General features: G+C 35.7%; 1 long non-coding RNA gene across 1 annotated transcript; it reads left to right on the plus strand.

Annotated features, from left to right (window-relative positions):
* Positions 1-53,483: 53,483 nt before the first annotated feature.
* LOC131421002 (uncharacterized) lies at positions 53,484-96,190 on the plus strand. Its single transcript, XR_009223730.1, has 4 exons — positions 53,484-53,611; positions 67,753-67,883; positions 83,514-83,580; positions 94,758-96,190. It is a non-coding gene; the product is annotated as an uncharacterized LOC131421002 (long non-coding RNA).
* The last annotated feature ends 47,989 nt before the right edge of the window (positions 96,191-144,179 follow it).

The raw sequence follows: 144,179 nt of genomic DNA on the forward strand, positions 1-144,179 counted from the left end.
CATAAGATTTTCAGGTTGAATGTTGAAGAATTCTTACTAAATTCAAAACATGATTTAGGGTGAATGACTAGCGAACTCTAAGTTTTATAATGTTAAAAAGGCATTACTTATTTAGAATGGAAATCAAGCAAGTTTCTTTCTCTAAAAATTTTATTTTTTTTAACTGTAATAGTCACACATCAGTATGTGTGTAAAGTAATTTCATGGAAACTACACAGACACAAGATCCAACAAATTTTGTGTCAAGCATAATAAGAAATTAAATTAGAGGTTAATAATCATTAATAATTTAACACGCAAATTCCCGTTATGATCCTCTTTTAATGTGCTTCCATTCTTGCTTTTTCCAACATTTTATTTATTGTTAATTTTGCTATTTTTTAGTTGTGAATGGAACATGTTTCTATTGTTTTAGTATCTTTACTGCAAACCAGAGTTCTCAGCTTTACTTTTTCTGTGGGCCTCAAAGCTCATTAATTCTTCTGCTCTATGTAATTTTGAAATGCATTTGGTTAGTGTGAACTTTTGACAATTCAAAAGGCTAAGTGTCTTTTCTTTTTTATTTAGACTCTGTCTCCCCACCTCGCCCCACCCCTTTGAGAAAATGAAGTGGGTCTGTATTCTGTAGCTTACCTCTAAAATCATAATTCCCTTTTTTCCTTTTTGAATCTTATTCTGTAGGACCTGTGAGGAATGGTTCCTGTCAACAACTCCATTAAAAGCTGGTCAGGAGTAAGTCACTGGTGGATAGTTACTCACATAGTTTGAGTCTTTTAGTCTGTTAGGGGCACTAGCATTGTTCCTATGAGCATTAAACAGATATATTTACTCATTAATCTACCATGTCCCTATTATTTAACAAAAAAATAGACACTCCTGAAACATTTGGTCAGTGAAGATTATATATTTCTGATTTTTAAAAAATATGAATTTTGTATATACCTGGAGAAAGAAAATTGAAACATAATTATTCAGACAAATAAAATAATTAGAGTCCACAATGAAAATCGTTGCTATTTTCATTACTAGATTATGTATTCTTCAAAGCAATATCTGAAATTACCTTGTTCACTCATTTTTTTTTTTATTGACTGAATCACCCCTCCCTAAAATTTAAGGTACATGAGAACAGACCTTGTCTCTGGTTCACAGCTAAATCTAAAGTTCCTACAACAATGACTGAAGCATAGCAAGTGTTCAAAAAAATGCATTGACTGACAATGGAAAACATTGCCAAATGCATGATCATGTCAATGCCCAACTTAGAGTGGAGATCTTCACTCAAGAGATAAATTCTACATTTCTCCTAGAAAGGGAAGACAGTAATGGGGTTGGAGAGTGATCATTTATGTTAATAGGCTATAAAAGGAAGACTCAGAAAGATGGCTTTCTACAACCATGTGAAAAGAAATGATTCTAAAGAATCTCCTTCCTTCCTCCTAAGAGTGAAGAGTAGACCTACAGAAATATGTAGGGCCAAATGTATCTTGGATTTAAGAGAGAAGAATGCTTAGTTCAAAGCTTATTGTTCTCTAAAATATCAGGCATCTGAAAGTTGTCAACTGATGTGCTAATTATATGCAAATAATTAAAATGAATTATTAATATTAAAAATAGTTGCTGTTTTAAGAGTAAAATATATCATTTAATGATTAGGGAGATTTAACCTTTACCAAGTTCCCTCAGAGACTCATGAATGAATTACCTTAAATGTACCTATGTCAAATCAAATGCCAATAGGTATGGTTTAAAAATGAGTAATATTAGGGGGCCTGCCCAGTGGCGCAGTGGTTAAGTGCACGTGCTCTGCTTCGGTGGCCCGCAGTTCACAGGTTTGGATCCCGGGCGCGGATCGACGCACCGCTTGTCAAGCCATGCTGTGGCGGCATCCCATATAAAGTAGAGAAAGATGGGCATGGATGTTAGCCCAGGGCCAATCTTCCTCAGCAAAAAAGAAGTGGATTGGCATTGGATGTTAGCTCAGGGCTGATCTTCCTCACGCACACACAAAAAAATTAGTAGTATATGATGAAGTCTACAGGTCAGTTTTTTCATGGTGACGAGTAAAGGGTTGACTAGGGTAAACTAACCCTGTCTCACCTAAAAGCCCTCCAATGTTTCAATATTAAAGAAGCAGCATTAAAGCAGTCACTCCTGGTTCTGGAAGCACTGAAATTCTAGTTTAACAAAAGCCAATGTCTTTACTTTTAGCTAATAAAATGAAAGATACAATCACAAAGAATGACTGTTCTTTACTATTATACTTCTTTGTACAGTCCCAGAGGACTTGGAGGACAACTGAGTCTGTGGTAGCAATAGCTCCCGTTAGCCAGGAAGACACAAGAGCCAGGCTCAGCGGCCCAGCCAATGACAGTCCAGTTCCAGTTTTGTTCCCTGGCTGACAGAGTTGGGCGTCTGGACTGTTATACACTATGTAAAGGATATTACTCAATTTCATAGTAATGGGGAATGAATCTGGATGACAACAGAAACATTACTTAGATCTTTGAGCCTTTGATCTCTCATTTGTGATTTTGAAATAGTAATATTGGCTTGATCTACTTAACAGAATTTTTATGAGTATAAAACAAAATAATAGAACTGAACGTGTGTTGCAAGAGGTAAAAGTTCCATAAAAGGTATGCTATTAATTACTGTAGTATTGTTAGCACATTCTAAATAAACGTGCAAGATATTGCTGGTTGATGCTGCCCTTAAATTCCAGGGAAGATGGGACCACTGATTTTGCTATTTTAACATGTCTATGATAATCACTTCTTATCCTTGAATTTGTTTTTGTTGGTTCAACGGAAGCAACAAATGGAATGGAAGCTTCAATGACAGAAAAATATATACTCCTCTATTTACGACCTCATTATGCATAAGCATCAGCAAGTTTTTAAAACAATGAGATTAGAACAAAAACATGGTGGCGTTGGTGGAGTGGTATAAATAAGGAATGTGTGTCTTTTTGCTTTTGGAAAAAAGGGATAACTTCCAGACTTCACTGTCTCAATAAATCATTATGTCCTTGAAAATGCAAAAAGAGTAGAGTATTTAGAACTGAAAGCTAGTTATTGAAGGTGACCATTTCAAAGCTGTATTTTGTTCTTCTCATCCTTTACTTTTGGGTGGGTCAGGGAAGTATTTCAGCTGCAGTGCTGGCATTTAACTGTAGTTACAATGAATTGCAGCCATGATTGCAATTGTTTTGTGATGCCTGTGGTGTCATTACAAAGATGCGATTACCAATTGCTATATGAAATTAGTTATGCATGAAATGAATAGGAAGCATAAATACTAGGAGGGAGAGTCTGAGCACAGACTTCATCCTCATTGTCTTCCACATCCGCTGATGCTTATGCATAATGTGGTCATAAAACTTTAATTTATTTCAGAGTCATAGGACTAGAAGGGATCTTTAAAGGTCAACGAGGACACCCCCTGTCTCCAGGCCCTTGAGCAAGCCTAAAAAGTTAATGAATGAACCTTTTTTCCCAGGAGCAAATTAAAAATCTTCTAATGATTATAAGTTAGTAAGAGGTAGTAATGTGGTAGTAAGAGGAATTTCTACCATGTAGTAATGTATGGTGTTCATTGGCCAATGAGTACAATGTATTTTATATATATTATACACCAAATTAATATAGAGATCTATCTATTGACTTTTAAATATTTAATGTTAGAATGTAATTTGAGCATAAAGCTTTAGGAAATTAATTGTCATTATGTGTTATGCTTCTTTTTAAAATTTTGTGTTAATTGAAATTCCTCAATAGAATGGTTAAAAGCTCAAGAGGAATAGTTTAAAAGCTTAAGAAGAACATGTTACACACAAACACACATATACACACACACCCCTCACAAGTTCCAGTGCAGTGAAATCACTCTGTAAAGTGAGGCAGTTCAATAAACTTTTAAGAATTAGATTTCTGTACATTGAATTCACTTAAAACAGGATGTACCCGTAGATTTTTCTAAGATGAAATAATATTACTATTATTCTGTTCAGTGCAGAAAAAAGAGAAATTTTCATTTCTCATTCTTGGATACTTATTATGGAATCCAATTGATATGGTTAATGGTTTGGTGTGAAAGAAGCAATCATGTTCCATATTTCATCACCCAAGTCATGTAGGTTAATGTAAAAGTGAATCAAATCTCTTTGATCCCTGACAGTAAGATGATGTGCACCTTTGGAATCATATGATGATGTTTCTTTTCTCTTGTAGCAAGACTGCCTTTGTTTGATGGAGCAAACATGGACTACCGTGGACCATTACCATTGGGTAATGGTCTACTTTGTGCCTTAGCGATGCTATTAGACTTTGGTAGGTCAATTATTCTCTCTTGAACTCAGTTTCTTCCCTGTAAAGTGGAGGCCATGACTCTCTCTTTTGTTTCAGTGAGAATTAAATAAAATAACACACTTAGTCTTAGCAAATTGCTGAACACACCATGGATGTATTCCCAATGTCAGTTCACTGTCCCACTTCCTCCTTCAAAATGAAGGGCTACAGAAGGTCCTGACACACAAAAACTTGATGAATTGGAGACCTTTACTTGGGGCTAAAGAATATGATCTAATAAACAGGTGTAGGGACATAAATGTGACCCAATGGTTCAGCTTAGGAAATTATTGTACCGACATAAATGTTCGAAAAAAATACTGCGCGAGAGAGAATTATTTTTCATGTTTCTATATACATTATGTTCAATATTAGTAATCCAGATCTTAATATAATTATATATTAAACAGCAAATCATAAAATGTGGCCAATATTTACTCACCCTCTATGATACATTCTTCTTTTCGTCCACCGTCTTTTCTACAGAGAGGCTAAACTATTATCCAAGGTCTACAGCTTTCAAGTTGCGAAGCTTTTAACCTTAATATTAAAACTTACATTATTTTCCTCACTAGTAATTCTGAGATTCTCAGACAGCTCTTTCAGCCACACAAATATGTAGCATTTTCCTATTTCTTATTAACACAGGAACAACATTGACCTTTCTCTTGAGAAGCTTAGCCATGTTATTTTGACCACTGAACTGGCAAATGATTGACACTATTTCCTACTGAACTCTCTTCCCTGCTTTGCTATCCTGGGGATCTACAGATGATGATGATAAAACAAATGATCTGCAGTGTCTGTGGACATAGTCTAATGGAAACCAAAGGAAAACCATGTTAGGAAGCTTTGGATACGAAGTAAATGAAAGGACAATGAAAGGATGAACAGCTCCTGAAGAGAGTAAGGAGTAGAAAAATGATGCTGTGTGGTAATATAAAGGACAACTTAATCCTGGTGTATCCACATATTGGGACCAGGAAACATCTGTAACAAGAATGTTCCTTCAGCCAAACTTTCTTCTTGGATGGTAAGCCAGGATAAGTGTAGTGGGAACAACTGGATGGTTGAAAGCAGGGAAGAGGCATGACATGATCTATCTTTTAAAAGGATCACTCTACTGAGCATAAAGAATAGACCAAAAAGGGAAATGTAGAAGCAGGGAGACCAATTAGGAGGCTGTTACAACAGACACACGAGAGATAATCATAGTTTGGATTAGGATGGTCAAAGAGGAGGTGGTAAGAAGTACCCAGATATAATATATATTTTGAAGTTTTGAACAACAGTATTTGCTATGTATTGAATGTGAGTGTGAGGGAGTGAATCAAGGAGGGCCAAGTCAAGGTCTGGAGCTCGAGCACCTGAATAAATGGAAGTTCCATTTTGTGAGAGATGCAACACAGACGGAAGTGCAGAGTTGGAAAGAGAAATCAAGAGATGTGTTCAGGACTTCTTGAGTTTGAGATGGCAACTGGATATACAAATGGAGATGTCATGGAGGCAGAAGAATATGAACCAGTGTTCAAAAGAGATGCCTAGAATGTAGATAGATATTCATAAGTCTTTGGGATGTTGATGGTAGTTAAAGCCATGGGAGTAAATGAGATCACCCAGGAAGTCAGTACAAAAGAGCCAAGTTCTGAGGATAGAGCTCTGAGTCATGTCAATATCTACATATCAAGAAATTGTGGGATCTTGCAAAGGAGATTAAAGAGGAGTGAGGTCAGAGGAAAACCAGGAATGAATGATGATCCAGAAGTTGTGTGGAAAAAGCATTTTAAGGAGGAATAGATTATAAACTGTGTTAAATACTGCTGATGGATAGATCAAGGTGAGAGCTAGGAACTGACTACAGAAATTAACAGTTTGGATGGCATTAGTGACTTTGACTCAAGTGAATTTAGGCAAAAAAAAAAATGGGGATTAAAACCTAACTGAACATTGTTGAGAGTGTATGCAGTGATGAATTGGAGATGAAGGCACAATATTTTGAAGAGTTTTGCTATAAAGTCGGGGAGGGGAAACGAGCAGCAGGGTTAGTTGATCTATTGTAACAAATAAAACAAAAATCACCTCCTCCTAGGGATGGCGAGTTGGTGGGAAAAAATTAATCTACTTTAGGTCTCTGCTCAAATTTGACTTTATCCCATTAAGTCTTCTTCAATGAACACAGTTGCAATTTATTTTCAATCATAAGAAGATGTATATATTTTTGTATTTCAATTTGAGACACAAAATTTTAGGGCTTGGAGTTGCTTTAAATATATCTAATCTCCAAAAATGCAAAAACTAAGGATGTCAATTTTTAATTGGTTGCTCATGGTCATCCTGGAATCTCAGAAGCAGCACTAGAACTAAAATCTAGCAACTCTTTCTCTTGTCAAGTAATCAAGCATTGTTTTCAGTCTCATAATTTTAAATTTGGGGCTATACAAATAAATGTTTAAGTGCTTTTCTTCGTTAATGCAAAAACAAATCTGAAGCTGTTTGGGTAGCAGTTTTGTCTATATTTTTACTTTAAATCTCAATAAAATTGTTTTATTTGTATGTGTATTAGTGATGAGTCAGTCTATCTATCTTTCTATCACATATTTATTTATCTAAATATTAAACCCACTGTATGTTATTTAAAGCAAATTGTTAGTTTTTATGGGGTTTTTTTCCCCATCATTCTCAGAATATTTCTTACTTAAGAGAATTTTGGAGTAAATATTTCTAATGTCACATTTAAAACTATCTTAAAATGCGCTATTACAACTTTCACTGTATTATCTTTAAGAAATGGAATTGTCTCTGACCTAAAAGCATTTATCCCTTTAAATGTCTCCACTTTATGTTACGCTTGTTCTGGAAAGTACATTACTCTTCTATCCTTAAAACTTTCCTAATTTCTTAAAATACAGCCTAAAGGTTGTATGCTAATGGAAGATATTCACAGTAGGTTTGTAAAGGAATTGCAGGGTTGCTCAGAAAGGTGGAACTAAGTTTTATGTGGTTTGCTGCCTGTCGATTACAAATACTTTAGTGCTGCATTTGTCTAATATATAAACTGTAAGTTACTTTCATTTAACTCATTACTGATGAAATGTATTTCTCCCAAGACAGTAAAGCTTGTAACCAAAACAGTACCACTTGAATTGGCAAAGTCGAAACACCTTTTAAAAAAAATCCGAGAAACACTAGCGACAATCTCAAAATTTTTAAGACGCTGACCTGTCATTTGGAGAGCATATTTAACAGGATTCATTTACCAAACTGGCACAACATGATCTGTTAGGCTGTGACTATATAAGAACACAATGTTCAGGCAATTAGATTTAAAAAAAGAATTCAGCCATTTTATTGAATTAATCACTTTAACTGCTAAGTGTTTTCCATGAGATCAGGTATTCTATTTATTTGATAAGATTATTGTATAGCTTTTATCATGTGCCAGGAGTTCTTCTAAGCACTTTACAAAGATTAATTTATTTAACCCTCCTAACAATTCTATGCAATTGTTAATATTAGTATCACCATTTCAGAAATGAGGAAACTGAGACAGAGAGAGAGTGAATAATTAATCTGTCTAGTGTCACATAATCAGTGGAACAGCTGAGATTCACACCCTTGGAGATGGGACTCCAAGGTGCATGGATATGTTTGTGCATATCCACCTTGCTGGGCTGCGTGTCTCTCTATGACTATTGAGGGCAGTATGTTTTATAATATTTTATAGTGTGGGCTTTTGAGCTAAATGGCCTGGGTTCAAATCCTCTCTGTGCTATTATTAGGTTGGTGATAATTGCAATTTATCTCATCTCTCTTTGCTTTAGTTTCCTCATCTGTAAAATTGAGATATTAATATTTGTAAAACAGAATATTAATTAGCACATAATAAAATTTATTAATCAAGAGTGATATTTTATTATCTAATAATTGGCTCTATGTTGACAAAATAATATATGACTGAGTAAATGGTTGAATTCTCAGGAATATGTTTTGATTTCACATAGTTATGGAGAAAATTGGGTTGAGGGGTTTATGGTCCAGCTGTGGGGAATGGCATCACATTTCTTTTCTTTTAAAGTGGGGTACAATGGGTAACTAGCCTTTTCTAACACCCTTACAAAGTCCAATTTTACGATATCTTTCTTTTTATTTAGGACAAGTGATGAATTTAGAATATCTAGAAAGCCACCTAACAGATGATATCAATGAAGTCAGTGGGTCTCCTCTGAGGTTGCTGGCTAGCCCTCTCATTTATTATTCATGACCCTCATCAGCTTCCCATACGCACTGTATATACACAAATACACACACACACACACACACACGTGTATATATACATATACACACATATATTAGATAAAATATATCCATATCTATGTCTATATATTCCAAATAAAAGCAGCAAGTTGGCTATTATGCAGGCAACACAAGTCCTCTAGTCCTTTAAGTACATCCAATATAGGAATTTTCGAGCTGTCACTGTGGTGGTATCCTCAATTCCTCTACTGAAATTAACTCCCAGAATTCTACTCAGAATTAGTTTTAAAACTTATACAAGCTGGCTTATAGCTAACTTTAAGAAAAATAAATATATACGATAAAGGGGCCGGCTGGGTGGCACAGTGGTTAAGTACACATGCTTTGCTTCAGTGGCCTGGGGTTTGCAGGTTCAGGTCCCAGATGCCAACCTACGCACCACTTGTCAAGCCATGCTGTGGCAGGCATCCCACATATAAAATAGAGGAAGATGGGCACAGGTGTTAGCTCAGGGCCAACCTTCCTCAGCAAAAAGAGGAGGATTGGCAACAGCTGATAGCTCCAGGCTAATCCCCCTCACTAATATATATATATTAGTGGCGGTTTTGCCAGCACGCGATGCTGCCCTGCTACGTTCTCGGGGTCTCTGAACAATAATTTACAAAAACGTTTTAGAGAGGTAGGTGGACTAATTAACTGTAATGGGCACTGGGGCAGTTTCAATACCAATTTAGATAAAACATGAACTCAGTCTTCCAGGAACTTGAACTCTCGTCGGTGAGTTTGCTGTAGTGCAATGCAAGGAAGTAGGATGTTCTCTGAACAAAATACAAACATCAGATTGCATAACGATTAAACAGATTTCTGACTTGGGGAATAACTTATGAAAAAGCTCCTCTGGCTTCTATGAGAATGAAAGATTTGAAAGTTCCTACAAATTCTACTTGACATGCCAGCCTTTCATGTTATAGACCTGCAATACGTGCCTCTGAAAGGAAGAGAGGGAGGCAGGCAGGGAGAGAAGAACAGCATTACAAGGAAAAAAAAAAGGTGAAGGGAGAGTCATGAACAGAGACAGAGCTCAGCTTCAGGTTGTTGTTGTTATTATTACTATTATTATTATTATTATTAATGATTTTGTTCTGCCGTTTGAGACAGAACTGACTTTTTGGTTTTAAATCAAAGTTCCTTTTGGAATGAGCAGGTCCCTGTGATCCAGGAACATGGAACCTCTGAGGCCAGAATTCCAAACCCGGGTCTCACCTGTCAGAGACCTCAGTCCTCCATTCCCCATGCAGGAAACATATTCTTATTCCTTTGTCCTGATTTCAGCTTTATGTCATCAGTCGGTTGTTCACAGACTCCCCAGGCCATATGGGCAACTTCTTTTGTCTTTTTTTAACGTTGTTTTGGTAAACAACCCTTAGAACTCCCATTGGCCTCCAACACCTTTCTTGAAACCTATATATAGGTTTAGCTTTGATTGGTATAACTTTGATTCAAGGTTTAACCAGTTTCAGGGCTGAGTCCTGATTTCTAGTTAGTCAGAGTGTATAAAATATTTTTGTAATTCTTAAGGCATAATGACCAAAAAAAAAAAAAAACAAACCCAACAGCTTTACAAAAAGTGTACATATATGCCTTGACTTGAGCCCCAAGCCTGTAGGCAAGAAGACCCTGGAACAGGCCCAACGCTCCATTTCTGCCATGCATTACCGCCAGCACAGTTGAAGGAGGTATCTTTACTCTTTAGAAGTCCTTTGGCCTAAATCTAATTAATACTTCACTTAATCTTTTAGTAACATCACTAATTGTTCACAAACCGGCAATTTAATCAACACTCTGCTAACAGGAAAAGTTTTTTTTCCCCTCCACTTTTTTGTGCTCTGACACAGTGCGAACTTAGGCAAGTATGTTCCAATTGCTTTGTTTCCATGTAATTTAACAGCAAGACATTATTTTCTCATAAGAGGTGCTTTGAATTTTTACTGCTAATGAATAAATTAACTAAAAAAGGTTAATCTGCCTACATGTTTATGAAACATTATGCAAATAGTTCTCCAAAAGGTTTAATGGTAATTGAAAGCAATTGAAAACCATGGTACATTTCCCCCAATTTTCATCTATTTTTTTAAACGGTACAGATTACACAGATTTCCACATTCTACAGATGTGTATGTAAAGGGGATTTTGCAAGGCTCTGACATCATCTCTGTGGTTTAAGTACATTAATGAAAACATGCAGGGCCTCTATTTTGGATGAGAAATGGCACGGACTTTGGTAATTAATTTCAAAGCAAAGCTGTAAAAATGAAAAGAATCTGTGTGATTAATATTATTACATTGAGCAGCAAATGAAGTAATTATGTTTAGACACTCACTGTAAAGCCTTGGCAAAATGGTTCTTGCATTGAGTTCAAATTGTGCTGTTTATGACCTGCTATTCACTCTGGAGGTGGTTACATGAATGGCACAGGTGTTGAAGGCTGAATAGATGTGGATCGCTGAGTATTTACATGAGTGTCACTTGGTGAGGAAGTTTTTCTCTAATAAAAGGGCCTGTTTTCCCCATTTCACCCTGTTGTCTCCTGCGGTGAAGGTGGGCTGACTTACCGGCTGGTAATGGCATTTTCAGAAAGGAAAATGTGCATGCATGCACATCTCTGTGTGTGCGTGTGTGTGTGTCTGTGTGTGTTTGTGTGTGTGTATGTTAGGGAGTCACAGAGGGCATTTATTAGGGATTACATACTGAAATAAAAAGAAAAGAACAATTTTCCTATTTGACCTAAAATGCTACATATCCGATAATCTGAAAGAGTGAATAGAGGCTGATAAGTCTCTGTCAAAATTTTAAAAAACTGTATTACATAAAACTGTGATCCTCATACTTTTTGGTCTTAGGATACTTTCACATTCTTAACAATTATTGAAGACCTCAAAGAGCTTTTGTTTATGTGTGTTATATCCAGTGGTGTGCTGTAAATGTTTAACAATAGGCTCTCTGGAAAAAAAAAAAAAGACCTGAAATGCAGTATTTGCTGATATCTGTACTATACATATACCCATGATGACCAATTTCAAGCTACCACCATAAGGTCGTTGAACTTGTTTGTAACTGTTGCCATATTGGAAGATAAAACTAGCAAGTTTAAAAATATTTATTTATTTATGTATTCGTTAAAAATAACTAAAGCCAGCTGTATAGGTTAAGAGGCCTGGTACAAAATGATAAAGTGAAGCCTTTCTTCAAAAAGTAGGAAAAATAGGGGCCGGCCCGGTGGCGCAAGTGGTTAAGTGCGCGCGCTCCGCTGCGGCGGCCCGGGGTTCGCTGGTTCGGATCCCGGGCGCGCACCGACGCACTGCTTGGTAAGCCATGCTGTGGAGGCGTCCCATATAAAGTGGAGGAAGATAGGCACAGATGTTAGCCCAGGGCCGTCTTCCTCGGCAAAAAAAGAGGAGGATTGGCGGATGTTAGCTCAGGGCTGATCTCCTCACAAAAAAAAAAAAAAAAAAAAAAAAAGTAGGAAAAATATTGTTCAAGTTACAAAACGTAAAATTTTATCCTTTCTTTTGTGGTCTTGTCATTTCTTTTTTTCCCCCAGCTTTATTGAGGTATAATTGACGTATAACATTGTGTAGGTTTAAGGTGTACAATGTGATGATTTGATATATGTATATATTGCAAAATGATTACCACAATAAAGTTAGTTAACATCTCTGTCAGTTCATATTATTACCTTGTGTGTGTGTGTGTGGGGGGAGGTGAGAACATTTAAGATCCGCTCTCTTAGCAACTTTCAAGTATACAATACAGTGTTATTAACTATAGTCACCATGCTGTACATTACATCGCCTGAATTTATTCATTTTATAACTGGAAGTTTGTACTCTTTGGCCAACATTTCTCCATTTCCTCTGCCCTGCAGCCCCTGGTAACCACTTTTCTACTCTCTGTTTCTGTGAATTCAGCTTTTTTAGATTCCACATATAAGTGAGATCATGCAGTACTTGTTTTTCTATTTCTGGCTTATTTCACTTAACATAATGTCCTCCAGGTTCATCCATATTGTTGCAAATGGAAGGATTTCCTTATTTTTAAAGCCTGAATAATATTCCATTGTATAGATATACATGTAACGCATTTTCTTTATCCATTCATCCATTGATGGACAGTTAGGTTGTTTCCATATCTTGGCTTTGTAAATAATGGTACAGTGAACATGGGAGTGCTGATATCTCTTTTAGATGCAGATTTCATTTCCTTTGGATATATACCCAGAAGTGGAATTGCTGGATCACATAGTTCTAGGGTTAATTTTTTAAGGAACTTCCATGCTGTTTTCCATAATAGTTGTACCAATTTACGTTCCTACCGGCAGTGTACAAGGGGAAATTGGTTATCTTGATAGTGCAGAGACATAGTCTCTAACCCGTGATACCATCACTAGAACCAAAGTACTAAATATATCTATCACCTCCAAAAATTTCCTGGTGTTCTGTGTGTGTGTATGTTTGTTTGTATTTGGTAAGAACATGTAACATAGATCTATCCTCTTAACATATTTTAAAGTGCACAATGTAGTATTGTTGGTACTGTGTTGTACAGCAAGTCTCTAACTTATTCATCTTACACAACTGAAACTTTCTACCTATTGAAAGACAATTCCCCATTTCACCCTCCCCTCAGCCCCTGGCAACCACTGATCTACTCCGTGCTTCTGTGAGTTTGGCTTTTTTAGATTCCACATATAAGTGAGATCATACAGCATTTATCTTTCTCTATCTGACTTATTTCACTTAGCATAATGCCCTCAGAGTTCATCCTTGTTGTCCTAAATGGTAAGATTTCTTTCCTTTTTGTGGCTGAATAATATTCCATTATGTACATATATGTATACACACACATATCACATTTTCTTTATCTATTCATCCTCTTGTCAATTTTATTTCCCATTTACTGTCATTATTAGTAAAGAAAAATTAAAAATTTAATTTGTCAGCGTGAATTTAGCCTTTCTTTATATTGTGCAAATTTCAACTGTAAACTCAAATATAAGAGCATTTAACTCCTATATGGAATAACTGAAGTTATAAAATTTATATTTCATAGCTCATATATGCATATATATTTCATTCTTATCAGAAGAGTGGAAACAGCAGAAAACTAACTCAGCTGTTTTATATTTCACCTCTTGATGTGCACACATTCTACCAACACTATCTCTTCCATCACCTCACCGATTTGTAAGAAAGGATTGAGAGGAAAAAGAACTATGGGTTATTCCAACTTTTCCTTTTCTTCTGTATCGTCATTTTCAGTCTAAGTATTTGGCTAATACAGGGAAGCAACAAAAGTAAGAAAAGATATGATGGAGTTCTTTGGCTGTTAGCATTTCTTAAAATGCCATTGGCTTTTTCCTGCATGTAAAGCAAATTCTGGTTCAAAGAGAAAGTATGTCATCTCAGAGCTTTCGGCCAACAGCCTCTCCATATTCCAGTCTTAGATGGAATGTGCTTCCCTTGTACTTGCTTTGAATCTTGCTGAACTCTCATGCATTGTGGACCCACCAGAATTCTGTGCTCACATGGCATTGTGTACTAATTGGTGGCAAGGAATGGTGGCCATGCATATTGCGTGTATCTCTTTTGCTGAAGCACGTGCTCCATTGTCCCATTAGACTTCACTGTAAACACAGAGATAAAATTAAGAATTTTAAGATGACAATAGCAGAGCATTAAACCAAGCATGGGGCCTTTCCGAGTATAGGGCTCCATGCCACTGCCCAGGCCACACATTCACAAAGCCAGCGCTGAAAATAGCATTAACAAACCCATTCCATGTTCATGTGAATATTTTCATGAAAAATAACTATGTTTCCAAAAAAACTGAGAAAAGTGACATTGTTTTTCTCTTTTTCAAATATCTTTAATGTCGCATTTAATAAGAGGCAATTGGATTCTCATATCTGCTTTTGTATTGAATCTGTTGCAATATATTTCTTTGGTTGAGGTATTTGAAGAATATCTGGCCTCCCGCAAATACGTAGTTGGACAAAGTAAAAGTATTTTAATAAACTTTTCAGAAAGTTGTGTATATTCTTATTTGAAATTAAACTCAATAAGTGGTAGTTCCATGTAAGTTAATTGCAATATGCAATTCTGATACCATATTAATAAACACTGATACTCTTTTTAATCTTAATCCATTGGTCTATCTTGCACTTTGAATTAATCTTTATCCATGCATGGTTTTTGTAACATTATGCATTGTTCATTGGAAAACACTGGCTCACTAAATTATGCAGATATTACAAATTTTGACACCTTTCATTGTACAGTAAAACTTAGATGATATTTATTAATATCACCTTCTGTCTTATCAGAAGCTGTCAAGTTCACAGTGGCTGATACAAGTTTTCAAAACTTACAATAATTTTCACTTAAATTTTATCATTGACAACAAATGCCGTCAATTGTTTTCCTTGAAGTGACAAGATGAGGCTTCGTTCGTGTTTGAGAAAATATCCGCCTAATAGCAAAGTCTGAATAAGCACTATTTGTCAATCATTTTTTCCGAGTAAAAATTTCATACCATGAAAAAAGAGGTTAGTTCAGCTGGCAACTCAAACAATTACATAAATATTCTTTCTTCAGATAACCATCACCCTGGATATGCAGCAGAAATGTTTTAATCACACTTCCCATTTCATCACACAGACTATAAAAAAGACATGGGCTGAAGGCTCAAAATTTAATAGTATTAACAAGTTTTACTGATTCATGAAAGATATTTCAAGTGAAACTTGTTTTTTTTTTCTTTTTTATACTATTTGTGTAAATAAAGAATATGATGAATACTAATACAGTTTGGTGTCACAGCTTTAATTTGTGTTAAGGGGCCATCAGCTGCACCCACCATTGTTTTTGTAACACTAGGGCAAATGTCAACACAGTGAAAAAGGCAGATAATATCACAGTATTTTTACAAAATTGTTTTTCACGTTACAGACCCCACATGTGGATTTTGGGAATCCAGAAACCACACATTAGGCACTGCTGGTAGGAAAATATTGCAGTAGGAGATTTTTAGTCTGTCACTTGATTCAAATGTCCCTCTGGTCTGTCACCTCCCCTCTCTGAATCTAAGTTTTCTCCTCTGTTAAGTGGGGGTAATAACATTTGTTCTGACAACAACAGATTTACTCAAAGGATCAAATGAAATCATGGCTGAAAGAGTTTTGAAAGAATAATGGCCTCCTTGTTAGTCTCTGTTTTCCTAAAATCATTATTGCTTTCTTGTTGCTAATGCTAGTAAAATCTATATTTGAGTATCCATTATGAACCATGTACAGTATTAATAACTTTTATACCTATTGTTCATTTAACATTCACTGTAATTCCTAGTTTATGCAGTCAGAGCTGGGCTGTGACTCAGAAGTCCATGGTTTTTCCTTTCCATCATACTTTTCCTAAATGCTGAAATCAATGTAGAAAGAAAGAAAAAATTGAGTAAGAACTGGTTTGACTTCTTCGTTTAAAGAATTCTCATTCCTAAAATAACAGAAAAACCCTTGAAAATCTGTAAATAATAGTTACAGAACTGCCCTTATATGCAGAACACTGTTCTGAGCATATAAAAAATGTTCTCCAAGAAGTTAATGCAAATAAAATATGCAGACATCTCATCTAGAGCTATATATGGATGAAAACAAGGCACAGCAGTAACGCAGCAGAGTTTTGGTAGGAGAGCCCTTGCTGTTTTGATTTGGTATTTCTCTAAGTTTTTGTTCATATGATTTCTATGCTAGGACAAATCTGGGATTAATTTATTACCAAGAAGTTATTCATGGGTAACATAGTTTTTTTTTTTTTCCCCAGTGAAAACACTCCTCTCATTGCCTTGTGAGCAAGTACTGGGTTTTTAACACTTGCAAACCTACTAATGAGTATGAGATATGAGAAGAAGATGAGGCATAGCAACTTTAGTGTTAAATGCAACACAAATGCAATCATGGGCAGTTTGTAGCTCATCTGATTTAGGTTCAGAGTGGGTCAGTGGAGTTTTAGGAAGCTTCTCCAAATCTTCTAATACAGAAACTCCTAATGTAGTCTATTCCAGAGGAAATAACTTCCCTCCCCAACTTGCAGCCTCTCCTGCTACTATCCACGTGACCTGTTATATTATCATCTTAACACTTATGAACTGAAATTGTTTTATCTATTTCAATGAATTTATAACATCCTCAATTAAAAGACAGTTCATTATTTTGCATGCACTAAAAAATTACCAATTAAATTATATTGTTGTATTTAAGTTTTTTTAGTATATATTGTGAAAACATTTTCAATGTGACATTTTTTATACGTAAAGTAAATATGTCTTTCTTTTTCCAAACAATATCATCCTCTTGTGCCATCACATCACATCACTTTTTTCTTTGAAAAAAGTGTTCCACACTTGTCTCTGGGATTTTTTTTCAAAGCCTTATACTGTTTTGATGACGGTGTTTTTTAAATCTTACCAAAAAGTGTCACAGAAGGTTTTAAGACATGAGCTAGGACTCGTATTCCATCTGTAAATGGTCATTGAGTGGTTCATGGACTGATATGTCAATGGGCTGAGGTTGTCCTCTCATGCCATCAGGAAAAACAGCTACATTTGCCCATGGATAGGCAATGACAGCAGGTTACGACGGCCACCTGGCCTCCAGAATTGAAAGAAACCATCCCAGTTTCAGAGACGTTAAAATGTGGGGGGAAAATGAGATACAGTAATACCTATTTTTTAGTGTGTATAGTTTCTTGTTTCTGCCACTGCAATATAAGCTCGTTGAGGGCAAGGTTCTATCTTTATTGTTCATCCAAATATCTAGGTAGAACATTGTTCGATACATGTATGAAACACACATGATTTAAATGAATGATGAATGAAAGCTCAACACAGACATGCAAGACTTATAGGAATGTGGAAATATGGGACACTTGAGAAAACAAAAGCTTTCTAATGAGAAAGACCTCTGACTTCCTAATCCTGCTTTGACATTGGCCATGTGACATGGCATAAATGTTAAAATGCTCTAACCTTCAAAGTGTGGATAAAAATACCAACCTTGGGAGTTATTTCATGAGTTTTGACTAACGGTCTATAAGGTAAACTTTAGTACAAAGTCTTTAGGAATTTCTACTAACGACGGAAGAGTATCCTTCTCATCCTTTTGCATCTAGTAGTAATTGTAGCACTGAGATTAGAATTCCTATTGTGATGACCTTTTTCTTAATTTTCAGAGTTTACACAATTGTAGAAAAATAATCTGAAAAAATAGATCTCTTTAGATTTCCACATATGGAGTTTGCTTTCCTCCTCTCCTCCAGTCTAGTAGCTGAAATCTAGAAAAAACAAGAGTGTGGAGAGACAAGCAAAGTGAAAGGAGGAATAAAAATAATCTATCCATTCTCTATAACTCAAGACAAAATGTATTGTTATTATTTTGATGAGTTGAAAGTTTGTGATGTTTCCAACCACAGAATTCCCCAAATTCTCAGTTAGCAGGTGTCAGTGTCATGCTGCAATTGGTTCTTTGCAGAAAGGAGTCAGGTGGAACTAAAGTTTGGAAAGAAGACTTGATAATTACATTTGAACTATCATCCATGTGCCCTGAAGCTTATAGCATCTCAAAAGGAGGCTGTACTTTCTTCTTTCACGCAGCCAGTAATGAAGAAGTAGGCTGATTGTCCTTTCAAATTAAACTAGATAGAAGGTAGGAAATTGAGGCAAAGAATGTGAGTGTATTCTATGCCACTCAAAGAAGTATTCAATGATAGTACTGGGATGTGAATCAATTTTCAGATTTCGCTTCATATTTAGTCACTGTTCCCAATGTTTAGTTTTCTAATACATTTCCTGTATGATTTTAAGAATTTACCAATGTGACTGAAAGTAATTCTGTATATATTTAATATTTTATAGCTCTCTTATTTTCATAATGATAACTGCTTCAGAAACCAAGAGAAAAGGAATGAAGTTAAAGATACTATAAGTTGGAAACAAGCAGAGAAATCAGGTGAATTTAAGATTATAACAGTGATGCTAATGCAATATGCAAAGGAGATTGCAAATTCAGTAGAGTGTTCTGAAACCTTAAGAGTAAAATAAATGGAAATATTTCATTTAAATGTTGAAATCTTAAGCATAGAAAACAATGTTAGTAACCTCAAGAGAATAGACGCCACTATTGCTACTTCCAATGAATTGGATTGATGGCAGTATCACTTCCACTGCGTTTACTTTTGACAGCTAGAATTCTGATTTTATTTCGAAACTGAGGTAGAGTCTTCAAAGAATTCTCTAGTTCATGTTTAATTCTGTGTTCGGTTTGAAATAATCTGTAAGTCGCATACCATAAAGGTGTGTGTTTGTGAGAATTGTCTTCTATTTTGTTGCTTTCCCAAAACTTAATTCTGTCACAAATATTTTGAAAAGCTTTTGTCGATTTTCCAACATGCCTCTGCCGTTCTTAAGTCACGGTGGTCTCAAAATCCAAACCATTCAAGTCTCTGGTTTTATTTTCACGCAACACATTGGACTGTGCAGTATGATGATGTCAGAAAATAGACTTGATTCATGTCTCATATCAAAATAAACTCTCCGAAATAGTAGGAGTTTGATTCAAACAAGAAAAATTACAATTTTCCATATCTCTTTCTTTTAATTTCTTTCTCTGACTCATAAAACTGTGATCCAATTTGACTGTTTAGCTTCCCTTCTGATTTGATTTCTTTCATGCCAAGTGATGCACAAGGGAGCATTTCACCTGGTGCTAAAATGGGAAACTTGGCAGACCTTAATATATCACTGCACTGTTTTTCTCAATTATATACTTTTTTCCTTGTATTTTTTGGATATATTTCAGATGATCTTGACCATTAAGTTTCTGCAAATGAATATTTTTCCGAAAGTTACTTGAAAAATATCCTTGTACAGCAATTTCATAGGCTCATGATAGACTCTAATATCAAGATAGACAAGATTTCCAGTTACTTAGTGTGTAAAGATGTTATGCAGAGATGAAGTCGGTTGAAATTACTTGATGTAGACATGCCAGTTAAAACAAACAATGAAATCTTCCATTCTCTATCTACATCTGAACTCAATTGTTGAAGGAGTTTGAACAGTGGAATGACATTTTTTGAAAGACAGAGGGACAAGACAAACTATGTAAGGAAATGGTCAATGATTACTTGAAGTCTTATGATAGATAATGGTAATGGTTAATGTGAGTTTTATTCTTGGTTATGTTATATGTTGCACACATTATTGTATCATTCTGACATCCTGGTTCTACATCTCTATGTATTCACTCGTTTATGCAACAACTGTTTTGAGTATCCATTATGTGCCAGGCAACATCCAAGTTTAAAAAGGAAGGACAAACAGTAAGTAAATAGGGCAATTCAAATAAATTGTGACAAATGCCAAAGGAAATAGGCACAGATTATGGAAGTATAGAGGGAGAACACTTAACCCAGACTTGGTCACAAAGAATGGTTCCTTGCAAGAAGTGACAGCTATACTGAAGTTTAATGTCTGAAGGATGTTTAGGACTAGTTGGAGTGAGATAACATGGGGGAACATTTAATCACATCTAGGACTCTTTGTGGTAACATGAGTAGTGGATCAATGGGATAGAAGAGTATGGTCCAAAATATTTCCTTATGCTCTATATGCTGTCACTCAATTTATTTTATCCATCTTCACAGACAGCAACAAATCCTACAAATCAAAATATCTTTTTCCATTGCCTTTGGGTATATGTGTAGCATAATACAATTAGTTCTTTTTTAAAACTATCTGTGGCATTTTCTGCCTTTTAAGAGGTTTGGAGAAAGTGGGAAATTTTTTTCATTGGAAAATAACTTTATATTACTCTGTACAAAGAGATTGGTGAGTCATAGAGACGAAAGGCTAAACTTTCTATCTTCTACTAATTCTTCAGTACTGTTAAATTATCAGGATAAAAAAGTGAGGTTTGTTCAAAGCATAGTGGAAAGATAAAAGTAGACCCAGAAGCCTAAGCAATAGAAAATGAAGTATCCAGGCAAAATAAAGGGAGGAGAATGGGAGACATAGGGGTCTTAAAGAGGAGAAGAGGCTAAACAATTTGGATAGGTGGCTAAAACCGTTTAAGAATCAAGGTAGCTATTATTTAATTTTAATGTGTTTGGGCTTTGTGATTACATAACTTGATATGGCTGTAAACTTTAAACAAGACTGTTACACGCAGAAATCTCTTGCTTTTGAGGAAAATCAAAGAATAGGGCTAAGTTGCACATATGGTTTAGTGCGGAGCAGAGCAAAGAGAAAGGCAAGAAACCAGTGGATCGTGCATATTCCTGTGAAGAACGTGGGGCATCACAAGGGAGATGGGTCAAAGGACTCAGTGCAGTTTTGTACAAATCAAAGGTACAATGACCTCACCTGACGTCTGGTTGCCTTAGAACATTTGAAGAAATATAATACAAAGTTTTTACACATCTAAGACAACATTATAGGGTCAAATTTTAATTGTTTGTGCTAGTGAAGGGAAGTTGCAACAGCAATAATCTCAAATTGTTAATATCCATTGTAGAATTTTTTTTTTTAATATTTGGTTTTAAGTGTATTTTTTCAGCTGATTTAACTTCTCGGTTACATTATGCTTAGGTTTTTATTAAAATGTTTTTATTTCCTAAGCACAGTCTGGCTAGACAACAGGAAAAGAAGTCTACACTATTTTACCAACGGTATAATATCTTTATGCATGTATCTGAAAATTGACTGCATTTTGAATACTGTATTTTATTCTTGTAGATTCAAACAGTTAACTTACTTAAAAGAAAAGAATCTTTGACCAACATCCCAGGCATGTGCTGAAACCAACTGAATATGTATTTTGATTTCCCAACTATTATCTAAGAGTTGATGTTTCCTAAAGAAAGGCTACAATTATACATAAAGCAAGTATAGCTATAAACTTTAAATGTACTAATGCTTTGAAGAATACTTAATTTCGAAATAGGTCAAAACACAAATCATTATTTTGTTGCACTTTTCTGCCTGTTTGTAACTCTTTTAGGGTTATAGAAATAGGAACAAATATTTGTGTTCCATGACTTTAGAAAATGGATGCTGGGCTACTGTTCTTGTAGCCTTGTCTAATCATCTCACTGTGATACCAACAGCATTCCAGGTGCCTCAAAACTGAACCAAATCAAATACATAATCCAATTTGCTTTTTATCCTTCATGATGCTTGCTTTTTGCATTTCATTTAGTTTGGTCAATAAAAACACTCAGGTTTTTCTCAGTGGAATCAGTCTTTTATTTCATTATTTTTAAATTTTAATTTTCTGATATTTAGCATGAACATAAAACCACTCTCAGTGGGTCTCTGGGATGGCACTGAAAGGTGTCAATAGAACCAAAATCTGTTTTCATTTAATGCCAAAAATAAACTCAGGAGGTGATTTTATTCTTATTAGGTTTTATAGCTCTTCAATCTCCTCTCTTTTGTGAAACTGAAATTATGGATCAAAGCTAAATGGTCAGTGTCTGTTTAATTTTAAAAGCATGCTGTAAAAGCAACTGACCTCTATTCCATACAATTTGGGTGGATCAGGTCATTTAGAAGATCCTACTTACTGCACCAGTTGCCCATATATGCATTTTAGAATGAGAGATGTCTCCAAACTCATCATCACAATGCTATCTACATGCAAATGAAAATCTTGTGGAACTGCTCCTGCGTGAAAGTTAATTCAGCTCAGAACTCTTCTCTTTCCTTAGTTTTGATTTGTTGCTTCAGAGCAAAATCGCATATTATGGCAAATAATAAATTGAAAATAGGAGAAGACGCCTCTAAATATACTAGAATGCTATCAAATCTTTCTGGGTCCATGTCTTCCCTAAGGGTTTCTATGAAACTTCTAAGTCCTGAATAACTGCTGGCCACTTTCGTTCAGCCTTGAATTGTATTTAATTGAAAAATGGAGTGCGGAAATAGCAGAAAGCAAAACTGATGAGATTTCTATGGTCAAAGAATGTTAACTCATTTGATTTTCCTGAAATTCTAGACACAAAGCAATTCCACACACATTGCTAGATGTTGCCTGTGGCTTATGTTAGAAATGTCGCTTAGCTGAAGCCCTTTGAGGGTATTACATATGTGTACAATATAGCCTTGGTCGTCTAGGGTAGAGGATTTCATTGTATGATCAACAGCCCGAGGACTCCTGCATTGAACTTGAAAAATATTGGTTTGTCAAAGTGGCTGTTGTACTCTGCATGTGGATGTGATTCAAATTTTATTTTCTCTGAATTCTTCTCCTTAGACACCTGTTATCCTCATAGTTCCATCATGGTGCTCATTCAGAAAGTAACGTGTCTCTAATTTAAATGAAAAAGAAGAAATTTAATTGGAACAGAATAGCAGAGTCTGAAAATCATTCCCTGACCCCTCCTGAATATAGCACAAAGCTACAAGGCACAAGAAAAATTTGGAAACACAGTTATGAATGTCAAACTCCAAAGGCTTTTTTTGTTCCCTTACTTTATCCCTTTACTTGCTCGACTTACTCTCTAATTCAATATTTATTTATTAAAACATTTTCTAGCTGCCAAAACTGTGCTGAGTTCGGTAAAGAAATCAAAGGAGTGAAAAACACTGTTCTGTTCATCAAGAAATTATAAACTGGTATACGAGAGAACTAATCACGGTTCAAAACCCTAAACAATGAGAGTTTTATAAGTGGTATCAATGCTTCATGCATGTGAATATGTTTGCGGATGTGTCTGGGCAACAAATGTATTAGTGCATAATCTTTCACCCTTCTACACAGTGATGTAGATATATATTTGCACAAATAAATTAGCATTTCATATCACACACACAATCGTCAATAATAATGGACCCATGGATTAAGCTTTTGGCCTCTCTACCAAAGTAGGATAGGTGTAAATGTAATGTGTTTTTAAAGCAGTTCCAGCCATTTTCCTGCACCTTATATTCAGTTATTCTGCTCAGGGTGGAACAAGAACGGCCATACCCATTATGCCTTTTGAACTCCTTTCTTCCTTTTTTTTTTGCCATATGCATCATAGACTATGGTAGTCTATGAGCTGGAATAATGCAGTGTAAATATTTCCCATGATGGGCCAGTCTGAAATCCTCCCTGGATTCCTGGAGTCCCTATCTTTCTGTGGAACTAAAAAGCAATAACCTACAGGCTTTCAGAGGAGAATCAATTCTGGAGAAAGACAATACATTCAGATTACCAGGGAAGTTATATTTTTTCATCTGAGACATCCTGACAATGTGCAGTGAGTGCAAGAAAATTAAAATGGGAGAGTCAAGGTATAGTTTGTCAAGAGATGAATCCTGGCATATGGCCCAACAGGAAATGACACTCCACCACGTGGGAAGGAGCAACTACCTGGTTCCTGTTTCTTCTATGAGTCTCTTTATTTGCAGACAGCACTTTCTGTAAGTTATCACTTAGGCAAATAATATATTGTCAGTGAATACTAGTTGATCTTCCAAATATGTACACATCAGATTGCAGTGACACACTGTAAACTCCTTGAGATCATTAATGACCAAGACAAACATTCTCTTTGCTATTATCATACTTTGGTACCAACACCTCCCCTACAGCCCCCTTTTAAGGAATTGAGCCACTTAAGCACTACTTGTTTTAATAATGAAAAGACCACTGTGATGCTAAATGAGGAGGTGATGAAAGGATTCATGTTGGAGGGATGATTAGCAAGCAAATGAAATACTGTCATAAGCTAATAGGAAGTCTGGCTGTAATTCCTCAGGAAAGCAGAATGGCATAAGCAAAATCACCAGAGTGAAAATTATGGATTATGTTCAGAAGAGGTCAACTTGTTCAAAGCATAGAATTTGTGTAGAGAAGTAATGGCATAAAATGGCAGATCTAGTCCGGAATCTTACCTCCTAGAGCCTACCTATACATCTTTCTAGATTCTAGAGGGATCAGCCTATGTTTTTAATTTATTTTGTGCCCCTTAAAAATATCACATTTTTCTCTCCTGGACATTCATTGGTGAACAAAACAAGCTGGACGCCTGCTCCCGTGGAATCCCAATTCTAATGTGTGTGCTTAAGGATTGGGGTGGGGAAGGGGCACAGGAGCTGACAGTAAATAAATAAGTGAATAACTAAGTGAGTAAATAAAAATATAGCACATGGAGGATCATATCTCTTGAGCCCTTGTTATTCTGAGCATAAGAATATTATAGTCCCTACTCTCACATTATTGGGTAGCCTTGGATCTGAGTACAATAAATGAGGGTGGGCTGGAGAGTGTTTTAGTGATTAGAAAAGTTTACTTATGAGCTGGAGTCAACAGGAAGTGTCATCTGCTGACCTGAATCTCAATTGAGGAAAGAATAGTAGGGAAACAAAAGAAACCTAAAGGGATAGACAATTCTTTTAAATATTTATTGAAGGCCTAGTATGTGCCATATACTCTTTTAGGATTTAGCAGTGATATAAGCAGAAAAATTCCTACCTTCTGGAGTTTACTTTCTGGGCACAGGAGGGGGTAAATAAACAAATTGATCAATCAATAAAATAAAGAAGTAAAATATGGACTATCTTAGTTGCTGGTAAGTGCTTTGAATAAGAGTAAGGAAGGAAGGGAGTGGTAAGGCAGGGATGGTGGTGGTACAATTTTAAAAAAGATAGTCAGGAAAGATTTCATTGAAGAGGTGACATTTAACCAAAGGTCTGAAGATGTCACCATGTCAGTATTTTGGGGAAGAAGTTCCAAGCAGGAAAAAAAAAAAAAAAAACCAGAAAAGTATGCAGCTCCTGGTGCCTGGTATGTTCTAGAAATAGAAGATCCATGTGGTAGGAGGAGTGTGAGCAAGGGAGAGACTAGTGGGCTGCGAGATCAGAGAAAACTGGAGAGCCAGATCATGGTGAATGTTGGAGTAAAATTTGTCTATTAAATAGTCGTCACATTAGTCTTCTTATGTTAGGGGTATTTTTAGAGGTAATTTATTTTGTACTAAGCAATGGCTTCTTGGGGGTGCCTGATTTTGCTCCATCCCTACACTAATGATCAGATTAGAAAGCTGAGAGCTAAGCCTTGAGAAGATATAATCAATTAAAATGTTAGTTGAGGGGCCCAGGGACAGGCATGGAGAGGTGTCTAGCACTTGTTCTGTAGAATTTTCCTAGCTGTGTTAAAGGTACCAAATGGATGACAAAAGGACGTTTCCTATAGGAAATTCACTATTTTCTTCCAAACAACCACAAAGTGTTGGGATCTGAGTACCGAGTTAAGGCTTTTACTACAAAAGTGATCCACTCTTATCATGTGTCCTACAAAGTAAGGGGCACTATGTGAATGATTTTGATGAACGCTCGACAGCGATTATGAAAATGGCCAAAACTAAAGGTTTTGATTATAAGTGCAAAAAGTGGTTAAGAGACTATTTTGAACCCTTACCCTTTTATCCAATTAACCATCTACTCATTTTGCCTTAGATACCACCCCCCCACATTTAGCAAGAGAGAACCTCCCAGCTCTTACAGTGCTGTTGCGCCCAGTAGAGCGCATAATAGACAGTAAATATCTGGAGAATGATTAATAAATGTGCATTATGGGTTCTGAAATAGGGGTTGATTATTTTACTTAAATGTATACTAAATGAATATTTCAAACAATTATAATCAATGGAATGCTGTTTGCTTTAAAAATAAAGATAAGAAGTTTCTTTAAAAATATATAGGATAGCTGAAATATAGACATTCATAATGATGAAATCTGAAGAGTTTGTAAGATTTAATTTTTAGTCTAAATATCAAATGACTTGGTACACTATTTGGATTCATCCTAACTGTATTAAGCTAATAAAATTCAAATGAATCTATAGCAATACTTTTTGCAAGAAATATTTTGGATATTATATGTGAAACTAAGTGGAAGATTTTCACATATCACTCTGGTGTGGTGAAAAGAATATTAAACTAGAGGACAGGAACTCTGAGTTCTGGGTCTGATGATTTTGTTAACTAATTTATGTGACCTTTGGAAGACACTAACATATCTACGCCTATCTCCTCCTCTATAAAACAATTACCTTTACAGAGTGCTTACACTGGAGCTGCATTAGTCTAAGTATTTTATATATATTATCTCATTTAATCTTTCCAATATCCACTACATAAGACTGTCTCCTCATTAGAAGGTTAAATTAAATTATTATGCTATTTCTGAGGTTTCTTCTAGCTCTAAAATTCCAGTTTATTCAAATCAGTTCATTTATTTCCCCAAGGAATGAGAAAAGAAATACCATGAAATAGAACGTGTTGGTAGCTGACCAGGCAAGAAATTTGATATTCTTTCATCACCTGTCTTAGCATCTTAATAGCTGCATGAATATTGAACTAAAATTTTGATGCCTAGTCTAGATTTCTCAGCCTCTGGCTACAGAGTTGGGTATTAGTACATGAAATATGACTTCTATCTGTAATAATAGAATCACTGGGGGAATGTGAGTTAATTAGAATATTGCTGCAAAAGCTTGGGCAATAGCCCATTAAATGTCACAACTCCAGCAAACACAGATTGTGGAAAAAGGCTAGTTTCTGTGAATATGTTCACATTATCTTGTTATGGGACAACTTATAACTCCTGTCACCACTATAACCTCCCCACGTGATTGTTACTGCTGATCTTGAGGGAACAGCAGTATTTAACATAGCAACACAAAGCAATAGTCCATATTCCTTTTTCCATTTGCATGAAGACATGAACCAGATGATCCTAAGAAAATTTCTAAATACTCATAATACAACAAGTCATATACACAAAATGATTTTTTTTGAATATGTGTTTTCCCTATCAACAGTTATGGTCTTGGTTTTCAATGTGAAATGTTTTCCAGGTAGTTTAAATATAAAGAAAGAATTGCTATTGTATATCTATTAGTAAATGTTCATGTGTCCCTATAAGGGAGTCAGGAACAAAACAAATGTTTAAGGAGGTATAAATAGGATAATTTGTTCAAGAATAAAGGGAGAAGTGAAAACAAGCTCTTATTTAATAAAGCTTTGAATCCAAGAATGCTTCCCGTTACCAGTAATTATTGCCTAACTTGATAAGCCAGCAAGTAGTTATTGGAAAACATTTGTGAAAATATAGTATCACTTTACCACTATTGGCTTATAACTGCCTGCATGAATAGCCATTGCTCTTTATCACTGATTTTGCTTATGTCTCTGCTCTGATGAGAAAAGGCAAAACTGTGGGTACCAAATTCTGGGAATAGAGCAGCTCAATTACCATTTGGACTAGTTTGAATCCCACAAGACCACACCACATTTAAATGATTGATATTGATTCAAGAAATAGACCTCAAATGAGCTGGTATGGCAGACACAGAATTAATCTCTGTTGAAATGTGAATGAAATCATGATGAGGGAAGCTGGCCAAAGGTTTGCCTGATAACAACAAGATCACCAAGATCTATGATAATTTTTAATATTTGCTCCTATAATTAACAAATTAGGTTTATGTCAGGAGAGCTGAATAACAGAAGAATTTAGGGAAGCAGGTTGAACAGGACAGATGTAGGGAAAGCCAAGGGAGGGCGTTTAGTATTAGAAGAGTGTCTGATTGTGAAATGTCTGGAAGGCTTAAAGGTACATATCAAACCCTTCATAGAAGCTGTGTCACTAAAAAAGCTTTTCACTTGCTTCAAGGCACTGTATTTAATTAATTAATTATTTTTTTAACAGTTTTATTTATTTGTTTATTTATTTTTGTGAGGAAGATCAGCCCTGAGCTAACATCCATGCCAATCCTCCTCTTTTTGCTGAGGAAGATGGGCTCTGAGCTAACATCTATTGCCAATCCTCCTCCTTTTTTTTTTTTTTTCCTCAAAGCCCCAGTAGATAGTTGTATGTCATAGTTGCACATCCTTCCAGTTGCCTTATGTGGGACGAGGCCTCAGCATGGCCGGAGAAGCGGTGCATCGGTGCTCACCTGGGATCCAAACCCGGGCCGCCAGTAGCGGAGCGCGCACTTAACCGCTAAGCCATGGGGCTGGCCCAAGACACTGTATTTTAAATAAACTGCTTTCTGTACTATGCATTTTTATCTGAGCAGTGCTTGGCAAACTGTAGCTACGGAAAAAATAAAAATATTTAATGTTTCAGTCAGTCTTTAAAGACAGGAGGCGTTAATTAAAATTAGGAAAGAGAAAAAATAAGTACTGCAAGAAATAATAACAAAGGAAAATTAGAGCAATTGTCCAAGCGGTTCCCTCCACATTCCTGTACTAGATTCACCTAAATCAGAGGAGGGTAAAAAGCAAGTATTATTATATTACGTTTGACACATTTTGCTTTGCATTAGGACCAAGACTCCCGAAATTTTGGACATCCAAGCTTTTTATATCTAACTTTATGTGTTTTGAGTAATAGAAAGTGAACAGTATCTGGCAGATGCTAGTGATTCAGCCTCACGCTGCCACCAGGGGGCGAACGGAGAGAAGGCTCCAGAGTGGCACCCCTCATATTGCACCAATGGGGCTGGCCAAAGTGTTCTCATAGTTGGCTGAGTTGTTGGACTTTAATTTAAGTATAAGAATATGGATCTTTGTTGATAATAAGGGCAGAGACAACTTTTCAGTTATTAAAATGTATGAGGTTTCTGCAGGAAATCAAGAGCAGGCCCATGGGAGACACTAAGTGTATTTTCATAAAAATAATAGATACAGACCTAGAATTAATCTTCAGTCAGTTTTAATCAAGTGAATGATAATACTGGTATTTAAATATCAGAACTATTATAAATGTAGTGAATATTTTCCATGAGACCATACCTAAACTCTCAGTCTAAAGTTGATGTTACTGGTGGTGGCTCAACTTTTCATTTAGGAGATTCATAAAAAGGTAACTTATGTAAAGGTAGTTTGTAACCTTATGTAACTTAGGTAAAAGTAACTCCAAAAGTGGACTCTGATTATCAAAAGTTAATAACATGGGTAGTATTGCCCATGACTCAGATTCATTGCTGACTTATTCTCAATCAGGAACTGGAGGCTCTTGGACCCAGTGATGGTACCGATGTCCTAGAATCAAGGCTGGGCATGATTCAGTGCTGAGCTTTTCAGGCATGTGCCAAAACAGTTAAAAATGGCTAAATACTATGAAGGGTTTTCGGGTCAGTGTTGTCAAGTTAAATTGTCTGAAACCTATTTATAAAATCCAAATAGAGCAAAATGGCTTGCTTCAAATTAATTACTATGTTCAAGACAAGGTAGAAAGACAAGACCCGGATGAAATGCTTGAATAGAGCAGATAATTGCACAGGCTTTTTAATATAGTTTCCATGGCCAACGAAATGAGGTGTATGTTGAGCCCTTAAGAGCTCATCCTCGGAGTAGAAAAGGCCCTGACTACTATGGAAATTCCAGGGACACTATATTTTCTTTATGGTCACAGCTTAAACCTAATCAATTCCTTATGATGGTTATTTTGATAAGACAAGTTTATAATAATTAGGTCTGCTTTTTTGTGTGTGTGTGAGGAAGATTAGCCCTGAGCTAATATCCGTTGCCAATCCTCCTCTTTTTGCTGAGGAAGATTGGCCCTGGGCTAACGTCCATGCCCATCTTCCTCTGCTTTATATGGGACGCTGCCACAGCATGGCTTGACAGGCAGTGCGTTGGCCCACACCAGGAATCCGAACTGGCGAACCCCGGGCCACTGAAGCAGAGCGTGGGAACTTAACCACTATGCCACTGGGCCAGCCCCGAATTAGGCCTGCTTTTAAATCTACTATTCTATTAAGTCTGGGCCAGTTTGCTAAAGAAAATTACATCATCGTAGTCTCTATTTACCATCTTTTCAATCCAAATATGCAATGTAATTTCTACAAAAGATCTCAAATGGTCTGATTTTTTTTTATAGGGATCAATATTCCTAAGTCCCGTGTCTTATCCAAGATCTCATGGGTAAATAGAGAGTCTAACAGATTGCATTTCTTGTTTAAACATAAAATGTCTTTGGGGAAAATGAACAACTCAATTAAAAATGAGCAAATATCTGAACCAACACCTCACCAAAGAAGATACAGAAAGCAAATAAACATATGAAAAGATGCTCACCATCATACGTCATTAGGGAATTTTACATTAAAACAACAATGAGAAATCACTAAACACCTATTAGAATGGTGAAAATTCAAAACACTGACAATACCAAATGCTGGCAAGAATAGGGAGCAGCGGGAATATTCATTCATCACTGGTGGAGATGCAAAATTGTACAGCCACATTGGAAAATAGTTTGGCAGTTTCTTAGAAAACTAAATATACTCTTACCATACAATCCAGCAATCATGTTCCTTGGCATTAACTCAAATGAGTTGAAAATGTATATCCCCACCAAAACCTGCAGGCGGATGTTTATAGCAGCTTTATTCATAATTGCCAAAACCTGAAAGTAACCAAGATGTCCATCAGTAGGTGAATGGATAAATACACTGTGCTACATTCAGATGACGGAATGTTATTCAGCACTAAAAAGAAATGAGCTATCAAGCTTTGAAAAGACATGGAGGAACCTTAAAAGCATATTGCTAGGTGAAAGAAACCAATCTGAAAAAACTAGATACTGTATGATTTCAACTATGATATTCTAGAAAGGGAAAATCTATGGAGACAGTAGTTGCCAGGGATTGGGTGGGGGTAGGAAAGTGGGGGAGAAATGAATGGATAGAGCACTGAGGAGTTTTAGAGTAGTGAAACTATTTTGTATAGTGGTGGTTTCATGTCCTTCCATATTTAACAGTGCTCCTAGAATAGGCAACACAAAGAGTGAACTGTAATGTAAACTGTGGATTTTGGTTGATGATGATGTGTCAGTGCTGGTTCATTGATCGTAACAGATGCACCACTCTGGTATAGGATCTTGATGGGTGGTCATATGCACAAGGCCTATTTCTTGAGCACAGCCCATTCTGCAAAGTGGAAGCTACGTGAGGTGGTATTTCATGTTGATCAAGGTTAAAACTCAGAGAATCTGGGTTCAAGCACCAGCTCTATAATCTACTACCTATATGACTTTGTGCAAGAAATATAACTTGTTTAGTCTTCAAATTTGTAGTCTTGTGAGATTGCTACAAAGATTAAATGAGATAATATACTTGAAATCTTTTGTATACTTCTTGGTAAGTGTTGTCAAAAATGTTAACTACTCTTAAAGTTGAATGGATAAATCAAAGGAAGCTGGGCATAGTATATTTTTCCTTATATATTGCTTTTCCCATCAGTATACACACACACACACACACACACACCCATACACATCTTTCATTTCAGGTGTCAAACTGTGGCAAATGAACTCAGATTTTCCATGTTTAGGCCAAATCTCTCATATTTCCTATAAACCAATGTCATATGTGTAAGTTAATTAATTAAAAAACATCTCTCTGCATGCTGGATTCACATATAGTCCACCCAGTTTCAGACCATATGCTTAAGACTCCTGCTATAAGACATTAGCATTTTCTTTTACTTTTTATTAAAAATAGCTTTATTGAAATAAATTCATATACTATGCATATACTCATTTAAAATGTACAATTCAGTAGTTTGTGGTATATTTAGAGACTTGTACCAACATCACCATAATCCATTTTAGAACATTTTCATTTACTCCATTTCCCTCCAACTCCTCCACAGCCCAAAGGAAACACTAATCTATAGATCATAGATCTATTGATCTTTAGCAAACACTGTCTCTATAGATTTGCCTACCCTGGACATTTCATATAAATGGAATAATAAAACATGTAGTCTTTTGTGACTGAGTTCTTTAGCTTAATATTTTCAGGGTTCATCATGTTTTAGCATATATCAGTACTTCATTCCTTTTTTATTGCTGAATTATATTTCATTTTATGGATATACTACATTTTATTACCATTCATTAGTTGGTCGGTTATTCAATAGGGCATTTGGCTACTATGAATAATACTGCTATGAACATTCATGTACAAATATTTGTGTGGACATTTATTTTTATTTCTTTGAGGTATATACCTCAGAGTAGAATTACTGGATCACATGCGAACTTTATGTTTAAACTTTTAAGGAGCTACCAGACTGTTTTCAAAAGTGGCTACAAAATTTTACATTCCTACCAACAATGCATGAAGGTTTCAGTTTCTCCTTATCCTCACCAATGCTTGTTATTATCTCTTTATTCTAGACATCCCAGTGGGTGTAAAGTGGTATCTCATTATGCTTTTGATTTGCATTTTCCTGATAACTAATGTTGTTTAGCATGTTTTCATGGGCTGATTCATGAACTCATTGATCTGTTTTACTTGGGATATATTTCAGAAAGTAGTATTTGAAATTATACCTACATTTAAATAATAACTATTTAAAATAGATATACTATGCTATGTAAAATATAATATGTACGTATTAAATATAAAATACGTGTATTTCATATATGTAATAATATATAATAAATATTATACCATATAAAATATATTAAATATAGCATATAAAATCTTCTGACTATTTCTTTCATGTTTATACCTATCTGATCTGATACCACACAGTTCTGCTCCTCATTCCACAACCCTGCAAGGTAGAGAGGGAGGCATCCTTAATATCCCCATTTTATGTATGGTAATCTTTCGGCTGCTCTGTCAAACCTAAACTGCCTACGTACACTAATTGGTGAGTTTTTTCCACGTGGCCTGTGTGTAATGCAATGAGAAGAGAGGCGTGGGTTTCCCTGGCAGCACTAAGAGGACATGTTCTTCCAAATTAGAAAGGAGAGGGTTCAGGATTGAGCAGGACTGTTGTGGTGTCATATTAGGTGTAAACGTGAAAGAAACAACCAAGAGATTTTATTCTTTTTTCATTATTCTAATTTCATGTATTTAATGTGCATAAAAATAGATTAATGTTATATGCTATGTGTGAAATATTTACATTTGGTATAATATTTATTATATGTTATGATATGTCATGTATATGATACATTTATATTTTATATGTAACACATATACATTAATATTATATTTTATATAAGATACTATATCCAGTTGCCAGAAATCCTTTCTTAAAATTAGCCAAACCAGAGATGTTAAGTGACCTACTTACCTACCTGAAATCATTCCCGTAAACTACCAACTAATGATCTAGGTTCTGGACAGGTGACTGTGGAAGAAACAGCCAGTTTCCTCCTATTATCTCTTCTCCTACTTTTCTATAGTAATAGAGACCCAAATCTTCATTTTTTCATCCCCCTTTGCTGTTTAATATGGCCACGTATCTAAGTGTTGGCCAAAAGATGTGAGTGAAAATGCTTGAAACTTTTAAATCTTACTCTTAACAAGAGGGAGTATGTTTTTCACTCCCTCTTTTTCTTGTCTTCTACTGACTGGAGTGTGATCTGAAGGCAGGAGCTGGAGGAGCAATTTTGGACCAAGAGGTAGAGATATTTTGTGGAGTTTAGCAGAGCAGGATAGAAAGATCCTGGATCCCCAATAGCTTGAAGTTGCCATCTCAGCCCTGAACTTCTTAGTTCGTATTCTGTTATTTTGAGCCTCTCTGTTAGAGCAGCTAAAACTGTGATCTAACAAGGAAACTACCTCATCCACAGAAAGTCTTTGTTCTCCATGGCAACCTTCAGTATGCAAAAGCTGCTGTATTGTTTGTCTTAAGTATATTCTACTCTAGAAAATTTTTTCAATTTCTTCGACTGGATTTCCTATAACACTGTTCATAGACATCTCTGCTTCCTGGACTCATTCTTTATCAAGGTTTCTCTGAAATTTTGTTACTAGACTGGAAAAGACTACTCTAAATGTGGACTGAGAAGCATAGAGTAGACTGATTCCTCTCAAGATAAGAAGGCAGTTCAATTTCAAATTAGCTTATCTAACGATCTCGTTTATTTATTCAGTCAGTCAGTCGTTAGGCTGAGATTATATAGTATGATAGGCTATGGGTAGGGAGCTGGAGCAATCAAAGGTGAACATGCTCTGAATATTTATTGAATTTGCAGTAAATGAACACATGTTTTCATAACCTGTTCCTCAGTCAGAACTTCCCCATGCTGTAAAAATGAAATTAATAAATAAGAGACTTACATGCATTTCATATTTGTGAAATTTCATCATGTTGTTTGCTTACATGGTCCAATAGTTGCGTTAAGCTCAAGGGTTGGTTTAGAGGCTTGGGCATGCCCAGGGAAGAGACATATATTTTTATTGCCCTTGGATATTTCTGAAACTCAGAATGAATGTATAGATCAGTATTGCCAGGCCACAAGCAGAGGAGAAGGAAGGAGATGACTTCGAAACTCTTGTAACTTTGTAACTTTTCTTCTCCATTTCTGCAATCATTGGAGCATTTTCTTCCCAGATTTGTGGCTTTGGACCTCAGACATAATGCTCACTAGTATTCAATATTCTTGGTCCACACATGGCTTCTCTTTCTACCATAGTTCCGAAGGATGAGGTGCTGGCAAGGACATTGTGAGTATGCAATTATTTCCCTTGGGCCACTTATTATTCTATTCTGCTTAACTTTAGATTCCTTTTGAATTTCTTCCCTTGTTTGCCTGCACTTTCTCCTTGAAAATCCCTCTGCCAATGGTGTCAAGTAATGTCATTTCCACTACATCATTCCCTTTCATCCTTTATAGGGGAACTAGGGCGAGAGTGGTTAACAACTGTTAGGCTCCAACCATTGAAACTAAAGAAAGCAACTTCAACGCTGCTGTGAAGGGCTTTCACCACGAGCATGCGTGCAGTTGGGAACCACTGTAAGTTTTCTTTAGCTCTTAATTACCCCCACACAAAGGGCAGTGTTTGCTCCTCATGCACATGGGATTTAACCGCCTATTTTTCATTAGTGTTAATGGGGGTCTCTATGTATAAATCCTCTTCCCTTGCCCCGGTATCAATGTGGAATAGACGTCAAGAGAGCTTTCTGCATTTTCCCTCACTGATTGGTTTCAGATGGAACACAAAGCAAACCTCTGAGTGTGAGCACACTCACCCTCCCCACACCGCACTCCAGGCATTATTAAGGCTCAGGGGATTTCTTGTCTCATTTGCTCTCCAAGGAGGGGCCAGAAACCATCCTCCCACTGTGCCCCACTTCGCCTCCTCCCAAGCTATTGAAAAGCACATTTATTTTTCTCACATCAGCTTGACTTATTCTATTTTTCTTGGTGTAAGTAGATCAATATAAAGATGAGAAGCCAAAAATACACAAAAACACAAATTTCTCCTCTTTCGGTCCCACAAACACTCTTTTAAACTTCCTTCCTGTCGTCCAGGTGCCCAGTTCCATTTAGACGTCCTACCTCACCTGAGACTGTTCACGGGATAGTGATGTCATTTTGTTGGTTCATTCATGTCCCCAAATCTATCCTCGTGCTTTTCAGGATCCTCATATTTATATCTTAACTAGTTTCAGTTTTTGGAATCTCCAAATCCTCACCCAAATATTAGCTCTCAGCTTGTCAGAATATTATCCACTAGTAGGTAGGAACTGACCGAGTTTTCATTAGCGACACACAGAACTATCTCCATTATTCGTCTTGGCCTTAAACCATATATCCTACCTATAATGTCTTTTCTTTCTTTAATTTTACTGGTTGGCTTACACCTGGGTATACTTATTGATGAATTTTTCCAGCTACCCTGGGTGTAATGCAGTGGGAAAAGGGATGTGGGTTTCCTTGGCAGCACTAAGAGCGCGGTTTCTTCCAAATCGGAAAGGTGAGGGTCATCCCAAATTAAGGCACAAACCCCCAGATTTTTATTCAGCTGCTGACTGTAAGTGATTGCACAGTTGCTATCTCATCTGCCAGGATGAGAAAGAGAGTGACAAGAGAGTTGGAAACAGAAGATGCAGTGTCGTGGAGTATTCATGGGTGTCATCTCTTTTGTCAAATAACAAAAGCAAACAACATCTTTTTAGTAAAATAAAATTAATGTTTACTGATTTGTAAAAGTATATATATAGTTGTACATATATATATACACACACACATATGTATATATATATCCTATATATAAAAACATATATAGACACATCCCATATATATGGAAAATCTCCCCCAAGCCAAAATTAAAACCTTTTTTATGTTAGTTTTGCTTAAAAGATTTAATGAAAACAGATTAAAATTTTCAGATATCCAATTGCTTATTTAAGCACTAAATTTTAAAAAATGTTACCCATGATAATAAATATGCTACTTTACAGTTTTAGCAAACAGTGCCATATATATTATTGTAGTTGATCCTCAAGAAAATGCAGTTATTCAGGGATCATCGTCCCATTGTTAGTAGTAAGGATCAACCTGTTTTCTTGAGGACCTCTGACACACATCTTTTGTCTTAAATCTGCAATGTTTTCCCTTGCTCTAAAGTTTCTCTGATGAAAAGAAACCTAAGTCATCAAGCTAATCAGAAACATCCTCCACTTTAGCCTTTTCCCCTTTGAGCTGCCTCCTAATTTCACTTATTTTCCCTCCTCTATATCTAACTCCATCCCCTAGCTCCAAAAGGATAAAATAAGGAAAAATATTAACACAAAATAAAAATGTCAAGGGCAAAGTAACAGCAAAAAATTCTTATTCTTAGTATTCTAGATACTCCCTTCTCCTCCCAGAGGCAGATTTACTATGTGACACGCATCAGGGGAACATTCCTCCCTGAAGTTTGCAGGTCTGGATGGTGAAGGGCTGTTGGTCCTTTGAGGCTTTTGGCATACGCGTCACTGGGCTTATGTTTGCAGGGGTAGGTTATCAACATCAGGTATGACTTCAAGGTTCTTTGGTGATCTGTTAACTCCTCATGTTCGAAGACCATGGAATATTTGTATTTGTTAATTGTCCTAAGACTCTAACACATTTGAGGGAGTGATAGAGCTGATTTACTGACAAAAGCCATTTGATTAGTTTCAGGGAATTCTGAGTGTCTGTGAAATAACGTGTCCACCTTTCCAAAAGTGCCACATTGTCTTGATGATTAAGAACAAACAGCCTTGCTGACAAAGTCTGAAGTACTTGATAAGGTTTCTATGAGCAGGAGCTACATTGAAAGATGAAGTGAGGCACTTGGGAAGGAGCCTCCAACCCTGACTCAACACGGAAGGGTATGAAATGTCAATTGTTGCTACTGATGTGGACCTGGTGGGGCTAGGGTATTTGAGGGACTGTAGTCATGGGACTATCTGGCTGATTAGGTAAAAATGATAAACGCCTTAACAAAAGCATGCATCTGAATTAGAAATGAAATAATCTGAAAGTCAATGCAGCATAGACTTGAAATTGCTTTTGGTCTACAAGCTTAATACACTGGCACACTCGCATAATAATTAAGCCTGGGAGGTAAGTTCTTAGAGAGCAAAGCAATCACTCTTCTTGGACAGGCAGGAAACCTGTAATCCTTGTATCCACACAGGTCTTGAAAAAAAAGGATAAATTGAAAGACACCCTTGTGTCTTAAAATGTCCAATGCTTCTGTGTATGTGCGGGGGAAGCAGGCCGGACTGTGTGTGTCTGCTTATAAATATAACTACCTTTCCACACAAGCTCCTCATTCATGTATGGGAATGATTAATGCCCAAGAGCCAAGTCTTTACACTCAGCAGCTCTAGAGGATGTGGCTTGATTGGTTGTGGGTTCAACCGTCATTGTTTTCTACATGATGAGAAAGGATCTTGTATATTAAGGGTCTGCCCAACTTTCCTCCTGCCCGCCTCCGCTGACACTCTCGCTAGATTGTTATGAGAAGTGAAATGAAGAACAAAGGTAAAATTTGGCACAACACAATATTATGCATTGGTAAAGGAGCTCAGTTAATGGTTGTTGCTGTTATCTTCATCAACATGAATAACCGTAATAAATATGCATCTTGAGCCATGAGTGGACTTGCTCAAGAGGACAATTGAATCAGTGAAGGGCTTAATCTGTTTTATTCCCTTTAAAAAAACATTACTGGATGTTTATTATGTATGCTTACTATAAGTAATACAAAAAAGAGTAATTCACAAATCCATTCTCAAAATAATGCATGATTCTGTGGAGATGAGGGGAGGGAGCTCATACAGATAAATAATAAAAAGAGAAAAACCAGGGGACAAAGATAATGGGGTACTGATCCCAGGAATAGGCTCTCTCCAATTTCATTTTGAAACATAGGGTTATGGTGCTTCTGTTAAAACATATCCCAGTGACCTTGTTGGGAGGGTACTAGATGGCCTAAAAGTGGGAAAAAAGAACAGATGCTTTGGCTGGTATTAAATCCTGTCCCAACTCACAGGTAAGAAGGAAACACCTGGTTTTAGTGCAGTGTTGCTCAAATTGTCACCCAAACTCACCTGCTTCAGAGTTACTTGGAGTGTGTGTTAGATGCACACTCCAAGATCTATGGTATCTGCTCTGAGTTTCTAAGCAGAATCTCTTGGGGGTAAAACCCAGAGTCTGCATTTGAAACAAGCTTCTCAGGTGATTCCTGCACCCATTAGAATTAAAAAGGAGACATTCAAGAGAGAATGACATTGGAAAACCTTGCCAGTGATTTCATTGAGAGTGTTTGGTTAGGCATGGAAATATGACTGGTGGTTTCTTTTCTATTTCTATGCTCCCAAACTTAATTAAATGTAGAGTAGATATAAAAAGGGGGAAAAGACTAGAATAAATGATGAAAAGAAGTGAAAAAGAAATCATCCGAGGATAACTAAGATCTCCCTTCTTCACTCAACTCCTGAGGAGATATTCTAATTATGTGTCAAGGATTTATGGCAGAGATGGGAAATAACTAGCACTTGTGCCTTCTTTCATACCTCTAGTACCCACAGAAGTCATTATTCATAGGTAAGAACACTTTCCAGCAGAGCATTGTCTCAAGATTCATTCCGACATATCTCTCCGTGTAACTACCTTCAGTCAAATGGAATTACTATGCATGATGAAATCTTCATGCTTTAGTGGGGCACACACAGTTAATCCCTGTCTCCTTAAAAGAAGCAAACAGGCATAGAGCCTGTTCTTCTATAGGAAGTGCCTTTGAGGGATTTCTGAGGGTACCTGTTGTTATGCATGTGGGCCTGTATCCTATTTGGGGTCACTTTTCTTAAAAATACAAACGTACAGGCTCGGAAGTGAGCCCTGGGGTAGGGAAGAATTTTGTGGATGGTTTAGGCAGATTTTCTGCTTAATCTTGGCGAGAAATACTCATATTCTTATGTAAGGTAGTGGTCAGGAGACAGATTCTGACAGGCTGCATGGGTTGCATCCCTGCTCTGTAGTTTTCTGATAATGAGAATGGTCAAAGCTCAGATGCTTCACCTTCAGTCTCCTCATCTGTGAAATAGAGGCAAGAATGCTAACTACTTTGCTGACATATTGAGTAGATTAAATGAAATCATACATAGTGTCTGGCATATGAATGCTAGTGATTATTAATTCGTGTGGGTATAACTACTTGTACTTCTCTTTTACATCAGAATATTGAGACCCAGAAGGATTAATTAGGATATAGAGCTAAAAAAAAATTGATATTCTTTTTTTTGGTTCTAGATTTTAAGCTTGAGTGGCAAAAAGGATCCCATTGAACTCATATATGATCCCATTCCATTTACCAGAGCAGAAAGGCACATATGTGAGTTGAGTCCAGTTCCAAGCATAGAATATTCTTTGCCTGTTGAGACCTCTGGCTTATCCCATAGGGTTTGAATTAAATGGCCATAACCAAGGAAGGTGGCTGAGTGACGATTTCAAACACAAATGACTAACCTCGCATAGAAAAAATGTCATGGAAGAGATTCATGCATCTTTTAAGCAACACATTAAAAGACAGATAGACTGTTGTAATTCTGCCTCTGCCTCTGATGGTGTCAGCAGTTTAAGATGCTAGCATTTTCCTAGACTTTTCTTTATGGGATTCCCTACAATCTGATTTCCAGGCCTAGTATCTACTGCAGTACCTGTTGTGCTAGAGTGAGCATCAACCAGCTTCTTGCCTCTCCGTGTTGGCAAAGTAATGAACTGTTGGTTATAAAGAGTGGAAAACAAATATTAGAAGGTCATTGTGCTGCTAAACTTTGATGTATTGAGAAATGTGAACTTTAGCAGGGCTTCTGAAGGATTGTCACGCAGGAGGCAGTGGAGTAAGTGGATTCATCTATCACTGGTGAAAACATGGGCACAGCATCAGTGCTTGAAGGTTGAGCATGGAAATGTTCAACCCTGATTAAACGGCCATAATTCCTCAAGGCTGTGACATGGCTGGCAGGCATGGGAAGCCGGGGACTTAAAATATAAATTGTTGGAATTTATAATACACTGTCAGTCTGTCAGGAAAAAAAGGAATGTTGGATTCTCCCTAAATTCAAACTATTGGATAATTATTTTAGCATTTTCAATGTATTTTGATGGTTGAGGGAAAAAAATCCATATTTTTTTCTACTTTAACAGAACTATCATGAGCAGTTTGCATATAATGGTAATAGTTAATGTTTCTTTAAAATTCATGCCCTCTTTGATAGCTTGGGTGATTTGTTAGTAGCATCATCTTAAAGTATGGATTGCGAGGTTGGGATAATTAAGGATACTGAGCAGTAGACTTATCCTTGACATATCAGACACTTAGACTACAGAAATGAAAAATCAGCTGGTGAGAGCATTTATTTTCTACCATGAAGTCTCCCATAGATATGCTGCACTAATTTCAGTTCTTTCAAAGAATAAGAGAAGGTGCAGGTAACTTATTGGAGCAAGAAACTAGACATGTGTATGGCACTCTGAACTGTGGGTCATGCTTGGAATGACCTTGAGTCACATCCCTAGAGGTCAAGGTTATGTCAGTGGTCCATCTATTTTATATATAGTACTCAGTCTATGTATATAGGCGTAGTGAGTATATACTAAGTAAGAAGAGATTTGATTAAGAGTTTTAAGATCATGAGTCAACAAAAGTAGCTGCTGAGTGGGATTTTAAAGGGACTTTTATAGCTCTAAGACAGAGCTATTGTCTGGCCAGAGCAATAAGTATTTCTTTAGCTCTCATTATGTGCCTTGCTATGTATCACGGAAGATAGGGCAGAAGAACAAGGGGAGGACTTCCTTCAAATAGCTTAACATCTGGGGAGACAAAACTCAACCAAATAAGCATTAAGCTTATGTAATGGAATGTATATGATTGTTTTAGCAGGCAAATAGAGTTACGTGTATTCCAAGAAGAGAGAGCAATACTGGCTCAGTAGTTGGGAAAGGTCAAATGGAGTAGGTAGGGCTTCAGAAGGACCTTGAATGATGAGGACAATTTTTAAAGTTTGATGAAACATTCTTCAGATGGGAAATTTCAAAGGTAAAGGCACTCTAAGGTCATGCGTGATGTTAAGACTTTCCGTATTTATTTGCTCCACATTTTATTATATTCTGTAACTTCCCTTATCTTTCCTAAAACTCCTCTTTGAACTCCCTCTTCCAACCTCAGGAGTTAACTCAATGATTCCTATCTGCATCTTCCCTAGCTACCCTTTTCCTCTCAAGAGATCTACTATGTGCTTCCACCATAAGCTATCTCCACACAGTTTTGCAAGGGTTCTATCAAATCCTTGTTCCTGTGACAGCCACTCCTAAAGAGATGGACTTTCCCTTCTCCATGTTCTCTTTATTTTTGCACTTATATATGTGTCTCCCTCTTTCCTTCTCTCAACATATTATGCACCCATGGAGTCTTAGCCCTCTTTGCATCTTGTAAAACATCTAATATAGTACTTTGCTTATAATAGGTGTAGTGTCAATGGCTGTTGGATTAAATTTCCATCTTTCTACGAATAACAGAAGAGTTATATAATGCTCAGTGGATAAAAATGGAAAAAGCAAACGTCAGCTTCCTCAGGACTTAGCAAATGTGTGCTACTAAGTTAGAGCCCCTTAAAGGTTGGGCCTGTCTTGTTCGTCACTGTCTTTCCAGTGTCTTTTGCAACACATGGTACAGAGAAGGTGCTGAAACATGTTTGATGAATGAATGAATGAATATGCATGGGTGGCCACAATTCTATCCATGTATTTTCTGGAGCTCACAAGATGTCATCACTGCACCTGTCAGCACTGTCTGGCTTTGTCAGGTTCCTGCAGGTATCTAGTGAGATCAGTCAACACTTACCCAGATAGCGTGTGTACGACCCAGGCCCAAGCCTCTGTCCCTTCTCCCACGGGAGACAGTTTTTCATAGAGGAAGCTGTAAAAAGGTAAGCTAACGTGCAAGTAAACAGACATAAACTTTATGCCAGATCTTGATTCCCATCGTCTAAAGAGCATGTCCTGTTTGCAGTGAGAATATATAACAAAACCCAGAATCTTTATCTTGTGACTTAAGAAAAAATAACTGAGATTTTTGCGATTCTGTTCTTATAAGGAAGTATCACGTCCCTCCTATAAGCTAGGCAAAATCCTGGCTATGGCTTCAGTAATCAGATGAAAGCCTGAATATTCTACAGCTACAAATAATATATTTTCTGTATGACTTGTGGGTCTTCCTTGCTATAGTGTCTGGAGAGGCATACAAATCACTTTTTCTAGGAATATGCACTTCCTGTTTGGGGTTTTAAATGACAACAGATTCCCTGATTTTGCAGAAACATGACACTAGGGCGCTTCCTGCAAACAACAAATAAACAGAAATACAATTTATAAATTCCTAAATGATATGCCAATGGAGATGTCAAATCTCATCTAGACTAGAGCTATCCCCATTTAGATGGAGAACTCTAGAGAAATTTACTGCCAAATGAATCATAATCATAATGATCAGAATTGTAATCATGTTAAAGAGAGTATTTAATTTCAAAAGCCAAGTTCAGATGTATCCATTGAGAACTTATTTAAAAATAAGTAAGTTCTTCCTCATATTTATTTTGTGGATGTGCCTTGGCACTTTCACACACAGGCCTTGTGTCATATCTCGTCATGTTGACAAAGCAAGAAGTCTTCTCTCCTGGACTTGTAGAAACCCTGATATCTCACAAAAGAATAGACAATGTAGCCCAGTGAGCAGGTGCAAGCATTTGCCTGGTTTTGTTACACTGAACCCACATAAGGAATTCCATTCAATGGTGAGGATATATCTGACTAGTTCAAAGTGATTCATTAGCACAAAGAAATTACAGAGTGGGAACAGTTCTCAGAGTCTTTGGCAAGCATGTTAAAGCAGGCCCGTGACAGATGAACTCAATGAACTAACAGCTTAAATAGCATCTGGGAGTTGGGAGTGCTGAGAAATGAATGTGCTGACCTTACAATAGTGAGCAAAACTTCATGACCAGAAAACACAAACTTTCAGGCCCTTGTGGGAGAATGTATCCCATTATGTAGTGTTTAAGGGGAGGAGAAGGGGACAATACAGTTACACATGCTGTTAATTAAACTTAGCCTAGAGAGGCCATGGGTGTCTACCTTACTGCCTGATTAACATATTGGGTCCAGAGCGTTAGATATTTACCGACTGTTTTTGCATCAGAAACCATAAGGGAAATGGCCCCATAGAAGTGCATCTATAATTCATGGACCAAATCAGAAGCTGTGCATGTAGACTTACATTGCTATGCAGTCTTTCCCCTCATTCAAGTGGGAGCCAGCCATGCACAAGGAAGGTCCCGTCCTGCTGTGCAATTCCATTTCTGTTTATGTTGTTTTCAGGATGCTTTGGATATCCTGAGGCTTGGACAAGGACAATGGGGAGAATGGGATATGTAGTCTAAATTAAAGGAAACTTATTTTAGTGGATCTTTCAAAGACTCGTAGGTATCTAATTAGACAAAAACAAATTATTATAAGTCTGGAATGTGTAAAGATGCCTCAGAGAGATCAGATTGTCTATGCTTCATAGCACTATCAGATTAAATTATAAATACATATGTGCAACATATTTTATCTCTTTGAATGTCATAATTATTTAGTATAGCTATTGCATTAGCCATTGTGGTATTTTTTCCCAATATTTGTGTTTGCCTCCAATTTTATCACTTGCTGTACAGAAAGTGGATTCTTTGCATAATTTTTTTATAGTTTGGAGTACATATATGTTATTGCTTTTTATTAATATATCAATTTTGAAATTTTCAAATAAAATGTTTAGGATTTTTTTTAATTAAATGAGAAGCTGCACATTTTGAAATTTTTCTTACATAAAACTAACAATTTTAGCAAGCCATTGATAGAAATTAAGTGAACAAATGAAAATAGCCTTTTATCTTATTAGGAAATTTCTGTTTTCAACTGCAAAGTATTAACGTGGGGATTATAAGTCACCCATGAGGGCTGTGTAACTAATCAGTTTCACAATTAGATGGCAGCCCAGAACTGTCTCTTCCTAAACACCGGGGAACAGCCTGCCAGCCTCACTAAGTAATTATGGGGCTGACCAAATCGCTAATCAATATTGGGGGTGATGTGACTGGTAGCTGGCTGACCAGAGACTGGGATAAGACATAGATGGTGGAGCCTGGCGTGAAGCACTATCCAGCACTATGCTTTACTCACGCTCCAAGTCCCTTCTCAGTCCATTTTATGTGATTAGTTTCAAAAGATAAAGATTTTCACTTTCTGGTAACTTAAATACAAATCCCAAAATACATGCTAACTGAAAGTAGCCTGTTTCTCATATTGTATTTCAGCTTTCAGTCTGTTGAGCCTGTCCATGTCTAGGTCAGGCAATAGGATTCTACAAAAGATAAACATTATGTGTGCTTTTTTGCCTTGTAGGCTGTAAAACAATATGGACCAAGTTATGTGCATACATTAAAAGGACTCTGTTCATTCTCTGGTGATGGTTAAATGTGTAACTTTGCCTCCCATGTTATGCAATTCTTAGTTCTTGGAAATTTCCAGCCACATCAGCCGGATAAACTTTGCTTATTTTCTTTCAATGAGATTTTTCCTTCATAAGGACATGTTTGCAAAACTGCAGTCTAAGCCTGCATTCCAGGACCAACATACCACCCGTTATCTATCTGACTCGACGCCATATACTGACCCAGTCTCAAACCCTGACTTTACCCCCACCACATCTAAAATCCCCCTCAGTCTCTATCCATCAGCCTATAAGCAAAGGAAAGACATGAGTCCCAGAGACATCCACGCAGACCAAAGGCTGTTGATTGACCATATGGAATTGGGTACCTGAAAGATGTCTCCGCCTCTACTCAGCCTGGTTAAATGTGGGTAAATTGTGCACATCTGCAAGCCAGCTGTTGCCTTCAGCTCAATCCCATCTGATGTAGGAGTCTCAGGAGGTCAAAGAGAAGAGCTTTTCAGTTCCCTGCTGTACCGACATATGGTGGTGCAGGTGGATCCTTGCCCAGTCCGAGAGTCAGAATGCAGAGAAGGAAGGGTGGCCATAGTGACCCTTCTTCCTATTATTTTCATCTGCATTATGTATTCATGCAGTTGTGTGTATTAGTTAAGACAAGTACCCTAGAAAACGGAAGCCTTTGTTCTATCTCTAACCAGCTGAAAATCACCAAGTGCGGCTAGACAATATTCTTAGATTCTTTGTTTATTCCTTCATTTATATTTGTAAATGTGGCGTGCTTTTGTGCAAATGACTTGGCGAGTTGTATTTGTTTAAAGAGATGAGAGGAATTCAAAGTCAGATTATTCCTTGGGAGGATGGCGGTCACCTCTGAACTCCCAGTCTAATGTGACCCCTGGAGAAAACATGAATCAAAATGAGAGCTGATAGTAACATGGAAAAACAGGGAAGAATTAAAGTCAAGAAGAAACTTAGACAAAATATGTGGGAGTTAGCAAAAAATATTAAGGGTATTAATAACAATTTAAGAGTTTCTTTAGAAGGGTCAAGAAAAATATGAAAAGAGCAAAGACAAATTTCTTTTGCAAGACAGGCGATCAGAAAGAATGAGTAAATCAGGCATTAATGAGCAGATTGAAAGTCCCTTTGGGATGTCTGAATTTAAGAATTTCCTCCCAAGCCTCAACTGCAGTTGCTTAAATAAAATCCTTGAACAGGCGTGGGCAAGAAGTAAGCTGTATGGTGGCCTGCTGTAATCTTTCTTCTTCAATCATACTTGATAAGAGCCCAATCAGGCATCTCTACCCATAGGGAAGGAGGTAATAGTGCCTCATTCTTAAAGACTATGTTTCATCATTCTAGGACTATCCTCTATATTAATTTCTCTCTTTGTTTGTCCATCATCACCCTAAGTCCTCTCTGCAATAAAAGAAAGGGTTCTAATCAATTCCGTTGCCCTACAGAAATTGTTACTATATTTTCTACCAGGGATAATTGTATTTTAGCTTAAAAAAAATTCCTGGATAGCCATTCTAGAGCCTACCAAAACTGGGGAATTTCAGGCGTGTTGGTCGACATATTTGAGGACTTGTAATATGTTTCAAATAACTCTACATATCACCTCTCTACTGTGTTTAAGATAAAGCCAGCCATGTGTCTATACTGGTCTTTGGGCATTGCCTTTAAAAAGAGAAGTCTCATCATCCATTCGTAAAGCATATATGATGGTTGTGGTACAGACAGAAAGAGGAACACAGAAAACAGTTTGGAAAAGGATGGAAGAATTTCCAGAACATTGTAACTAAAGCCATTTCTCTCTTAAAGACGTCTTGTTATTAATAATACTCGTTAGATTCTTTGGGAAGTGGGAAACAGCTTAAATTATCAATGTGCTTCCCCAATTTGCTTTGTAAAACCAAGTGGCTATTCTCTCATTAGCGAAAATAGTAAAACTGTGCAAACTTACATCCCTGTGGGTATATATGATCTGTTTCTCTCTTATTCCTTATTTCCTCCCTGATTCTATGAGACTAGTTCTGGATAATGGTTGCTCCTTAGAAGTTTTAATCGAACAGCTTCCTCATTTTAATTTGCCTCCAGATAATAGTTTGCTTTCTTAATTAATGCTGTGAAAACACACATTATGATCTTTACCTGAAACATGTTTTGATTAACACTGGTACCTATGGTTTCGGTTGCCTAAAGTACTCTTTTCCCCCTGCAGAGAGGCTGAGCTCTCTTAAGCATCTGCTTCATTTCACCCCAGAGGTTGCTGCATTTTGCTAACTGTAAAAATAATGTTTATTTATGATAGAGTTTTTAAACTTCTTTACATCAATTGAAATAAAATCCCCACGTTCTCTGAGAGAGATGAACATCTCTCTCTCATTTTTGTCGTTTCTTTTGCTCTCTTTCTCATTCTGCCTTCCTCTCACACATAATATCTATGTAACGTCACAGAATAGAAAGCCTATGAACATTCTTGAACAACCACTCGTAATATTAATGATAATAAAAATAGCTGCAATTTATTGAGCAATTCTTATGTATTTGGCCTTTTTATAGAATTTTTGCATTACATTATCTCACTTGTTTCCATGGCAATCCTATAAAGTAGGAAATATTATTATTTCCCTCACACAGAGGACACCAGCTGAGATTCAGAGTGGTTACTCAGTGAGTGGAGGAACAGCTGTACTGTGCCTGCTCTGAATCTACCCATTCTTTGAGTTGAAGTTAAGCATTCCAGCTCTCTACATAGCTATTGCTCATTTGAAATGAGACACCAAGAGACACTAACCAATCTCCATATAGTGGAGTGTTTGTTCTAAGGGGCAAATCTGATCATGAAACACTCCCAAATTAAAATTATTCGGTTCATCCGAATTTCCCTCCAGATAAAGTTCAAGTTCTTTATCATGGTATCTCCAACCTTCATGGTCTGGATTTGGCTTACTTCTCGGATTCCATCTCTCCTCCTCCCTATCCTCCATTTCAAGTTGACCTTACTGGCAAGGATTTGTATATTTCTCTTTTGTCTACTTGCAACTTGCTTCTTTCTCTACCCTGGCTGAATTCGACTCCCCTTCGAGTCTCGATTTGGAAGATGTCCTTCTGGGTAGCCTTCCTGACAACCCCTGCATCCCCTATTTGGTTCTCTTGCTGTGTTCTCAAAACACCCGAAGCTTACCTAGCTCTTTATTCACCTACTGGCTTTTCCTCTCACCTACTAGATGAAAAGATCCTTGAAGGTAGAGGTGGCTTCTCCACCACCACACTTCCATCCACTCAGTACATGGCACCAAGTAACAATCAAACAATATATGCTCAATAAATGAATTAACAGAGAATCAAGGTAGAGCTAAAAGAACATCTTGATAAAACTTTAAAGAGTTAATATATGTTAATGCTTATCGCTTCAAACTCATTTACAGGAAAATGATTCCTGTCTCCTTTCAGGTCAGTGCATAGTGATTGGTTTAGGGGTGGCATGAAAAGAAAGCCTTGCAAATGAGTTGGGTTAATTTGACTAGAACTATTGAGAAGCATAAATTTTCCTTTATTGAGGACATTGGGCTGGAGGGAATACAGATCTGGATCTTTGGATGGCCTCCAAATGAATAAGCCTGATTTAAATATGTATATATATACACACACATATATGTGTATATATATATGTATTTAATTTTATTTGTTTATTTATTTTTGCCTAAGTCAATTCTAGTTGGGTTTCTATAAGGTCCTACTAAAATAATCTTAATACCCTACCTTGGTTTATTCTCATAACTCTTTTCTGTTCTTCACTCCTGTCAATTCTTAAATTCCTGAGTTATTCTGAAATATAAATGTGATCGTGTTGCTTCCTTTCTCAAATGTTTCAGTGATTCCCCATACCCCTTCAATGAATGCTTTAGTATTGAGGAGAGCCCTGGTCTGCCTGTGTAGTCCTATTCACTGTCACCCCCTCATGGATCCCAGCTATGATTCTTACACTTGATAGTCTCTCTACACAAGAGGATGTTTCATTCTTCCGGGGCTTTGCATATGCATTATTTTCTGTCTGAATATCATTCTCATCCAACCTTGTGAATGGATGTTCCCACATTAACAGGCTCATCAAATATCATCAATTCCCCTCTCCCATACAGTTAGTTGTTTCGTCCTCTTCTGTCATGTAAACCTGCTTCTTTTAGCATCATTGCACTATATTCTAATTGTTTAATTTCATACCTATCTCTCCATGGAACATACGATCCTTAGAGTCAGTTTTGGTGTCTTCTTCACCTTTGTAGACATATTGTATAACACATTCTTGAGACACAATAAATGCTAAATAAGTGTTCATGGAATGAATAAATAAATGGATCAAATTAGGTGATGCTCTTTTTATTACTTTATCAGTATAGAGAAGGAATTGGTAAACTTTTTCTGTAAAGGATAACATAGTAAATATTTCTCGCTTGTGGGCCATACCATCTCTGTCACAACTACTCAACTCTGCATTGTGGAGCAAAGGCAGCCATAGACAATACATAAACAAATGGGCACAGCTGTGTTCCACAAATTTTTCGTTTACAAAGTCAGGTGGAAGTCTAGGTTTGCCCCGGGGCCTTCATTTGCCAACCACTGGTATAAAAGAAAGAGACAGATCATAGTTCCTAAACTAACTCTAAATAGACTTTGAAAAAGAGGTCCCTGCATGAAATAAATAGGAAGGTGCACAGATTTTAAGATAATCATGTTGAAGTCCAAGTCCTTTCTACATATAAGCTCTGATTTGCAACCTCTTCGATACAGCATTTCTTACCATATGTTCCAATAGCTCCATTATATTTTGTTAAAATCTATCTAGTCACATAATCAATAAGTGCTGATTGAAAATCTAATCATACTCTATTTGAAGAAATTTCAAATAAGGTGTTCAATTTAACATTGAATATGCTCTCTGTCAGTAGAAAATGTATTTTACTGTAAAGAGTTGGTGGATATCTAAGTTTCTTTTTGAGAAGTGCAGAGCTTCTTTTACTTTCTCTTAGTTTTCAGTGAAATGTCATTTTCAAACAATTTTATTCTTTAAACTAACTGTTTCCAAAAACCCAAAACTAAATGAGAATTCTCTAACCTAAAATCAGTCTAATGGTATCATACTTAGGAAGGGCTCCATTTTGCAGATCAAATGAGAAGGACCCACCGTTGTAGTTTCACATTTTTTTGAAATCATTCAGTTGGAGACTATTTGATGGTTTCCAATTGTCAGTCTCCTCTACGCACTGAGCCAGCACAGTCAGAAGCAGAGGGCTTGGAAAGACACAGCAGAACTCGACTTAGAAAACTACACACGAGCAAACATATGGAAATCATTTAATTATGTGGAGGTCATCTTTGGACAGTGTCCATGGGCCCAGTTGCAGCTTAATGCAAGAGCCCCAAACCTCCAACAGTACCCTCCATCCCCTCCAGTGCGTGTCTCCAAAGAGCCACACAAATCTACATTATAAATAGGATAAAGTTTTGACTAGATTTGCCCAAACCAACTAAGGGACTTTTACTCAGATATGATATTGTGTTCTGTTTTTCTGTGTTTCTTATACCAAGTTACACATATTATGCTTTTTGTTTTGTTTCGCTTCTGTGTGTTCAGCTTGCTAGACACACGATGGAATTATGGATGCTTTGATTTTATAAAGTTATCACTATGTTCAAATGTTCTTTTGGATGAATGGTGTATAATCTGCTTTTATTTTCTAAGTTTTAAAGAGACTTGATATCAGTGCATAAAAGTACTTTAAAGGCTACATTGCTACCTACACAAGTAGAGGCTTTTGAAACAGTGGAATTTACAAAACGTGGGGAGTTTAGATCCACATAGCTAAACTACTTTTAAGTGGTCCCAAATTAAATGTCATTTCCTTGTAGGCCAGATCCATATCCCCTGTATCACTCAGGGTTCTCCAGAGAATAGAAGCAAAAGGATATATTTTATATATATATATACACACACACACGTACACATTACATATACATACATATAATATTATAATATGATATGTATATGTACATTATATATAAGCATATATGTATATATGTATATATCACACATTATACATATTATACACATGTATACATTTATATAATAGTATATTTTTATATATTATATGCATGTATACATTATATACATTCATATATACATATAATGATTATGTATATATATGTATATGTGTGTATACGTGTGTGTCTGCATAAATAGATTTATTTTAAGGAATTGGCTGACATGACTGTGGGGGCTGGTGAGTCCGAAATCTGTAGGGCATGCCAGCCATCTGAAAAGTCAGACAGAAGTTGACAATATAGTCTTCAGGGGGAATTTCTCAAAAAACTTCAGATTTTGTTTTTTAGGACTTGCAACTGTTTGGATGAGGCCCATCCCCATTATCAACGGTAATTTTTCTCTAATGTTAACTGATTGAACATGTTAACTACGTCTACAAAATACCTTCACAGCAACACCTAGATTAGTGTTTGATTAAATAACTGTGTGTTACAGCCTAAAGAAGTTGATACATAAAACTAACCATCATACCTTCCAGAATACAATAAGAGAGATATATATATATCCTTTGACATATACAACGTTTAAAAAGAAATAGAGAGAAATACATTGATTAGAAGTATAGACTTTGGAAGTCATCACATCAAGGTTAAAACTCTATTTCTGTCACTTATTAGCTGTATAAATGTGGGAAGTAGTTGTAAAATTATCCCCTCCCTGATGAACCACTCCTTTCAGTCTCCATATACCTGTGTAGCCCCTCCCTTTGCTTCTTGGCTGGCCTGGTGACGCACTGACTTATTTTTGACCAATTGAACGTGGCAAAGATGACACAGTATTATTTCTGGGGCTAGTTCATAAGAAGACTTACAGCTTCCACCTGGTTCTTTTGGATCACTTATTCCTGCTTCAGAATTCTGACTACCCTGACACAGCCGGGCTGCGAGAAAAGCCAAGCTAACTAGAGGAAAATGCCACATATCAGGTGAGACACACAGCCAGTGGGCAAGTGTTCCTTCCTTCCTAGCTTATGCACCAGACAAACAAATGAAGAATCTATCCTGGACACACAGATGATTTCTGGCCCAGACACATCTGACTACAGTTACCCCAAAGGAGACAGCCCAAAGTAGAACCACCCAACTGAGACCATTCAGCCCACAAAACCATAAGAGATAAAAACAAACTGTTGTTTTAAGCTACTATTTTGAGCTAAATTTTGGAGTGGTTTGTTAAGCAGCAATAGCAAACTCTCAAATTAAGCAGTAGCCTCAGGAGAGGGATCAAACTCAGATTGCTCTCAGTACAGTACAGACATCACGATCAAGATATCAAGTGTGGAACCTTTGTTAAGACCTCAGAAAGATTTAAGTAGGTGCCTTGTAGACTCTCTTAACTAGACAAAAAAGGCTTCTAAGAATCTTATGAGCATTTTAACCACAGTTCACTAATTCTCAGCTCAGGTAGCAAGGGGACTTGATTGCAGAGATTTTGTGTGCTTTGGTATAATAGAATGAATCTCGATAAGATTTATAGGAAACGCACAAGGTTTTGTTTCTTTGTTTTTTTTTTAAGAATTGTGTCAGTGGAAGAACTACTAGCTTGAACTAAAATGAAAAGAGGACTTTGGGCCCTCAAGTTTCTATTAGGAAAACTACTCCTTGCAAACTCATACCATTTCTTATTAAAAAGGAAGCATGACTCTCAGATCAGATATAAGAGCCATGGAGAATCATTCACGGCATATAGACTAGGTCCCAATCAAGGAACTGGTGCAATACGCCTGTCTTTATTTCAGAATTGTTATGACCATTACCTACAATGTGCCTTCCATTTCCTCCCTTTCTGAATAGAAGAATCTATAAGTGGTTTTCTTGTCCTTATTTTAGAATGGTAACTCTATGTTAGAGGAGACGGGGATAATTTCTCCATTTTCTTCCTAGTCCACAGGTCTTTGGATTGTTAGGAGCTGCTCCTGAGTTTTATTCCCATTTGAACCTGATTTAGATGATGTGATCCTGGTCTTCAAGCCTGATGATATATTGGGGTGAGACTTTGGAGATCTTGGAATGCAGTTAGTACATTTTGCTCGTGGGAAGAATATAAATAATTTGTGACCAGAGGGCAGACTACACTGGTTTAAAGATTGCTATAATAAATTTTTTATTAGTTCCCTCCATAAAGAGTAAAACTTATTTCCTCTCCTCTTAAATATGGGCAGGCTTTGTGATTGCTTTGCCAACGGATGGCAGTGGAAGTGACACTATGCCAGCTCTAGGCCTAAGCCAATTCATTCATGTGACCAGTCACACAATCACTAGATGTTGGAGAGGATATTCTGCCTGGCAATTTGTTCTCTTTGAGGGTGCAGCTTCAGTGAAACGGATGCATATGTAGTTCTACAGAAGGAGGAATACTTGTATCCTGCAAGGCAGTTTGATCAGATATTAAACACATATTTATTATGAATCTACCATGTTCCAAGCATTTTTCTGAACCATTGTATAACTGATGTTTGCATCAGACTACCCTTAATTCTTATGTACTGTCAATGTCCACAGACCCAAAGTGAGGGTAAAAAAGTGAAATATTACTCTTAAAAGATTTGCAACTGAGTTTTATTCTATTAATTGAACATGAAGTTTATTTTGTGATCTTGGCTGGTAACATTATCATATAAAAATAGCCCAGAATTACATAAAATTGAGTTAGGGGTTAAGAAGGGAATGACTTGTGATAATCAGAATACAAAAACAGCAGAAATATTTATCTCTTAAAACTTGAAGAAAATTCGTCACAACCAACATGGGAAGCTTTTTAGTTGATGAATTATAATACAAGAGGAGATCCTATAATAAAAAATAGAAAATGCTCAACATTTAGATTTAGTGGCTAGAGTAGAAATCAATTCTCATTTTGCATCAACAGTAGATTGTGCTTGTGATTGCTTCATGCAATGTGAAGTATCATGAAGGAACAAAGAAAGCAAAATGCAGTTTTGGCAAAAACTTATCAAAAGTAAGGTGAGAACACAAGATAAAATCTTAGAATATTTGTCAATAATAATATAAACATAATACCTAGTACTGTGCTAGGAATTTTACATGTATTATCTCAATTAATTCTACAATTACTCTAGCAAGTAAGCACTGTTATTACCCCTACACTTACAGATAAGAAAACTGAAACATTAAACATTTTTGTAATTTTACGAAATCACTGTTTCAGTTGTTTATTGTTTTATAAACAGATGAACAGGTCAGTGCTTCTGCCTACAAGATGTACATAGTGTTAAAGACCCATAAAGAATTTTCTCCTAACAACCTTAGGCACCATGTAAAAACTTGACTCCTCTGATAGAGAAAACACATGGAGAGACCATGTGGAGGAGAGAGGCGTTGAAAGCACATGGGGAAGAAGAGATCCAGCCATCCCCGCAGCCCAGAGACCCGTAGAACTATCCAGTTGTATTGGAACCACAGAATCATGAGAGATAACACAATATTTGTTAAAATGTTTGAAACCACTAAGTTTTGGAGTATCATTCTGCTATAATATTGAATAGTGTTCCATTGTATGAACCTACCACTTTCTTTAAAAGCCAACTTTCCCTATAAAAATTAAAATCAATATTGGAGAAGATGAACTCTGTGACTTGAATGAGTCCAGTTTTTTTAAAATTATGATGTTACCTGAGCTCTGAAAGATGGTAAAGCAGAAAGAGTACTAGACTGGAAGTTGAGAAATCTGAGTTTTATTTCTAATTCTGTTAAAAGTTATCCGATGGCCTCAAACAAGTAAAATTAATTTTTTCACAGTAAAATGATGAATTTGGTTTCAATTTTGATCTCTTCTAAATATCACATTTTATAGCTCTAGATTTAAATCATTTAGAGCAGTATTTCTCAAAGAGATAGGGAGAGTCTTCGTTTTGTAGAAATATCTTTCTCATTTCAGGCTGATAAGACTTGTCTTCTCGCCATTTAAATCCATTTTGCCCCTCTTCCATCATTATGAAATCAAATTCTTCCCCTGCCCCACCCCACCCCATCCCGCAAACACTTTCCCAAATTCCCCCAGGAAACCTTATAGTCCCCAGTTGAGAATCCTCTTATCAATTTCTACAAAATTAGATATTTGGGTCTTTTCTCTGGGTTCTATTGAATTTGTAAATCAATTTGAGAAGAATTAATGACTAAACAATATTAAATCTTCTAATCTAAGAATACAACCTATCTTTCCATATATTTTGATTTTCTTTAATATCTCTATGCAACGATATATTTTCAAAATAGAGGTTATGCATATTCTTTTTTTTTTTTTTTTGTGAGAAGATCAGCCCTGTGTTAACATCTGCCAATCTTCCTCTGTTTTTTGCTGAGGAAGACTGGCCCTGGGCTAACATCCATGCCCATCTTCCTCCACCTTATATGGGACGCCGCCACAGCATGGCCCACCAAGTGGTGCATCGGTGTGAGCCCGGGATCCAAACTGGGGAACCCCGGGCTGCCGCAGAGGAGCACGCACATTTAATCGCTTGCCACCAGGTCGGCCTCAAGGTTATGTGTTTTTTTTTTTTTTAATTTTTTGTTTATTGCAGTAACATTGGTTTATAACATTGTATAAATTTCAGGTGTACATCATTATACTTCTATTTCTGCATAGATTACATCATGTTCACCACCCAAATACTAATTACAACCCATCACCACACACATGTGCCGAATTATCCCTTTCGCCCTCCTCCCTCCCCCCTTCCCCTCTGGTAACCACCAATCCAATCTCTGTGTCTATGTGTTTGTTTATTGTTGTTATTATCTACTACTTAATGAAGGAAATCATACTGCTTGTGCCACTGGGTCGGCCCCGTGGTTATTCGTATTTTGATGAATATATTCCTAGGTTTCTTATGTTTCTGATGATGTGAAGGTTTTATTTATTTTTCTAATTGTTTCCATCTAGTATACAGAAAAAAATTTAACTTTGAGTAATGATAATGTACTACATTATCTTGCTAAATTCATCTATTATTTACAGTTTTTCTTTTTTGGAAATTCCCTAAGATTTTATGAATTCCCTAAGATTTTATTATTTTCAACAATTTCGTCGTTTTCAAGTAAAAGCTGTTTGATTTTGTCCTTTCTAATCTGACTACGTTTTATTTCTTTCTCTTGCCTTATTACAATGGCTAGGAATGCCATTCTAATGTTGAGTAAAGATAGATAAAGAGCTGTGCCTTTTTCCTAAACATAGGGAAAAGAAGTTTAGTATTTCCTTATTAATATGATGTGGAATTTTTGTACATATGCCTTATCTATTTGAGGAAGTTCCCTTTTCTTTCTACGTCACCAAGAATTTTTATGCAGAATGGCTATTGGGTTTTGTCAAATGTGTTTCTTAAATCTGTGATATTTTTTTCTTGTTCTATTAACTTAATGAATTGCATTGATTGATTTTTAAATGTTAAATCAAGTGGGGTAAACCCACTTAATTATCTTTTATGTTGCTGGATTCAATTTGCTAATATTTTAAAAATACTTCTGTGTCTATGTTTATGAGGGAATATTTGTCAATAGTTTTCTTTTCTTGTATTGTCTTTTCTAAATTTTGATATAAGTATTCTGGCCTCATAAAAAAGTTACAGAATCATCCCTCTCCTCTACTTTTTAAAAGAGTTTGTGTAACTTTTATATGATGTTTCTTTTTAGAATATTTGGTAGAATTCATGAGTGAAACCATATGCCTGAAGTTTTTTTTTAAGATAATTCGTGGTGTTAGCTCAGGGTGGGTCTTCCTCAGCAAAAAGAGGAGGATTGGCATGGATGTTAGCTCAGAGCTGTTCTTCTTCACAAAAGAAAAAATGATAATTCATGGTAACAAATTCTGATTCAAATAAATATTAGGCTATTAAAATTATTTTTCATCTTTTGTCAGTTTGGGTAAATTCTGTTTTTCAAGAAAATTTTCTGCTTCATCTAAATTTTGAAATTTATTGGCATAAAATTATTTATAATGTTACTTTATTATCCATTTCATACTTTAATTCATTCATGATATTGGTAATTTGTGTTTTCTCTATTTCATGGCAATAAGTTTATTGTTATGTCATTATTATTATACTATTATTATATCATGTCATAATATAATATATATTTTATATTGTATATTATTTTCTATATTATATATTTTTATTGATGTTTATATAAAATTACAATATATAATATATATTGCTATTGTATTGAATCAGTTTATTATTTTATTAGCCTTTTCAGAAGCAATAGGGCTTTGTTAATTTTATTTTGATATTTTTTTCTCCTTCATTGCCCTACTCTTATCTTTATTTTCTTCCTTCTACTTCTTAAGGTAGAAACCTTGATCGTTGATTTTAAAAATCTTCTTTCTTAAGTCTTTTAAAACTATTTCCCTTTAACCATTGCTTTATGACAAGGACCAATAAACTTTTTCTTTGAAGATTCAGAGAGTAAATATGTCAGGTTTTGTAAGCTATACAGTCTCTGTCACCACTACTCGACCCTGTTGTTATAGTGCCAAAATAGTCATAGGCAATACAAAAATGAATGATGTGGCTGTGTTCCAATAAAACTTTATTTATAAAAACAGGCAGTTGATTGAATATGGCTTTTGGGCAATACTTTGCCTATGCCTATATACATATCTCACAAATGCGATATGCTATATTTAAATTATAATTTATTATTATATGTGATTTCTTCTTTGTCCATGGACTTATTTATATGCAGTTGTTTACTTTCCAAATATTTTTGATTTTTCTATCTATCTTGTATATTAATCTCTAATTTAATTCCTCTGTGATAGAACACAGTCTGTAAAATTTTAGTCTTTTGAAGTATATTGAGACTATTTTTTTATACACAAGCATACGATCTATCTTGGTCAATGTTCCCTGTACAACTTGAAAGGAATATGTATTCTGCAGTTATTGGACTGAGTATTTTATACATATGAGATATTTCAAGTTGTTTGGCAGTGTTATTTCAATTCAAATATTCAAATTCAAAAATATAATTTTTATTTTTGTATATGTGCCTTTGTCTGGGTGTGATCTCAATTACTGAGAGTGTTAAAATCTCCAACTATGATTGCAAATTTGTCCTTATCTCCCTTTTGTACTCAAGTTTGTTATATGAATTTTGATGTATATACAGTTAGACTTGCTAGGTCTTCCTAAATCTGCTTCCTAGTGATTGGAGAAAAAAATCATTTCACATATTTGTACTCTCCTATGAAAATTTTGCCAATTAACATTTTGAGTGACAACCTTCCTGTTGCCCAGGAACTACAAAATACAGCCACACTAACTGGAAAGGCCACGGACTAGTGATCTATATACCATTTCATCATCTTCACATTATCCTCTGAATTCACTCTCTTGGCTGCATTTCTGTGCCCAGATGCTGGCAGCTAAAACATCAGTGCCCATGCAGCAATAGGAAAAGGAGGAAACTTAGCAAGAGACTGGTAGTCGGCTAAGGCCCCCAAGCCAGGAACCTGTCTTTGCTAATGTGTATGTTACTCCTGTTGAATATGCCGTTTGTATTTAGAGTAACATATCTACTCTTAAGTGAGTGACAACATATTAGCACACTTACTTTTGCTTTCACGAATTCTTAAAGGGAGAAAGTGAGTCCACATGATTTGAAGGAGAGACAATAAATCCAATTTAAATGAAAACTGAGTTGGGATTAAAGAAAAGCAAGCAAAGGAAAGAAACGCACTCCGTGACCCCTGGAGGGAATTTCATAGCTGAAATACAACGGGGGAACTAAACTTTGTACACTTTGTAACTGTGCACAAGCACAGAACTAACATTACAGTCAGCTGGGTGAATGCTCTGTGTATGAAGGACCAGCGAGATTGACCTAGTTAGGGCTTCTTCGGAGCAGGGTCAAGGCCCATCAAGCTAACTCATGACAGGGGTGATTTATTGCAAGATGCCAGTATAGAAACATTGAGAATCTGAGGCTAAATACTAAGGCAAAACTAGGTCTCATGACAAATGGGACCAAGAGAAGTTTTGACATCAAGACCAAGGGTGATTGAATCCTTGAAGGTCATTCCAACCTCGAGAGTCTATTGACGAATTGAGCTATTCCTGATTTGTGGACTCTAGGTCCATCAGAAGTAGGCAAAGCGTTAATGCAAAGGATATTTGAATCCATATGCATACAATGTACTATACACTGTATGTATGTTCTGCTGGATGGATAAACTGACATGCCTGGGGAGCCTACAGTTTAACATCTCTTCAAGCCTGTATTATTTTAATTGTTCAATATCTATTTAGGAGAAATGGGGCCTGGGGCCCTTGAAGAGAGTTATAAAATTTCCACTTGAGGGCACTATCTACTGCAAGCAGAGAAGCAAGACCAACTTACAATTCAGTGAAAATTTAACAAGTCAGATTTGACCTGAGTTAAATGGCAAACTTTTTGTTTATTTCACTGTTATTTTAATGCCCTTTATAGATTGACATTCTGGTCAGCTTTCTGGCATGTCTCTTTAATCTGGCTTCCTGTATAGGTACATCTTTTTTGTTTGTTTGCTTGCTTATACTGCTGTGACATTGTTTTGTTTTTTTAAATGTTTTAAAGTGTCATTAAATTTACAATAGCTTTTAGTCATTTTCTCAGACACTGACAGTCCATTAACTATATTGTGGAGCTCTAAAATAATCTTTGGCATCTATAAGGGGTCCTCATACATGAAAAATGTGAAAACCACTATATTGAACTGTAAAGCTACCAGCTGCAAAAACAAAATCTGTTTTTATTTTACTGTGGGATGCATTTTTTATTTATAAGCTCAATTTCATTTATAAATGCAACCAGAGTGTCCTTTTTCACTCAGAGATTAATATTTCATTTTACTCATTTACCCAAATACCCACTTTATCTATTACAGAAATCGCTTCTCATTTGACATCCTTTTTTCTTCTCACCTCCACCCATCTCCCACTGAACAACCTAAGGCAACGTCATTTGTAGAAATGTCAGAATTTCCATCATCATTTGTCTATATTTCTCTTTCAAAATAATTTTGAATCTGTGGCATTGTAAGAGTCAGCTTAAATGATTCTGAAATTTTTCATAGAGTTTTCCAGATTTTTTTTCTGAATGGAAATTTTGTTAAACCAGAATCTGTCGGGACCTCAAAAAACATTTGGTTGGTTGTTTTTCCTATTCCTCTCTTTCCTCCAAATTGAAATTGAGTTCTTCGTCATCTCTGGTCAGAAAGATTTTTCTCTCTTCTTTTCCTTCCTCAATGGACCACACCACACTTTTAGAGTAATAAAACATCATTTAAATGAAATGTACAAGACAATAACCATTGAGCTCACTGCCATTAAATATTTATCAATACAATAGTTCAAGTTTGACTGTGAAATAAACATGAGGTTCTGTAAACTTAATAGTTTCCTGTAAAAATAAAGAAAAATCATCTCTAGGCTTTTGCTGCCCAGAGTACTGAACTTAACAAACAAATAGTTCATAGTATGCCAAAATTGAATTGCCAAATGATTGACCGCATCCTATACTGCACAAGGAAAAGGCCACTATTGTGTGTACAAGTGTATTTCATTCAATATTTGACTTTGGTAGATAAATAGTATGAAGTGGGCATTTCTAAATTAATCTTAGTTTTCAGTTAACTGCAGATGAGGGAGTATAAGGGCAGGGAAAAAAAGCTGAAGGATTTAGGCAAAGAGGAACGCCAGGAAGTCTTGACCTGACGTGTCCTGCTCAGATGCAGGAATTGTTGATCTAAATTTGGACTGATTGAACCAACTTAGTGAATTATCATACTAGCATTGATATATAAGAAAGCCATCTACTGCTTTTTGTTTGTTTGTTTTTTTCCAGGAAAGAATAACAAAAGTAAAAATTTAAAGAAGTAAATAGTGATTTTAAGCTACTGAAAGGCAGATGAAATTATTCTTTATGACACTGACAACAATGATATTACTTTAGTAAAAGCTATCTTTTGGACAACTCTACATGTGTCATTAGCAAAAGCCATCTTACGTTGGGTAGTTGTTTCCATTTTTTATTTGAATTGGGAATACTGCAATCAATATATTCTATGATAGATACGTTGATCAATTCAATCACAAAACACTAAATTCAGGGTATCTTTTTAAATTTCAAAATATTCTAGAACACAGACACACACACACTCCTACCTCAATTGGCCTATTGGCCTCCTAAGCAGTAAATTACCTATAGATCGCCTATGTTGCATATTAATCTAATTGTGATCAACAATTAAACACCATTAAATACTTGATCCTAGAGATAGTTATATATTTAAGAAAAAAGAAAAAATATATTGTTATAACAATGATGACTATGAAAATAAGAATAACATTTATACCATAAATTATAGTTCACAACCACTTCTTATCTTTTGACACTGTTGATACATAGCCCTGTAAAGAAGAGATGAGTGGCATTAGCATTCTAATTTTACAGGTGAGAAACCTATGACTCATAGAGTTTAGTTACTCGCCCAAGGTCACCACAATTAACAGAGGGCAGTGTCCAAACTTAAAATCAGAGATGTTTGTCTTCTAATACTCTGATACTTCTAGTCAGAAAACTATCTAATTTTTGTATAAGTACATTGTAGCAGAGGCTTTCTGGATATAAAGAAATAAAAAACATGAGCTTGCCCATATATGGTCATGATCCCAACCGCTTAGTTTGCTTTTCTAATAACTCCCTCAGAAAACAATTTAAGGTCATTAAAATCAAAGAGGAGATTATTCTGATTTAGGAGGTGGTTGGAAAAGCAACATACTAATTGCCGTCATGACTTTCCTAAACCACAGAATTGACATGTTACAAACAACATTTTGCTCAAGGCTGTTCTTTTGCATTCTGCATCTAATGAATAAATGGCTCCTCTACCTACTCAGTTACACAATGTAAAAACCGGGAATCATTCTCCATTTCTGCCCTGTCTTCTTCCCCCTCACTGTATCCATCTCTTAACCCACCTACATCTACTAAATATGGTTCCTACCCAATCTCACCTCCTCCACAGCTCCAACCAAGCAGCAGGAGTCTGGTATCAAATGTCTTCCAGAATAAGAAGGGTAAGAGATGGAGGGAGAAGAAGGTGGAAATCACTATGGTATTCTCCCATCACGTTTGGAATCCATTACCCCGTGCTCCAGCAAGCTCTTCAGGCTTTGGAGTGCTCACTTTTAGCATCAGCCTTCCATGCGTGTCGCTCAGTCCTCCTAGCCTTGCTAATGTGCCCTAGAGAGTTTCAGCAGCAGCGTGGGGAGCCACTTACTATAGTGAGGTCTTCCTACCATCTTTCACATCCCATTGCTGATCTAGCAATTTGTTAGTCCATGTTATGACATCTGTAATTTGCTGTAAAATACTTTACTAATGACACGAGATAGTGCACACATGCCGATAAGTTAAAAAAATGTTTCACTCCTGGGGGCCAATGCCCTAACCCAGAATCCACATTGGAGGGACAGCAAACCTGATATCAAAAATACTATACTCAAGCCATAGGGCTATAGATTCATCCTTTATCCATATGTATTTCCATTCATGGATTTCATTGCTTGTTAATCAGCCTGATGAATGTTAGAAATGGGCTCTTATTGCAGAAATTAAAGTTATTCAAGATATGGGGACTGACTAAATATATTTTAAAGACTTTTCTCATACTTGCATGAAAATGTCATAAGAATGGAGTCAGTGAGACCTTAATCCTTTGCCCATGCGGACAGCGCTCAAGGCTAAATCCCCAGACTGTCCTGCTTTCAACTGTTAATTCTGTAGGACTCTGGTTGCCTGATGCCAGCATGTGGAATAGTCCTGAATCTGGAGCCCTGGTGTTTATCTTGAGTGAACCCTCCATGCATGGCAGAGAAGCCCTTGAGTGTGTAAGACAGGTCATGTGAGCTGTTTTTTGTACTTACTTGTTACTGCGTGTGTAATACATAAATATCTGTATTTGTGGCAGAATTTGACTGGGACATGATTTCACTGTGGCTTGAAAGCAAGATTGTGGGGTGAGTAGTTAACCTTACTCACCACAAAACTTCTTTGGCAGCTATCATTAACAACAAAAAAACCCCAAAGTTTGTGCATGAGCGGCTCTGCAGGTCACCTTGCTTCCACATGTGCTGATGGAATGACTGGGTATTTGTAATGATGATTCATGTTAATATTTCTTTCCAGGTACTCTAATCAGATTCAAAATTATCAGAATCACTTTTTGTTTTTTGAGAGTATAAAAAGAAAACATACTCATTAACTAAAACCAGTGTTAACTTGATTTAGTAATAAATTTTTTATTAATAACAAAATTTTTAATAACAAAATTGTACTTGTTTTATACTTTCATTGACAATACCTCATTTGGCTGTATTTTCTTTTGAAGATTTTTTGTGTGTGTGTGAGGAAGATCAGCACTGAGCTAACATCCATGCAAATCCTCCTGTTTTTTTGCTGAGGAAGACTGGCCCTGAGCTAACATCTATTGACCATCCTCCTCCTTTTTTTCCCTTTTTCTCCCCAAAGCCCCAGTAGATAGTTATATGTCATAATTGCACATCCTGCTAGTTGCTGTATGTGGGACGCCACCTCAGCATGGCCGGACAAGCGGTGCGTCAGTGTGCGCCTGGGATCCTAACCCGGGCTGCCAGTAGCAGAGCATGCGCACTTAACCTCCAAGCCACAGGCCCGGCCCCTGAAGATATTTTTGAGATAGTCCTTTTATCTTTATATTTGATTATAACATTTCCATGGTAATGCTATTTTTTTTTATAGTCCTCCCCCTCCTCTTTTAGGGAAATAGCAGCTCAAACAAGTTTTTTTTTAATAAGGGTCCAAAATGATTTTCTTCCTTGTAATTCAATTTTGTGAATATCTTTTATAGTGCTCTGTAATTTTTCTCTCAAAAATTATTTTATATCATAGGATGATTGTATATAAAAACAGGATGTATACATAAATAAGAATATATATATTGTTTAAATATATTCATTAATATATATACATACAGACAGAAATATATATATACACACACATAAAACATATCTATCTATCTATATCTTTAGATTTTCTTTAAGTTAAACCATCCATTAGTGACCAGATATCACATTTGATAAGAACCATATGAAAAAACAGGCAGGCTGATAAATAAGGGACATCCACTGGGTATGGCATAGCCAGTAAAGAACAAAACAATATTATTCTAAATGAATTTACCTTTCAATGAAGGAAAAAAGTAGTGGAAACTTGATAGCACCAAGACATTATTAGAAAGACCTGGAGAGTAAATGGGGAAATAGTTTGCTCACCTTGACAGAGGATATGATTGTATTCAATTTCGTTTCCTTTCTGGCATCTGCGTGATGGACCTGTGCTCTGTTAGAAATAAGTCTGAATTGTCAAACAAGCAGTTACAGAAGATCTATAGACCAAGTATACAAAGAATTAGGTCTTTGGAGGGTTGTTGATGGAAACTTGATCTGTGAACTTCCCTGTTAATAATTTTGAGGATCCAAAGAACAGGTAACAGACATAATGGTGTCTATTTCCGGGCTGATCACCTGGGTAACTTTGCGTGTAGGTTAACACGCTATTAATCCACAATGCACTAACATTTCACTCAAGCATTGCCCAGGTATTGGTTGGACCATTAACTGAGTTCTTTATCTTTCTTCACATAATTTTGCCTACTAAGCTTCTATGGCAGAAGCACTGAAACAGTTCTGAGTCAGTGAGCTCAGTGCCTAGTATTAGCTAGAGAACAAAATATGATCACAGTTCTTACTGTGTTTTCTGGCCTGAAACCCTCAGGGGACTACCCTTTTAGTTCAGTGTTTCTTAAAATCTCATCATCTGTCAATTTGTATATGAACCACCTGGGATGCTTATTAAACATGTAGATTCTTGGGCCTCATTCAACATCATTGGAATCAGAATATCTGGGGTAAGGACTATGAATCTGAGTTTTCAATAAATAACCTCTTTTAATGGTTCTCAATGAATGCTAAAATATTAGAAGCACTCTTTTAGACAACTATCTTCCAACAAGTCTAGATTTATTTTTTCTATCTTAAAGACTCTAAATATGCCTCTATACCATATACCGTTTGAGAAGGCATGGCCAGGGCACACACTTCTCTACAGTAGGGGATGTAAAGTTTTGCAACTTTTTGACATGAGTCATTTTCTATCCTTATCTCTTAGGTTTCAGCCACTCTGATTCTCCTTTCTTTGCCTCTCTTCTCCTCTGTTCTCCTCTCCTCTGCTCTTCAATTCATTCGCCATTTCTTTTTTTTTTTTTTAATTTTTTGTTTATTGCAGTAACATTGGTTCATAACATTGTAAAAGTTTCAGGTGTACATCATTGTACTTCTATTTCTGCATAGATTACTTCACGTTCACCACCAAAATACTAATTACAACCCATCACCACACACATGTACCGAATTATCCCTTTCACCCTCCTCCCTCCCCCCTTCCCCTCTGGTAACCACCAATCCAATCTCTGTCCCTATGTGTTTGTTTATTGTTGTTATTATCTACTACTTAATGAAGGAAATCATACGGTATTTGACCTTCTGCCTCTGACTTATTTCACTTTGCATTATACCCTCAATGTCCATCCATGTTGTCACAAATGGCTGGATTTCATCGTTTCTTATGGCTGAGTAGTATTCCATTGTGTATATATACCACAGCTTCTTTATCCATTCGTCCCTTGATGGGCCATTTCTGATCTATTAACAGAGCCCTGTTCTTTTCATCTCATCTTCTCTCAGGAAGGAGAGATGTAGTATATACAGTTTGCCTTGTATACTATATGTTTTGATGGTGTAAGTTTCTAGGAGATTAGTGAAGAAGTCTAATCCATGAAGAAGAAAGTCCAGTGTCTGGGGTATTATGAAATGTGTAATAAGGGACTTATTTTCTAAGAGTTCAAGAGCTGGAGGGAGGCTCTGAGTCTTCAACGAGGACTGCCAGTGAAGCCGGTGCCCCTGGATCTGGATGTGGAATGCAAAACTGGTGCCAAAATTCTAGCCTAAGAAATTGGTAAATAGAAATGATACCTTCGGGTCATTTTAGAATCTAGGACATCAGTTTGGGAATTGAATGCCTTTCTCTAACCACGCTGATAAGTTTTCCAGGTCAACAAAGTTGACTTTATGAAGTTGGAATGCTGACATGTGTATAACACGTATCCTATCTGTGTTGTTCTCATGTGGGCAGGCACTGGTTTTGTTCTGTGCTAACCTTCCAAAGTGTTAGCAGAATCCAGTGCTTCGTGTCGCCATAAAAAACAAATCTACTCACCAAGTATTTAGTGAGGAATGTGTATTTTACTGAAGATTTCTTTGAAAACAACAAGGGGGCTTATATTAAATGTTACATAGAAAAAATCAATACAAATTCCCATTTGTCATTTCTGTTCTTTTCCAAACATTTACTTTGTCCTTCAGCCACCAAGTCTTCTCTATAGACACTTTCAGAACAGCTCTCTATTTTCCCTCTCCTATGTTCTGGGTCCCAGAACCAGGGATCTTCCTTCTGTGTCTTTCAATATTTTCATTCCGTATTATTTATTTTATGTGTAATTTAAATCTGTGGCAATGCTTACACACTCTAACCCCTAAATCCATTTTCCTTGATTCAAAAGCCAACCAACCTTTGTTAATGATGATCCACCTTCCTTAGAAGTCAATAGGAGAGGCTAATACATCCTTTTTCTTTTCTTTCTTGTCACAAACATAATATTTTATGTGTGTATGTGTGTATATATATATATATATATATATATATATATATACACACACACACTTTCTAGCTATTTCATGCCATATAAAGTCCTTAACCTCACTGAGCCTTAGGAGTGATAACTGTACTTATCTTAAAAGGGGATGAAGTGAATTAGTATATTTTTATATACAGGGTTCAGAATAGTGCCTGGCCCATATTAAGGGCTATAGAAGTCTGAGATGTTTTTATTTTTATTTATCATATATATGATATCTTTGTAGTCTACCAAAGGATTTTTTAAAATACAAGTCTCAAAAAAGAAAAACAAAAAAAGTATCTTAGCTTAAAATCTAGCTCAGACCACAACTTAATAAAAAATATTTAAAGAGAACTACAGTATTTTTTTTCTCTTTAGTAGATTTGGCAAGACTCAAGTGCAGCTCTCTGACCTGGCTTTGCACCCCGAGAAAAAGTCTTAGCCCATCAGAATCTCTGCCTTCTTTCTGGTTGCATTAGAGGCAATGAGCAGATGATCTACTCTTTCACTTGGTAAGTGTCAAAATTTACTTAGGAACGTGAATAGTGAGCTGTCATTGCCTTGCTCTAGGCATCTTGCCAGGTTGTGAAGTTAAATATTCACTTGGGTTTGTATCTCGTCATTACAGCTATGGCCTTCCAGGGGGAACCAAAAGGGCCAGACAGCAATGAATTAATGAAGCTCTGTGGGAAGTCTAAATAGAGACAAAAGTTTTCATCTATATTTGTTTAAGAATATTGAAGTAGAGCCTGGTTTCCAAATGCCATGTCTAATTTAAGAGCAGGCCTGCAGTGGTAATAGCCCAATATCACCATGTCCCCACTGCCTGCTAAAGCTGATACCAGGCGACATCATGCTGTGGAAACAATTATATCAACATAATTGGAAAATATTTTTTTGGTGCAGTTCTGCCTTAATTAAAGCTCATTTTACATCTTGGGGAAGGAAGTGTTTTCTCAAAACTTTGGAGTATATTCAAATTACCTTCAAAAAATAAAGTCTTGATGAAACACACAAAGGAAGGCCAGTGTAGATTAGGGATACAGAGAATTGAATGGAGATTTTTACATCAGGTGATCCAGGTTTGAATTCCAGTACTGCCACTCACTGGCTACATGACCTTGGGCAGGTGACTTCAAATATGTAAAGTCTAGGTTATTTCCTCTGAAAATGTCCACGAAGAATGTACACTTCTGAGTATTGTTGTGAGAAATGATAAATTGCTTATGAAACTATCTCGAGAATTATAGGGGTAGAAGGTGAGATCCTGGGTAAATATGGTGATAGCTAAGCTGTTCTGCATGAGCCAATGAGAGAAAATTGATTTATGTTCCTGGGAATTTATAGATCTCATGTGGGTTCGTAGATCTCAGGCAGTGGGTGACTGGGTGCATAAGACTTTTAAGTCATTAAATAACAAGAACATCAAATATACAGTTTTGGTGTTGATGTAATTCCTCCCATGATTCCAGAATTCTCAATGATATCTACCAATCACATTGGTGATTATGTGAGAATTTTATTGTTTGTGGTGTTAGTAGGGGAAACTGAGGAAAGAGGGGACTTAGCTTAGTTTTATCTCTGGTTCAACATGGTATAGAAAAAGGGCACAGTTGGAAACAGGAGCTTGGCCACAGAAGTGACAGAGAGAACATAAGCCCACTAGAAAAGTCACAATATCTTGGAGAGATCAGGTTTACTGTTTGGTATAGAAGAGTGATTTGAGATGAAGATCATTTTGCTTGGGAGAGCCATCTGACATCTGGGTTACAGAGATACAGCATACATATGTACTCAATAAATTTTTATTATAATTGCCAAACCAATGAGGATAGCTCAAAACAATAATATTATATTTAGACTAAATAATATTTTACCCTTCACAATGCCATTTCACTTTCGTAATCTCCTTGTCTCAGGAATCAGGTTGCTTCCTCCCTACCTCCATATTTTTTCCCAGAATATTACTCATCACAATCTATTCAAGTTTGGTTACATATTTTTTCTAGGAGAGATTCTCTGTAAATGAGGTTGTGTGCATTTTGTATAACTCTGTGTTCCCAAAGTCCAGTAAAGGGCCTGGTACGTAGTTGGCAATCAACAAACATTTGTTGAATGAATCAATGGGTTTGAGTCTCACAATAATAGATAGAAGGGATATTGTTTCCCTTTACTTATGGGCAAACTGAAGATCAGAGCCGTTTGTCCAAAGTTACATAAGTAGTAAGTGATGGAGGCATAATTTAGATCTAGGCCTTCTCCAAGTTTAGAATTCTCATTATGCTCTATTTCACCATAAGCTTTTCTAAACAGATAAGGCAAAACAAACAGAATTTTAAATTTCTGAGATAAGTACCTTAATTTTATAGAAAATTAGACCATTCCCTCTTCCTAATGGTTATTACTCTAAAAAGAGATTCAACTTTATTTTATTTTTTTTTTTTGGTGAGGAAGATTAGCCCTGGGCTAACATCCGTGCCCATCTTCCTCTACTTTATATGAGACAGCACCACAGCATGGCTTGACAAGTGATACATCGATGGGCACCGGAGATCCGAAACTGCAAACCCCGGGCCACCGTAGCGGAGCACACACATTTAACTGCTACGCCACGGGGCCAACCCCAAGAGATTGAACTTTTAATGACAAATTTTATAAATTTGTATCCCTTGGAGCTGGACTTAGCCTTCCTTCCTCAAAATGAAATGGCATAAATTTTAATTTGTTTTCCTATTTCCAGTCTAGAAGAAATGAATGTTCTTTGTGTTTGATGTAATGAATTCATGATCTTGAGATGTATTCCAGGACCTTGAAATCCTGTCCCTATATCCTTACTCAAGACTGTTAGATGCTGGTTACCCCACACTTCGCCTTTAAGTCTTAAAGAAGCATTTTGACCATAGAAAACAGATGGAGAGGGGCAATGTCAGGGATCTTAAGAGCAGAACACTAACCAAGTTCATGGAGACCTGTCATTTACTTTCCTTTTTACATCAAACTGCTCTAATCTCAGATGATTGCTTGAAAGTCAGTTCTCAGCTTCACCCTTTCACAGATTTGTCATTTCCTTGCTATTCACTAAGTGTATGATTTTGGCCATTGACCCTTATTCACATATTATACCTTAGTGACTGTATCAGTTTCAGAGCTTTTTGGCTAAAAATGGCAGAAAACAGAGACATAGTGGTTTAAAAACACATAGGTTTATTTATTTCACATAACAAGAAGTCCATGGGGAGCCACTCAAGAGCTGAGAGAGCTGCTTACAGATACTCTGATTGATCCTGTTCTTTCTATCTTTCTGCCTCAATCCAGTAGTCTTCTCCCACATCGTTTCAAGATGGCAGCTGGGACTTCGGACCTCTAGTGTGAATTTTGTAGGGGAGTCTTGCCTTTTTATTCCTGGAGACCTTAGTCTATATCTTTTTGATCAGATATGTGTCAAATGGCTAACACTAGCTGGAGGGTGGCTAGTGAAAAAAGCTTTGTGGATAAGGTTGGATTAGAAAACCAACAGTATCTACCTAAATGACCTTCTCACTGTTCACCTCAAAATTCTGACTTTTCTCTTCTCCCCTCAGTGCTACTATTACAGATCTCCAAGGGATGAGAGACAGGATAAGTAACTCTAATACACCTAATGTCTACAGCAAGACTTTGTGTGTCCCAGAATCCCAGAATCTCAGGCTTGACAAGGACATCAAAGGTCATCTGGATGGATCTCATATTCAAAGCTGATTTTCATGAAAATGAGTTTGCTCAGCCTGCCTTAGAAAATCTTCGGCAATTTCCATGAGCCGGCAGCTGGCTGAGGCTGCCATCGGTAGAGTGGGGTTTTTGATTTGCTTTAGGTCTCCCTAATGGAGCCACCTACCAAGTAAAGTGTCTCTGTGGTCAACTTTTCCCCGGGCTCAGATGGGAGGAGAAAGTGCACAGAAGAATACAGAATAGCTTACTCATCTGGAATTCTTTCTCCCGTTTAGCTACTGTTGGCTGCCCTAGCATACTAACAGACAACTAGAATATTCCGAGGCTGAAATTAGTGGTTAGAACAAGAAATGCTGTCAGAGATATTGCCAACAAGTCCTTTCCCTAGAACATTAGCCCTTCTCTGAAGGTGACATGGGTGGGTAGGCTAAATTGTCAGTTCGTTTTGCTGGATTAAAAAGGAAAAGATGTTAGAAATAAAGGCTGGGAGATTCTGAAGGTGGCTCCGGCAAGGTATGACTGGATAAAGGAAGCTGTGCCTATATTGACTGGCTTGAATTAGCTCAGCTAGGTGGAGACATTTAAATATTTCATTGGCAGCCAGACTTTTTATAAATATATAAATGCTGCTGATCTGGTCTTTAATAGTCAGGGAAGTGAAAGATAAAAGAAGATCTTTTATTTTTGAGTAATATATTTTTTTGAGATGGTACATAAAATGAACATTTCTCACCAATTAAGTGTTTTTGAAAAACAAAACAAATGATACCAAGAGATCTCTAAACTCATCCACCACATTGTCATGGAGCAGTTACATCAAAATATGCACAATGCCCTTTTCAAACTGCTGTGGAAATTGATATGACTGAAAACAACTGTTTCTATGCCCTTTTTAGCCATAGTTCTGACATATTTTAGATGATGTGGAAAGCACAAAACTAAAAAAAAAATTCTTTTACACTTAGAAAGAAGAATTCTGTGCTATATAAAGTCTCTAATATAATGTGATTTATTTGATATGATTATTGTTACATTAGGTTTCATTTTAAAATCTTTAAAATATATATGTTTTCCTATTTCCTCTGAGAGACATCAAAAGAATTAGCAGAACTTGCTCAACAATTCGCAAAGATTTGATTCACAACACAGAGACCTTTAATAAACCATTTAGCTCATATTGTTTTTCGTCCAATTCCAAATAAGGAATAATTTCATCTTTGGAAGTTAACTAATTCTTGTTAGCTCTATATATCTATATATTTAATATTTCATTGTCAACTTAATTTTTCATCTGTACATCAAAAGTTACTGATCAGGAAATAAGAGGCTAATTCCAGCCTTTCCATACACACAGCCTCCTATATTCAGCCACATCATAGGGGAGCCACCCTTAGAACTTTTCAGTTCTTATTTCTAACTTTATTCCATTTTTAATCCACCAGAATGCACTGACACTTTATCCTACCTATGCATAGATAGATAGATAGATAGATAGATAGATAGATAGATAGATAGATAGACAGACAGATAGACAGACAGATGGATGGACAGATAGAGAGATGGATGGATGGATAGCTGTAGATAGATGCAGTTGCTCAAAAGAGTAGCTCAAGCTTAACTTATATATCCTTAAACACAGGTTTTGGAAAAGACTTCTTGCATTCCAAAGAGAACTCCAGTAGATTTCTTGCTAGAACTTTCCTCTTTATAGAACTTTAATGATTTCTGAATTAAAATGGCTGCTTGAGCAAGAGACAGACTTTTCATATTTTTGAGTTTATAATCACTTGAGATTTATGAGAAAGTATTATTTTGGTAATATCTTCTATAACCAGGACTATGGTGTTACTTACATCTTTAGTTTTTATTTCCATTTGATTTAGTGAAGTGAAACATTTACCTGAAGCAGGATTAAGAGAATTTTCATCAAATATAGACCAAAGGCTCATGAAAGATGTCTCATAATATTTCAGTGACAAGTTCTAGATGTCCATTGCCCTCAAATCCCCCAGTAATCTCTTTTATATCTGGTATTATTGGTCTAATATGTTGCATGATTTCTATAACACTCTATGATCATTCTGTTTTTACAGCACCCCTTTGAGATTAACCAATGATCCATCCACTCATTTCTACCTTTGAAGGAGAGAGATGAACCCAAAACTGTTACAGATATTCCAAGTATCAGAGAGCAAATAAGAAAGGAGACTAATACTCACGAATTAATTGGTAGACTTAGTGGTCTACTGTTAGTCTACTACTACTACTAGCTCTACTGGTGTTTTATTGGGTCTTAAGCCCTGTTCTCAAGGAAGAAATAAACGCTACCCTATCTGGTGATTTATATATCATTTTTCCCTTCACATTATCTCTTGATTCTTCTATTTATCCTTATGTATGCACAATAACTTCATAAATTTTCTGGTTTACATTTTATTTTTTGGCTACTATTCATTACGGTTACAGAAAAACCATAAAATCTAAATACAGTGACAATGTCAATGATTTTTCCTTTATATCACTGTCTTCACCAATAATAAGGCTATATATATGCAGTAAATTCAAAGATAGGACCGAACTGGGTTGTACTCATGAGTCATCAAACTTAGTGGTCTGTTGACAGAGGTACTTCGTTGCATTGTGAGAGAACACGGCTGAAAGAGAGGGAGAAGGAATTCATTCATTCAAACAAGTAAATACCCGCTCAGTGATATACAAAATTCTGAAATAGGGCTACAGAGATGAATAAATACTGTGTTTGTCCTGAAAAAAAACTCAATGTATATTTGGAGGAGTTAGATGGACAAGTTAGAGGCCACTGCAGGTAAACTTCTCCTGCTTCATAATATTAACCCATATTTTTTGACAAGTTGAGAAGTGATAGTGGTGGTATCAGGAATGAGGGACCTGGCCAGGGAGTTAGTCTACTCAAATTGACTGTTGTGAGAAGAGTTTAACATGTACACTATACACAAAGATCCAGGCAGAGTGTAAGGACGCCACAAAGGATAATATTGTGCTTAGGTTTGAGGGGCTAGGGAGGGAGCCATTACTGGATCCCGAAGACAGCTGCATAGAAAGAACCACCAGACAGGAGCTAGGCCCTTTGATTGATAGACCAGGGATATAGCCAGCCTAAGATAACCCTGTAAAGAGAGACATGGGGGAATAACCGCCTGCTCCCTTCTCTTAGCTCCCTCCAACACCCTACTAGTACCCCATGTTTTTCAAATGCGTCTTGAAGCAGGACCATACAAGTTAGCTTTCAGGGACATGAAAAAGGTTGAAGAGGGTGGAGGGGAGATTAGAAAACATTCTGCACAATGATCAAAAGCACAGACTCTAAAGACTGACTGATGGGGTTCAAATACCAGCTTTGGCACTTACTAGCTATGACTTTAGGCAAGTTATTTAAGCTTTTGTTGCATCTATTCACTTATCTTTATAATGGAGAATAATACTGGTACTTCATAATTGAGTTTCTTTTAATAAATTTTTAATTTTAAGACAGTTTTAGATTTACAGAAAAAGTGAGAACACAGCACAGAGTTCCTGCATCCAGTTTCCCCTATTACTAATGGCTTATGTGACTGTGTTATATTTGTCACAATCAATGAATCAATATTGATACATTATTATTAAATGAGGTCCATACTTTAATCAGATTTCTGTAGTTTTTATCTGTCTTTTTGTGTTCTTGGCTGTCATCCAGGATATATTACATTACATTTAGCCTCCATGTCTCTTTAGTCTCCTCTTGGCTGTGTATACCAGTTTCTCAGTCTTTTCTTATTTTTGACGACCTTGACAGTTTTGAGGCGTACTGGTTGAGTACTGGTGAGGCATACAGGTCAGAATGGCTCTCAAATGGGATTTTTAAAAATTGAGATATAATTGACATACTATAAAATTTACACTTTAAAGTAGTACAATTTAGTGGATTTAGTATATACATCAAGTTTTGCAACCATTACCCTTATCTAATTCCAGAATATTTTCATCACTCCAAAATGAAGTCCCATACCCGTTTCCTCCTCCCTCAAGCCCCCAGGAACCACTAATGTACTTTGTGTCTCTGTGGATTTGCCTACTTTAGGCAATTCATATATATAGAATCATATAATATGTGGTTTTTTGTGTCTGGGTTCTTTCATTTAGTATAATGACTTCAAGATCCATCTATGTTGTAGCATGTATCAGTACTTCATTACTTTTTATGAATCAATAATCTTCAATTGTATGGATATACTGTATTTTGTTTTTCCATTCATTAATTGATGGACATTTGGGTCGTTTCATCTTTTTGCCTATTACAAATAATGCTGTGAACATTTGAGTACAAGTTTCTGTGTGAGCATATGTCTTCAGTCTCTTGGATATGTCCCTAGCAGTAGAATTGCCGGATCATATAGTAACTCTACTCTTAACTTTTCTGGGAACTACCAAATGGTATACTACAGTGGCTGCTTCATTTTAACTTCCTACCAGCAATGTATGAGGGTTCCAATTTCTCCACATCCTTGTCAACGCTTGGTATTGTCTGTCTTCTTTAACTTGGTCATCCTAGTGGGTGTGAAGTGATATCTTATTGTGGTTTTGATTTACCTTTTCTAGATGGCTAATGATGCTGAGTATCTTTTCATATCCTAATTTGCCATTTGCATATCTTCTTTTGAGAAATGGCTTTTCAAACCCTTTGCCCATTATTGGGCTATTTGTCTTTTTATTTTTGAGTAGTAAGAGTTCTTAATATATTCTCGATACTAGGCCATTATCAGATACACATTTTACAAATATTTTCTTATATTCCAGTTGTCTTTTCACTTTCTTGATAGTGTCCTTTGAATCACAAAATTTCTAACATTGATGAAGTCCAACTTATCTATTTTCTCTTTGGTTGCTTGTGCTATAGGTGTCATATCTGAAAAAACTTGCCTAATCCAAGGTCGCAAAGATTTACACCTATGTGGTTTTCTAAGAATTTCATGGTTTTAGCACTTACATTTAGGCCATTGGTCCATTTAGTCCATTTGTGTATATGGTGTGAGGTTGGGGTCCAATTTGATTCTTTTGCCTGTGGATATTCAGTTGTCCTAGCACTATGTGTTCAAAAGACTAAATTGGGATTTGTCTGTGATTTCTTCATGATTTAGACTGGGTTTATGGGTTTGGGGAAGAAGGCCACAGAGGTAAAGTTCCATTCTTATTACATCATGCAATCACCAAACTTGCCACTGATGAAGTTAACCTTGAGAAGCTGGATTAGGTAGTATTTGTCAGATTTCTCCACTGTAAAGCTACTCTCCCTACTCCCATCTCCACCCCACTTTCTATACTGTAATCTTTAGAAAGAAGTCATTATGCATAGCCCACACTTAAGGAGTGGGGAGTTATGCTCTACCTCCTTGAGGGTAGAGTATCTTCATAAATTATCTAGAATTCTTCTGCATAGGAAATTTATCTATTCTCTCTTATTTTGAAAATTCATTTATATCAGTATGTACTCATGGATATTTATTTAATACTTTCGGTTATAACCCAATAATGCTTTGTTTATTTTGTTGCTCAAATTGTTTCATTTTTGGCCACTGTACTCTTTCAGTTGTCTCCTTTGACATATTCATATTATTGCATTCTCTTCTGAGTACTTCCTTACTGGCATTTCAAGATGGTCAAGTCTCATCTTGTATATTTTATGTTCCAGTTCTAGAGTTAGTCATTTCTCTAAGGAGCACAAATTCCTTTTATTGGTAAATAGTATTAGAAACCAATATCTGGGCCCTAGGTTGTTCATTGCTACTAGGGAGTCATTGCTTCTAGGCCCTCTCAGCTGACAGAGTAGGGGAATATATGTGTGTATACTAACCTGTGTATATACATATATCTATAAATATTATTGTATGTAACTTTATAAATATTAAGTTAACTATGAGTTCATACTCATATCTCCAATTTGAATTCACTATCACATGGATCTTTTTGCCTTCTTCCCTTGTTTATCTGTAACTTTCCACTGTGACAGAGAGAAACCTAGCTCTCTAGTCTTTTAACACTTGACACAGGACAGGTTTGCTGGCAATAAAATCCTTCAGCTTTTTCTTTGTCTGTATTTCTTCATTAATTTTCAATGACAATTTTACTGGATATAGAATTCTAGGTTGGTGGGGTTTTTTTGCAATGCTTTAAATATTTAACTTTGCTCTCTTCTTGCTTGCATGATTTCTCTGAGAAGTTTGCTTTAATTTGTGTCCTTCTTTCTCCATAAGTAAGATTTTCTTTTTTTTTTTTTTTTGATCTGGATGCTTTCAAGATGTTCCTTTTGTCATTGGTTTTCTGTAATTTGAATATGATATGCTTGGGAGTTATGTTTGTTGATATTTATTCTGCTTGTTATTCTCTGGTTTTCCTGAATCTATATTTTAGTATCTGTCATTAATTTTGGACAGTTCTTGCCCATTATTACTTCAAATCTTTTCTTTTCTTTTCTCCATCTTCTTTGTTTTCCATCCAATAATATGTATGGTGCACCTTTTGAAATTGTACCACAATTCTTGAATATTCTCTTCTAATGTTTTCATTCTTTTTTCACTTTGTATATATTTTGGAAATTTTCTAATGGTCTATTTTCAATCTCACTTATTTTTCGCCAATAATGTAGAGTCTACTAATGAGCCATCAAAGACATTCATCTTTTTCTGTTACAGTGATTTTTATTTCTAGTATTTCCTTTTGATTCTTTCTACTTTAAATATGTTCTGCTTGGCTCACAGAAACTTCAGTTGTCTTTCTATGAGAATAGAAATCTGAATGAAAGGATATAATTAAATCAATCAAGTGAGCATATTTCAAATATTTAGATTTTTGGAAATGATCAGATTAAGCATTCAGATAATTGAGTTGTTCTTTTTTTTAAAAAAAATTATTTTTTCATCCATCTAAATATGTTTTTATCCCTGACTTAGTGGGAAGCAGAATTTAATTTTGGTTGCATATTCAAGTGGAGTTGCCAAGGCAGGTACAGAACCACAACATATACTAAAGTCTAGATCCTGGAGTCAGGAGACGATCAGGGGCTAAATCAGGGTCAAGTCCATAATGAGAATTACCCACATTTGGGTGAAGGAAACTGGGGAGCCAGAATCTTTGAGTTATTTCCCAGGACCAAGTCAACTGGATCTAACATGAACACCAGGTGATGGAATAAGACTGCAGCAAAATGTGAGCAAAAGAAGTTCCTATGAGCAGACTTTGTTGTCTTTCCATTGGAAGATTAAGAACTCCATCCCTGTTGGTTCATCTCCGTACAGATTAAAGGTACAGTATGGTAAGACTACTATCTGGTGACTGGTGAAGACTGGGAAAAGCTTACTTAAATACTGTCTTGAAAAAGGCCAATCATAAAGAAACAAATGAATCCAGACATATAATCCATGTAAACAATCATAAATACAGGTATCCCATGTTACAATAATTTTAAACAAATTCTGTACTTCAATATGATTCATCATACTCACCGAATGCTGTTGAGTAAGATATATAAGCCATCTTGCTCATCTTCCCTCCAAATTCATACTTTCAGCTCAGCAGGCACTGTTTTTGTAATCAAAGTTCCTCAAAGCTTTTCTTTTTGAAAAGGTTAGCCTCAACATGACACATTGGGAAAACTGAAAAAAGAACTTTCAACTGCAGTATTTTATTTTCAACACAAACCACAAACTATCACTCTTTTCTAATACTTCGAATTGAAGAAAGAAGAAAAGTATTCAAATACCAACCTCTTGTTTTCTTTGAAATAGCACAAAGAAAACACTTTCTAGCAACCATTTGAAACAATAACACAACAGGAACGATCATTACAGGGTAAAATTTTTTGTAAAAACTATCACTACACACTCAACCTAGGTGTCTTCATGCAGTGACTCAAGAGCGCCATGGTACCATTTTGCTAAAAACAACAATGAAACTCTGAATCTGACAGACTCCATTTCTTTCTCAAACATTCAATTCCCTAATAAGTTAGAGCTGACTCTATGCATCCATTTAATTCCTGTCAAAGGTATCACAAGCAATTTGCTTTCTAATGAAAATAGCAAAAGGACCATGTCTCATTTTGCAGGCAATTTTCATAGAAGACACAAGGGTCTGGAATACTGGCAACTTATTTTCTGATGGAAGGATTAGCTTGTTGAAACAATTATAGAAAGCTCAGATTGGAGGGTGGGCAAACTACTGAGCCCTTGAAAGGAAATACAAGTCCTTTTTATCCTTGTATCCCCAGTCCTAGCACAGGGCATTGTGCTCAATTATTGTTTGTGGAATGAATGAGTGAATGCATCACCAAACTCTGAAAATCCCCACAAGGATGTTTGCTGCAACACTTAAAGTCAATCCTCAAGTATTTTTTTTTGATACAATCGTGGGAGAGATCAATGAGGTCAGAGCTTAAAGATACACTTCTCATGTTCAACATGTCAAATGAGATGGCGCCAATGGAAAAGTCATTCTTTCATTGAATAAATATGTATTGAGCATACACTAGTTTCCAGAGGATGTACTGAGCTACAGAATAATGGAAGAGATAGACATTAATCAAATAATCTCTTAAATAGATAGTTATTACTTGTGATTAGTGCTGTGGAAGAAAAGCATAGGGGGCTATGGGAGTGCATATGGGGGCTCTGATCTGGTCGGGGAAGTGGTGAAGATGCCATCCCTGAGAACGTGGTGCTTGAGCTAAGATATGAAGCTTGAAAGGGCGTTGACTATGATAGAGAATAGGAGGGTGGCTGTTGGGTAGGAAGGAAAAAGAAGATACCAAAGCTCTGAGGTGAGTGGGAGAGTCGTTATGACTTAGAAAAAGTGCTTTGTAAAGCTATGCACAGAGTGAGCATGCCAAATGGAACTAAGTATACCTGCCCAAAAGCGAGTCAGTCTCAACGTGCCCAGACCTCACCTCATGGTCTGAGTCAATGAGACAACCCCCAGCCGATGCAGAGTCCAGATCATAGTACCATCCCACACAAGGCAACCACTGCTTAGACCCGAGCCAGATACAACTGTGACTTCCTACACTGAGGATTTCTAAAGTCCCACTTCTAACACTTGCCTGTCTTTAGAACTCATGTGTGCAACACATGGGTCACTTTGATAGAATCTCTCCCTTTTTTGATGTGAAGCCTTTTTTTCTCACAAATTTGCTTCATTTTATCTGTTAGATACCTTAGTAATGGTTCTACCGGATACCCTTTCACCTGGTATGATGGGACTTCCATCAGATCAGACAAACGTGCAAATACAACCTTGCCATTTCCCTGCTTAAGCTTCAGTCATTTTCTATGACCTAAAGAAGCCTCAGATTCCTAGTTGGGCATATGAACCGCTAATGATTTGCCCCCAGCCTAACTCTTCCACCTCATGTCTGCCTCTTGCTCTATGCAATTTATAATTATATGACAAAAAATTGCTTTGGATTCTATAAAAATATAGTGTACTCCTCTCTTCTGGTATATCAATGACATTCTTCTCGATTAAATTCGTTTTCTCACTCTACTTCCATGCTTGCTTAATTTCACATTTGTTTATAGACTCAGCTGTGGTTGGATCTCCTCTGGAAAAACTTCCCTGGTGGCCAAGTAGGAGGATGTAAAGTGAGGGATTAAAAACAGGGCTTTGGATTTAGATAGTTATCATAGTGAATCCTGGATCTTCCACTTACAAGCTGTGGAAATAAGATACTTACCTCTCAGATCATTATTATTGTTTTTGATTAGAATGAGGACAATTATACATACATTCTTCAGTAAAAACTCAAGGAGTGCTACATAGGAAGCACTTAGCAGGGAAACTGGGACATAATGAACATTTCATAGTTGGCACTAATAATTATTGTTATTGTCATTTGTTGTTGTTATTTAGATGGTCATTCCATGTGCTCTGACATGACGTCTATCACGACGTTAAACACGTGAGATTGAAAATGTGTGTTTGCAAACCCATGTTTCCCTTTAAACTGCCTGATCCTTAGGGCACGCACTCTGCCACCCAGCAGACTGAAATATAGACATATCTTGTGTCTGTTCGGTCTTCTCTATTCTCTAAGCAGTAAATAAACTTTTTTTTCTTTCTGACTAAATATTTGTATTCAGATAATGCTCATAACTTCCCAACTCATTAGTTGTGTAGGTGTTAGAAATTCTCCATTAGCGTCAAGGAAATAAAGCCAAATCGCAAAGCAATTAGCCAATTGTAATTGCTTATTTTTTTCCTTTTGCCTCATTTCAAATAAAGACAAATTTCTCCAGTTGTCTTTATAGTTTTTTTTTTAATACACAGATTGTATTTTGGGTATAAATAGAAAAATTACATCTTATCAATTTTAAAAAGTATGCTGAATTCAATAAAGTTATAATGTGTACTTATCTATGAATTCTGGAACAGATAATAAATGCTTTTAGGACAAACTCTTTGGCTAGTCTAAAATGTTAAAAAGTAGGGGTTTTTATAATTAAAATTTTCTTTTAATTTTTTAAGGCTTTAATCTTTTAAAGCCTTTTCACAAGACTTTGTTAAACATCAATTCTATGACATTATAGGTAACTCAAGAGAAAAAAAATCATGTACTGATAAAGTTTTAACCATAGAAGTCAAGAATGTAGACTCAGAAATTAGAGGGTAAGCCTTTGATATTTTCTTAACAAAATTTCCAATATATATTACTATCTAGTAGTAGAAGAATATGAATGCCAATTTCTGTTAGATATAAAAATATAAGCTAGTGGCCAGCCCCATGGCGTAGTGGTTGAGTGCCATGCGCTCTGCTTCAGTGGCCTGGGTTCATGGGTTTGGATCCCTGGTGCAGACCTACACCACTTGTCAGCCTTGCTGTGGCAGTGACCTACATATAAAGTGGAGGAAGATTGGCCCACATGTTGGCTCAGGGCTAATCTTCCTCAAGCAAAAAAAAAAAGAAAAAGAAGAAGATTGGCAACAGACGTTAGCTCGAGGCTAATCTTCCTCAGCAGAAAAAAAAAATATATATATATATATACATATAAGCTTTCCATTCTCTTTTCTTAGCTACATTAGAAGTAGCTCATTCAGTCCCTTCTTGGGTAGGATTTTAGAATGAGTAGTTGTGATGGAAAGCTATTTTCCCAGGAGCAAATAAATATCTCTCTTCTTTACCAGTATCAACTACACAGTTATTCAGCCTTCGTTGCAGTTTATGAGAGAGGAGAACCTTTTTTACATTTTTTCTGTTGTTCTTTATTTGGTCTTAATGGATTATTATCCAGGTTACTGATTAGTTTTCAAGTGTTATTATTACAGGAAAGAGAACAGTACCTTTTTGAGGCAGGAAACGAAAGGCTATGAGCTGGAAAGAGACAGAATCTGAAAACTACGAGAGAAGGAAGGGGCACATGCATATCAGGATTCCTCTAACGGAAACATGGTCTCAGAGAAAGGGCACTTTGTAAAAGAACCTGGAAATGGAGGAAAAAACATCAAATGCAGAAAGCATTGTTTTATTGCTGAAGAACTTTGTTGAATAAAAATCCTTCCAAGTTATTCATTGCTTAAGTTCCCAGTAGTTAAAATGTTGTGCCAGCTTCACTAACAGCCCTCATCAGCCTGTCCCTAGCCAACAACAGGCCAATGCCATGAGAATTTGCTCTGTGAGCTAGCTACTGTAAGTGATGTTTCTCTGGAGTTCATGCTTGAGAAATTGCAAAATCAAATGGACCCCTGAGCACCTAGAAGGATAGCAGAGAGAAGATCCTGCCCTTGAACTTGAGAGTTAAACAGTGATTGTGCCCAAGCTCTTACAGCTGAGACAGTTAGGAATGAATACTCCTGACTTACACGTGGTTAGTCACAGATCGTGATTATGGAAATTCATATATTTTGTACCTCTATTGACAGAGGATTGTAACAATAGCTCATGTAAAGCATGCAAGAGGGCTGCATTATGAAGGAGATAGTCTAGAATTTTCCTTACCTGACATGAGCATCAATTGGATTGTATATTAAAAAGAAAAAATAAATTTCTCAGCAATAAAGAGATTGAAATGCTTACATGGGAGATTTAAGAGAAGGGTCTAAATAGCTGAGTTTGAGCAGATTCGTATATTTCACGTACAGCTGATTGTCTCAAGTAGAAATGGACCCAGTTATAATGGAGACAAATATTTCAAAGAGAATCTTATGACAATAGTATACAACTTTCCGATTTCTGACCTAAATCTTCACCATCCAGTCCTGGAGAGTATTTATTGTAATCTCTTTTCAAGGTAATGCACTGAACTACCCACTTCTCTCCCGGAGGAATTTTCCTCTCTTTTCAAACTTGAGATGGGAAAGTGCCATAACAATTGAGAAACTATTCAGAGGAAGAATGTCAGCTTTTGTCAAGTTAGCTTTTCTCTCACTTGAAGGGACCAGAGAAAATCAGCAGATGAAAGGAAAATTGATGAAGTTTTTGGCACAAAAAATCATACCAAGGTATGTTGTCTCTTGTGAGTCTCTCGCTTTCTCTCTGCTCTACCTACGACCCCAATTTCTTGACCATAAACTATCCCTTTGATGGTGGTTTGATTCTTGGATGGCCTGCTAGATGACCTAGTTCTCTTGGGCTGGCTGTGTGGTACTGAAAGTCATTTTGGTATTGACAAGTAATTGAACAATTCATTTCTACAGAAAAATTAATTTTCCCCCTATTGAATTGCAGGTTGACTGAATTGAGCTAACAACTGTTTGGTTTTAATAACGTATACAGAACAATCATACCTGAATAGCTTTTTCAATTATAAAAATTTTTCTTACCAGAATGCCCAATTTTAATACTTTACTTAATGCTGGTTTATATAACTCTGTTTTCAAAAGTGATGTTAAATGTGGATCACAGAAAATATTGCTAAAAATGATCCACAAGCTTATTCAAGATGGCAGACAGCATTCAGTTTTATTGCCTCTTCTTCCCATACTGCCTTTGGGGTTATAGGAATTTATAAAACAAATAGAAGCCTGACTACAGGAAAACAAGAAATCAGTGGACCAGAATATTTGAGGAAATCTGGAAAATTTCAAGCAGATGGGTTGATATTAATAGAGAGATTCACAATTCAAGACACAAGAGGTAAGAACAATCTTTACTGAGGGAGCCCTGGAGGCAATGAAATCTGAGCTAATTGCACGAAGGACAGGTGGGATACAGGGCAATTATGAGTGTAATTAATTAAAGAACTCTATCAGGAATAAGTGGGCCAGTTAGGATTTCACCCTTCTATTACCCTTTCTCCTCCCTTCTAATACGAAATGGCAGTTTTTAGTCCCCAGATAAAAAATATCTGAACTGCCCTCTGTAGAAAGGATTTGGAGCCATAGAGATAGACTCAACAAATTTCAAAAGAATGAAATTATTCAGAGTATGTTCTCTAACCACAAAATTAAGCTAGAATTAATTTTATTTTAAAAAATGTTTTATTAAAAAAAGAAGATAACCAGAAAAATCTCAAACTCCAAACTACAAAATATTAGACAACATATTTCTTACTATTCCAGGGTCAAAGAGGAACTCAAAAGGCAAATTGGAGACTATTTTAAATGGAAAGTTAATGAAGTTATAAAATGTTTAAAAATGTGGAATACAGCTAAAGCAACGTTTTGAGAGAAATTTATAGGCTTAATTTTATACATTAGAAAAAAAGTAAAGACTAAAAATTAATCTAAGCATTCGTCACAAAATTTGAAAGTCAAATCAAATCCAAAGGATGTACAAGAAAATAAATATGAAAGATAAGAGAAGAAATAAATGAAATATAATATATATATAAATAATAGAGAATATAAACAAAACTAAAAGTTTGTTCTTTGAAAATACCATTTGAAAAAGCACTAGGAAGAATATTCAAGAAAAAAATTAAAATGATACTAATTAGCATTAAGGATGAGAAAGAGATACAAATAATTTCAATATAACATCATAGAACTATAGCATGACCAATTTTAAAATACTAAATTTTATCATTTGGGTGAAACAGAAAACTTCATTGAGTAATAAACAGGTGAGAGAAAAATAAATATAAAATCTGACTACTTTAGCACTTGTTTAAAAATTGAATCCATAATTTGAGATCTTCCATCACGAAAATTCAGGACTACATCTCCTGTCCAGGGAATTTTTCCAATAATGCAAATCTTACCCAAACTTATTCCAAGAATAGAAAAAAATAGGGAGTGAGTCCTAATTTTTTTATAAGGCTAGCATAATTTTGATTCCAAATATTTGACAAGCATCATTCAAGAAAAAAAAGTTATATTGTTGGCCATTTTTTTCTCAGGAACTTGAATGCAAAAATGTGGCTATATACTAAAACTAATACATTGAGGTAATTAATAAAATTCACCACATTAGTAAAAAAGAGAGGAAACATAATTAGATAATTTTAATAGATGTGCAAAAGGCAAAAAATGTATTTTTGACAATATTTAACACCTATTTATGATTTAAAAAAACACTTAGAAAATTAGAAATAGAAGAAATTTTCTGAAATCTGAAACAACATGAAAAAGTATAGTTCCAAAAAACTTATAGCAAACATTGTACACAATGGTGAAATATTGACATCTTTTCCCCAGAAGCTGGAAAAAGTAAGTGAATGACCATTATCATCACTTCTTACTGTGTTTCATAAGCCAAGGAAAATAAACAGAATCATGATATGGATAAAATTGTAACTATCAATATTTACAGATAATATGATTATTCAGATAGATAACCCAAAGCAGTCTATAAACTTTTAGAATTAATGAATGAATTAGCAAGTTCACTGCATACAGATCAATATAAAAAATGAAATACAATTCTACATACCAGCACCAAATAGTTAGAAAATGAAATTAATAAGTTACCATAAAAAATATTCAATTCCTGCTAACAAATTTAACACAAATTCTGAAAGACTCTTAAACAAAAAACTATAAAATATTGTTGAGAGGAATTGAAGAGCATCAATAAATGGAGAGATGTACCATATTCATGGATCCAAGCCACAATATTTGTGAGGATGTTAATTTTCTCTAAATTAAACTATAAATTAAATGCAATCTTAATAAAGAATTCTAGCAGGAAATTTTATAGAAATTGACAAGTTGAATTTTAAGTTTTAAAAATACAAAGAGCCAAGAATAGTTAGGGCAAACTTGAAGAAGAACAAAGTTGAAAGATCTATACTAACAGATCTTGAAAGCTATTTATGAAATAATAATTATAATATATAAATATATATTTACATGTCATATAAAATGTATATATAATATATATTGTAATTTGTATTATTTATAAAATTTATATTATATAAAAATATTTCTCTCTCTCTCTATATATATATACCTACATACATAAATCTGCCCCTGGTTTTTGACTCTGGTTTCTTACATACAGCTCTTAAATCCCTTGGAATTTCCTTAGTGATAGAATCATCTTTTGTTCTAACGAGGTAACTCTTGGCAGGCTCCTAGATGGTGGCTGGTCGCCAGAAAGATCTAGCATGATTAGAAGGTGGTACTTTCGGCCCCACCCTCCATTCTCTAGAGAGGAGAGAGGGACTGGAAAGTGAATTAATAATTGATCTTGCTTAACTGATGAAGCCTCCATAAAAATCCCAAAAGTACAGCGTTTGGGGAGATTCCAGGTTCTTGAACACAACCACACGCAAGGAGGGTGGTGCACTCCAACTCCACAGCACAGAAGCCCCTGTGCTCAGGACACTTCCAGATCTAACCCTATGTACTACTTCATCTGACTGTTCATTGGTACCCTTCAAAATATCCTTTGTGATAAATAAGCAGTAAGAAGTGAACTGTTTTCCTGGATTCTGTGAGCTGCTCTAGCAAATCGTTGGACTTGAGGAGGGGCTTGTGGGAACCTACCATTTGTAGCCAAGTACGACAGAAGTTGTGGGTCACCTGGGACACACTACTTGCAATTGGTGTCTGAAGTAGAGGGCAGTCTTCTGGGACTCAGCCCTTAACCTGTGGGGTCTGCACTAACTCTCGCTAGTGTCAGAATTGAATTGAACTGTAGGACACACAGTTGATGTTGGAGAATTGGTTAGTGCGGGAAGAAACCCACACATCTGGTCACAGAAGTGTTCTGTGTGAGCAGGTAAGGGAAAACAGTGAATTTTTCCCATGCACTATTATAAAACTAAGTTTATTAAAACAGTGTGTTATTGGCATTAAGGCATTATTGGAATTAAGGATAGATGAACTGACTAATAGAAACAACTGGAGAGAGAACGAGAGAGAGTAGAAACAGAGCCTCACATACTTCATCCCCTGAATACAACAAAGTGTACATTTTAGTATAATATTTTGTACTAAATTTTTATGAATTATACCATATATGGTGCTGAGTCAATTAATATCCATTCTAAAAAAATGATTCTGAACATTTATCTTATACCATACACAAAATCAATTCTAAATGACTTGTTTGTCCAAACATAAAAAATAAAATAATAAAACTTTTAGAGGAAAATTTAGAATATACCTTTGTGACCTTGGAATAGGCAAGAAAATTTCTTGACAAGAACACAGGAAACACTAATCACAAAAGTCAAAATGGATAACTTTTACCTTAAATTAAAAATTAATTAAGAATGCTCAAAATTAAAAAATCTGTTCATCAAAAGTTACCATTAAAAGAGGGAAAATCAAGCCCTAGGGTAGAAGAAGATATTTGCTATATGTGCATTTAAATATTTATATCTATCTCTCTATACATACAGTGAGCTCATATACAGGATGTATATACTTAAAAACAAGGCTCCCATATCATAAAGAAAGAGACAGACATCACAATGGAAAAAAATCAATGAGCACATGTCTTGGATGTATGCTTCACAAAGGAGGTTAGCCAAATGGCCATTAAACATATGAAAGGTGCTCAGTTTCAATTGTCAAAAAATATGATTCCAGATCCAACGACCAGATAACTAAAACGAGAAAGACTGTAAACACCCAGTCTTGGCAAGGACATGAAGAAAATTGCAACTCTCATAATTGCCAGTGGGAGTGAATCACTTTGGAAAGCTATTTAGCAGTTTCTACTGAATCTAATTCCATACTCTGTGATCCTTCAATTCCAGTTCTTGGTATATATGCAACAGAAATGTGGCATATGTTTATGAAAAAGGATGAACTAGAATGTCCATAACAGAATGATTCTTAATAACCTCAAACTGGAATCTACCCACATGCCCATTGAGAGTAGAATGATGTTTTTTTTTTTTTTAACTCACACAATAGAATACTATTCAGCAATGAGAATGAAAGATGAACCATGGCACAGAATGATAATATGAATATGCACAACATGAATAGAATAAATCTCACAAACCTAACATTGAGAAAAGAAGCCATAAACCAAAGAGGGCACACTATATGCTAATTAGAAGTAAAGATAGTTGATACTCTTGGTGGAAGGGGTGGACTGTGAACTTAATAAAGTTTTCTTAGATTTTTTCTTGACTCCCATAGGTTAGACAAGAAGGCTAGAGAGGTCTGGAGTGGGAGAAACATCCTTGCATCCCTCCCCCAGGCAGGATAATGCTCTGGTAAAGTCTCCTCCACCAACCCCCATGAGGGCTTACTTAGCAACAAACCATTAATGTAAACTACCATGCTTTTGATAAATATGGCTATAAAAATCTGTACATTCTTATCTGGCTGTTTCCTTAGGTTGGATATTGTCTGGGTCTTTCCTTAGGATACATTTCTTAGAAGAAAATTCCTAGGTTAAAATGTATAATATTTAATTATCTTGATGATTATTGTTTTAAAGATTGTGATTCACACACACAGTCTTGTCTATCCCCATCACCTACCCGCTATGAGACGGGTGACCAGGCCAGCCTTCCCCCTAAGGGAGGGGACTTGTTTAATTCACCACTTACCCAGCTTTTCATAGCTACTACCCTATGATAACCATCTTTGCCTCATGTCTACACTGCTAAAAGTGCTTTTTGTTTATTCTCAGCCTCTTATAATCCCATCTTCAACTTACTCAGACATATTTGCTATACTGCAGCTTTCAATACATGACATTACTCCCTAGAAATCTAGACAAATATCCATTGTAGTTCAGTCTCTCTGTCACATGTATGTTTCTAATAAAACTTTTATTAAGATTGCTCAAATGAGTCTTTTCCCCTTAAAATTAAAAAAACATTATATCTGACCAATTTTGCCTTTTCTGATCTACAAATAAACGAAGTGTACAGAAACACAGATGAGAGACGCAAAGAGAGCCAGATTCACTTCTCAATTCTTACTGACAGCTCTTCCTGAAACCCAGCAACACCCCTGTTCATGGGTCTGTGATGCACGGCTTTACTTTATAATCAAGTAACCAATTGTTACTGGGTTTTGTATTCACCGTGAAAAAAGTCCTGACAAATAACAGCTGATTCAGAAATTGTAGTCAGGGAGCTGAAGAAATCTGAAATAGGTCCCAAGATGAAGATGAGGGCAGCAGCAAGCACTGGGAATGGAGGGCAGGATGGAGAAGATAAGGCAGAAGGTAGACCCAGGTGACTAATGGGGAGAGCTACAGGAGCTTCTGGCTTGTTCCTGAGGATATGCAAACAAGCCTTCTGACTTGTCTCAGAATTCAAAGGTCTAAAATTCTTCCACTAGAAGAGTCTGACTGGCAATCTGAGGCTCACTTTTGACCCTGACCCTACTCAAGGAGAGCATGGCAACTTCAATAAGTCATTTAGGATTTTAATTTTTCAGTTTGCTTGTCCCTAAAAATGGTTAGACCAGAAGATACCTAATACCTATTTACGGTCTTAAAATTGGCAGAATATTTGTTTTGTAACTCTGCAGTGAGTGCATGGGCTACTTTTTGTGCACTTCTTTGTCTTCATCTTGGTGCAGTGTCTTGCATTCTTTAGGTAATCATGATTGCCGTGCTCTAATTCTTTCCTGCATGCAAGTGGAAAGAAAAAAAACAAATGGAGAGAGACCTTAGACAAACACTTTGCTTTTGCTTCCTTCATTTGATGAAGTCTTTCTCAGTCCTGCCATGGAGCATGGCAGCAGTCCATACAGGGACAATATGTCTTTCACGCGGACGGGACTGAGAGAATTCCCAGCAGAGGTTCAGAACTCCACTCCAAGCTGTTGCTGTTAAGCTCTGAAGCAATGGAGGCCCTTGCTTTTGGCAACAATCAGGACTTCTTCCCAAGATACCGCCCACATTTTTCTTTGCAACCACAGACTAGAACTGTGGTTCAAAATAGAAAAGCACATTTAGAAAAATAAACTGAAATCATTGAGTGGGTTTCATTATACCGTAGAATCTCAAACCTTTTGATACAAAGACACGTTTCAATATCCCATAACGGGGAATATTTTACAGGGAAAGAATCCAGAGCAGCTTTTATATTCTCCTGTCCAAGGGTTCCGTGACCATTTCATATGGCACTATTGACTTGCTCCTAATTTGTAACTCATTGATTTGCTGATATCACAGAGAAGGTAATCAGCAGCTGGGAGAAAGAGTTCATTGTTGATTGTATTAGTCAGCTCAGATTGCCATAACAAACTGCCACAGACTGGGTGGCTTAAACAACAAAAATTCATTTTTCTCATGGTTTTGGAGGCTGGAAGTCCAAGACCAAAGTGCCAGCAGGGTTGGTTTCTGGTGAGACCTTTCTTCCCACCTTCTCACTGTGTCTTTATATGGCTTTTCTTCTCTGTGTGCTAGGAGAGAAAGAGAGAGATCTGGGGTCTCTTCTTCTTCTTATAAGGACGTCAGTTCTGTCAGATTAGGGTTCCAAGTTTATGACCTCATTTATCCTTAATACCCTCCTTAAAGGCCCTGTCTCTAAATGTTATCACATTGGGGTTAGGGCTTCCACGTATGAATTTGGGGGAAATACAATTCAGTCCATAATACTGATATTTGATTAATTCCTTTTAAAAGCGGCTATGAAATAAAAATGGATTTTTTACATATGGATTTTTTAATACCTTTGGATATAACATATCAAATTTTTAATTCAAAGTTATTAAATTTTGGTAACAAAATTCTAACTTTGTCAGCTATGTTCACTAATGTAAACTGCCCCTAACATTAACTAGAGCAATGCATAATTATTAAAGAAACTTGCCCCCAACAGTTCTCACATAATATCTTAGCTAAGTTGAATAGAAATAATTCTCATGACACCTTGAAGCTATATGTTTTAAGCAGGAAGAAGGTGATTTAGCATCTGATTCCTTGAGACTAGTGGAAAGTAACAGTGGATAACTTGATACTGGGAAATAACATTTTAAAAATATTTATTTAAAATTACTGAATGTATGTTCATGTGTGTGTGTGTGGCCATTTAGTGTAGGGACCAAAAAACCGTGAAAAAACTTTAGAAATTGTTTTTCCTAATCATTGTCTTGGAAAAAATATCAAGTGAAGATCACATTTTGGTTTAAGATCCTCAGTTTATGCAGCTGGAAATCTGTGAAATATATTTGAAAAAACAAATTCCAACAGAAATTAAAAGCAGTAAGGATATTATTTGTCTTTCTTGAAAAACATCAATTATACAAAACAACCATTGTCTCAGCATGCTAGAGAAATAGGCATTTTATATCAAACTAAATTGGTAAAACCACCACTGCTCTGGAACTACTGTTTCAAGCTATGGATCAATACTGTTGACTACTAAAAAAATTCCCGAAGTCCAGTTTTATCATTATCATAAACAGAAAACCACATAATTGATGCTTTATATTTGAAGTTTTGATATTTTTGATGCAGGTATCGTAGCACCTGTTAAATATTTCTTGAGTAACTTTAGATTATTTCTGATTCAAATTTTCTCTTGGTAAATCAACTATTAATTTATACTACTTGAGAATTGATCTAAATTAAAATCATTTTATTTCATCCATCAATGCTCAGTAGGAACCACACTTAATGTCTTCCAACCAAATTGTACTCATCTTTTTGCTATGACAACTTCCAGAAGATTTGAATTCCTGAGCACTGTGTGGGGAAATGTTTCAGATGGTAACACTGATTATATGCTAAGGGAAGTGGGTGTAGGAGGTATTAGAAAATGGAAAAAAATGGTTTTATAGCTGCAATATTCTCATACTTTGTTGCTACACTCTCTTCAGTGAAATGGCTTCTTCTTTTGTGCTGAACTATTCAATTATTTTGAGTGATTTGTACTCAAATTCATGATAAAATGAGGTTGTCATCACTATGAAATTCCAGCCTGGAAATTGGAAGAAATATCTGTTGAATTTACAGAACTGGGATTCAGGTGGCAATTGGGGCCTTTCAGAAAATTTTGTTGGTCAGCAAAGCAGGGCTCAGTTTAGAGAAAATACAGTTTGGGATAAATAAACCTCTTTCATAAGCAACCTCAGATGGCTGGTTCTAGCACCAAGCTCACTATGGAAATTTTCAAGACTGCAAATAATGCTGTGTTAAATTTAAATCACATATGCATCCTGTTTTTTATCCTTTAACATGATTTGTGATCTAAGAGGCATGGTTGCAGATAGATGTCAATTTAATGAGGCAGTTATACTTCAGTTAGGACTTTGTTCCTTTGTTCCTTTTGGCACAGATGCTGACCCAACCTGGTGAAACATTATAATTTTGGTTGTTTCACAAAAACATTATATAGAATGGAAGAATGTTGGTGCTGGTGCCTATCTGCTGTTTGGACACTTCTTTATTTCATTTATATTCTTATTTTTTCTCTCTTCCTCAGTCATTCTAATATAAAGTTTATTTTGATCACATTAACTTTCAAATACCTTATAATCATACATGTTGCCTAAGAAACATATAATGAACAGTTCTCATTGTTTTGATATCATCCACATTCAATCCATTGTCTAGAATCACAGATCTTTTTACAAATCCATGACAGAGAAGCCATTGTATCCCACTGTTATGTCCCTCTTCCAAAAGAGGATAGGACTTCAAATGGAGGGATGGGGTGCAGCGTTACTTCTTCTAACACACTAACTGCCGGGCACCTTCTGAATTCCATGGTTTTTCTGGCCTATACACTGTGCCTGTAATAGCTTTCTTCTCTTTTTTGCACTTTATCCCAACAGGCTTTTATCCCATGCCTGCAACTAGACTATAAATATCAATTCAGTACTGAGGACTCCCTAAATTCTATTTTTATGTGTTTATTTATTAACTGTCCACTCCAATAGCATCTAATCTACATCAGGCTGTGGACTTTGTCGATTTTGTTTATTGCTGTATTTCTAAAATATAGAAGAGTGCCTGGTGAGTAAGAAACATTTAGTAAATATTCTTTGAATTAATTATTTCATTACTATTTTTCTTTTTGATGAGTATTTTAAGAGACATTCCTATGTTTTTTAGAATTTCTTCCAAATTCCAAGGAAAAAACATTTAAGACGATTACTTTTCACAAAAGATAATTGTCTTCATAAATACAACCACAGTTCCTAACAGTTCTCTCTGCTTTTTTTCCTAAAATAACCCCTTCTTTACGTATTCCACAAAAATCTACACCCACCTGACCCACAGAAAGTGTTTGTTGAAAGCAAGCAGTCCAGAGTTTCAATCTTAACTCAGTCATAGAGTAGCTGTGTAGATTTTGTAAGTCTCTGAACATCTGTGAACCTCAGTTTTGTAATCAGACATAATTCTTAACTTGCAGATATGGTGTAAGAATTAAAGATAGTATACATAAAGCCAAGATCATAGAACCTGGACATGTGTCAGGGGCTCCAAAAAGAAAGATAATTATTTCCATTCAGTTTATTATTATTGGAAAATATTTAAATGCTCTTGATAAGAACAAAATTTAACTAATTTTTCTTAATTACCTACAGAGTTCAAGGCATTTTGTTAGGCTCTGTAATGTTGCTGTTTACTTTTGCTTCTGAAAAGCAGCTAGATTTGAATTCAATCTGATTTGATGGAGGGGGTCAGTCATGTGGGGGCTGGTTTCCCTCTCATTTTTAAGTATGGGACTTCATGGGTCTCAACTGAAGTGGTGGCATTTACCAGGATTCCTCCTTCATGTGGAGCCTTGAATCCTAATCTCTGTCCCCCTTTGCCCTACAATTGATGGAAGCTCCCAGCTCAGTTTCTCAGCATCCAGACCCCCACTTGTGAGTTAGCAAATGCCTCAAAGGGAAAGCTCTGCTGATTGTTGGGCTTACATCTAAGTGTCCCATCTCTTCATCTCCAATCCCTTAAATTCTGGCTGCCTTGATTTTTTCTCCAATGCTTCAGATTAATTTGGGACAAAACAATTTTCCCCCAGCTTTTCTTGTTGCTCCCAATGGGAGAGTTAATCTGAGATAATTTATCTACAAATACCAGAAGGAAAATCTATAATATTGATGTTTACAAATGATATATTATTCATCAATTTTTCTCAAAATCATATTTTTTTGTTACTACCATGTCACATTTAATGTTTGTAAATTAGTAAGTTTCACGAAACATAGTATGAGACCCACAGACATAGACTATGCAGTTTAATTTCTGTTTGAGTAATGATGGTCACCAAGCGTCATCAAAGTGCTAAAATCTTCTCTACTGTCTTGCTATCATTGAGCTTCAATGTCAACATTTTTAAAATACTTCATATTTTATACAGGTTGTTAAAAATGGGGTGGCATATCACAAGTGAATCAAGGAAGATTTGGGATAACATTGACCAGGTGGCCTCTGATGACTGCTGAGGAACAAGAACCATTTCTCCTTCAAGACTGGGATGGAAACGCATCTCGTGCACAGACAACTTGCAGTGCAGATTTTCCTGAACCACTTTGTTTACTTAACATGGCTGACTGGCTGTGAGGGCCTGGGTGTCAGACTACATTAGCATGCACGTACATGTAAAATTAATCAACAGACCTAGCAACGCGCAGCATAGTCCCCTTAGAGCCTGGGGTTAAATATCTGTCTGGAGTGATGTTTCCTAAAAAGCTGTATGTAATGGCCTGAAGAGCTCAGAGTAGGCACTTAGTGGGAAAGGAAGGGCAAGACAGACACTTGAGGGGAGGTGCTGGGTTGCAGTGGACTGACAATCTCACCATCATACCGAAGGTTACAACCTTAGACTCCGAAAGCTTTTAAAGCTTCTTGCATCTGTGTTGCCTGACTGCCTTTAGCATTAAGCACTTATGACCACGATGCTCTGAACATATGTCTTTTTCCAGAGTTTCTTTAACGTGGATGAAAATGTTTGCATCTTTCTGAAATATCCATCCCATATGTCACAGCTTTAACTTTGTTGGATTGGGCTGAACTGTTTGTTTTTTCCAAGTTTTGCCATTGTAAAGTTGAACAAGTAAGGTTTAGATACATTTTGCAGTGGTTTAAAACAACAGCGAGTTTTCTTCCTAATATTTGACAAAGTTCGTGATGAGTTAGAAAGCAGCATGGGATAATTGAAAGACCATGACCTTTGGATTCAAATCTGGGCTCTACTATGTATTAGCTGTGTGAATCATCCAGCATCCTTGTCCATTGAACCACACCATGCCATCTCCTGAAGAACAGCATCTCTAAGTCTATAGTTGGGATTATATGGATCCTGTTTTATTCGGAAGGTGCTCTATAAGATTAGGTACTCTGGAACCAGTTCAAGAAATCAATCTTATTCGGTTGCTACCGTGACTAATAGTCCTAAAGAAACTGATTTGTGTTCTGACACTCCACAAGTATCCAAATAATTAACAATGAGGGAGGGAAACTTTAAAAGTGGCAGAATAACTCCTTCCATTTAGCAATGTGAATGCTGCTTGGAAAATATAGCAAAATGATAATAAACTCATCCAAAGACGATATATTTAGAATAGAGAAGATTTAGAGACATGCGTGGGAGAGATTTCCTGGGGTGAACAGACGCATCACCAAGCATCAGTCATTTGGAAGTGAGTAATAGTCAGCTGTCATTGAGTTGAATAGCAGGGTTTCTTGGTCAATGCAATATTTGCACTGAATGTTTGAAGGTGCTCTATTAGTAAAATAAGAAAGAAAGTGATTAGGTTTTTATACAAGTTTCCCAAAATTAGTCTCATTAAATAATGGACTTTTTTTTTTTTTTTAACTTAAAATGAACTCAATTTATATATGAGATCTGACAGAATCTTGCTCTGGGAAATGAATGGACCTGCAGTCATGAGCTTTGAATTTTAGCAATATTCTGCTCCTATCACCTGTGACTTTGGGCGTGTTAATTAAACTCCCAGAATATCAGTTGCCTCATCTTTAAAATGAGAATTATAAAAAAGATTAACTTCTCAAAACAACTTCTTGTTCAAAGAATGGATGAGAGACAGTGCAGTATTTAGACTATTTGCTGGCTTTGTGGTGAAGCAGCTAACTGGAATTTGGGGAGAGAGCCACAGTCAGGCCCTATGGTAGATCTCAGGAATAAAGGTGAACAGTGCAGATTTGTGCCTGTGCAAGGCAGAATAATGCCCCCAAAGATGTCCATGTCTTAATCCCCAGATTTTGTGAATATGCTACCTTACATGAGACTGTACAGATGTGATTAAATTAGGACCTTGAGATGGGGAGATTATTTTGAATATCCAGATGGGCCTATGGTAATTGCAAGCATTCTTAAAAGTGGAAAAGGGAGGCAGAAGAAGTAGTCAGAGTGATGTGACATGAGAAGGACTTGACCTGCCATTGCAGGCTGTGTAGATGGAGGAAGAAGACAACATAAGAATGTGGGTGACCTCCAGAAACTCGAAGATGCAAGGAAATGGATTTTCTCCTATAAAGATTCCAGAAAGGAATATAGACCAGCCATCACCTTGATTTTACTCCAGTAAGACTGTGTCACATTTCTGACCTAGAAAACTGTAAGTTAATAAATTTGGTTGTGTTAAGCCACTAAGTTTGTGACAATTTGTTGCAGCAGTAATAGAAAACTAATACAGTGCCTAACATGGTACCTAGCACACAAAAGCTTCTCTGTAATTGAAGGAGAGTTTAGGTTTGTTAGATGAATAAATGAATGAGTAATGAATGAGTGGATTACCATGATAAACATGTATATGGAGCTTCCTGAGTAATCTGATTAAATGGACCAAGGGCCTTTCACTTTCATAGTCTTTATGCATCCTTTAAATCCACACTCATGTTTCTCCTTTTTGGGAAGATTACCTCGCCCTTAAGAACTCACCTCTTAGTCCATCAAAGTGTATGCTTGTTCTCCATGGCAGATGCACTGTATGCAAATATGAGCACACAAGACTATCTTCCTAGAATGGGAGATGCTGGAGAGGAGGATCTTGTCATCTTCATTTCTATCTTCCCAATGTCCAAGTAGGAATGCAATAGACAGTGGATGATAGAATTAATGGAATGAAGGATGGAAATCAGGAAATGACTGCGAGTTCCATTTGCTCAGCTCTGAATCAAATGCCTTGGAAAAGTTAAATATTTGAGTCTTTTGCCCACATATAGCACACACTAATTCCATCCCCAAGAAAGAAATCGTAAGGTCAAATCTAGTCACTGTATCTACTCAAAATCCAGGATCTCCTAAACTTGATCAGTCCTCTCCGTTTGGTCTGACTAGCATTCCCTGTGGTCTGGCTGCTTGTAAACTGAAAAGACCAACTTTCTCCTACCACATACAGAATTCTATATTCAATATATACAGGGATAAAGACAGGGTAATGATGATATGCATTATAAAGAGGAAGAATGGAAGACTCAGTAATTATTCTTCTATAGCAATTCTGAAATCCCACTGGTGAGATGTTATGAAGGCCCCTGAACCCAGAAGAGGGGAAATAATCTTTGTGGCCCTGACTCTACCCTCTAGAAGTTCTGTCTTATCCATCATGCTCCACGGCAATGTCTGAAGTAGGAATAATGCTCCCTTGAGAAATTGTATGGCTTTTAAAGCCACCTTTCTGTACATGTAGGCTTGGAGGATCAAAGTTTATTATAAGTCACAAAAAGTCAAATAATTTTCAGTCTGCCCATTGTTTATTTGGCAAAATTACTCCTTCATAAATTTTGTAGGCTTCTAATCTATTTCATTTCAGTCACATATGTTATTAATCATACTTAAATTGTTACACATAGTCTCAAATCTATTTTATTTCTTTATTTCCTTACCTCTATGCCATAACTTTTAAATTAATTGTAGCTACATTGAAGCTACCAAGATTCAGTGGACAGTCTACACAATTAATCATCTTTGCTGCAAAGCTGAATTTTCCATCATCTCTTGAGCTATAATTTAAGTACAATTAAGTTTACCAATTTTATTATACAATTTGATGATACTTATGAAATATCCAATTGTGTAACCAGTGCCACAATTATGACATAAAACATTTCTGGCACACTAAAAGCTTCCCTCATGTACCTTTGCAGTCAAACTCTGCTCCATGCCCCGCCCCAGGCAACTGCTGATCTGCCTTCTGTCACTAGAGATTATTTTAATTTGTCCAGAATTTCTTATAAAAGGAATCATACAGTATACACTATTTTGTATCTGTCTTCTTTTAATCAGCCTAGTGATTTTGAGATTTTTTCTTGATATTATATATATCAAGAGTTCATTCCATTTTTTGATGAGTAGTATCTTCATTTATATGGATACATGAAAATGTGTTTCTCCATTATCCTCTTGATAAACATTTGAGTTGTTTGCAGTTTTTGGCTATCATGCTCTATGACCTATGACCATTTGTTTGCAAATTTTTATGGGAACATGTTTTCATTTCTTTTTGGTAAATATGAGAATGATAAATATGGTAAGTGCATGTTTAACTTTATGAGAAACTGCCAATATGAATTTATGATTCTACATTCCCACCAGCAGTGTATGAGTTTCAGTTATTCTCTCCAACATGTGATATAGTCAGTCTTTTTAACTTTAGCTATTCTGGAAAGTGTGCAGTAATTTAATTGCGATGTTTATTTACTGTTAGTGATGATTATGGTATATGTCTTTTTATGTGCCTATATATCTTCTTTTATCTTCTTCTGTAAAGTGTATCTTCAAATATTTTGTCCCCCTTCATTGTCCTATTGAGTTATACAGTTCTGCATATATAGATTCAAAAAAAAAAGATCCTTTGTCAAATTTTATTGCAAATATTTTCTCCTAGTTGATGACTTGCCTTTAAATTCCCATAAAAAAGTCCTTTGTTGAGCAGAAGTTTTTGATTTAGATAAGTCTAGTATATCATTTTTTCATTTATGGTTTGTGCTTTTTGTGTCTTATCAAAGATATCATTGCCTTCCCCGAGGATATAAAGATTTTCTCATATGATTTCTTCTAGAATTGTAATTGTTTTAGCTCTCACTTTAAGTCCGTGGTCCACTTTGAATCAACTTTTTGTGTATGGTAAGGGGTAAGGGTAGAAGTTCATTATTTTGTACATGGATATCAATTGTGACTTCACTATTTTAGCAAAATTATGAATATCTTTTCTCCATTGAATCACCTTGGAAACACGTTGAAATATCAATAATATATATTGATATTGTCTATTTGTGTGTATATATGTCTATTTTTAGAATTTTTATTCTGTCCCACATATCTAGCTATTTGCCAATGTCACACTGTCTTGTTTACTGTCCGTTATTGTAAGTCTTAATATGATGTATAGTAAGTACTCCAACTTTGTTTTTATTTTAAAAAATTGTTTCTGATAATGGTTCATTTTTCATTTCTCTATGTTTTAAAATAAGCTTGTCAAAAAGTTCTACCAAAAACCAAAACAAAAAACCCCAGCTGGGATTTTGATCAGGATTGCCCTTAGTCTATAGGTCAATTTTGTGAGAATGAGTATCTTAATATTTTCTGTTTTAATCCATGATTATGGTATATATTTCCACTCTTTAGTCTTCCTTACATTACTAGTTTTCAGTTCACAAGTCTTGCTTGTGTTTAATTAAATCTGTCTCTCAGTAGACAATCATATTGTTGATTCTATTATAATGATATTGTTTTTATTTCAAGTTCCAATTTTTAATTGTTAGTGTATAGACATACAATTTATTTTTTATATTGCCCTTGTAGTCTGTTACCTTCATATATGCATTAAGTAGTTCTAGTAGCTTTGAGATTTTCTATATAGACAACCATGTCATGTGCAAATAAAGACATTTTTATTTTTTCCTTTCCAATCTGTAAAGTTTTTTTTCGGTTTCTTCTTCTTACCTTCATTATGATGTTGAATAGAAGTGGTGAAGGCGTACATCCTTGCTTTGTTCCTGATCATAGAGGGAAAGAAAGGATTCAGTCTTTTACCCTGAAGTATAATGTTAGCTATAGGGTTTTTTTTGTAAATGTCCTTTGTCAGTCTTAGGAAGTTCCCTTTTATTTCTAGATTGGTTAGTGGTTTTTTTTTTTTTTCCCCCATGAATAGGTATTAAATTTTGTAAGAAAAAAATTCTGCATCTGTCAAGACGGTCATATAGTCTTTCTTCTTTCATTCCTTCCTTCCTCTCTTTCTTCCTTCCTCCCTCTCTTCCTTCCTTCCTCTCTTTCTTTCTTTCATATATCTTCTTCAGTTTTCTAGTTATTTAAGGAAAAATAATAAATTAGGGCTCTATTACTTCATCATTGCTGGAAGGCATTTTTTCTGTGCATGGTTATGTTTTAATGTGATTTTTGTTTCTCAGGGTTTTTTTCATCATATTACCCACTGTTTGGTGGACAGAAGCAGCTAGCTTTCCCACCCTGTAAGGCTCTGAATTTCCAGACTCTCTTTCTTTCCTGTTTCTGCTTGCAAACTGGCCAAATCCCTTTTGGATGTGTTTCTTTCTTGTAATGCATTGACAAAAAGATACAATAGTATCTACCAGACACTGAATACTTTGATTCTTCTCAATCTTTTCCCCACAGCTGCCGTTCAGTAGACACGTGATCTTCCCCCAGGAAATTGTAGGCAAGAATTTTACCAAATGTTTTGCCGTTAGGTAATGTGGATCATCATATCTTCAGCCTCTGATAACAGTTTTATTATTTCTTGTTTCCTGTATGCTATGCCTTTGCCACATGTTTTAGATTTTTTGTTACAAAGTTTGTCTCTTGAGTTTATCCTAGGCATTGAAATCCAGCAGGCAGTGAGAAACAGAAATGAAGAAGCAGAAAAGGCACACTAGAAGTAAAACATCAATTCTACTCTCATTCTACTGGGGAAAATTAGTTCCATGTCACACTTACATGCAAGACAGATGGGAAAATTTATTTAGCTGTGTAGTCAGAAAACAGAATAGTTTTGATGAACTGTTAGCTCATCTTTGGTACAATGCTGTAACTTCTTTTCTTGAGGGAGTAACCCTGTAACTGCCCGCTGACGTTAAGTCCTGTAGGGACACACCACCAAGCCCTCCAGTGTGTGGAGGAGGGTTATCGGTTGAATGCCAATTGACTAATCAAATAGTAGAGAAGAGACTGACTCTCTAAGAGAATTTTAAGACTTTGCTGAAGCTTATCAGCAAAAAATCTTACTCTTAGGTTTGAGAATAGACTGATGATATTTGAAAAAGAAGAACTAAATTTGATATCAGTCTGAATGCGCAACGGCTATAATTTTCAGAGCTTTTGAATTCAACGTGTTAGCTCAAGCAGCTGGGGATAGTAACAATTGTTTGCTCAGAATTGTTCACTCAATAGCGTCTCATGCTAAATCTAGTTGAGATGTGAGCATTTTAAAAATAATATTGGGCAAGTACTCCATATAATCAGGAGAGATCGAAATGCTGGAGCGAATACGTCATGAGTGACCAGCCCGTTGACCCACTCTGTTCTTCACGAAAGCCCAGCAGACGCAAGGCTGTGAGAAATACATCAGTGAAGGGAGCAGAAACACATTTGAATAGTGATTAGTGGCTGTATTTTTCAACTGGGACGCTGGTGTGAAATGCTATGGTTGAAAGGAGCTCATTGTTTTTAGGGGGATTGGAAGAATCCTGGAATGGCTGCACCTGAGTAGAGGCACTCAAAGAGAAGTTACTAGGAGAGGCCAAGGAGCTGCCGATTACGTCAGAACGGTCTGACATGCTGGAATCTTTAGCAGTTTAACCGATTTTTGGTCTCCTAGAGCCCAGATATACAGGCAGTCCAACATATATGATCATTATAACTGGAAAAATCTCAAGACTTGTTTAATTGCTACCTTGTCTTAAGACATTACAATAGTGAACTGAAAGCCCTCACCCAATTGTCAAACTTGAGGAACTCCACAGATCTAGAGCTATTTGAATGGGTCTGAGTACAGCTGAAGAAAGATCCTGTGAAGAATAGACATCACAAGTATATATTACTAATATTCTTCTTAGCTTTTCCCAGTGGGACTTGTAGCCATTTGCCACGGCTAACTGTACACAGAGAAAGTAGAATTACCCACATTATTATTATTTTCTATTTATTAGACATTGATTCTGGGCTTACACTGAGACAGAGATCCCACACCTCATTGTAAGTTTTTGAGTGAGAAATGGAACTAATGAAGAACTGGAGAAATGTAATTTTCATTCATTCATTATTTTGGTCATTCATTTAACAGACCAAGTGTTGAATGCCTCATACCTGTTTTGTGCCTAGGATACAATGGTGAAGAAAACAGGAAAAAAATCCTGTGATTGTATGGAACTTACATTCTATTAGGAAGAGAAAAGAAAAAAAATAAACACCGAATGTGGATATAACAAGTAAAATTATATTGTATTTTTGAAATTTATGAGTGAATTAAAATAGTAGAGAAATGTAGAGATATTGGCAATGCTGTGAGTCAGGAAGAGGGATACAACTTTAACAAGGGTGATCAGGGTAAAAACATCAAGCAGAAACCCGAAGGATGCGTAGGAGCTATTCACATGGTTAGAGAGATTCATATGGATAGAGAATAACAGGCAGAGATATGAGCCAATGCAAAGACTCTAAAGTGTGGCCTTCCTTGGTGTGTGCTAAGAACAATATGAAAGCCAATATGGCTGCATCAATGCAGTTAAGAGAAGAGTGGTGGGAGATGAGTCAGATAAGGCTTAAATTTCTGAAGGAGTTGGGGAAGCTTTGGAATAGGTTGATCTGAGTAGAGACACAATCTGACCTATGTTTCCATTGGATACCTCAGGCTGCTCTGTCATGAACAGACTCTGGGGGGTTAAGAGAAGAATCAGGAAAGTCATTTAGAAGTTTATTACAGTTATCCTGGTAAGAGATGATTATAGTTTGGACCATGGTGGTAACAGTGGATGTGGTAAAATAAGGTTCTGGATGTTTTGCAGGTAAAGTCAACAGGATTTCCTGATAGGTAGGACAGAAAGAGTAATCAAAGATGATACGAAAGTTTCTGACCTAAGCAAATTTGGGGAAGGAGCTGCTGTCATCTGAGATGCTGCACTTGAAGCAGGTTGGACAAGTTAAATTTGAGATGTTATTAAATCATCCAAATGAGAATGTTCAGAAGTTGGGTATGTAAATCTGGAATTTAGGAGAGAAGCCCAGAAGGAGGAATTTCATATAGGTTGCATTCAATGCCACAAACCCGTATGAAATTATAAAGGGAGTGATTGTGGCTAGCAAAGAGAAGAGGCCCAAAAAGTACTTGGACCTAGGCTACTTCAAATTAAGCTTTTTTCTTCCTCAATAAATATAAGTAGAAGAGATATGAGCAACTGGCAAACTCTCTATATTGGACTGGCCCATGAAATATGAAGTAGTATGATAGGAAAGACTAAATGGAAGAGTCTCCAGAGTAATTCTTGTTCCAAAACTAATTAATCAAAAGAAAAAATCACATTTCCGCAGTGAGAGATGTCACACATTTTATGGCAATGATCAAAACTTGAGAGATGCAGAAGTTGTGACTTCCAACAAAATACTGTTTAATGCTTCCGTTTGGCCAATGCAGAAGACTTTGTAAAATGGCAGTGGGTTATCATAAGCTTAACCAGGTAGTAATTCCCACTGCAGCAATGATCTTGGATGTTGGTACAAATAAGTATAAAATCTCTAGTATTTGGTTTTCATATTTTAATAAAGAAATTTATTTTTTCCTTCTATCTTTATGTCAATAAGTAGAAAATATGACAAGCAGTTTCTTATATCCTGTAAGGCACCTCCTCTTTGCTATACCTCTGAGAAAAATTCTCCCAATTTACACCATATTTTAGTCCACAGAAATCTCGATCATCACACCAAACCTGTATACATGCTTTTGTAAGACACATGCATTATTGAAGTTGGGAGGTAAATGCCATGCAGCCAAGAATACTGCTTGATACAGATAAATTTTTCAGAGCTAACTAGATCAATTAGTAGATTAGATATAGCATAGTTATAGATAGATACAGATATTGATGCAGATAAAGACATATGCAAGTACTATGTTTGTTGTTATAGATAAAAATAAAATAGGACACGATTCTTGATTTCAAGGACTCAGAACTTAGGACCCAGAGAAACAGTATCCCCAGCCATATTCAGAATAACATTATGGATTTATGTCTTTTTTTTTTTTTTTCTGAGGAAGATCAGCCCTGAGCTAACATCCATGCCAATCCTCCTCTTTTTGCTGAGGAAGACTGGCCCTGAGCTAACATCCATGCCGATCTTCCTCCACTTTATATGGGACGCCACCACAGCATGGCCTGACAAGTGGTGCATGGGTGTGCGCCCAGGATCCAAACCCGGGCCGCCAGCAGCAGAGCGCGCGCACTTCACCGCTACGCCATGGGGCCCGCCCCTGGATTTATGTCTTAAATTAAAAAATAAATTCAGCCTGGAATTCAACAGAGTTGACGGGCATAATCAACAAAAGACAATATCTAGACATTGATGTAAAAGTTTTGAAAGTTTAAAGACAAAGACATTATCTTAGGAGCTGCCAGAAAGAAAGGAATGGTAAATTACGAAGATAAATAATTTTAAATCTCAATACCAAGCCCATGTGAAAGAAAAATATGGGAGAGGCTAAATAAAGATGATTGAATTTAAATTGATAGAACTTGGCCAAAATGATTTTTTAACTTAAAAGAAAAAAGAGAATGCATTTCAAATCAAGAGACAAAAATAATTTGTTAGCCTATAATCTCTGGTGCAGAGCTCAAAGCAAGAGACTATTAAGAACTTAAAGAACAATATAAGTTATAGGAAGATAATTGGCCTTAAATTTTAGCATAAATTTAGTTTTGTTAAGTAAAATATACTAATAAAAAGAAGGCTATATAGTGTGACAACATATGAAATTTTTCTTCAACACATTTTTAACCAAGATATAATAGCAAAGGATGTATAAGAATTGGGAAATATTGTTAAGCTACTTCCTCAATCTTCCTTAATATGAATGAAAAGATATATCTAAAAAAATAGGTAAATAAGTATAACAATATAATTAACAAAATTTATTTTTAAATATTTGTTAAAATATTAAAGAATGAGTACATGATGTACTATAGTATATTTTAAGAACTATACAGCAAAAGATAATTTTGACAAATAAAAAAAAATGTGGTTGCTGCAAATTTAAACAATTATTTTCATGTTATGCATGTCCCATCAGCTGCTGGACCTATGTGATTATTTTAGTTCAAGGAATTAAAGAGTTTAATATCATTAAATACCAAATAAATCTATAAGAAGAAATAAAAAGAATTAAGAGTAAATTTCCAGCATTGCTTAGGATTTTATATATATGTGCATGTATATACGTATGCATACACATTTGAATATACACTTGTATATATGCATACACATTGTGTATACATGTGTATGCATATATAAGGTTACATGTAAATGGCCTTAACTTCCCTATAGAAATATACAGGTCACTGACTAGATTTAAAAAAAATGTTTAAATTACTTTGTCTATAAGTAGAAGACATAAATAGACTAGAAATAAGAGAGTAATTTGAATTTACAAGGCTTGTGTGGTTAACAGAAGTGCATGCATTTCTAACTATGGAATCACATAATACATATGTAATAGGGAAATTACTTAAAAGAATGAAACATTACTTTAAGGAATACAGAAAAAATAGAAAAAACAAAGCAATAGTGAATGTATGTATCTCAAACTATATAGCATTGAGATACCTTAAGAAAACTGTAAGCAAAGCAAATAGAATTACATCTAGATATAATTGCAATTTCAAATTCCAATTTCCTTTTTTTGTGAGGAAGATCAGCCCTGAGCTAACATGCATGCCAAGCCTCCTCTTTTTGCTGAGGATGACTGGCCCTGAGCTAACATCTGTTGCCAATCTTCCTCCTTTTTTTTTTCCCTTTTTCTCCCCAAAGGCCCATTAGTTAGTTGTATGTCATAGGTGTACAAACTGCTAGCTGCTGTATGTGGGACGCTGCCTCAGCATGGCCAGACAAGTGGTGCGTTGGTGCGCACCTGGGATCTGAACCCAGACCGCCAGTAGCAGAGCGTGCACACTTAACTGCTAAGCCACGGGGCCGGCCCCCTCAAATTCCAACTTCTAATGCGCTTATTTACCTGGATTATTAGACCAATATATCAAGAAAATGCAATAGAGAGAATGAGTCTGGACTATAACAATGTATTGACCAGTTAACTCATAATAAGATTATGTTTAGGAAGGAAAGATATGGCTAGATATAATAAAATAAGCTGGGTTCATGAATGATTGAACAACTGAAACCAAAAGGCTTTGATTAATGGATTGATATCAAAATTAAGGGAAATTTCAAAGGACGTTCCCAGAACACTTTTCTCTGCCCTGTTTTATGCAGTAGTTCAAATAAAAAGTTTGAAGATGGCATGCTTATCAAATTTGAAGAGAAGTATCAGTTGGATGACAGAATCTGACTCCAAAAATCGTTCATTTATTCAACATTATATAACAATTACTATTTGATAGAATCACTTATACAAGATGAGTGAAAATCTATTAAGATGAATTTTAATAAAATTCCTATGTTCTCACACTTAGGGCTAAAATGTCAAATGTATAGCCATAGGACTTCTAAAAATGACTTGTAAGCCTGTCTGAAAGAAATGTTAAGTGTTACAACTGAAAATAAATTCACCATCAACCAACGGTGTCTGTAGGTACTAGAAAACCTAATGCAAGTGTAGGCTGCATTTAAAAGCCAGTATAGATTGAAGTGGGAAAAGGATCAACTTTATGGGCCAATAAATAAATAAAGCCCAAGTATAATCAAGAAACATAATAAGATACTGTAAAAGTCACTAAAATAATTTTTAAAAGATAAATTCCAGTGGATTCCCCGTAAAATGACTATAAATATTAAAAGAATAATCTTTGCATTCTATAAGCTATTATAAAACAAATGTGTATGGATATGTGTGTATATAAATTAGTAGAAAAACATCCAAAATACCCCAGAAAAATGAGAGTTAAATATAATTTATGAATTTAGATACAGACTAAGCAGAATTCAATACATTTAAGTATTAGTATATGATTAAGTACTCTTAGTGAAGAAAGATCTGTTTCGTATGTATAAATTTTCTGTACTGCAATCAAGTAAAAGAAATGTGTTCTTTTTTGCTATAATTTTGCTCTGATCTCCATTAACCTGACTGGAAGAAATTCATCTTGGCAATGTTTGTGGGGCTCCTCTCCTTGTAGAGTTAGTGAAAGAGGAGCAGAGATATAAGTTGTGAAGAACATTTAGAGAAGTGTCTTTTAGGTTTTAGTTTTTTCTCATCACAGCTCATAGGCTTATTGCCCAAACATCCATATTCCCTTTAAGGTCTGGGGTTTCACTGCTTCCTTGCCAAGCTTGTGCAAGGATTTTTCAATGATTCCCAAGATCTCAATTTTAATTCTCTGGACTCTTATGGTCTTCCCTATCAAATTCCCATCACTATTAGATGCTGTATGTTGGAGTACAGAATGGATCTGTCCCATTTAACAACTATCATCTAAATCCAGTTCTTTTTCTCTTACCTAGAGAAAAGTTACTACATCAGTCCTTCCAATATTGGCCCAAATATACCACTTTATACCCTTAAAATCCTTTATTCTTAGGCAATTTGGCACCATCATTTCTATAAGCCCATTTTTCAAACAGAGAAAAATACTTTGTGACATTTGCCTTCTCAGTGCTTGGAAATTTTTCCTTCTGAATCTGCAACTCTATAGCTTTTATCAACAGACACCTCTACTTCCAAGATCTTAGAGAAGAGACCCAAAGACTTTTCTTGGCAACCTTCTTAGGCAAGTGGTGGGTAAACTATCAATAACAAAGTAATCTTTAAAAAAAATAAGTAAGAGCTCAATATACAAACGCAACCACGTGATGATAACCATCGGGAAACTATTAACTTATTATATCATGTAAGATGTATGCATTTCACAGGTATTATACTATAAATCTGATCATCATTTGATACCATTCTACATCTATTATACCATGAAATACTATAAAGGCCTATGTTATTTCTTAAGATGTATAAAACAAAAATATACATTAAGAAAATAAGAAATAATTCTATTCAATGAATAAGCACCAGTAATTCTTTTTCAAAACAAGATGTAGATAAATTAGAATACAGTCCTGTCATTCTTTTGGTATTGTATTGGGAATTCGTGCAATGTCTATAATACCAAAAAAATAAAGTATGATAAATGCAGCATTAGGAAACAAGGAATAAAAATAGCACTTTTGCAGATGATGATTGTGTATAAGAATATTCAGGAAGATCAAAAATTACTAGAGAAAAATATTTTAAATTAGTCAAACTGCAGTGCATAAGTAATGTCTATATAGAAGAATGATGGAAACAGTAACAAAGACATTGGTATTCATCTCCTGTGGCTCCTATAAAAAATTACAACCAACTTGATGGCTTAAAGCAATAGAAATATTTTTCTTTATATTTCTGGAAGCAAAATATCTAAAACCAGTGTCACTGGGCCTAAATCAAGATGTCAGCAGGGCCATACTCCCTCCAAAGACTCTGGAGGAGAATCTGGTCCTTGCCTCTTGCAGTCTCTGGTGGCTGCTGGCATCCCTTGGCTTGTAGCCGAATCACTCCAAAATGCCTCTGTGGTCACATTACCTTCTCCTCTTCTGTCTGTGTAGCAAAATCTCCTGATAATTTAACTCTCTATAGAATATTTCATAGAACTTGACAAATTGTTACTAAAATTAAAACAGAAACGTATATTAATTTAGTCAATTATTAGCATATTTTTAAAATTAATGATGTCAAAATTATCATGTCAGCTTTTAAAATACATACAAATTTTTATTCACCAAAATCTTTTGACATAATATTAAAAATAGTGAAAAATGACCAGTGGAAAGAAGACTAAAAATTAACTACACGAATTCCAACTGTAATCAAAAAGAAATAGAGAAAATTGAGTAGGTATGTTCTTATGGGCTTTAAATCTTAGTTTAAAGATTAATTTATCCCATTCTTCATTTCATATGTTGAAATAAATTGCAATGGATACACCTAAATAGAATCAATTTGTGAAATTAAAGAAAAAAACAATGTACTATTTATTGCAAATCTAAAGAAATTTGACCAATGATGAAAGGAAGGATAATATTAAAGCTATGATGAATGAGTTTATGTATAACATTCATAAAGGTTCACAGTAAAATTGTGCCAGAAAGACTTTCAGGTGCAAGTAATGAAGACTCCACCTAGAGTGACATAAGCAATAATGGTATTTAATTATCTTAAATAAAAGGAAGTACAGAGGTTTGCAATCCAGAGTTGGTACAGCTCAATAATTTTACCAAGGACACTCTTCTCCTCTATTGTCTGCAGCTAGTTGCTTTTTTGACTATAGGCATATTGAAACACCTCCAGACATCATGACTGCATTCAAAGCAAATAATCATGAGAGATGTTGATAAAAATGGGTTTTTCCTCAAGTGGTTTTCTTTCTTTTTGTTTTTTTCCCAACAACAAAAAATTAATTCCAAGAAGTTTTTTCAGGAAACTTTATCTTAATCTCAATGATAAGAAATGGGTGATATGGCCACTGCTGGCTGCAAACATTGATGTCTGGCAAAGAAGAATGAAATCTGTAGGTTTAGATAGTCATTATTAATCCCTGGGCTTAATAACAGATAATAGCACATAGCTCTTCCAAACACAAGTGACATGTTTTAACCAGGAAGAATGAATAGAAGAGCTATTGGTTAAGAACCAGAAAGTGGAAACCTATAACATTAATGCAGTACGTGGTGGGTATATGATGATAAAATAATAAATCAATATGTGGATATAAGCAAACTCTATGATGCTAAAATACACCTATTACATAAACAGAGGCAAGTTAAGTGATGATGTCCATCCATTCACTCACTTATTCATTGATTTAGTAATTAATTACTGAGTATTTATATCAGGCACTATGCTAAGCCCTAGGTATACGTTAGTGAATGAAATGATCTCTGCCTCAGTGAAGCCAAAATTTAATGGTTGAACCAGTAAAAACTGATTAAACTTTGGAAAATCAGGTGTGCTTACATGTCATTGATGATATTCAAAATAAATACTTGCAGTATCCTCAGAGATAAATCTTGAAACTCAATTATATCTGCAAAACTATAGGGTCAATTCTATGAATGTACTTCAATTTTTCAAAAGCTTTTTTTTCTGAAATGTATATGATAATTTAATGAAAAACTGGAAACAATCAAATATCTAACAGCAAGTGGACAATTTATTAAACTGTGCTTTATCCATGCATTAAAATGCAATATGACTCTTAAGAAGTTACACTTTAAGACAATCAACTTATATGGAAATACTTATATGAAATAACAATACCTGAAAAAGCAGATCAAACAACAATATATTGAAACTAATTACATTCTTCTATAGCTCTCATAGATCTGAGCCCTCCTCCTTCCTTTATATTACCTAGGAAATGTCTCCTCTTCCTTACTGGACCATTATCAATACCTTATCTTCTGGGAAGTCTTCCCTGATCATTCTCCCTCTACTCAATTAAATGATTATTTCTCTTGACACTAATAACTTTTTTACTAATTCCTACTTTATCTGTTATCATAATGTATCAGAATTAGTTATGTATGCTTCTGTCAATCTCGCTTGTCAACATCTCATTCATCTCTATGTGATATACTACATGTCATTCTTGTGTCCTCAATATCTACAAATATGTCTGTCACCAGCAAGGTGCTCAAAAAATGTTTTCTGAATGAATCTAGTGAATACTCAATAAATACTGGCTGAGTGAGTGAATGGAGTCTCATAGAATTTTAATCATATTTATTATATTATGATAAGAATTAAATTTCAAATTGTTTAATAAAATTTAGCATTCGTTACATGCTTTACTTCCAGAGAAAATGTAATATCTTGACTATTTTACATACAGGATGTTCTTAAAATGTGAAAGCTAATGAAGTACGTACAGAACTTTGAATATCTTTTTTTAAGGGAGCCACCGTTGTTTGACTTATCTGGCCCTTCCTGTCTGGCTTACTGAACTCAATATCTCACTTGACTCAGCTTTGTTTGATTGAGCCTGCCTCAAAGTTGGCCAGACTGGATGCTGTTGATGTAGCTCATTATCCTTAAATAACTACTTGCATTCTTCTCTAGTTTAAGATCCAAGGTAACTGTACACTTGTTTTTGTGTGTGTGTGTTTGTTTTTCATTTACATGAAAACAGAACAGGGAGGGCCATGGTTACACATACAAGAAAGTAAGAGAAGAGTCTCATCCTCTTTTATTCCTTCCCTCAGTAGATGACCAAAAAAGTAGTGCTAACTAATTTTGTATCCTTACATATATTACCAAAGAGTATATTTTACTTAAATATACTAAAAACAAAGGCTTCTGAGTCTTCCACCTAACACTAGGCTTGAACAAAGGACAAAGGACTAAATGAGTGGTTCAAATAAGATTGTGTACATACAAGTTCTGTTAGTCTCTGAAATCAACCTCTGAAATCAATAGAGATCCTGGATCTCTATTCCAAAGTGTTAATTCCAGTACCAGGGCATTTCTGTTTTTTTTCTTCCTTTTGTGAAGGTTTTGATGTATTATCCAATAAAGACAACTATCTAGATTGTTTTAAATAAGTGATTCTTGAAATCTGCTGACAAAGATAGACAAATCTAGAAAGTCTTTGATGTTGAATAAACAGTACTATTTTCATTATGTGTGTTTCTACAAATCCCCATGAAAAATTAAGTTTGGGCTCCTTTTGAGGACAGAGGTGTGTGTGTGTGATGTGGTGGCGGGGGATATGGGGAACGAAATGAAAAGATACAAGGCAAAAGACCAAAAGAATTCTATCCTCTTTCTCTTTGCCAAATGGTTTAGGTTGGACTGCCCTTGTTTTTGTTGGACCTGAATAGAAAAGTGAAGTATTTTAATCTGCTTTTTCAAAACATACAGTCTTATGGAAATTTAAGTCAACAGCTGTTCAACTGTCAAGTCACCAGCTAAATTCAAGTCTGAGAAAAGAAGAAAATCTGTTTAAATGAAAACTTGTTTGAATGAAGGCCATGAGCTTCAGCATTTGTGTTTGAAAAGGAAAATTAAAGATTGTTACTAACATAAAGGATCTTTCCCTAGGATGACCTTTCTTTATTGAAAATGTTGGAAAATCAATATTCAACAAGAAATCAGAAACTGAAATATGTCTTCTGTAGGATCACCAGGATGCTGAGGGAATTGAGTACCATCAACTCACGAACTCCTCAAGGCCAAAGGTTTGACCTAATGAAATACATAGTATATAGAAAGTGTTCTAGAAAAATGCATGTTGGCAGAGTGAACAAAAGGGACAAAGAAATCAAGTGGTCACTTTTTTTTCTTCCATTTTTCAAAGGCCTTATATAATTGAGTTCTACTTTAGAAAGATTAATGATAGTTGGCAGGATATATAGTTGTGTGAAAGATAGGCAATGGTTTGAATATTTTTTTAACAGTTTGGAAAATTAAGATATAAGCTCTTGGTCAAGAGAGAGAATAGCCTGTCTCATTATAATACTGATTAATGGGTTGATTATTTTTCTTACATATATGATAAAAATCTGTGTTCATATGTGCTACGGTTGAAAAGGTATCATAAGATAATGGGATTTTTTTTTTCCGAAGTAGGCTCTCTGGTTACAAGCCTCTGTATCCCATAAATGTAACAACCTTGGTGAAAACGTACTGATTTAAAGACCAAACATTAGATTTGCAGATGCAGAAAATCAATTGTGCTAATATACTAAAAACTTATTATACTCTTATAGTGATTCATACTAAAAAGCCTTGGGGAGGACTAATATATAAATAAAATGGCAATGTATTAATTTATAGTAGTGATGATTTCTTTAACCACCTTCACCCTAGCTGTATATCTTGTAAGCAGAGTTGGAAAGCATTGCAACTATAGACATTCCTACTGAAAGAGTCCAACTATCAAGTCCTTGTGCTCAGAGACCACCCTGCTCAAAGGGGTTCCCCATCCATCATTGCTCTTTTTCTGTTTAAATTGGTCAATGTCTCATGTGTAAGGCTTTGTGAGTTTTTATCCTATACTGTACTGTTCTCTCCAACGTTCTGTGTTTCCTTTTCCTGGACCCAGCTCCCTACCACACCCTCACTTCAAACTTTCCCACCATGAGCTCTAGAACTATCAATCTGGAGTCATCAAAATAGCCCTATATTCACTTCTTTGCCGTAAGGAAAACTTGACTCTCAGCTGAAGATACCGCTTTCACTGCTACCCTCTTAAATGCTAGCTGCTTATTTCTCACACTCATACTCCTGGGTGGCGAGATAGTGTTTCTGTGCTCCATACTCTCAGTAGTACTTCTAGCAATAAGTCCTCCACGCTCTTGTATTTTTTTTTTTTTTGGTGAAGAAGATTAGCCCTGAGCTAAAACCTGTTGCCAATCCTCTTCTTTTTTGCTGAGGAAGATTGGCCCTGGGCTAACATCCGTGCTCATCTTCCTCTACTTTATGTGGGATGTCGGGACAGCATGGGTTGATGAGCGGTGCATAGGTCCACACCTGGGATCTGAACCTGTGAACACTGGGCCGCCAGAAGCACAGCACGCGAACTTAACTGCTACACCACCAGGCCAGCTCCAACTCTCTTGTAGAACATACACACACATTACAACTCATCTGAGATCCATAACATTTCACTGTACATTTTTCAGTGCCTTCTTACTGCTGTTATCAACAGAAAAATCCAGTATACTCTATATTATTTATCAAAAATTTTGGTGACTGGCTCACTAATATTATTTCCACCCAAATCCTGCCATTACCATTTTTGGTGACACCAGTGTGCACGTGGACTCCCTCTCCTTAACATCCTCATTTCTAAAGACCTTGTCTTCTGCTCCACTTCACATCCCTATCTCTCACATCCTGAAATTTGTTATAATGTAAATTATTTCTACTGTGTAATCACTAATTCAGGTATCATATTTTCTGAGGACAACCAACTTTCCTAGCTATGATCGTTTCTGGACCTCAGTGAAAGTTCCAGTTCACTGTCTTTCTAAATTCATATGGTCCTTTAAGCGTCTCATTTTTGTTATCAACATTCCTTTCCAGTCACAAACACTTGCGGTAGATCTTCCTTCAAGTTTCTTTTTGATGGTTTCTTCACTACATTAAAAGTGTCAGTTCTTCCCCACATTTTTCAAAACTAGAACCCAGCAATGCCTCCCAGCTCCCCAAAGAAAAACCATTTTATCTCTTACTTCACAGAAAAGTATAGCTAGATCTCCTTCAATTTCTTACTTCCATACATACAAAACTACCTATACCTGCGTCTATTTTGTCTTGCCTCCCTCTGCTTAAGCACTTGTACTTAGAGGTTAGTCCCTCACACATCCTTAGAAACATTTTCTTGTAGAGTTCCCCACTATTTTTTATATATTTAAAAATACCCTCCCAATCATATCTTTAATGTTTATTAATTATATATGTATTATATATGTATGCATGCACGTGTGTCTACATATATATACATACATATATGCAATTGTTCTACTTAAAATATTTTTGCTTTTTAAAGTCATGTAATGTTTTACTTTGATTTCTCTTAATATAAATAGAAAGTTTGAAATAAACTTTTATTTAGCTTACCGAATACTAAATAATTTAAAATACCTATAAAGTTTTTTTTTCCCCAAACCTGAGTACTAAACTTTTTTCTGCACTTTGGAAAATCACAATTGTTAGTTTACAAATGGGAAGCTTGTTTACAAATGTTCTCAAGACAGATCCTTCCTTTTATATGACATTTTGATGTAAATTAAGATTTGTGTTATATATGACTGGAAAACTATTGCTAAGAAAACAGTCCTTCCTCTAGTGAATATATGTGAAACTCTTCTATTTGTGATTGTATCTCATTTTCCACAGTGAGAAATGACACTCAAACTTCTATAGTTCTTTCCTACTGCCTCTGTTCGCACTGTGTACATTTTCTTATGATACTGGAAAATTTTTAACTAACTAACCAACTGACTATACACACACATGCACATACATGCATGTATGTATACATATATAAACATATGTGTATATATGCATATTGTATGTATATATTTACACATACATTTGTAGCACAATAACGATACATATAGTATTTATGTGGTTCTTTCTCACCTGCTATTGTAGGTGCAGTTGTTGTTCTTAAGCCTTTCTTCATGATGTTCCCAGGGGTGGTCCCCATGTGTGCATAGGAAATCATTCTCTCTCCTATTATGTGGCATCTTTACCATGGTTTTCCTCTCTTTTTTTTCTCCTGGGGGAAGATACTATGGTGCAGAAACAGGGCACTGACTTCAAGAGTGAGTCAGTCATAACAACTGATTTGCCGGCTTTGTAGTCTGTAGCACTTACTACCAATTCTTCATAGTGTCAGGATGTTGAGACAGGATGTTGATAGCTGTGCAGTAGTATTGAATCCTATCATGCCACAAGTTTTGGTGCTGTTTTCCAACTTGGCACAAGCCACAGTCATTATCAGCGCATACCAAAATATACCCTGGGCTGTCCATAGAAATGAGAATTCTCATCCCCCAACTTATTAACCCCTAAAGTCCAGGACTGTATGTGACCTCCCTTGGCAGAGAGTGGGATTTAAAGTGCCTACCGTGTACCAAGCAGAGTGTTGATTTTGGAATAATATCAATAGATGTAAATCCTGATCTCCGGGATTTTACTACACAACACGGGAGAGAGGTGTGTGAACAATGACCATGTGGCCATGGCCAAATGGAAAAGGTAGAAAGTGTTATGAAAGCACAGAGGAAGAGATATTTTATTTTGCCTGAGCTTTAAAGTTAGTCACAGAAGACAAAGCCTTTAACTGAATCTTGGATGATTAGAATAAATTCACTCAAGAGAGAGGCATGAGCCAAAGGAGTAAGTCATCAATATTTATTCAAGTTCTAGGGATTAGAGAATATTCCCACCTGATTAGAGCAGAGGTTTAAATCTCAAATGTCTTTATGGTGTCTCACATATCTTTAAGGGAGTCTAAAGGCAATCCAGCTAAATGTTGCAGTGCAGCAAGGGAAAGGACCTGTGTAATCCAGCCTGTGAAAGAAGCTTCTGTTGTTCAACTCCAGCTAATTGTTGCCATGTTGGAATGATGGGTTGGCAAGGACAGATTTTTTTATTTTACTAGGGAAACTGAAAAAATATGGACTTTTAATATAAAATATTCCAGTTTTAAAATATTGGCAACTAATTACATTTTTATTTCATTTATTGAATTTTCAATTAATTTTCCTTAAGATAATTTTTATTTAATTTTTTAAGTCTCAGAAGGCTGAAGACTGATACTATTTAAGCATTATCTGTTCTTTGGGTCATCAGTTTACAACCAGAAGTTTAGAATATAAGTGTTGCGGAGATGCATTGTAAGATGCTTATACTGAGTTAAGCTTGTTTCCCCTTGATCTGAAGCAATCGGCCAATCAAGCACCATTCTCTTGCCCACAACATGTATTCCACCACTGTTCTCAGCAATCATCCTCCACCCTCCTTTTATTACCGTTTCCTGAGATTCATTAACTTTATCTCTTTCTAGCCCCTAATCTTGGGTTTATCTTCTGCCTAAAATTTTTCTTGGATCGATTTTTACTTGGTCTCTTCAAGACTCCTTCTTTGTCTCATTGGCCAACATTTGTTCTTTCCTTCTGATTCTTCGAAGTTCAAACTATATCTAGGTGGTTTGTGTTTCATAATCATTCCCTCAGTACTCAAATTCTGTAATGCTGGTTAAGACTCTGGTAAGAACATATTGTTCCTATGTAGGAGAGAGGATGTACAGACAAATTTGACTCAGGAAGGATTTTGCAAGTGTTTTGTCTAATATGCTAAGGAAATAGGAATCTATGGATCTGAAAGTAGGGCACTCTCAAGCATTTATAGGCAAGAAATTCACCTGATTCAATTTGAGATTGCATAATAGTGGTATGAAAATGGATCATAGATTGAAATAGGAGGTAGAGAGAAAGCATCCACCTAAAATATGCAAATTTATCAAGATCAGAATAAATTCTACGTCTCAAGAAAATCTTTTTTCAATAACTTCACCCCTCGTTATTTACACTTTTCTGTGAACTCCTAGACACTTATTGTCTCTATCATTTTATTTATGAGTAAGTAATAGTAGTCCCTCTCTCTGTCTCTCTCATTTATCATTTAATTCCATTATGGTAGGGAATGTATTTGAATAATTTCAATTATTTTAAACTTTTAAATTGATAATGTATTTTTTTTACACACAATAAGGTCTTTGTGTCCACCATATAGATATTTTGGTGACTGTCCTATGTTTACTTGAAAAGAATCTGTATTGTGCTCTATATGAGTGTAGTATTTTATAAATATCAGTTGATTCAGTCTGTTGATAGTACTTTCAGGTTATCTATGTCCTTACTAATTTAATGTCCTAACTATTAGTGAGAGAAGAGTTTTGAAGCCTCCAAATATAATTGTTACATTTATCTGTTTCTCCTCTCAGTTCCGTTTTTGTTTATTTTGAAGGTCTACAAATATTTAGGATTATTATTTCTTCTTGATAAATCATCTGCTTAATCATCATGTAACATCCCTCTTTATCACTGTTATTAAGCCTGTGTCTTATGTGTACATCTGACATTAATATAGCCACTGAAACATTCTTTTGTTAAGTGTGTGGTATATATTTTTCTATTCTTCTGCTTTTAATTTATCTATGTGATTATATTTAAAATGGGTATCTGGTAGAAAGCATATAGTTGGAGTCTCTTTTTTCAAAATTTTTATCCAATTCTATGATCTCTGACTTTTTTTAATTTCAGCTTTATTAAGGTATAATTGAAATATAAAATTTTAAAATATTTAAAGTGTACATTGTGAGGACTTCATGCATGTGTATATTGGGAAAGGATTCCCCCCATCTAATTAGTTAGCACATCCATGACCACACATGTATATCTTATTTGTAGGTGAGAACATTTAAGTTCTACTCTCTTAACAAAGTTCAATATACACTACAATGTTCTCAACTGTAGCCACCATTTTGCATTAGATTCTTAGACCTCATTCATTATAGAGATGAAAGTTTCTCCCAGCCCCCGGCCCCTCGCAACCACTTTTCTACTCTCTGTTTCTGAATTTGACTTTTTTTTTTTTTTAAGATTCCACATATAAGTGGCACTATTCAGAATTTTCTGTCTCTATCTGGCTTATTTTCCTTAGCATAATGCCTTTAAAGTCTATCCATGTTGTCACAAATGGCAAGATTTTCTTCTTTTATAAGGCTGAATAGTATTCCATTGTGTATATATATATACACCACATTTTCTTTATCCATTCTTCTGCTGATGGACACTTAGGTTGTTTCCATATCTTGGCTATTATGAAGAAATCTGCAAAGAATATGGGAATTCAGATAACCCTTTGATATTCGGTTTTCATTTCCTTTGGATATAGACCCATAGGTGAGACAGCTGGATCACATGGTAGTTTTATTTTTTATTTTATGAAGAACCTCCTGCTGAAAAGAAAGGCAACAGTTTGAGCTAGTCATTACATACTTTTCAGGAAAAAAAAAGATCCTTTTGATTATATAGGAATAGTTTGAACTATAATATGTACTCATTGTCAAAACTCCTCCTCCCAGCTCAGTGCAGAATGAGCAGGTGAAAACTCCCAAATCCAAGCTTCTCCCTGAGGAAAGAAGGAGTTGGAATATCAATCCAACTTTCTAGCTTTTGGGGAGAGGGGCTGGCTAAGGGACTGCCCCCTGTATTGCCTATCTTGGAACACTGACAGCAGACAGAAATGAGAAGGCACAAGAGATTACTAACTTCTAAAAAAGAAACTGGAAAATCTCTCTAATTAGAAATTTACATGCACAAGTCCAGAGAAGACACATCCACAGAAAATTTTTGAGCAGTCCGCAGAATCTCTTTCCAGGCTGATTGGTGAACATCTTTCCCTGTATGCAGTCAGTCCCTAAGAGAGGTGGCTGTTTAATCAAAAGCACAGACACCAATATAAAGTGTCAAGGAACACAAAGAAACATGGTCCAAACAAAGGAACAAAATAAATATCCAGAAACCAATGCTAAAGAAATGGAGATATATGAATTACTTGACAAAGAATTCAAAATAACCATTATAGATATGCTCCATGAGCTCAGAAAAATGATGAATGAACAAAATAAGTATTTCAACAATGAGATAGAAAATATATTTAAAAAGCCAAACAGAATTTTGGGGCTGAACAATACGATAACTTAACTAAAAATTTCACTAGAGGGGTTCAACAGCAGATTTGATTAAGCAGATGAAAGAATTAGTGAGTTCAAAGTTAGGTCATTTAAAATTATTCAGTCAGAGAAACAAAAAGCAAAACATGAAAGAGTGAATTTAAGGGATTTATGGGAAACCATCAAACAGTAATATATGCATTATAGTAATCCTAGAAGAAGTGAGAGAGAAAGAAACAGAAGAATTATTTAAAGAAATAATGGCTGAAATTTCTTAAATCTGAGGGAAGAAATGAATATCTAGATTCAAGAAGCCCCAAGTTTCCAAATAAGAGGAATCCAAAGATGTCCACACCAAGACTCATTATAATCAAAGTGTCAAAAGTCAAAGTCAAAGAGAATTTTGAACACAGCAAAAGAAAAGTGACTTGCCACAGATAAGGGAACCTCCATAAGACTATCACTGGATTTCTCAGGAAAAACTTTGCAGGCCAAAAGGGAGTGAGATGATATATTCAAAGAGCTGAAAGAAAGAAAAGACTGCCAACCAAAAATACTGTATCTGGCAAAACTATCCTTCAAAAATGAAGAAATAAAACTTTCCCAGATAAGTAAGAGCTGAGAGTGTCCAACACCACTAGGCCGGACTTACAAAACAGGCCAAAGGGAATCTTTTCAGTTGAAATGAAAGGATGCTAAACAGCAACGTGAAATCTTATGAAAGAATAAAGCTTGCTGATAAAGATAAATGTATAGAAAATACAGAATACTGTAATGTTGTACCAAAACTGCATAAATCACTGTTGATTCTGGTATTAAAGTTAAAAGACAAAAGTATATAAATAACTATAACTCTAAAAATACGTTCAAGTATACACGATATAAAAAGATGCAATTTGTAACATCAATAACATTGCATGTCTCTGGGAGAGAAGTAAAAGTATAGAGTTTTTGCATGTGATTGAAATTTAACTTATCAGCTGAAAATACATTTTTAGATATATAAGATGTTTTATGTAAGCCTTATGGTAACCATAAAGAAAATACTTATAGAAAATACACAAAATAAAATGAGAAGGAAATCAAATCATGTCACTACAAAAAAACAATAAAACCCAAAGAAGACAGAAAGAGAGGAAATGAGAGACAAAATACTACAAGACAGCCAAAAAATAATTAACAAAGTGGCAATAATCTTTCTTTATCAATATTTACCTTAAATGCAAATGGATTAATGTCCCCTGTCAAAAGACGTGGCTGAAAGAATAAAAACAAACAAACAAAAAACAAGTATATGCTGTCTAAAAGAGATTCACTTTAGATTTAAAAACACACAGAGGCTGAAAGTAAAAGCACTAATAAAAATACTCCATTCAAATTGTAACCAAATGAGAGTAGGAGTGATCATACTTACATCAGACAAAATAGAATTTGAATCAAAATTGTCAAAAGAGACAAAGAAGAATATCAAATAGCGATAAAAGGGTCAATTCATCAAGAAGATATAACAATTATAAATATATATCCACCTATATCAGAGCATTCCGTTATATGAAGCAGACTTTGATAGAACTGAAAGGAGAAATAGACATCAACATAATAATAGTATGGAATTTCAAGATCCCACTTTCAATAACTGATGGAACATTCAGAGAGAAGATCAGTAAGGAAAAAGAAGAGTTGAAAAACACTATACATCAAAGGGACCTAACAGATAAATACAGAACTTTCCACCCAACAACTGCAGAATATACATTCCTCTCAAACACACACAGAACAAGTCACAAAACAAATCGTAACAAATTTAGGAGGATTGAAATCATACCAAATATATTTTCTGAACGCAATGGAATGAAACTGGACATTAATAGCAGAAGGAAAACCAGAAAATTCACAAATACATGGAAATTAAACAACACACTCTTGAACAACCAATAGGACAAAGAAGAAATCAAAAGGGAAGTTAGAAAATTTCTTGAGACAAACAATAGTGGTAAATGTCTACATTAAAGACAAAGAAAGATCTCAGATAAATAATTTAACTTTATACCTTAAAATCTGGAAAAAAAGAGAATAAACTAAGCCAAAAGATAGCAGAAGGGAGGAAATAATAAATATTAGAGCAATAATAAAAAAAGTAAAGAATAGAAAAGTAAACAAAACTAAGAGTTTTTTTGGAAAAGATTAACAAAATTGATAAAACTATTAGCATAGCTAGACTAATAAAAAAAGGAAAATATTCAATTATATAAAATCAGAAATGAAAGATGAGGCATTACAACTTATGTCCCATAAATAAAAAGGATCATAAAAGACTACTATGAACAATTATATGCCAACAAACTGGAGAATCTAGAAGAAATGGATAAATTCCTAAAAACATAACAAGCTGCCAAGACTGAAACATGAAGAAATAGAAAATCTTAACAAATGTATAACTAGTAGGGGTGTTGAATTAGTAATCAAAAACCTCCCAACAAAGAAAAGTCCAGGACCAGATGGTTTCACTAGTGAATTCTACCAAACATTTTAAAAAGAATTAATGTCAATCCTTCTCAAACTCTTTCAAAAAGTTAAAGGGACGGAGTACTTCAAAACTCATTTTATGACGCCAGCATTACGCTGATACCAAAACCAGACAAGGACACTACAAGAAAAGACAACTATAGGCCAATATCCCTGATGAATATAGATGCAAAAATCCTCAACAAAATACCAGCAAACTGAGTTCAATAGCATACAAAAGGATCATACATCATGACCGAGTGGGGTTTATCCCTGACATGCAAGGATGGTTCAACATATGAAAATCAATCAGTGTGATACACCGTATTAGTAAATTGAAGGATAATTATCACATGATAATCTCAATTGGTGTAGAAAAAAACATTTCACAAAATTCAACATCCTTTCATGTTAAAAATGTTCAACAAACTAGGATGAGAAGGAAATTATCTCAATGTAATAAAAGCCATATTTGAAACACCCATAACTAACATCATACTCAATAGGGAAGAGCTGTTCCTCTAAGATCAGGAAAAAGGCAACAATGCCACTCTGATTGCTTCCATTTAATACAGTGCTGGAAGTCCTAGTCAGAGCAATTACGCAATAAAAAGATATAAAAAGCATCTGAATTGAAAGGGATGAAGAAAATTCTCTGTTTGCAGTAGCAAGATCATATATGTAGAAAAACATTTATGCTCCTCAAAAACACTGTTAGAACTAAGAAATGAATTCAGTAAAGTTTCAGGATGCAAAATCAACATAAATCAGTAGTAGCATTTCTATACACTAACAATGAACACGCAAAAAGGAAATTAATAAAACAATCCCATTTACAATAGCATCAAAAAAAAATCCTTAAGAATGAAATTATCCAAGGAGGCAAAAGACTTGTACACTGGAAACTACAAAATACTGGTGAAAAAAATTAAAGGAACCAATAAATGGAAAGACACGCTGTGTTCATGGTTCAGAAGGCTTAATAGTGTTATAATGTCCATACTACCCAAAGTGAGCCACAGATTCAATACAATCCCTATCAAAATCCCAGTGGCATTTTTACAAAAATAGAAAAAAACAATCCTAAAAGTCATATGTAACCATAAAGGACCCCAAGTAGCCAAAATAATCTTGAGAAGGAAAAATAAAGCTGGAGGTCTCACACTTCGTGATTTCAAAGTATATTACAAAGGTACACAAATTAAAACAGTATTGTCCTGGCACAAAGACCAACGGAACTGAATAGAAAGAAATAAACCCACATGTTTATAGCCAAGTGATCTTCGACCAGGCTGCCAAGAACACACAATAGGGAAAAGATTGTCCCTTCATTAGAAGGTTTTGGGAAAACTGGATATCCACATGCAAAAAAATGAAATTGGCTCCTCATTTTTACACCATACACAAAAATTAACTCAAAATGAATTAAAGGCCTTAAGCATAAGGCCTGAATCTATAAAACTCCTAGAAGAAAACATAGGGGAAAAGCTTCATGACATGGGTCTTGGCAATGATTTCTTGGCTATACTACCAAAGACACAGGCAACAAAAACAAAAATAAACAAGTGGACTACATCCGTCTGAGAAGCTTCTGCAGAGCAAAGGAAACAACCAACAGAGTGAAAGGTAACCAATGGAATGGGAGAAAAGATTTGTAAATCATATATCTGATAAGAGGTTAATATCTAAAATATATAAGGAACTTCTACAACTCAATAGCAAAAAAAAAACTCGATTAAAGTATCAACAAAGGAATAGACATTTCTCCAAATAAGACATACAAATGGCCCACAGGTGTTTGAAAATATGCTCAATATCACTAATCATCAGGGAAATGCAAATCAAAATCACAGTGAGATATCATCTCACACCTGTTAGGATGATCATTATCAAAAAACCAAAAAATAATAACTGTTGGCAAGGATATGAAAAAATTGGAGCCCTTGTGCACTATTGGTGGGAATATAAAACGTTTCAGTCATTATGGAAAACAATATGGAGGTTCTGCATAAAATAGAACTATCATGTTATTCATCAATCCTACTTATGGGTATCTCTCCAAACAGATTGAAATCAAGATCTCAAAGAGATATTTTTACTCTCATATTTATTGCAGCGTTATTCACAATGGCCAAGATGTGGAAACAATCTAAATGTCCATCAATGGATGAAAGGATAAAGAAAACGTGGCATATACATACAATGGAATATTATTCAGCCTTAAAAAAGAATGAAATCATATCATATGTGACAGCATGGATAAACCTAGAGGACATTGTGCTAAGTGAAATAAGTTTGTCACAGAAGGACAGATATTGTCTCATTTCATTTAAACAAGGTACCTAAAGTAGTCAAATTCATAGAAGCAGAAAATAGAATGGTGGCTGCCAGGGGCTGGGGAGAGAAGGAAATGTGCAGCTGCTATTCAATCGGTATAAAATCTCAGTTATGCAAGACGAAAAAGTTCTAGAGATCTGATGTACAACATTGTGCTTATAGTAAACAATACTGGTCTGCACACTTAGAAACTTAAGAGAATAGATCTCATGTTATGTATTTTTTTACCACAACAACAACAAAAAATGTATTGATAGATTAATTGTTAAAAATCAATTAATCATCTGTGTAGAAGGTTCTTTTACTCTCAAACTAAATATCATAATATCTAGAAGTTGTATTCTGCATTTTAAAATGGCATAAGCGTTGGTTCTCTACTTGCAATTGGCTTTAGCCATCTAATTGGTTGTATTTCCTTTAGAGAAACATGCAGTTTAATGACCATTACCTTGATAGCTCATCTCTTGTGGTGCAATTTCATTGTACCTCTGTGGTTTCTTAGACATTCCTCAGGTTTATGATCCAAACATCCTTTCTTCCACAGCTCTTTAGTCAAGGATGAAATTTTCATTATTTCCAGTGACAGATAGGCTAGGTGGCAACTGAGGCTTGTATTGTTGATTTTGTTGTTAATGTTATTACTGTTAGTAGTAGTAAACATTGATTAAATGCCCATTGTGCAGTGAACTAAGTAGGCTATTGAAAACTGGCATCCTTTCACAGGAAACTTTCATCCTTGTAAAGCATGACAAACCCCTCCTCCTAAAAAATACACAATACTACTTAAATTTGCTTTATGGAACTGTAAAACTGAGATTTGAAGGAAATGTTAGTGATCAGCTAATCTGAAGTCCCCTGGTGGGGTTGAGTTCCTGTACAACATCCCTTTGCTACAACAGTTCCTGTGCTTTTCCAGGAAGCAAGACCCATTATTAGATAGCTCCAAATGTTATAGAGTCCTTTTTTCTCTTGAGATAAAACCCAGGACAAGATATGGGTGAATTTATCTAAGACAGAGGTATGGTCAAGATAATCTCTGAATATTAGAGCCATTATTTTGAACACAGGACAGTTATTTTGAACACAGGACAGGAATAACATTTACCCACCTCTCCCTGTACAGAGAGAAAAAGTCAGGTAATAAAGTTATCAGTAAATTGTTGGGAGTCAATTCAGCATAAGGCATAAGGAAATTCCAAAAGACTTCTTCATGATTGTTCTATACTCTATGGTTGGTGTTTATTTCTTGGCCAGGACGGTAGGGAGGAGAAAACTGAACATGGTAAGAGTGACTGTATTTCCTGTGTGTAAACTCCTGACTTACCACCAAGTTTTTACACAGTGTCAGGCTGAGGACATTTTATTTAGAGGCTATTTTAGGGTGTGCATCTATAACTTAAAGAGATTGATGTACTTTTATTAGAATGTGAATTCATAAAAAATAACTGTTTCGATATTGTATTTGTTTTCTAGGACTGCCATAACAAAATACCACAAACTAGATGGCTTAAACAATAGAAATTTATTGTCTCATAGTTCTGGAGGCCAGAAATCCAAGCTCAAACCGGTGGCAGGGTTGGCTCCTTCTGAGGGCTATGATTGAGAATTTGTTCCAGGCCTGTCTTCCAGCTTCTGGTGGTTTGCTGGCATCTTTGGCATTTTTTGGCTTGTAGTTGAGTCACGGTCTTCATATTCACATAGTACTTTCCCTGCGTGTGTATCTGTGTCCAAATTTCCCCTTTTTGGAAGGACGCCAGTCATATTGGGTTAAGAGACCACCCTACTCCAATATGACATCATCTTAACTAATTATGTCTGTATAAAGCATATTTCTATTCAGCACATTTTGAGGTACTGATGGGGTTGGGACTTGAACATACGAATTTTTGGATGACACAATTTAACTCATGACAGATATTTAAGTAATATGTTCGATGCTTTTACAAAAAGCTAATCCATGAGCTTTGAGGATCCTTGAAAGCTCAGATGGTTAAGAATTTCAAATAAAGTGACAATTATGAGCAAAATCTCAAAGAAATATAGCTGCATAACCATAAAATTAATTGGATGAGTGTCAGAGAGCAAGAGAGCACCCACTTTATGAATTTAATTTTAATCTGTGAAGAATCCATGCTAAAGAAATAAAGAAGTTTCTTTCGTTTGTTTGTTTTTAAGAAAGATTACAGAGTTAAGTTTCAATGATATAAATGAAGGGAAAAGTGGTACAGATAATTCAAAACAAAAAATAATCAAAATGTCATTTTTAATAGAATGGCAACAGATTTATCTTCTAATAACTAGTTTGCTTAGCTTGTTTCTCTGTCACAGGAATTTTCCATGGGCAGCAGTGAGAGGTGGAAAATGTATGGTTATGCACTTTACTCACTATGTAACTTAAGGCTTACAAATTTACCGTGAACCTATAAACTACAGGTGTAAGATTCTCATATGAAAAGTGGGAAAAATAAGTCAACTCGTGATGATGGTGTGAGGATACATAGATTTTGCTCATGAACTATTAGTACTATTCTTTGGTTTTCTTCCCTCCAGATTTTACTCCTGCTCCCCTCACCAGGAATGTGATTGACCATGACACCATCATCACTGGTTTTGAGGAAGGGGTGAAGATTATTTGCAAAAATGCAAATACACTCAAGAGGGAATACACAAGATTCAGTACATAAAATTAATAATTTCTCAGATTGATTCTCTAATAGCACCCAGTATACAAATTTATTGTAAAATGAGGATCATAGGCAAAGAAAGCAAATCTTGAAAATCTAACATGTAAGATTTGCAGCACACTGACCTACTTAAAATTCTGCTTGCATTGACCTGACCTCATACCTCCATAAAACCTTAAAACTCCTAACCCTTAGATTTCTTTTTTTGAATTTACATGTTTATACTAGTGAAATCATTTAAAAAGTATCTGTTCCTCAAATTTGGTGGGAGTAAAAAATACACAAGTTCCTACTGCCCAATGGCAATAAGATTAGCAAAAGAGTCTTTAATGCTTTCCAGAAAACTTAAAACAGAACTTGTCAAGCTCTGCATCAATACGCATTTGCCCAAAAAATTCATTGCGTATCTGGTCACTAAGCCCTGTTGAGATTATTTAGCTTTAGGTCCCAGGAATCCAATGATTGCATCTTAGCTCAAATCTATAATATGGAGGAAAAAGAGAAGTAGACATACATTTCTAGAAAAATAAATTTTCAAAATATTTCCTGTTATACGAGAGTGTATATCTATTGTCTAAAATAAGATTCTCTCTCTTTTTTTGCCTTTTAAATTTGTTAACTGAGTTTTAATGCAATTAATTTCCTTCATGGGCTAGCCAGAGTCTTTGCGTAATAAAAATGGACATATTCCCTTTGAACAGTTCCGCCTGCAGTTTTGTTTTGGTGATTAGGTCCTGTGAAAAGGTCATTAGCAAATGTCTTTTATGCAATTACAATATTTGCTTCAACTTACTTATGTGAATAAGTTGTTATCTTAACCCCAAGTTCATTTCTGAATATCCTGTGAAGTCAGCCAGCCATATCCAGATCTTTCAAAGAAAAAAGAAAGTATTCGTTGATTACATGTAACTAAGAAAATAAAAATATTAGAAAAAATTGAAAATTAAACACAAGCTTTTCAAATAAGATATGTGACCTGTTTATTGGACCTCAACTTAAAAAATATATCAGTTTTACTTTTTCTTGGGCCCGTTGAAATATTGCAAGATTCTTCATCATGTTGATTTATTCCCTTATTCATCATTTGTTTTCCTTTGTTAAAACACAATTATTTTTGGCCCAAGGGCAAAATGGAAAATATTTTATTAAGTTGTATATGCAAATGCAATTACAAGCACTACATCCAGAGGTGTTTGAACATGTTTTCACTTGGTATTCAGATTTGATTAAATACTAAACACAGCAGGTGTGAGTCCACAACCTCATATCTGCAGTTCTCAAATTCCAAACCAGGAAAAGTGGAATTTATTTTCATAAACTTCTTAAGGTCAAAACCTGACCTCATGTGACTCAATCTGGTTCTAACACCTGAGGTCACACCACTTGGTGTGAACAATCAGATACTTCACTGCACAAGTGTTAACGTTTTGATTATTGGCCCTTTGGAAAGATTTAAGGTGGATGCACCGTATTACTTTTCTAAACTCTCCAAAATTATGAATTCCTAAACAAATCTGGCCCCAAGCATTTCCAGTGAGAAATGGTGGACCTGTGTTTTCTCTATTCTTTTCCAGAGGAACTTATACAACTTTATAAACGTCATGAAGGTATTCATCACAGTGTGATTTTGTTTGTGCGTTTGTTTTTTTCTGTAAGTATGAAGCAGACATCAAGACCCATTTTGAGAATAGAGAGACCTATATCTTTTGAAAGACTGTAATTATTTTTCCTACAAGAGGATTTACAGCATTACAATGAACTCTGAAGAGATTTCCTGCACGCACACGTGGTAAGTCAGGAGATCTATCAATAATGTTGGCAATAATTTCGGTAGGACTGGTTTTCGTTGTTATTGGTGATGGCAATGGGTATTGTTATTATGTGGGTTATTGGAATAATTCACTTGTGATAGGTGAAATAACTCATTAAACGGAAGTGTCTTTAAGGCTTGAAAACATGATTCATTCTGCCATGATGATGCATAGGTAAGGGAGGCTGGAATGCTACAGGGTCAGATGAGATTTTGGCTTTTAAGATTGAAAAGTTCTGTTAGATGAAGCGGGTCTCCTGGGAGACAGTTTCATTATATCCCTGATGTTAGCAGCATTTCTCTGATAGACGAAATTTTCATTTCCCCGGTATCATTCCATTGGTCCTAGCCATATCCCTTTGTGCTACTCTAAATAATTCATTGTTTTAGCTCCTAGTAAAGGGCTCCTTTCACTTCCATTCCCACTCACACTTTACCCAATAAAACCTTTGGTTTAAATTTGCTATTCTTTAATATCTTTTAATTTTATTCTCTGGACCTTAGTCTATGATTCCTCTGCCTTTTACTACCCAGAGTTTCCCTAACAGATACGGTCAGAGCTACTTAATAAGAATAATAATACATTTTTACACAAAAGTAGAATCAAACACAGCAATTCATATCCTTTTTGCTAACAGTTCTGGGGTATTATAAGTTTTTTCTACCAATAGCCAGCTGCTTTCCAATTGTCACCAAGACAAATAAAACCTAATAAAAATTAAGAGTTTATAGTAATTAAAAGCCAAAACATATCTGGATCTTTTCCCAGTTAACGGTTGCAAACACCAAAGTGACTTTCTGTTCTATAATTAGTTAACATTTGACATTTTGTTATTTTCTTTGCCTGGTTTTTAGATTACTGTTTTTATCGCTTACATATCCTAAATTACCTTAGGTAGGAAATTTCAAACTCAATGTCCTTGTATTGTTCATATGTTTTTCTCTTACCGTATTTTCATTTATTTCAAAGGTGTTAGAGAAAATTTATTGAAATTCCCCTCTCCCCTTTTTTATACCTTGTGCTTAGTAAAATCACTTGCAAGATTGGAGAGTGAAAGCCACATGAGTTCTACTCCTGACAAAACTTGCAATATTGTGAAAAAAGCAGATACACAAAAACTTAGAAAGGATACCAAGCCCTAAGGTAGGGGTGAGTCTGTGTGTGGGTGGGGAAGGGGACATGAGCTATGAAGAGATGAGTGTAAACCAATGTCAGACTTCCAAATACAAATTTTGATGATGACGTTACTTTAAATTCACTTACTGCCAAACTGATTAAGATTAGAGTCAATGCTGGGATATGTAGTGGATTAAAGATGACCACAAAACATTTTCAACTTCTCCCCTCAAGAGATGGAGACCATTTTTTATGCCCTTAAATTTGGGCTGGCTTTGCACCTTGCTTTGATCAATAGAGTGAGGTGAAAGTGATGTTGTGGTATTCTGAGACTACACCTCAAATAGCCTTACTACTTCAATTCTAATCATCATGAAATGTTGAAGCTACCACATGAAGAATCCCGAGCTAGTCATCTTGAGGATAAGAGACGATGCTGCAAAGGGGATCCAGCAGATAGCCAGCAACACCCATCAGGACTGTGACGTGGCCCATACAGCCCCAGGTGAGATGCCAGATGACAGTGGTCATGTGAGTGACCCCAGGTGAGACCAGCAGAATTGCCCAGCTGAGCTCAGACTGAATTGCTGACCACTGCATCATGGGCAAATAAATTTATTATTATTTTAAGCCATATTATGCCACTAAGTTTTGGGGTTGGTTTGTTAATGCAGCAAAATTTAACTGAGATAGACAGAAATAAACATGTAGACAAGGCAAGAGGCATTTGGTTTTATGGAGGAAATGCTTTTAAAGTGTTTTTTATGATACTACAGTGTGACAGTTTCTCTGGAAGTACACACTGGTTCTATCCTAGTGCCAATTGTACCACAATCAAAATCAAAGAATTGTACCATCAAGCTCTCATTTGTGGAGTCTTCAGGTGGTAGTTTGTGTCTAAAATATATGACCCTTTAATTAAAAAGGTTATAAAAACTTTTGCAAACAGTTGAGAAGAATCATATCAACAAAATTATTAAACATGTGACTTGAAAAAATCGGATATTGATAATTGATAAAAATTGAAAATTTTTCAATTAATTTAAATTTTATTCACATCAGAGTAATATGTGTACAAATACATTTTTCACTCCTACTCTTTACTGATTTCCGCTTCTCAAAGCCAGTCACTCTCTAGTCTTTTAGCTGCTGCTTCTGTTTATTTTCACATTCTCCAATAGCATACTTATAAATAATACATTTTAATTTTTTAACTTTAGATATTATCTCCTGATTTGCTACCATAGGCAAAGAGGATTTACCATTCACACATATATCACAACTTCAACTACACATACTTCCCCTCTCCCCTTTCTCCCAATATATTACTTTGAGTTTAATTAATATTCATTATTAAATGATCATGATTATGACATAAATATTCTTCAAAGTAAAACCATGCAGTGTGTACTTTCTTGCAATCTTTTTTATTTTCTCTAAAGTTAATAATTGCCTACATTATTTTCTTAGTCTTCAATGTCCTTATTACTAATTTATTACCAAATTCTCCTTTGTACTTGTAGAACTTGTCAGAAAATGATAAAACACATCTGGGAATCAACAAAGTCAAATTCCTTGTGGAAAAATACTTGAAGACCTCTATTTCCCTGTCTAATATAGACTTATTTTTCTCTAGGCTAATAGACAATGGATATCCTAGACTTAGAACTTCCCTTAACCACAATCCTGTGAATTTCTTTTCCTCTCTGCCAGGTTGGAGCTACTGTTTTCTAGACCCCAGATCTTCTTTCTTTCTGGGATTAGTATCTTATTTTGTTGAGCCCATTCTCCAGTAACTTCATCACAAAGGAAGAATGGAAATAGAATCACCTTGATGTGGAAATCCAGAAATTCCATAAACCCTGCTGTCTGTGTGGATGGTAACACCTAAAGATGGGCCAGCGCACAGTCAGCATAGCTATATTGGCTGCTCTGACATCAAAGTAAATTTTTTGAGACATTGTCTGAAATTATTTTAAATCTATGTCCACATTTGATTGTTGTTTTTTACCGAGTACAGCATTATAGAATAGAAGTTATTTTCCTCAGAATTTTTCAAAGCATTGCTTCAAAGTGGTCTAGCTTCTGGTGTTGATATTTTCTGAGCTAAAAACCAGATTTTTTTCTGCAAACATTTAGAAACTTTTACCTCTTGTTTTCTAAGATTTCTGGTGGTGTAAGCCAGCACAGGTCTCTTTTTATTTATTTTGCTGGGCTTTCTGCAGGCCCCTTCTATTTGAATATTCATGTCCTTTCAGATATGGAAAATTGTATTTACTTATTTGTTTGACGTATACTTTTTCCTCTCAATTTTCCCAGCTATCTTTTTCTAGAACTCTTATTAATCACATTCTGGGTTTATTCTCTAACTTGCATGTCTTTCTCTCCAAATTTATATCTTTTTGCCTTTTTGTTTTACAGGATTTTTTTTTTCACTTTTCCCAATGTCTATTGTATTTTTTAAAATTTCTACTGTTATATTTTTAATTTCTAAGAGCTTGTTCTTGTTATATTAATATTTTTAGAACATTCTGTTGTTCAATTGATGCAATATTTTTTCTCATTTCTTTCAGAGTATTAATTAAAGTGTTTTTATATATTTTTTCTATCCCAGGCATTGTCTGTTTCCTTGAACTTTTTTTTTATTTTGTAGGCTTGGTTTGTTTTCTTTCATTTTAGCAGTTTCCGTAAATACCTTATGATCCTTGGCCAGCTTTCATTTCTAAGAGAGGTCTTAAAAAAATTGGAAAATAGGGTCTGACCTGGTGGCGCAAGCAGTTAAGTGCGTGTGCTCCGCTGTGGTGGCCCAGGCTTCGCTGGTTTGGATCCCTGGTGCGCACCAATGCACTGCTTGGCAAAACATGCTGTAGCGGCGTCCCATATAAAGTGGAGGAAGATGGGCATGGGTGTTAGCCCAGGGTCAGTATTCCTCAGCAAAAAAAGAGGAGGATTGGCAGATGTTAGCACAGGGCTGGTCTTCCTCACAAAAAAAAAAAATTGGAAAATAGGTAGTATGAACTCAACTTGCCAATTGGTGGCCTTCACTTTAGGAAAAAAAAAAATGTGGCTTTTTAATTGGAGGACCCCCACATGTCTTTGTGTATAGATCTTTTACAAATCTTGATCCATTCCAGAGTTTGGGGTGTAAATTGCAAGTTGACCTCTACTTAGAGAAACTTGAACTTCAGGTTTGAATTATTTTCTAACTATTTCCTCATCTGCTCTCCAATTTGCAACATTTTACTGATTTCTCACAATGACCAAATATTTTCTCCCATTCATTCTATTTTTGTTTGTGGGTTTATGCCTTTGAAAGAAATCATTCATTTTTAATAAAAGTTCCGGGAGAGACTGGAGATTTACATATATGATCGACTACTATGTTTTACCAAAAATTTTTGATACTTTTATTTTTAGTCGGATGAATATTTTTAAAAATACTATTAGCAGGAAATACATTCAAATGATATAGAATTGAAAAGTTATAAATTAGAAAATGTCTTATTTTTACTCTTGAATTAGCTATCTGCTTCCACTCCCCTGAGGCACCTGTTGTTTTCAGTTTCTTTTATAATCATCTGAGCATATAACACACATTGTACTGCCCTGTGAGTTTTGACATTGATCAATAGGAATTGAAGATTCTATCAGATTGGTAATTGTAGAAGTGTCCCATTACATTATTTCAATGTATGGATGTTGTGTTGAATGGATACCATTGTTTTTATAAATTTATATAACTATCCACACATTGATGAGTATTTCAGAAATTTCTCATTTCTTTGAGATATTTCCAGTTTATTATAACAGATAATCCTTCCATTAGTATTGCTTTAAAAATAACATTTTATCCAGGGGCATATATACCTGTGGGCAATTTTCTAGAAACAGAAAAGAGGGTAGATGAGAAGGATGCAGGACATATTTTATATATTTCTCTTAAAAATTTCTCTCCTTTTCTGCATTTTCTACTTTGATGATACTGGGAAAAAGGAAGAGACTGCCTTTTTTAAAAAAATTGTATTAATTAATCCTGATAATTTAAGTTCAACCTTTGCATACTAGTTGTACTGAAACAATCAATGGATGATGATTTTTGTTGCAAAAAGATGCTAATGGGTTCTCAAAAAATGCAATATTTTCTCTATCTTTTACTTTCTGGACCATTTCCTTATTTTCGCCTCCTTTATCTAATCATTTTGGTGTCCACTGGTGCTGCACTGCCCACTGGATGCCCAAAATTCAGCTGTGACTCAATCTATGGCTACCTTTCCCCACAATCTGTCAAGATGCCATCCTCCAAAGCCAGCATTCTTTGTTTTGTGGCCAATTTAAAAACTTCATTCTCACTGCTAATCCTACCAATAATTTTTTGACTTAATTCTTTGACCAAAATAAACTAATGTTAAGAAAGTTAGAAGTTGGAGAGTGTGACTTTAAGGACATTAAATTTCTCAATGGAGAGAAATTTGTCCAACAGGTACCGTGTAAACAGATGCATACTTGACATAGATCCTCTTCCTCCTATTATTTTACATAGCCTCTTTATTCTTTTGAACACCTTGATGTGGCTTTTTTCATCATTGATTCCAAAACACTTCCTCCAAGTTTCTTGAGAGAAGGATTTGTAGCTTCTGATTCTTATTTCACTCTTACTCCCCAGTTTTTAATCCTGTGCAAAACTCATTCATTAATGTGATAGAAAGTACGCCTTTGCAGTTAGGTCTTGGATTAGGTGAAAACTATAATGGTTGTGATTTGTTATTTTGTGTACATGTATTTTTTTCTCTACTTCTAGATTGGTCTAAGCAGTTAGTTCTGTCTGTTAATTTAACTTCATCCTTGGAGAAACATGGGCAAAGGTTGTCTTTAGAGTACCGAAGGTGAACATATGTTGTACCAGAGAGGAAATAATGAAAAAGGAGTCAGAAATCTTCCTATTTGGAGCATACTTGATCTTAGTTGACAAAGATAAAGAGGTTCTCTATGAAAATCAAAATCATTCTTTGTAAGGTACATAAGGAAAGGAATGCTTACCTTTTGTCATTAATGCATCTTCACCATCTAGAACAGTGTCTGGGACCCAACAGGAGATCAATAAATACTACTTGACTGATTGGATTTATTTTCCATTTATTGGATTGTGAGCATGCTGCCCGACAGAGGGTGGAGATGCTTTTACAATTAAACATGTGTCATAGGGAAATCAGGGCCATGAGGCCAGGGAGACGGAAAATTCAGAAGAAAATTGGGCAAATTAAGTAAAGTTCATTGTCAGTCTTGAGATTTATCTCTTATTTGAGAAACAGCATCTTCAGCAGTCTGTAAGTATCTATTCAAGGCAGAGTCAAAGAAGTAGAGTGAGGGGGTAAGAGGAAAAACTTTATCAGAAGCAAGAGATCATGTAATTTGCAGCTCAAACGATCTTCTAATTACTGCCCCAGGCATCGTACTGGGCCAGTCACATGTGTAGAACATTCCCACATAACCTTAAAGTCCCTGAGAATAATGATGATTATTAATAATATTATAAAAGTAATTATTATTGTTACAATTACCATCTTCGATCATTTAATATGTGATGGTGTCCTAATCACTTTACACAATCTTCACAAAACCTCTTTTGAATTATTATCCCAATTTTTACAGAAGAGGAATCTGAGACAGAGTACATAACTTGGCTGAGGTCACACAGCTAGTAAATGGCAGAAGGATGATCTGAAACCCAGGCTTTCTGACTCTAACACTCATGCTTTTAAGCACTAAAGAATTCTGTATCATAAAAATAAAATCTCTGATAAGTTACATTTTTTCTTCAGGTTTTCTCAGTTCATCATAATTTGACCCCACCTTGCATTACAAAATTTTCCCATGGGTTGAAAATGAAGATTTTCCCATCTCTCAAACTCTATCCTTCCTACAAAAGAACTCCTCTAACTCTTGAAGTTTTGAATCAAACTAATGCTGGGAGGATGTTTTTGAAAAGTATTAGAAATGTTGGCATTGAGCAACAATCCCCAGAAGTTTAACTCAGGGAAACAGAGGCATCACATAACATACAACATAGGGCTCTGTAAATAATGGAGTGGATCATGTTATGGGGAAAAGGTGTCAGAACACCAAATGATTTCTGAGAAGAGGAGTTATTCAATCTGTGAAGAAAAGCAGAAGCCATTAAATGCTCTGTACTCTTGCCAGGGTCCTGATATTGCCTTCATTATTTATGAATTACTGGATTTTTTTATTGAAGTATGGTTGACATACAATATTGTATTAGTTTCAGGTGTACAACGTAGTGATTCGACATTTATATGCATCACAAAATGATCACCACAGCACGTCTAGTAGCCATCTGTCACCTCACAAGATTATTATCATATTATTGACTACAATCTCTAGGCTATACATTACATCCCTGTGACTTATTTATTTTATAACTGGAAGTTTGTACCTCTTAATCTCCTTCATCTATTTCCCCCATCCCACAGCCTCCCTCCCCTCTGGTGACCACAAGTTTGTTCTTTGTATCTATGACTTTGTTTCTCTTTTATTTTGTTTGTACATTTGTTTTGTTTTTTAGATTCCACATATTAGTGAAATCATATGGTATTTGTCTTTCTCTGACTTATTTCACTTAGCATAATACTCTCAGGTCCATCCTTCTTGTCACAAATGGCAAGGTTTCATTCTTATTCATGGCTGAGTAATATTTCATTGCATATGTGTACAACACATTTCTTTATTCATTCGTCTATTGGTGGACACTTAGGCTGCTTCCATATTTTGGTTATTGTAAATAATGCTGCAATGAACATAGGGGTGCATATATCTTTTTGAATTAGTGTTTTTGTTTTCTTTGGATAAATACTCAGAAGATCATACGGTAATTCTATTTTTAATTTTTTGAGGAACTACAATACTGTTTTCCATAGCGGCTGCACCAATTTACATTCCCACCAACATTGTACAGGGGTTCCCTTTTCTCCACATCTTCATCAACTCTAATTTGCTGTCTTTTTTATAATAGCCATTCTGACAGTATGAGATATCTTATTGTGATTTTGATTTGCATTTCCCTGATGATTAGTGATGTTGAGCATGTTTTCATGTGTCTGTTGGCCATCTGTATGTCTTTTTTGGAAAAATGTCTATTCAGTTCCTCTGCTTATTTTCTAATCACTTTGTTTGTTTTTTTGGTATTGAGTTGTATGAGGTCTTTATATATTTTGGATATTAATCCCTTATTATATATATCATTTGCAAATATCTTCTTCCATTCAGTAGTTTGTTTTTTCATTTTATTGGTGAAATTATTGGATTCTTAATATTTTTCTACTTTTATAAATAATCATCCTTCTAATCATCTTTGAATTATTTTATTATATATACATATGCATATATTCTTTCTTTTTTTTAATTTTTTTAAAAATTTTATTTATTTATTTTTCCCCCAAAGCCCCAGTAGATAGTTGTATGTCACAGCTGCACATCCTTCTAGTTGCTGTATGCGGGACACGGCCTCAGCATGGCCAGAGAAGCGGTGCGTCGGTCCGCGCCCGGGATCCGAACCCCGGGCCGCCAGCAGCAGAGCGCACACACTTAACTGCTAAGCCACGGGGCCGGCCCTACATATGCATATATTCTTACTGCTCAAATTTTCTTCTGTTTTATTTTAAAGAAACTTAATAGTATTTCAAATTACTTCCTTTATCCCCAAGACATCTGCTTAATACTAAAAGTCCTGGTTTTGCATGAAGAGAGAAAAGTAGCTGCCAAGTGCTTTCATGTATGTGGGTGACATTTTTGATGGGCCCTGGACTATTGTACTATTTTCTCTCTCAGGAAAAGAAAATACTAAAACCATTGCAACTTTCTAATACCACTGATGCCTAAAAAATGTTAATCTGCAATTAGTCAAGTAAGTGCTATTTCTGGAACCTTGAACATTCCTGTTTGGTAGTTTCACAATATGTCTGTTGAAAAGGAAAGACAGTCTTTTGAGAAAACTATTATAGTCACTGGGTAACATTGATTATCTACATTTGCCAGTGCCTGGGGAAATCCTTGTGAATGACTCAGATTGCATATAAGTATGTTGGCTAATATAATTGACCATGTTGAAATATATTATTTCCCCATTACTTAAAGAAAATTATCAGCCAACCTAAGGAGATAAATGACATACACAACACAAACTAGTTCCTTCTTTACTTTCTTTATTCCTGTTCAAAGCTAACATTTCTACTTCTCTGTAAGCAGAACTCCCTACGCATGCTCATAGCAGCATTTGGCCTTCCAGATACCCCCAAATGGCTCTAAAAATTGCTGTGAAAAAGAGATTTACCCATTTTCTGAGAACCAGAATGACTCAGAAGCTGAGCACATATGGGAACAGTTGAACCTCTGGATTCCCTGAGCAGTCTCCCATTTCTGATAAGTTATTCTCTTCGTACATGAGTGTGATTCTCTCTCAGATAACAATCTGTACAAAAAGGAAAAGAAGAAAGGGAAAATTTGGATTTATTGAGACAATCTTCAAGCAGGCTTTGATGCACCCAGGCCTTGGAAAAGGGCTGAAACTGCATTAGTTTGTGGCAAATGTGAATTATCATCTTTCTATGTCAAGTTGTTCACATCTTTTGATAACATAGCGGACAATAAGTACTCAGAGTATTTCTCATGGCACTTAACCCACTCTGAAAGAAAACTCTAATACCCTTAGGGACAGCTTCCATTACCACATATCCAATATTCATCTTGCCCTGAGTGCAGCCTCTAAAGATAAAGTCCTATTTAAATAATCAATTCTTCTAATCACCCCACTCAGCAATGACTGGAAATGACTCCAAAGGAAAAAGGAGTAAGATAATCAACTTTGAAAGAAGCCCTTTTTATCTTAAATTTCAAAGTATTTTTCTCACCCTCATCATTTATGTTTACCAGTATATATTGTAAGCAAACATATGCAGCAGCACATACCACTCATTGAACATGTCAATCATGTTAGGGCATTTATGTGGGTTAGCCAAAAAAAAAAAGTAAATTAAACAGCATCGAATTATAAAAAGCAATTTGTAATGTAGCTTAATATTCATGATTACTTTATTAATCAGATCAACTTTGCATTGAGAGGAGAGGAGAAGAGTTTTTAGTGTGTTGTCATTGTTGGACACAGGTCAAAGAGTGAAAATTGACTCATGGTGTTAGAAAGTTTAAAATGAAAAAAGAGTTTGAGAAATTAACTGGTTATCCTGACGTTGCAAAAGCCCAACATGTCTACATTTACAGTGAAATAAACAGTGTTTGGGGCCCGGAAGAGCTCCATTTTATGACGAGATGTGAATTACCTAGTTTGTTGTTCTTTATTGATCAAGAAATTTGGCAGTAATGGAATTCTGCTTCATTATGGTGCTGTGTAGAGAAAGCCACAGCCAGAGCAACAACAATCAGAGGAATAGTTCATGATTATAATAATTCCAATCTTTCATGACACTTGGCCCTCTATTGTTTCATTGATCCTTACACAAACCATGCGCTTTTGGCAAGAGAAAATAAAGACCTATCCATGGTCTTTTAGTGCTTCACAGAAAGTCTGTTTTTCCTTAGTTACGTAGATATATGTAACTTCCATGTTGAACTAGTGTCACCCTAGAGCATATGAGAATCATACGCAGCAAATACTGGTAAATCTAAACGTGTGTCTCCTTGAATTCTATTTCAAAATATCATATGGGCATGACTTGTACTTTCCTGAAATGCTACGTCAATGTGTAGCTTCTGGGTCTACAGATTAGTATTTTAGGTCCTAAGGCAAAACGCCACTCCCTTCAAGATACTGGTCACTGTTCAAATAGTGCTAATGTCTTCTCTATCCCTCCTCAGCAGGTTTCCAGTCACCCACAGGGCTCCTCTCAGCTTCAAGTCATCAATTTCCTTTTCTAATTTTACGGTAGGAGGATAGATAAAGGACATCCTGAGGCATTTGGGTAGTTTAATTGTACTTTTGTAACTTAGTTTCTCATATAAGAAGTACAATTTTTCAGAAAATGATGAAGTTAAGCAAAACACAACAAAATTGGAGTAACTATTCCTGATTATTTAAACTATCTTATTAAGTGATTTGCAGCATAATTGTATATGTATTTTCCTGTTGCCACTGATGTGTGTAATTATTTATTAACCTAGTTTTGTTCTGTCACTGTTCCCACAGTGAGACTAAAATGCAACTGTTATTCTCTAATCTTGGTTAATCAAATAAAGTAGTGTTTAGCATTGTTAATTTCATGGGGCTGGGGGTGGGGATGGGGGGAGGGTATTTACTTTTTTTCTGTTGTAACTTCTTATTTCATTATTTGGTGATTACCTATGAAGTTATTTACACTCTTTAAAGAGGGAGGGATAAGTATTCTGAAGAGATTATATGGTAGATCTATCCAGGTAAAATATTTCAGACCCCCAACTTTTAAGTTGCTTTGGATTTCTGTTTAGGGTGATCCCTCTGGAGGGATGTTAGTCAAAGCTGGTAGACATTTGAAAGGGAGATGGGCACCCACAGAGTGTTAGGTGCTTATTAGTTTGAATATGACTGGAAGGAAAGGGTGTCATTGAGGGCCATGTAAAGAAAATGGTGCTACTCATGTTGGTTGAGTGGCCTTATATAGGGTCAATCTATGAGACGAACATCAAATTGAGTCCTTTATTCTCATTATTGACACCTTACTGTGGCAATAGAGACAAGAGAGTGTGGGACTATCTGGCATGTGCATTTCATGTGCAATTTTCTCTCATTCTTGGGTAGACAAAACAGTTATGAGGGTGTATTAGTCTGGGTTCTCCAGAAAAATAGAACTAATAGGACATATATAATTGGCACATGTGTTTATGGAGGCTAAGTCCCAAGATCTGTAGTCAGCAAGCTCGAGACCCAGGGGAGCTGACGGTACAGTTCCAATCTGAGATTGAAGGCAGAAGATCGACATCCCAGCTTGAAGACAGTCAGGCAGAGAGCTACTTTTCCCTTTTGTTTTCTTTAGGTCTTCAATGGTATCTTAGTCCATTTGGGCTGCTATAATAAAATACCATAGACTGGATGGTTTATGAGCAAAGAAATTTATTTCTCACAGTTCTGGAGGTTGTGAGGTCCAAGATCAAGGCACCAGTAGATTTGGTGTTTGATGAGAGCCTTATTCCTAGTTCATAAATGGTTGCCTTTCAATTGTGTCCTCAAACGGCAGAGGGGTAAGGGAGTTCTCTAGGGTCTCCATAAGGCACTAATCCCATATCCATGAGGGCTCAGCCCTCATCATCTAATAACCTATCAAAGGCCCACCTTCAAATATGAGCACATAGGTTTCAACATATTAATTTTGGGGAGGGACACAAGCATTCAACCTATAGCAAATGGACAGATGAGGCCCATCCACATTGGGAAGGGAAATCTGCTTTACTCAGTCTACTGATTCAAAGATTAATCTCATCCATAAACACCCCCACAGACATACCCAGTGTAATGTTTAACCAAATATCTGGGATCCTCGTGGCCCAGTCAAGTTGACACACAAAATTAACCATCAAAGGGGCAGGGGCTATCTACGGTCAGGGTTAAGACCTCTTAAAATGTTTGTTTAAATTAGCTTTCTTCTAGATCACTTCTCTATTGAAGATCCATGTACACTGCTATGGAAAGCGATTTGTCTCAGATCAACTGAATTCACCACACATTTGCTCTGCCTCTGCACATAACAAGATAAAATGCTAAACTGTATGAGAAAATGAAGGACGAAAGCCTTAAAAGTTTATAATTTGGTATTGAGAGATAGATGTTTCCTAATTGCAATGAAAGGCAAAATATAATGTGATATATAAGAGAGGTGTAAACCATTTCTCAAGGAAGACAAAAGGAGGAAAATATTAACTTCTACTGAATCACTGCTATAATCAAGGAATATACTAAAGTAAGGTCTTTGCCTGGATTGTGAAGGATGAAAATTAGGGCTTAAAAACGGTTGATTTTATATTATAGTAACTAATCCACTTTGAAAGAAATTTGTGTCTGAAGCCCAGAAAATTCCTTGGATGAGTAAATGTGAATTGTGGCAAAGGGCAGAAAGGGATCCCCAATCCTCTCATGGGATTTGCACTGAGACATTTTTGGGGACTGAACTATTTTGATGGAACCCTCAAGGAATTCCCTAAACAGGTGATCCATATTTAGGGTAATTCTCCTCCTCTCACTCATGTCCAACCATAAAGATATGGTCATTCAGAAAGTGGAGTGCTCACTGGATGCCACTGACCAAGGAAAGAATGCAAATCCAAGAGGAGTCTTGAAATGTAAATATCAACCATTTCTCTACATAAAGTGTTCTCTGTGCTGTGCAGAGTTAATGTTATTCTCTGAAGTATTAAACATGAAATAATGGTACAATGAGCCTTTTAGTTACAACATATATCTGTGATAAGTAGTAAAACATTTATCCAGAAAACATAATTTTTATAATTAGCTTTCATATTAAGTGGAAAATTATTGCACAGACATTCTTCCCATTTTGTGGATTATAATAGAATAAGACTGTACCAATCAACACTTCTGTAGTGATTAGTATTTGATTTTTATTGATTCTGCCTCATAAGTTTCATCCTTTATGATTAATGGCTATTGTATATGCATAGGATGTCAGGAGGGAATAGAAAAGATGGGTTTTTGACAGAGTGATAAAGAGCGATAAGGAATAAACAAGATATAGGTGTTCTTCACCATTAATAAAATCTAAAAGGGGAAGCAAAAGTTTTCTATTAAGATACTTAACAATGAGGTGTATCATTTATTTAGTACCTATTATGTATTAGGTTCTGCGCTAGGCACCTCCATGTTGGGCGATACAATATTATCTACCGCCTTTTATAGGGAAGACTCTGAAGTTGCAAGAAAATTAGTATTTTTCACATTTACACAGATAGCAAGTGATGGAGCCAAGATTCAAAGGCAAGTGCCATCTTCTTCACTGGTTCCAGAGCTCAAATTCTTTTCAATCTATTTTCGTCTCACAGAGTGAAGCCAACACCAGTCTTACATATTTTATCATTGAGATATCACTTACATCTATTCACGACTTTATATACTTGCTGTGTCCTTGCCTTGGCCTGAATTGATTCTTTCCCGTGTTATTGCAATGGTTTCTGAATTGATTTTTCTTCCTCTTGTTTTCCATCTGTGCCAGTTTTCAATTTATTGCCTTTCCGCTTCAAATCCACCCTTGTTTGCCCACCCTTGTTTGTGATACGATGGCTGGACCCTATAAACATTTCCGCCTTGCCAACAGGCACAAAGTTAGCTTTGTCAATAGAAGGCAACAGAGAGACACGGCAAAGCCATAGCAGAGGAAATGGCTTGCCTTACTCGTTCTGGTGCTTTTTTCTTTTCTGTTTTTTTTAATCCCAGCAACTAGAACAATGTTTGGCACATAATGAACACTCAAAATAAATGGATGTATGTCATAGAGGGATTAGAGCTGTTCCATTGGGCCAGGAAGGCAAAAACATATATGTCTGGGAGCCACAGGGAAATAAACTTTGCCTTCATAGAAATAATTTTATTATGATAGAAATGTCTAAACAAGAAATAGGATACTTACACACGTAGGTAATTCCTTACAGAAAAGTGTTGTTCAATAATAATAACAATTCTAGAAAACAAGTCAGAGTGAATGTTAAATGAATGGATGTTATAGAGTAATTCAAACTCCAGATGAGGAGTTTGGGGGTGGTAACTGTTCAGATCCTTTGAACACTTAGATTTTATCCTTTATTTCATAAAAAAATGATCCTTCGGAACAATATTTATCACCTGTCTTCTTAAACACCCAATTTTCTCATGTACCATGTCATCACTCTTGTGGGCTTTTT

Source organism: Diceros bicornis, chromosome 24, assembly GCF_020826845.1.
Source record: "Diceros bicornis minor isolate mBicDic1 chromosome 24, mDicBic1.mat.cur, whole genome shotgun sequence".
Classification (NCBI taxonomy): Eukaryota; Metazoa; Chordata; class Mammalia; order Perissodactyla; family Rhinocerotidae; genus Diceros; species Diceros bicornis.